The 144,179-nt window shown below is 37.0% G+C and overlaps 3 protein-coding genes and 1 long non-coding RNA gene across 6 annotated transcripts; 1 reads left to right on the forward strand and 3 right to left on the reverse strand.

Annotated features, from left to right (window-relative positions):
• Positions 1 to 6,762: 6,762 nt before the first annotated feature.
• Positions 6,763 to 26,511, reverse strand: RPE65 (retinal pigment epithelium-specific protein 65kDa). The gene is made up of 14 exons (XM_011936889.1): positions 26,252 to 26,511; positions 24,971 to 25,053; positions 23,162 to 23,312; positions 21,276 to 21,383; positions 21,031 to 21,172; positions 18,746 to 18,893; positions 17,418 to 17,499; positions 17,050 to 17,182; positions 16,800 to 16,939; positions 16,047 to 16,176; positions 9,410 to 9,524; positions 9,221 to 9,315; positions 9,003 to 9,114; positions 6,763 to 7,864 (listed from the first exon to the last, which is right to left on the reverse strand). Exons 1-14 carry the CDS (start codon positions 26,260 to 26,262, stop codon positions 7,713 to 7,715), a joined length of 1,602 nt encoding a protein of 533 aa, XP_011792279.1. The 5' UTR covers positions 26,263 to 26,511; the 3' UTR covers positions 6,763 to 7,712.
• A 24,349-nt stretch (positions 26,512 to 50,860) lies between these two features.
• DEPDC1 (DEP domain containing 1) lies at positions 50,861 to 74,397 on the reverse strand. Of its 2 annotated transcripts, XM_011936892.1 has the most exons (12): positions 74,115 to 74,397; positions 71,158 to 71,423; positions 66,206 to 66,362; positions 65,641 to 65,759; positions 65,090 to 65,220; positions 63,656 to 63,703; positions 60,647 to 60,787; positions 58,743 to 59,594; positions 58,137 to 58,309; positions 55,825 to 56,001; positions 54,472 to 54,657; positions 50,861 to 53,753 (listed from the first exon to the last, which is right to left on the reverse strand). In XM_011936892.1, exons 1-12 carry the CDS (start codon positions 74,160 to 74,162, stop codon positions 53,613 to 53,615), a joined length of 2,439 nt encoding a protein of 812 aa, XP_011792282.1. In that variant the 5' UTR covers positions 74,163 to 74,397; the 3' UTR covers positions 50,861 to 53,612. The 2 variants fall into 2 exon arrangements, with proteins under 2 accessions (XP_011792282.1, XP_011792283.1); XM_011936893.1 differs by lacking the exon at positions 58,743 to 59,594.
• LOC105508090 lies at positions 73,840 to 115,042 on the forward strand. Its single transcript, XR_001001203.1, has 3 exons — positions 73,840 to 73,934; positions 105,769 to 105,918; positions 114,047 to 115,042. It is a non-coding gene; the product is annotated as an uncharacterized LOC105508090 (long non-coding RNA).
• Positions 86,811 to 89,004, reverse strand: HNRNPF (heterogeneous nuclear ribonucleoprotein F). Of its 2 annotated transcripts, XM_011936891.1 has the most exons (2): positions 88,683 to 88,728; positions 86,811 to 88,552 (listed from the first exon to the last, which is right to left on the reverse strand). In XM_011936891.1, the coding sequence occupies exon 2, from the start codon at positions 88,470 to 88,472 to the stop codon at positions 87,429 to 87,431; it is 1,044 nt and encodes a 347-aa protein (XP_011792281.1). In that variant the 5' UTR covers positions 88,473 to 88,552; positions 88,683 to 88,728; the 3' UTR covers positions 86,811 to 87,428. The 2 variants fall into 2 exon arrangements, with proteins under 2 accessions (XP_011792281.1, XP_011792280.1); XM_011936890.1 differs by having other exon boundaries at positions 86,811 to 89,004.
• Positions 115,043 to 144,179: the final 29,137 nt, after the last annotated feature.

Here is a 144,179-nt window from a genome sequence, read left to right on the forward strand (position 1 = left end):
TCATTATTCTCCCTTCTTTTACAGAAAAACTTGTTTAAGGCATTTTTTGTGCTTTATTTTGTGTTTCCTATTTCCTCCTCTCATTTTTTCTTGAATCCATGCCAATCAAGTATTTTTTTACCACCATTCCACAGAAACTTTTCTTAAAGTTAAACCAATGGCTTCCACATTACTAGGTAAGAGGTCAATTCCAATCCGTTTCTAAATTGATCTGTTATATTATTTAGCATGCTTGATCATTCACTTGTTGTTGAAACACTGTTTCCATAACACCCACCCTGTCTGTTTTCTTTTTCTCCTATATATTTTTTGCTCTTTCTTTGCTAATTCATTCTTATCTGCCTGAGTGGTAAATGTTAGAGTGACTTAGAGTTCAGTCTTTGAACCCCCTTCTTCCTCTGTCTCTACCTCTTCCTTAGGTGATCTCATTTAGTTTTATGGCTTTAACTACTAAAGCCATACTATGTGGTGATGACTCCCAAATTTATATCTGCAGCTCTGACCCCTCCTCACCTCCAGAAACCTGTATCCAGCAACTTACTTGATATGTCATGTGTATAGTTACAGACATCTCAAACTTAACATGTTCAAAACAATCCCTAATATTCATCTCTAAACAATTATTAAACTATCCTCATGCCAACTTTCCCATAAATAGTAATTCCATTTTCGAGATGCTCAGTAGAAAGATTTTGGAGTTATCTGTGACTCCTTACATTCTCCTCTCACCCTAGTCTGTCAGCAAATTGTGTTGGCTCTCTCCTCAAAATATATTCAGAATTCTATTTCTTATCACTTTCATTCCATTTTTTTTAGTCCAAATCTTCATGCTCTTTCACCTGGATTACTGCAATTGTTTCCTAACAGCTTCCCCTACTTCTACAATATAGTCTGAGAACGGTACCCAAGAGATGCTATTAAAATGTAAACAGGATCATCTTACATCTCTGCTCACAACTCTTTTATGTTTTGCAGTTTTCAAGTCAGCATGTCATCACATATCCTCCCAGTTCCTAAGAGCTCTCTACCTCTCTGCCCTCAGTCTCCATACTCCTTCTTTCACTGTGGATTCTTCCCTCATGCATGACTAAATGTCACCTTCTCAGAAAGATCTTCCCTGGCCATCCTATCTAAAATTTCACCCTTCTCCCAACATTTCATAAAATTTCACCCTTCTCCCAACATCCCCCTTCCCTACTTTATTTTCTCTCCTTAACACTAACCGTTATCTAACATACTTATTTTTATTTACTTATATTGTTTATTACCTGCTTCACCCACTAGAAGGTACACTTCATGAGGATAGGAATATTTGTCTGTTTCTTTCACCATGATGCTTGCAATAGAGCCTGGCACATAGTAGATAATCAGTCAATACTGAGGATATTATTTAATTCTAAATGCATGTAGAACTCATAACCCTTAGACCTTACTGTCTTATACATAATGTTCAAAGCTAGAAAGAACCATAAAGACTGTATCATTCTAATATGGCTTGACTCTGTGTCCCCACCCAAATCTCATCTTGAATTGTAATCCCCACGTGTTGAGGGAGGGTTCTGGTGGGAGGTGATTGGATCATAGGGGCAGTTTCCCCCATGCTGTTCTCATGATAGTTATTGAGTTCTCACTAGATCTGATGGTTTTAAAAGTGGCACTTTCTCCTTTGCTCACTCTCTCCTGCTGCCATGAGAAGACATGCCTTGCTTTCCCTTCACCTTCTGCCATGATTGTTAAGTTTCCTAAGGTCTCCTCACCCACACCGAACTGTGAGTCAATTAAACCTCTTTTCTTCAAAAATTCCCCTTCTCAGGTAGTATCTTTTTAACAGTATGAAAATGGACTAATACATCATTCAGTTACTCTGATGTTGAGGATACTGAAGAACAGAGGTGACAAGACTTGTCCATACCCCTATGGATGGCAACAGAATCTTGCCAAGTTCCTTTATTACATGTCTTGTAGTAACCTCTATGTTCAATGTTTACCTTAAGACTTACATAACTTCATCTAAAACTCTAGCTATTAACACCATAATTTTAATTTATGAATATTTTTCTTAAATACAAAGTCTGCTGGTTGCAAATGAACTCCCTTGAAGTCAGGAAAATATTAAGTTTGCTCATTTGACAAATCTCACTTACATGACACTAAGTATATTTACAGTTTGTGAGATTATGATTCTATTCAATTTTTAAGACTATAAATTTTGGTATCTTAGTTATTCTTTATTACTGGGCTGTTTTTGATATTGTGGTTTACATATTTTGAATATACCTGTTATCTAAGGCTAACATAAAAAATTCCCATTGAATTTTCTTAGCACTTCTGTTGAAAATCAACTGACTAAAAATGTGAAACTTAATTTATGGAGTCTTACTTTTATTCACTTAATGTATATGTTTATCCTTATGCCAGTACCACACTTTGTTGATTACTGTTGCCTTGTAGTAGACTTTGAAATGAGAACATGTGAATTCTTCAACTTTGCTCTTCCTTTTCAAAATTGTTCTGGCTACTCTTGGTCTCTTGTATTTTCATATGGATTTTAGAGTTGGCTTGTCAATTTCTGCTTAAAAGAAGCTAGTGTTTTGATCAAGATTGGGCTGAATCTGTAGGTAAATTCGAGTTGTATTGGCATCTGAATAATTTTAAATCTTCCAATTCATAAGTGTGGAATGCTTTTTCCTTTATTTAGGAACCCTTTATTTTTTTCCAACTGTGTTTTGTAGTTTTTGTATGCAGGTTTTGAACTTCTGTTAAGGTTATTTCTACTTGTTTCATTCTTTCAAATTGAATTATAAACAGAATTGCTTTCTCAATTTTATTTTTAGGTTGTTCATTTGTGGTGCAGATAAATATAATTGATTTTTGTATACTGATCTTGTATCAGCAACTTGGCTGAAGTTGTTTATTGGTCTATCTATCTATCTGTATATACACATTTAAAAGTGAATTCCTTAGAAGCTTCTATATACAAATTATATAATCTGTGAATAGATATAGTCTTACTCTTTCTTCCCAATTGTATACATATTATATCTTTTCTTTTTGGCTTAATAGTTATGACTAGAACCTCTTGTACAATGCTAAAGAGTTGTGATGAGAGCAGACATCGTTGTATTATTCTTGATTTGGGTGAAAACTTCAGCCTTTCATTGTAAAGCACAATGTTAACTGTGGATTTTTAAATAGATACTCTTTATCAGAATTAGGAAATTCCCTTTTATTTCTAATGTTTATCTTTTATCATGAATGATTATTGAATGTTTTTCAAATGTTATATTTTCACCTACTGAGATGATTGTATGGACTTTGTCCTTTATTCTATTAATGTTGATTATTATATTATATTTTTCTATTAATATTGATTTTTGGATATTAGACCAACCTTAAATTCCTAGGAGAAATCCCATTTTGTCATGGTGTAGAAGCCTTTTTATATATTTATATATTTTTGAATTTGAGAATCCTTTTCTTTCGTTTATGACCTCATAAGTGATGTTTTTCTGTAGTTTTCTTTCTTTTCTCTTCTTACTATGTCATTGTCTGTTTTTGTTATCAGGGTAAAATGCCTCATAGAATCAGTTGGAAAGTATTTTATTCATGTCTACTTCTTGGAGAAGTTTGTGAAGGATTGGCATTAACTCTTTAAATGTTTGGTACCATTTACCAGTGAAGCCACTGGTAAGCTTTTATTTTGAGAAGTTTTAACATGACGAATTCAATCTCTTTAATTGGTCTATTCAGATTTTCTATTTATTTTTGAGTCAATTTTTGCTGGTCATGTCTTCCTAGGAATTTGTCTATTGCATGTCAATCATCTAATTTATTGGCACACTGTTGTTCATAGTATTCCCATATATATCTCTATCTTTAAGGTTATTAGTGATATCCCTTCTTTTATTTCTGATTTTAGTAATTTAAGTTTTTTATGCTTTTCCTTGGTCACTCTAGGTAAAACTTTTGTTAATTTTGTTGATATTTTCTTTTCTTTTTTATTTTTAAGATGGAGTCTCAGTCTGTTGCCCAGGCTGGAGTGCAGTGGCACGATCTCAGATCACTGCAACCTCCGCCTCCCGGGTTCAAGTGATTCTTCTGCCTCAGCCTCCCAAGTAGCTGGGATTATTACAGGCACCCACCACCATGCCCAGCTAACTTTTGTATTTTTAGTAGAGACAGGGTTTCACCATGTTGGCCAGGTTGGTCTCGAACTCCTGACCTCAACTGATCCACCTGCCTTGGCCTCCCAAAGTGCTGGGATTATAGGTATGAGCCACTGCACCCATGCTGATATTAAAAAAAAAAAAAAAAAAGAAAACCAATTTTTGGGTTTGTTAATCTTCTCTCATATTTTCTGTTTTCTGTTTCATTTGTTTGCACTCTAATCTTTATTATTTCTTTTTGCTTATTTGTAGTTTGTTCTTTTTTAGTTCTTAAGGTGGATGTTTAAATTATTGATTTGAGGTGCTTATTGTACTTAATAAGGGTATATATATTTTTAATATATGTGTCTTGCAGCTATAACTTTTACTGTAAGCCCTGTATTAGCTGCATTCCATAAGTTTTGTTACGTTGTGTTTGTTTTCATTTATATAAAGGATTTTGTAATTTCTCTTATGATTTCTTCTTTGACCCCTTGGATATTCAAGAATGTGCAGTTTAATTTCTACATATTTGTGAATTTGCCAAAATTTCTTGCATTGCTGACTTCTAATTTATCCCAATTGTGGACAGATAACATTTTAAGCATGATCTAAATAATTTTAAATTTATTTAGATTTGTTTTATGGTCTAACATATGGTCTAGCCTGGAGAATGTTTCCATGTGTGCTTGAGAAAAACGACTATTCTGCTATTGTTAGGTGGATTCCTCTATAGATGTCTGTTAGACCTGTTTGGTTCACAGTGTTGTTAAAGTTCTGTTTCCTTTTTGATATTCAGCGTAGCTCCTCTGTCCAATATTGAAAATGAGGCATTAAGTAGGCTCCAACTATGATTGTTGAATTATCTCTTTCTCCCTTGCATTCTCTCAGTTTTTGCTTCATGTATTTTAGGGATTTATTAGGTGAATACATGTTAACACTTATTATCTGTTCCTAATATGAAATTCACAGAATTCTACAAAATTGTAGGTTTTATTGCTCATTAGGAAAGTAACTTGGCCTCCCTTTTCTCATCTTTAAAATGGTGAAAATAGTACCATGATGGGTATAATATGAGGAATAAAAATGCTTAGTAATTTAAGTTTTTTATCTTAAAAAACTCGATAAATGAGTTTTTTTTTTTTCTCTTGTCTTTCAGAGATTGTTTTCCCATTGAGATTGCATTGTACCAGATTTGGTATTCCTTAGGAGATGTGTTTACAATCTTTAATCATTGATAGTCTTCCTATTAGGTTGAACAGAAGAAATACTGCATTTAGCTCCTCAGCCAGACTGTGGGATAGTGGAGTAATACTGCCATAGAATCCTTGGAAGACAGACTCCCTTTGATGTCTGTTGGTCTTTTCTGCTTTAGAATATAGGACAGGGACTGTCTAGATTATCTGCCATGAGGCAGTTATCAGTTACTGATTACCTCTTGATGATATTATGTCAAAGATTTTATTATCTTTTTGCCTTGGCTGTGGCAAATATAAGGCACCAAAAATGGAAGAAAAAATAAACTTCAAACAGCTTGTTATTTTAAAATAACTGCTTATTAACAGGTTAATTTATATTAATTCAATTGAGTTATTTTTCTTAAAACAGGATTTATTTTTTATAGATGGGACATGATTCTCTAGATCCCTCAGAGGAGTAGGTGTTTCCTAGAAAGTCCGAATTGACAAGTTAATCTCTCCTGCATGACTTAAATATCTCTTATTCTAATTTAAGTTTTTAAAGCTTATAGTCTATCTTGCACTTGAAAAGTAGCTTCTACGTCTCCTTGCTCTAATCTTAGAGATAATTGTAATTGAGAATGCCAATGATGGTGAAATGGTATTAGCAGAATGTTATCGTAGATTTGCCTCTTTCCCTTCTTCACACATTGGTTACCTCTAAAGGGGATTGTACAGCAGGAGGAGATATGGTCACCTTGAATTGTGAGACTTGCTTCATAAAAAATGAATGGGAAGAAGCCAGGGAATCACTGATTGGCAAGGGTAGTAAGTGGAATTGTAGGAATTTTTTTTTTTTTTAATTTGAAGACTTTAAGTCTAAAACTTAGTAATTTTTCAGTAATTAATTTTCTACATTTTTTAAAAAATAGAAAAATAGTTTTCTTTGTGGAATTCTGTTCATATATCATGTCTAAAGACAGAAACCAATGGATTGATATTTATCTACAGTGACATATTCCATGCAGTTCCCTGGCATTTTCTTTCTTTTTGAGATTTTTAGTTCTATCTAGTAATTACTGATGGAAAAATAATGATTACATAAAAAATCTACAGGAATAGAAAAGAAGAAAAAGACCAGTACCCAAATCTTAAGAGCAGTTGAACTTAGATGAGCTCTGGATGATTTTACTTTACAGTTTCTACTTTTTTGTATTTTTAGGTATTCTTTGAAAAGTATGCTTTACTGAGTATTTGTAATTTAAAAAGTGAGTTTGCATCTTATCTAAATAAAGACCAAATGGATATATCAGGTACCCTGGTTAGCTTGTTCCTTCAACCTGTTTTTACCTGGTCAAACACCATGCCAATCATCTTAGGCATCATGGTATGTAACGCTTTCGAGCATAAAACAGATACTAGAATTCAGATATAGAACATTATTTTTGTCAATATTTATTTTTAAATAATCTCTAGAACAAAAGAAATTTTAAAACAAAAGGCTTAAAATGTATTAATACCTGCATGTTAATAATTTAATTTTTCCCGAGTGATTGCACAATGCTTAAATATAATTAAACAAAAAAGATGCAATAAAGTGTAATCCCCCAACATTATCCCATAATCTGATTTTAAGTAAATATTACACTTGTAAGTATTTTATGCTCTTTGTTTAATATAGTCACTACTATATGTACTTGCTTTTATGTTACATAGCTTTTAATATGTAACTTAATCTCTGAGATATTATTTAGTTGAGAGGACTCAGTTGATTAAACATAGATTTTCTTATTATAAAATCAGAAATAATAGTACTTGCTTGTAATAAGTGGAAAGGTTAACATTCATAAGCTTCATAATCTTTGAGCAGTTACATATATGCAAAATAATTACTGCAATTAATGTTAGATGATAGTCCTTGGTTTGAGGAAAAGTTTAGTTTGACATTTAGTAATTAAGCCTTATTGCATGATACTTCCTTGACTCAGCAAAGCCACATACAATATAAATTAAGTGTAGAGGACTTTGGTTTTTAAATGTTAAAAGTATAATTGGAACAGATAGGTACCTAAAATATGCTCTTATAATAGGAATTAAAGGCCATTTAGTAAGTCCACGTTCATTTCCTATTTGATTACTAAATATTTAAGAGTTTTTCAGTTATGGCCTGTCTCACAGAGGAAGTATGATTATCTAAATATGTGCTTTTTTTTTTGATAAAGGAATTGCTTGCTCAACTCAGTGCTTTCTGTAAAACATTGCAAAATTGTGTGCATCTGCTAGTTAAAACCATGACATATAGCAGGCTAAAATGGAACAGAATTTGATTGCAGACCTGAAGCTGATTTTCTTGGTTTTGCTACCAAAACCATATCTTGCTAGAGTACGTTCAAGATTTTTTGAACAGTCCATGAAAGGTGACAGGGATGTTAATCTCCACTTCAGCCCGGGCAACTTCACTTAAGTCCTTGGCATTCAGAATCAGGAGATAAGCAGGCTTTTGTCCTGCTCCTGGGCTCACCACCACGCTCAGAACTACACCTGTTTCTCAGAAGTAAATAAGGCAATATTGAGTTTTTAAAAGCCCAAGCTATAGATTAAATGTCATTGAAATAATATAGGAGGTATTACATTGACAAATACAGAAAGCCATATGACCTGAGTTCTTTTTCTGACTCTTGTACCACCTGGCATGAGACCACCTTTAAAGAGGTCTTTTAAACTCGTTATGTACCCTACCTACACTGTAAGCTCTAAGAAGGGAGTGTCATGTCTGTCTTGCTCACTGCTATATCTCTATATTCTATGACAATGACTACAGCATAGTAGGTACTCATTAAATACTTACTGAATAAATGGATCTGTTCTTATCTGTAACATAAAAATATAGCACCTGCTGTATATACTGTAAAAACTGATGATCAAATGAAAAGTGTGTATTAAAAGACTTTGAAAGTAGTAAGATATATCATATGTATGGTTTCTAAGATTGATCTGGAAGCTGACTTCCTTCAAACAAAATGAGAACAAATCTTTTACAGTTTTGACTGGATATATAAAATCATTTAGTGTGAAATGGCTCTACAATCCTTTATCTCGTTTCTCTGTAGTTTTCCATATTTTAATCCCACAGACTGTCATCTATCTCCCTGTCCCAGCTGAGAAGTAGTTAACTAACACTGATGATTTGTAGTTTGAGTTACTGTATTTGAGTTGCTGGTGTGGTTCTGGGTCTTTTTCAAGCCCTAGCTTACTGAAAGAACGGATGAAAGTGATTCACAGAGCTTTCTTCTCATTATCTTGTATCTGCTATAATACTTAGCTTCTCTTCTTAGAATTACTATTTTTTAGAAATATGTCTTCATCAGGAAAGGCAAAAAGCTAGAATTCATGTTGCCATTTTTTCTTCCTTCTCTCCCTCATCTAGAGCAGACAATGATGCTCCATCCTGACACCAAATGGTGCTTTGACATTTTTTTTCTACTGGTAATCAACAAGACCTGATCAAAAGGTGAAAATTCTTTTCAAATAAGTTTAATTATTCGTTACTGTTCTATTTATAGTATTAAGGATCGTTTTTTAGTATTATGGAATAATCAACCTTACTCCTTTCCTAATGAACTAACATAACAGAACTGCAGTAAGAAGAATATTCAGACACAACAATTGCTTTCATTACCATCATCTTCTTCCAAGGCATCTGGGTGAGAAACAAAGATGGGTTCTGATGGGTATGAATCAGGCTCTTGCCAAACCCAAGTTTCTTTAGTTTTGACATTCAGCTTACAGAGCTGTTTGTGAGAAAGAAAAAATCAATCAAGCAATCAGTCAATATGCTCTACTTGACTAGCATATATTCAAAGCACTGTTCAAATATTAGTAAGAAGGATTAATTACCCTATCTGGAACAAAGTGATTCAAGCCAAGTCCATACGCGTATGTGTAAGGTTTCCCACAATACTTCTGGTAATTGATTTGAGGAAACTCAAACGCTATGAAATAGAGCACATACATAGGAAAACTCTTAATCTCTTTGAAGGAAACATTTGTTCACTCCCGTGTGAGGTTTTCTCTGGATCATCTCACCTTGGCGAGGCCCTGAAAAGAGAACCTCAGGCTCCAGCCAGATCGTCTCGTCACTGCACAGAATTGCAGTGGCAGTTGTATTGGGGAGTGTGATTAAATTCTTGCCTGTGTCAGCCTAGGAGAGAAGATAACAGAAACCTCAGTGAGCAGGAAAGAATTCAAACAGCCAGAAACGCAGACTTCCTAAGTCTTGGCTCGTGAGTTCTTTTTTAGGTCAATGTGTAGGGAGGAACTGCAGGAAGCTATAGATGAAGGACCCTGGGATGTGACTGGGAAAGCTATCTGTGCCTGTGTCAGTCACTGGCTATGTATCACTGGGAAAGTCACATAACCTCTTAGGCCATTAATTTCTCTTTTGTAAAATGAGACTATCCTTGAAGAAAATTTAGGGCTCCAGATAAAGGCCTCTGAAAAACAAAAACACAAAAACCAAACAAAAATCTCAAAACCAATAATAATAATAGTTAATGTTTATCTGCAGAACAACAAAGACTTCAACTGCCTGAGGGATGAAAGAATGTATATCTCTTTCACGCTTAGAATATGTTTTGATTTTGCTTAAAAAAAAAATCCTTACAGTTATGTTGACAAAAAGAAAAAAAAAACCACTAGACCATATGTTTACTAAGATCTCTTGTCACACACACATGATTTTTCTGATTGTTTTATAAAAACAACGGACACTATGAGATTTTTCTAAGCACATATCTACTTATTAATAATCTCATCAAATACTTGACTAGATATTTTGTTCTAGACTCTATTCTTGGCATTCAGGATATTTTGGAGAGTGAAGTCCCTGTCCTCTTGAAGCCTACATTCTAGTTTAAGGAGATATACAATAAATGTAATTAATAAATTTTATAACATACCACAAATGTGGGGAGAAAAAATAGAATAGAGGAAAGAAGATCAGAAATGTGAAGGGTAAGTGGGTTAAAATTTGAATAGATGGTTAGGGTAGGTCTCTGAACAGGTGACAGTGGAGACAAGACTCTTAGAAGATGAGAAAATTAGCAATGCACATATCTGGGGAAGAACATTCAAGCTGAGAGAACAAATTGTGCGAAGGCCTGAGGGAGGAGGATGCTGAGTTTGTTTGAGGAGCATCAGAGAGTCCAGTGTGGATCTTATCGACTGGGCAAGGGGAGAGAATAAGAAAGGAAGGTGTAGAGGTCATGAGCCAGGCTATACAAAGCCTTGTAGGTCATTATGAGGACTTGATCTTTCTCTGTGAGTGAGTGATGGGAAGCCACTGGAGGGTTTCCAGCACAGGAGTGAGATGCTATGATTTATTTTTAGGGTAGACTTATTAGTAGGGAGGATCCAAGAGTGGAATCAGGGAAACCAGTTTGTCTTGTAGTAATCTAGTTGAAAGAAAACAATGGTTCACACTAGGCCAGTAGCATTGCAGTTAGTGAGAAGTGGAAGAAGGGGAGGACAGAGTCAAGAAGATTTCCTATTAAATAAGATATGGGATGAGGAAGAGGCATGAAAGTAAGAGAGGCATCAAGCATGACACCAAGGTGTTTGACCTGAACAAAGCAAGATTGATGTCACAACAAAGATAGGAACTACAGGTAGAGTAAACTTTTCATAGGGGAAGATGAGAAGTTCAGGTCTTGTCTTATTAGACTGAGATGTCTATTCGACATCCAAATGCAGATGTGGAGCTGGCACTAGCAGGTACGAACCTTGAGTTTAAGAAAAAGCTAAAAATGTAAATGCATAAGGCATGAATATTTAACAACGAGTGAGTGTAGAAATGGAAGATAGGAGAACCAAGGCCTTCCAACAAGATGAAGAATGAGAAGGTAGCTGGTTGGGGCAAAAATGTCAAGAGAAGGATTTTGTAAGAGCCTGATAAAACTGATCCATTGAAAAGGTTAGGAGAGTGGTGATCTAGGAAAGACGGGGAGAACTGGGAGAGTGATTTCCCTGAGAGGGTGAAGGAGGATGAAAGAGATCAACTCTGGATAGGAAGATGGATAACTCAGTGTATGAGTACAGCTGCTGGTGGGTGGGTAGACGTGGTGGCAAGTCTATGGTTCCTTTCTGACTTCTTTCATTTGTTTCAGACAAAAAGGAAACATAGTCATCAGCTGCATCTGAGTGTGGAGGCGGGAAGTGGGAGATGATAAAAGTTTAAAGAGAGAAGGGTGTGGAATATTTAACTAGCAAAGTGAGAGAGTAAGTGAAGCAGGGAAATGTAGCAGAAAGATTTGTGGTCATGCATCTAAAATTGGAGCAATTAACATGATTGTGCCTTGTCTGCACTTAGTTCAGCCTCAGAGGTATAAGTATGGAGGGGGTGGAGAGCTGAATTTAACTAGAGTTGTGGTTTTGACAAGTGACTTTGATAAAGTAAGAAAGAGGCAAGGGAAACGAAGGTCTACATGAGAAAGTGATTGTAATTGTTGACCGTAAAGCTTAAATTGAGTGAGGAGAGAAGATAAATCCTCAATGGAGTGAGAGAGAGAGTGAGAAAGTACTGTGTTCAATGGACTGGAAGTTCCTGGTGGAAATTGCAGTAGGGCAAGTGATGTTGAAAGATAAAAGGTCAGAGTGTGTCATGCTTGAAACTGAGATTATGGAAGGAGTATAGTCTTAAGTACTGGCAAAGTCGAGGGTATGAGGGATACACACACACACACACACACATACATCACTTGGCTATATAATTAGATAAAATGAGATGAAAACTTGGGGAATTTTAAGGGTGAATAGAGGGAACAATGATCTGAAAGCAGCAAAGAGGAGGGACACCTACCCCAACTCCAGGCTAAGTGGTAAAAGGGCTGTACCCTGTGCAGAGAAGAAACTGCTTCTCCTGGAAATTACTGTTGGGGAGACTGGTGTCTTTAGGGGAGAGAGCCAAATTTTGGTTTAAAAAAGAAGGTGAAGGGAACATTCTAAGAAGAGAAGACAGGAGATTTTTCTGGTGGTGGACTAAGAATTAAAAGTAAATAGTGGAAGATTTTCAGAATAGGGAAAGGATAGGAGGTGGGAGCCAACAGAGGAGAAGATTCTGCAAGATTTTGTGAAATAAGGGACTCGAGGTACTTAGTGATGATGCTGGGAAGTAGCGAGGGGTGTGCACATGTATGCGTACTTATGTACATGCATACAATAAGTACAAATGTCTATGTCTCTGTTTAATATATTATTTATATGGTTTCAAGTTGAATTTTTTTACTTTGTTCTAGTTTGCTTATTTTTCTTGTTAAATTAGATTTCCTGTTTGTTTGTTTGTTTCCTGAGATAGGGTCTTGTTCTCTTTTATTTGTTTGTTTATTGAGACAGGGTCTTGTTCTGTTCCCCAGGCTGGACTGCAATGGCATGCAGCTCACTGTAACTTTGAATTCCTGGACTCAAGCAATCCTCCTGCCTCAGCCTTCCAAGTAGCTGGGACATAAGTCCTTTCTATTTTTCTCTTCATTGCCAAACTTTTAAAAGTGTACATTCAGTAAATGCTTCCAGATACTCAACTGCTTACCTTAAGAGCCCTGAAACCTGACTTCTGTCTCTCTCACTCTATTCCCTTAGAGATCACCAAACCTAATGCTTCATTCTTAGTCTTCAGCCTTTTCAACTTGTCTGTAGCAGTGAGCACCGTATAACCCTCACCTGCCCTCACCTTTGTGACATTACTCTCTCTTAGTGGGAGCTAGGACTTTCTGGTGGCTCTTGTTTCTCTTTCTGGCTTCTCTTATTTCTACCATTTTCTACACGTGGGTATTTTCTGGAGCTACCGTGCTTGGCTATCTTCTCTCTCAGTATTCTCTGGCTTTCAAATTCCTTATTTTTTAAATAAGCAAATTTTAAATGCTTCTTTTCAAAAACCTATTCTAAAGTATGATTTCCCCCCCGCTAGCAGTCTCATCTCTCTATTCTTATATATTTTATTATCATTTCAATACCAATAATTATAGGCTTTTCTTTTGTTTAAAAACCTTCACTGTCTCTCCGTTACCAGTTCAATAAAGTGCAAATTTCTTAGCCAGGCCTTAAAGCCTTCTAAGATTACAAGGTACTTTTATAACTTTTTATCCCATTTAGTCTACCACTTTTGCCTATGTTCCAACCAATTATAATAGCCAATTCTCTCTGCGTATCTCCCTCTCCACTTCTCTGTCTGTCCTCAAACCGTTCTTTCTGTCTTCAATCGTTTTGCCTCTATCCCGTCTCCACCTGCTGTATTACTGCCCATTGGAAATAACTATGTTCCATGAATCTCCCCTGCACTATCATCTGACTAACTATTAATACATCAATTTATCCCTCCTGAGAGTACTACTCCTGTGCTGACATGCATGGCTATTCCCGATTCGCCTTCTTTCTCTCTGATACACTAGATAATGGGCTCCACGAGAACCAGAAGTGTATTCTTTTATGTATCCACTGAAACAGAGTGTGATGCCTGTTGTAGTGGCTACTCAATACCTATTAGAAGAAAGAGGAGACAGATTAAATGATGTTAGACTTTGTTATCATTATTGCAGTTCCCTATTTTGTAATTGGGTAATATTTCTTCAGGCAATGATAACCATACAGTTAGAAAAATCCTTCCTTTTTCTTTAATTTGAAATGTGAATATTTAAGTTAAGTGATCCTCTTTTATTTCCTTAATTTAAAGATGATTGTGATTTTTACATTACTAACAAAATAAGAGTTTACTGAAAAACTGACTCATCCATTTGGCGAGTATTTTGGGGACACTCAACTACATGTCAGTGATATGCTTCCTAAGGGGAAAGCAAAAATCCTTAAGGTACCCAGACTGATCTCTCTCCATGATCTTTCTTTGGCGCGCCAGATCCATGTATAGCAGCTGCCTATGGAATGCTTTGCTAAGATGGCTAGTGGGTACTTTCAAATTAACATCTGTAAAGCAAAATGTACTCTTTTTTCTACAAGCTAGCTCCTCTTACTTCTATTTTTTTATTTGAGATGGAGTTTCGCTTTTGTTGCCCAGGCTGGAGTGCAATGGCATAATATCGGCTCACCACAACCTCTGCCTCCTGGGTTCAAGTGATTCTCTTGCCTCAGCCTCCTGAGTAGCTGGGATTACACACATGCGCCACCATGACCAGCTAATTTTGTACTTTTAGTAAAGACGAGGTTTCTCCATGTTGATAAGACTGGTCTTGTACTCCCAACCTCAGGTGATCCACCCACCTCGGCCTCCCGAAGTGCTGGGATTACAGGCGTGAGCCACCGCGCCTGGCCCGGCTCCTCTTACTTCTGTGTTTTCAGTTCAATGAATTATATCATCATTCACTCAACTGCTCAGGGTGGAAATCTTGAAGGCATCCTGAACTCCTTCCTCTCTCTTACCCCTCACATGTAATTAGACACCAATTGCTGTTGATTTTGCTGCCTAAATATTTCTCAGCTTTGCATCTTCATCTCTCAGTCACCATTTTCTTAACTCAGATACTTATTCCCTTTTATTTGCCTCATTGCATTAATCCTGTAACAGGGCTTCTAGCCTCTACTCTAGACTCCTCACTTTCCAGTCTGTCGTCCATGATGCTGCCAGAGTAAACTTTCTGAATCAGAGATCTAATCATGTCCTAAAATACACTTAAAATACACACTTAAAATATTTAAATGGCTCCCTTTATTTATACAACACTCAAAGGCTTATGTAGCCCATTGTAATATTGCTCCAACCTATCTTTCCAGTCTCTCTGCCCGATACCCATCTCCCCTACACCCCTAAATAAACCAACCTCAGCAACTACTTTATATTTATAGATGAAATCTTGCATTTTTAACTCCTTCTTGCCTTTATAGAAGCCCTTTTGCCTGTCTGTAACACTCAACCTCATCCTCTCTCTTTCTCATTCTTCACAGAGCTTACAAACTTGCTTAAGAGCAGTGGTGTTTGGTTCTAAATTGAGCTTATTTTCTACTACACCATACCTAAGCCTTTGGTACGAAGTTTTACATTCCATGTAGCTGTTTCAATAACCTCTTTTGTGCAACCAGGGAGGAAATAGATATAAAAGAAAGCATATATTCACATATCTATATGTTAGAATTATATTTTATTGATTTTGACTGGTATTTCCATCACACTACAAATTCTAGATGTTACTCTGGTTATTCTAAAAAGATAGTCTCTAAATACAGGGAAGAAAAAAGTAGAAATAAAGAGATGACTGTCTATTGTTAGTAATGATTTTTAACCTCTAGCATTATTTTTCAGAAGATTTATAGAAAACCAAAATAATGAACTGATTTCCCTACAAGGGTACTTTTTGATGCTTCATCACAAAATTATTTAAAGTATTTATATTATTGATGAAGTATCATAGGAATCAGTGGATCTGCACTATTCACCGAGGAAGTATATTTTAAAGACAATTTTGTAGATACAAGAACAGCAGATTTAGAATCAAAAAACCTGGTTCTTATCCTGGCTCTGCTGTAGTTGCTTTTGCTAAGTCACGTTACTCTTCGGAGCTTTAGTTTCATTTGTAAAATGAAGGAAGTTTAATTAGTTTATTTTTAAAGCTCCTTCTAGCTCTCAAATTTCAAGACTTTATGTATAAACATGAGGCAGGAGGACAATTCCTGAGAGAGATGAAACATTCTGGTTAAATCTGAAATCTGTGGAGAAGCAGGTTACCTTGTCAATATTCAAAGGAAGTACATATCTCCTAACTTCAGGTTGGGGAGCCTTTCTGGCATTTTTTTTCACCTCTTCCCAGTTCTCACGTAAATTGGCTAAATATAAGTAATTATAAACAAACTCAAATCTGCAAAAATAAAAAGTCAGACATGAGCACAGGCAATTACAAATAATTTTAGAGAGATGATTCATGCCTTTTTAAGCACAAGTGCCTGCCTGTTCTTTATTCTACAACCCAGAAACTGCTATTGAGCCAGGTGTATTAGATCATTTCCTCCTGCCCACACTGGATGAAAATAAAGAAACCGGCTTAATGGATTTGTTTAAGTAACAGCAGCTTTGAGATTCTTTCTGTTCTGCTTTCCTGTCACCATTCTGTTTGTGTCTTTAGGGACTGTTGTCTTTTTAGTGACTTGGCTAGTCTGAAAAACGCAGGACTTTTTCTCCCTTCTCAGAGAGGATGGGGCTCAAGTTTCCCCAGTGATTTTGTCAAATTTAAGTTCACATCTCAGGTCACAGAATCTTTTGTTTTCAGGTGGGATTCGTGGACCCAATTAGTTTTCAATCATTAACCATAGTTTTGATGTTCAGATTACCTAAACTCCCTGCTACTTTCTCAATTACATTTTTGACTCTCGCATACCTCTTGCTATTTTAGATGTGATTCAGATTGAGAGCAGTGTCTCTGTAAAAGCCCTTAATTTCCAGGAACAATGGGAGATGTCGCATTTATCCAGTGTCCTTTCTTACCCTTTCCAGCAGCAGAGATCCACAATCAGAAACCCATTGTCTTCATAGGTGTTGATGTGATGGAAGAGGTTGAAAGGAGAAGTCCTGTATTTATTATTGAGGTATTTTTTCCTTTTTTTGTCAGCAATATGAAGCCAAACCTTGAAAAATGAGGAAAATATTTTGATGCATTTAAAAAGGAAAAAAAGTGTACATTATTAAACACACCTTCTTCAGAATCACGAACTCAACAAATATATCTAAGACTTACCCCCATGGTTTCATTGGACTCAAAACAATCCATGTAGTTGGCTCCCCAAAGACTCCATGAAGAAAGGAACTTGAACAGGTTAATTTTGACTGGTGTCTCCACAAAAACGATATAGTTGGGAGTCAGACCAAAACTGTTCAGAAACACAAACGGGCTTGTGAATGAAAGGGCTGATTCTCAAGTCACAAACAAATTTGTATACATGTGGTATGCTCAGTTACAAGAATCAACAGTGCCTACATGAAATTAATTATGTTTAAATTTAGTTTTCTGAAAAAAAATTGTGATCAGGATTGATATCAAAGGTAGGCAAAGCAAATCTTTAAACTTGAGTTTTCCTGAAGATTCATAGCAGGCCTTCAAGTTACCTATGAACGTAAGATGGCTTGAATCGGTCACTGCAGGGGAATTGTACAACGATCTCTGACTTGCTTATTGGATCTTCCTTGTCTGAAATAAAGTGGTTTTAAAAGGCTTTGGAACAGCCTCTTATTTTTTTTTTAATACAAAGCATTTAGAACAGCTTATACAGGCAAAGAAACACATTTTGATTGTTTTAGAGAGGTTATTTTCATTTTCTCCATCATTTGCACTTCTTAGTGAAATTTCATGTGAAGCTGCAAAATCACCTAGGAAAATCCAAATAGCAGCAGATTTGGAAACGTGTGTTCAAATAGGGTGTGGCAAGCGGAGTATAGTGGTGTCACATCTTGCAATAGCTGGAGGTGAGTTTTAAGTCAGGGGAGTAGGGAAAAAACCTCAGAATGGGCAAAATGCCTTTTGCAACATCTTAAGATGCCCAAAGGATATAGTTTAGATGGGTTTGTGTCAATAGCCCTATGCGGTAATTCTTAACACACATTAAAATTTACTCACTAGTAAGTGAATGTCCTCAAACTTTAGTGCGCATCAGAATCACATAAAGAGCTTCTTAAAATACTATTGCAGGCTCCACTCCCCAAATTTCTCATTCAGTCTGCCCTGGACAGGGCTCAAAATTTCTATTTCTAACGGTTTCCTAGGTGATGGTCTTGGTCCGAGAACTACACTTTGAGAACTGTACTAAATAATACTAAACAAAAATCTGTATACATTCAAATAATTCCATCATCAAGGTGGTGAACAATGAACCTGGCAATAAATGGAAAATGAATGGAGAATTCTAGGGTACACTCCTTTTTGCTGTAGTTTTTTTTTCTATAGTATTTATATGAGTTAATAGATTTGTTTGTAGTTTTGGGAAGTAAGCACAACGTACTTAGTACACTGTCATACGTGTATGTATGCTATTATTCACACATACATGCTTATTTAATTTAGTTTTGCCTAGCACATGGATAAGTGCTCAATAAATGTTTGCTAAGTTTGAATCCAAATTGTATATGATCAAATCCATATATATATTGTGTGTGTGTGTATATATATACATATATATATATATGCACACTACATTTTTAAATTCTAGAAGAGAACTTGGACACTTACTTTCTATATTTTCAAGTTGTCATCCTTTGATATGATGCCCTTGGGCATTAGGACCCTTATAGGGTAGGAGTGAGGGCAACACTTCTGAAATCTGAGAGTAATTTAAGTATGCACAAAATGCTATTCTGATATTCTGATCTTTCTCACAATACAGTAAGTTTCTCACAATACAGATACTTGTTTTCAGAAGAGGACAGATTGGTAAACTCACCTGCTTGCAGTGGTGGGATCTTTACAATGTTGTAGGCAATTGAAAAATTTTTTCCAAAGCAATTACCAATGTTGTAAACGGTTCCATCATTTTCAATGTGGGGGTGAGCAGTGGCTCCATTGACGGAGACATAGTTGCAAAGATCAACCTACGGAAGTAAAGTGAATGTCCTCCCATTGAGAGAAGGAAGATACATTATACCTTTGTCCCTGGGTCTGAGGTCATCACTACCCCTTGAACTCTCACCCTAAGTGCACTTTCTCTTTCTTCTCATCACTCTGGATTCTGCCCTCTTTCACCTTGAGTTCCCACCTTCATGAGAACACACTGCCCCTCATGTGTCTGCATCTGGAGTTACCTGTGACATCTCTTTATCTGATGTATACTATACAAGGCTCTGGTCAGTTACTTTTATTATATGCAGATTGACCTCAAGCCATAAGTTTGAGTCCTCAGACTTTTTTATACTCTTATTATTGTATTAGATTTAATTGTATAAAATTGCTCATATCCAAAAATTGTTGCTTTCAAAAAATGGCAATTTTTTATGATACTGTGTAAATATCAATGATGTGTCTTGCACGTGGTACTATATGAGTTTGGAACTGAAAGGGACTTCAAGCTTCATCTAGTATAGAAAGTCTTAATTTAAATAGACTTTAGGAGAACCATGGATCTCTTTTAATTAAATATAAACATTTCAGGCAAAAACATTCAGCATTTAATTCAATTTTATGTCTCATAAGTTTAGAACTGCAAATGTAACACAAATCTCTGTTTGAAGAAGGATAAACTGAGGTCCCAGAGAGATCAAGTGTCTTGTTTAAGGATAAAGAGCTAGATAAATCAGCACTAGATTTCTACCTGGGACCTACTTGGTAAAGATTTATTGAATGAATAATTAATGGAATATATATTTATAAATTCTTTCCAATTAATTAGGGGGATTTTTTTTAAAGCATAGAACATTTTAGCACACTTGTTTAAATAATAAGCAAGATACTCATTTATTCAATCAATTATTTATCAAATGCTCTGGGCTTTCACTATGTGCCAGGTACTGTACTGTACCAGGGCCCAGGAAAGAGAAGATCTTTGCTTTCAAGAACTTCATTCTAGACCCGTGCTGTTCTATTAATATAGTGACCACTAATTTTTAGATAGAACTTCAAATTCAGCTCCTCAGTCACATTAGCTACATTTCAAGTGCTTAATAACACCAGGATAGCACAGTTATAGAGCATTTCCATTATTGCAGAAAGTTCTATTGGCAGCACTGCATTAGACCAATAAGCTGGCATAAAGCACTGCGAGTGTGCAATTGCGTCATAGAGAAGCGCCATCTAGTCCAGACTGAGGGATTAGGCAGTTTTCCTGAGAAACATGACTCCAACTAATGTTTGAAAGGTGAGTAGAGTTAGCCAAGTGGAGCAGGCTGACAGTGTGTTCCAGGGAGTGGGAATCCTAATGTAAATGCCTACTGTAAATGCATAGACTTGTGAAATAATGTGTGCTGTTTGGCAATTACTAGTCATTTAACCTGGCTACCATGAAGAGCATGCATAGAGGAGGGGGAATAAGAGTGGGACAGCCACAAAGACCTTCACTTGGACTTTATTTGGGAAGTTATGGATTCCCTAGGTGGAGTATCACTTCCTAATATTGCTGAAATTTTGTTCTATGCTATTTCATTCAAGATATAGCTTTACTTCTCATAAGAAGTGTCTATAAGAGGGGGCAAATTAGTGCAACATACTTGCCTAGAACCATAAATAGCATTATTTTCAGTATCAGTAGCTATAATTTCTCGAGCACCCAGTATTTACCAGGTTCATGCTAGCTTATAAAAGCTATGAAAGACAGGGACCATGTTATCCTACTCATTGATCTATCCCTTTCATCTAGCATAAATTCTGAATATGGAAAGCACTCAATAAATATTTATGTCATGAATGAATGAATGAATATATTAGGCATTTTATATGGGTTTTCTCCAATCCATGTAAGTGTTTAAAAATTTATAGATGAAGAAACGATGTTTGTCCTATGTCAAATAGCTAGTCATTGTTGACAACGCTAGGATTTGAAACTTAATCTGGCTCTCATGTTCTTTTCACCAAATTGCACCAATTGCAGGAAAGCATCATAGACAGAGGCAATCAGTGCAGTCCATTTGGAGCTTAGAATGGTCATTCTGTGTGTTCTCATCAAGTCAGAATCAAACATTCACAGCATGAATGTTCCAAATTCTAAATTCCCGAACATCACCTAGCACTGTGTCCTACCTGCTTAATTGTCTCCAAGGTCTCTGGATTAATCTTTGTAATAAAGTTGGTCTCTGTGCAAGCGTAGTAATCTTCCCCCACTGGGTAGACATTAACAAGGGCATTGTCGGTAACCTCCACTCCTCGAAAGTAAGAAAAAAACCTGTAGAAGCAAATGAATTTTTCAGTCCAGTAATTTTCAAACCATGAGAGAAAAAGGGCTAATGTAAAATGGCTTGAGTAACATTCAGTTTGGGTTCAGTAACCTGGAAAATATATTCTTGCAGGGATCTGGGAAAGCACAGGTGCCAAATTCTGTTATGACGATCCTTTTCTCAGTCATTGCCCGTACGTAAGCATCAGTGCGGATGAACCTGAAGGACATTGAAACATAAGGAAGGGTATAGACAGGAGCAATCCGTACAGCCCATGCAGAGCTTAGAATGGCCATTCTATGTGTCCTCATCAAGTCACAATCATAAATGCACAACATGAAGAATAAAGGGTTTTATTAGCTCACTTTCTTGGGGTGACCAAACAGGGCAGACACAATGTCCCACGCGTTTACATTTCTGTCTTCTAAACCTCACATATGAGGAAATTGAGGTTCAGAGGAGTTAAGTGGTTGGCATATGTAGCCAAGCTGGTTTAGAATCCTAGAGGGTCAGTGCTGGACAGCATGAACTTTCTGTATCACACCATGCAGCCCTGAGGGAAGTTCACATAGGACCCCCACCCCCGTCACCTACAACCTGTCAACCTAAACTTACTGGGGAAATTCCAGACATGGTGTGCTGAATTATACTCTTCTCAATCTCTCTGTCTCTTTTACGTTTTTCTTCAATGTTAACATTCATTTTGTTTTAAAAATTAAGTGTTCTTGAATTCTATCTCTTGCCCAGACAGGTCTTAGAGTAGATAGCATACCTTGTCCAGGATTTCTCATGTGGACAGCCAGTTAAAATCTGATTTTGTACTTTTATTTATTTATTTGAGACAGAGTCTTACTCTGTCACCCAGGCTGGAGTGCTGTGGTGCAATCTCTGCTCACTGCAACCTCTGCCTCCTGGATTCAAGCTATTCTCTTGCCTCAGCCTCCCAGGTAACTGGGACTACAGGCATACATCATCACGCCTGGCTGATTTTTCTGTATTTGTAGTAGAGACAGGGTTTCACCATGCTAACCAGGCTGGTCTTGAACTCCTGACCTCAAGTGATCCAGCCGCCTTGGCCTTCCAAAGTGCTGGGATTACAGATGTGAGCCAACACGCCCAGTCACACTTTTATGAAGAAGAAAGAGTGCCCTGGTCTGTCGAAAGTATATGAAGCTTTATCTGAACTCCACACTAAGCTCTCCTGGCTACATTTCTGCTTGACATCATCTGTTTCTCTTCTATTATCACGCAACTTGTCCTGCTTCAAGTCCCCTTTCACTGTTTCTTTTCAGGTCTTGTCAAAATGCCTGAAATCTGTGATCAACAAAGCCACTAATAGGCTTGAACATGAAAGCAGAAGACAAAGTATTTGTTAATACTTCGTTAACAGGGGTTTCCCAGAATGACGATTTAGGGCTTCAATAATCTCTTGTTTTCAGAAAACTTCTCTTTCTGGTATCATTGTGACATGCTTTGTCCTTCACTACTTCGTGGCAGCCTCCCACCCCCTTACCGGTGGCCTTTCCAATTTTATAAAAAGAAAAAGGAATCAAGACGGCCAGTGGTTTAATAATAATAACAAGCATCACAATAGCTATTATTATGAAGTGCTTTGTGTGTGCTAGACACTGTGCTCTCATTTAATGCTTGTAATGAACGTATGAGGTAGATTCTATTATTTCTCCCATTTTACTAATTATAAAACCAAGAATTGTAGGTCAACATCTTGCCAAAGGTTACCCCAGGCAAGTCATGTCTGTTGAATACAGAGTTTAAAGCCATGCATGTTGGACCCCAAAGCCCTAGGCTTTAGCTTCTCCTTTATTCCATGATAGTGTTCCCTCGTGTCCATGCAGACACACTGGCCCAGGTACATTCTGAGAAGAAAGTGCGTATATAGGTTGCCTCCTGGGTCCAGAGGTTAAAACTCACATGGGAGGAGGAGCTGAACTAGGCCCTACTTAGGGGAGGAGGAGGGGCATGGAGTGCTGCTTTACCTTCTGTGGTATGTGACGTGTCCTTCTTTAAAGTCAAACTTGTGCAGGAGGGCTTGTCCATCAAACAGGTGGTAAAATGGCTCAGATCCAACTTCAAAGAGTCCTGGCCCACATCGAAGGAGACTGCCGGTGAGCCACAGGGGGATCCTGCCTGTGATGAGGGGAGACAGAACGTTGTTTCTTATCCCTGCCTTGGGCTGGGCTTGTCCTTGGTAAGGCAGAGTATATCAGCAGCCTGATTGGGCAGCTTCTTCCTCGTAGAGCTGGCAGTGATTTTCATTCCCAGCCCTCGCGCTGGACAGCACTGAGAAAACGTCTGCTGACTTGACTCTCCTTCACTAGAAAATGTCTACTGACTTGACTCTCCTTCACTAGGAGACCACACCGTGGGAAATGTGGCGACACCCCAGAGTGTGGGTAAAGGGTTGGAAAGAGTGAGGGAGAAGCATCTTGAGAGGACAGGGACTCTCCACCTAGATTTCCCCAAATACCAATCCATTTGCCTTTTGCCATCTCATTTTTAAGAAAATTTTCAAATTTCTTGATATATTTTAGTAGAGTGAGGAGTAGAAGGATGCATTAAGAACGGGAATAAATATATTTTAAAAAGATGTGGGGGGAGGGGGGAGGGATTGCATTGGGGAGTTATACATGATATAAATGATGAATTGATGGGTGCTGACGAGTTGATGGGTGCAGCACACCAACATGGCACAAGTATACATATGTAACAAACCTGCACGTTATGCACATGTACCCTAGAACTTAAAGTATAATAACAACAACAACAAAAAAAAGATGTGTCTATAGAAAAAAAACTTTTAAAATGAATAAACAGGAATCCTGGCTCTTTAAAATCTAGAGCTATATCCCTCTGTGAGTGTGAGCTATTGCCTGGATGAAAGTCAATCTGCTGTAGCAGGAAGTCCACAGGGTTGGATGTCAGGGACCTGACTTCTGGTTTAGGATCAGCTCACATGTCATCTCTGGACCTCAGTGTCCTCATCTGCAAAATGTGGGGTACCCAAGAGAGTCCTTAAGGCCTCTCAGCTTTCACAGTTAGGTTTGTCCCTAAAAACCCAGCTAGATTTATCCTTTGAGAAGGGCAGTGCTTGACAGTGTTTCCTTGTTTCTTGCCAGTGAATTTTTTCAAGCAACTGGATTATTTCCTATAGCTAATAATGGTACTGATAGTAATAATTACTGTCTATTGATCACTTTGTGTTGGATATTGCGTGAATCATTCTATTTATATTACTCCACTTAATTTTCACAAAATCCTCATGAGGTAAATTTTGGGCTTTTGTAGATAAGGGAATTGAGGCTCAGAATGTTGAAGTAACTTAGAGGATTCACAGACAGTGAAATGATAGAGCTAGATTAGCATCTACATCTGCCTCCCAGCAGAACCAACATTCCTCTAATAAAATGGGCATGAAACCCACCACCCTTTCACATTCCCAGGTGCTTATCACTGGACCTTCATTTATTCAGACACCTATGGAACAGACATTTATAGGACATTTACTATGTGCCAGGCACTGAACTAGGCACTGACAGTTTGAAGATGACAAAGGTGTAATCCTCATCCTTACGGAATTCCAATTAGGTAGCGTTTTTCTACATTAGAGAAATAAAGTAAAGGCAAACGAAAGAAAATTGGTTCTTGCTATAAAAAGTCCAAACCACCTGATCTCTCTCCCTGTGACCCACTGGGGGAGTCTGCATTGAGACATGCCAAGGAATAGGAAGCCAGAGAAGAGAGACTTTGACATAAAAGAGGATGGTTTCAAGACAGGCGAGACCAACCTGTTACATGAGCTGTGAGCGGTGAGGACAGTTCCTCCACAGTTTCAAACAGTTTCTTGTAACCACCAGCAGGATGCTCGACCCTGAAATAGTGGAAGAATAAGGGAGAAGCCCATGTTGACGCTCAAAGTCCACAGAGATAGAGGCAGAGCTGCGGGAGACAAGGCACTCTAGGGCTGGCTCAAAGCCTGTTCTCTCCTGCCAGTCTAGTTTCAGCGGTTGGTCGAGGGGACGGAGAGGCGGGAGCCGGGGAAGGGCGGATGGGGGAGGGAGGAGCACATGAGGCTGGGGGTGGCGAAGACTACTCAGGTATGGAAGGGGGTCCCAGATCACTGCTCTGATGTCAAGAGAAATGACCTCTCTTTTAATGTCAATGGTCACAGTGAACTTAATCCTGTCCTCTGCAGTTTTTTCTTACTTCGGAAGACAAATCAATCAATCCTACTGCCATCACTTCACTTCCTAAGATTTGTTACTAAACAGAGTCCTTTCCACAGTATTCTCCCGCCCTATCAACATGCTCAGCTCACTGCATCATTGATTTTCTAGCCTCAAGAGAGACTCATTTATCTCCTTCCTAGGGGTTGGGAGATGACAGCTTTTCGGGTCAGGTACCTCATCCTTCATTATTCACTCATATTATACCATAATTTTTTCCCCGTCATCTCATTTCTCTACCAATCCCCAAGACCTACAGTACTTTTTTCGTCATAGTCAGACCAGGAGATTCAGGTTCTTTATTTTTGCTTGTTTTCTACCTCCTCTGTTCAGTTTCATTTTATAACTTAAAAGAGTGGAATCTCTGACCAGACTCAATTATAATAATTACCTTTTACTCAACAATTACTATGTCCTACCTACCACAAAAAGAACTTTGCATGGTATTAGCTCTTTTAAATCTCACAGTAACATAATGGAGTAAAAGCTATTATGACATCTTTCTATATATGGGAAAAGCTAGACTTAAAAAGTTAGGTAATTTGTCCAAAGTCACATGCTAGGAAATGACTGGACAAGAAGTGGAGCCCGAGTCTGTCTGAAATCCCCATACTCAAGACTGCTTCCAAACCCTGGGCTAAGTCACACAAATCCCCCATAATTTGAACCTGAATTCTAGAGAGTTGCTTTAATACCTAAGCAGGAAAAAATGCCCCCACCAAACTTTAAGGGTCTTTCCTAAACAGGTCATTAATCAATGCCTTCTCTTCAGGAGCTCTTGAAATAGCACATTTATCATGAATCCACTAAGGTGTTTTTAAAAAGGCTCCCAGAAATACTTACTGGATAGACATTTTCTTCCAGTTCAGGATCCAGAGTTCTGGCACCAACTGCAGAGTGAAGAAGTAAGTTCCCAGCCAGGGGCCTTTTTATGCCTTCTAAATCCCCTAAAAGGAGCTATGGCTTTGGGAGCCCTTTCCCACCCCTTCAGCTGAGGGAGGGGGAACAGAAGTTGCTTTCAGCTCTCAGATCCTCCTGATGCTTGAGCTTTATTTGGGCTTGCTGTTCCCATAACAGTTATTTGGCTGTTTTCCAGAGACCTCAATCCTTCCCAAGGAGAATGAGAGCAGATTAGAAAGAAAGGACCCGGGTGGGAGTGGCCAGCGTCAGGCCTGAGCTGATCCCAGTCACCCCACTGGACCTTGGCACCATTCTCTGGGGCCCACCTCCCTGTAATGCCTCTGTGCCTTCATTCTCACCCTCATTCATTCACTCACTTATGTTTAAAAATATCTATAAACATACTATCTATGAACCAGACAGAGATGGGTATTGTCCCTGTCCCTGTCTTCACAGACCTTATAACTCTGTAAGAGTTACAGGAAACAAACTATTCAACAACTTTTGATTAGTGCTGAGATTGGAGAAGTATAGAATGTTATGGAAGCACATTGTTCACCTCTAACCCTCTCTGGCCACCTTATTGATAGCATTCAGTACCAATATTCTTCCAACCAGGTTGAGGACTTTTGATTTGCTGAGAATGAAATTCTGCATATCTTTGCTTGTCACTAATGCCTGTCTGTTCTCTGCCTGACCTTACTGTCCATTGGTATATATTTGGCACTCAGAGAGTATACAGCACTAATTCATTCATATCTCCACACTCTTTCATTAAGTCTCAGTTGTTTGCCAGCACAGACATGGTACTGCCCAAAGAAGTCCTTGGAAAACAGGCAAGATATATACTATGCCAGCTGACAACCTTAACTTTTTTTTGAGAAACTCATTAACAATTTTAAATTCAGTTAGTAGTTATGGCTACTTACCCTAGGGGTCTTCTTCAACAAAACTATAACAATTAATCCAAGTGCTTCCCAAGATATACAACAATACTTCATTTCCTTACAGTGAGGGCATAGGCATGTGATGGGCTCCACCCATTAGGGACAGTGGTAGAAGTCCTAGTGGTAGCACCTGGGGATCAGCTTCCATAATATCTCTGCCCACCCAGGGCAATCGTAGTGTCTCCATTCCACAGTGGAGCCTGGAAAATTGTTACTGGCTGGGTAGCCTCCAAGCTCCATCCTTTAGCCATCCCAGAGATTCTGTTACTTCCTAAATATTTAAAATGTTTGCATTCTACTTTATTAGAGTTAGTTCCATTATTTGCAGCTAAGAACCCTATGCCTATAAAATGATGGTAGTATTTTATACTACCATCATTTTTTGGGGGGTATAATCACTTTTGTTGAATCTTGGAGAGCTAGAAGGGGAGATTAATATCTATCTTTGCACGTTAAAAGACCTATTTCCAAAATACTTCAAATAAGAAATTCTCCCCAAAGTACAAGGATAATCCAAATCTTCTTAAACCAGCAATAGAAAAATAAATTTTTGTTTATAATTAAAGCAAATACTTCTGTGTCATAAACACAATATTAAACTTCAATAAATACACCGCTAATTTGGAGTGAGCGTTTATTTGCACAATACCATATATACACTTTTTTGCTATGAGAATGCTTTATTAGGCAAAACCACATACTATGCAAGTGCTTTAAAATGCAACAGGAGGAGATGTGAAGACACAAAGAACAGGGGCATAGTGACACATGGATATTAGAACACACCATGTAAACAATCCACACTGCTTCCACCCTTTACCCAGAAAAGGAAGGATCTAGGCCACCTCCTCCTTGTCACTGTAGAATGCTGTGGTACCACCCAGGAAGAACATTGATACTAGCATTAGGAAGCTCCAGGAGAAAAAGGAAGTATCTAAGCTGAGACAGGATAAATATATAAAAGTTAACCAGTCAAAGAGCAGGTAGAAGAGTGTTCAGGCACAGCTTGTAGAATTTACAAAAGTCTAGAGGCTAACGTAAGGTGGGAAAATAGCTAGAGATGAAACTGGACTAGAGATAATCATAGGCCAGATTGTGTAGAACATCATAAACCATGTACAGAAATCCAGACCCTTGTCATGAGAAGGGGGGAATCAATGAAATATTTTATTCAGAGGAGTGACATGATCTGATTTGCATTTTAGTAAGACCACTTAGACTGCATTGTGGATAATATACTGGAATGGGAGATTTGGGCAAGACACTTTAAAGGGAGGCACAGATCAAACAAGTGGAGATAGCTGTTATAAGCAGGTGCACTGAGGTATGAATAGGAAGAGTCAAACTCAAGAGATACTTCAGAGGAGGCCTAATCTAACTCTGGGACTGGTAAATGTGTTGGGGAAATAAAAGGCATAAAAAAGGATTACCAGTAGGTTTCCAGTTTCTGGTACAATTCATTGAGATAATGCACACCGTGTGTGTGTGTGTGTGTGTGTGTGTGTGTGTGATGTTTCAGGGATACAGAGAAAATGAATTATGATTGTGATTTGAACTTATCTATTAAAGGAGAAAATCCTCAGGGCCTATAATCATTTGAGAGCCTAGTAGGGAGGCTGAATGAGTTAGCATCTGAAGGATAAGCTCAATGTTGACACAGAAAAAAGATGGAGGTGGTATTCCTAGGGAAAGATGCAGAGTGAGAGAAGGCAGAGGAATGAGCATGTTAGAAAGACTCTCCTGCAGCATTTTTGTTGGATTTTATTTTCTCAGCAGAGTCTCTTCTCTTTGAGAAGAGCTACAGGCCATGTTGTCAAACCTGTACATTGTCAGTTCATTGGAGAGAAATTCCACTAATATTCAGATCCAGCAGCTTGATAAAATTTTCACCTCTCCCCTCCCATTACAAGAGGCTGAAAGAGAAGGCTCTGTCGGAAAGAAAGCGTATATTAGTTGAGTGATAGAGCATTAACAAACTGCATTTAACATCACTTCCTGGGAGATGAGAATCCTGTCTTACTGGTGTCCATGACTGCACCAAGTGCCTTTCTTAGATATCCCTGTGCTGCCTTTGGTATTCTGGGGCTAAAAACACATTGTTTAACGACAGCAACCAGTTTTAATGCTTTTTGCATTGTTTTGCATCTGTGGTATCCTGTATGCTTCAACGTATAGATCCTAGAAGTCAGCTTCTTGAAGGATATTTCTTTCAAAAGTGCAAATCATGGCAATTCATTCTAGGAAGGCTCACAAACTCATAGGCCTTATGAATCATCAAATTAGTATGCTTGGAGAAATTTAGGATGAAAACTAATTTCTGTGTATGAAATTTCATTGAACCCTGAGTTCCTCAGGTATAAGGCAGGGAAAATATGCAAAAGCATTCTTTAGCCAGAAGTATTCTATACAAATATTAAGTAATGCTTATTAATGCCAATTCTCAGGAAGTTTGGGAGTGTCTAATCTTCTGGCTTATACTTCCTACCTCAGAAGTAACCCATTTTTTTTTCCTATTCTGCCATTGGTGTGAAGTTAAAGATCAGATGTCCACATCCTTTCAAAGCATGATTTTGACCTCTTTGCTCCTATAGCCTCAAATGTAGACCTCTTTTCTAGGTCTAACTTTATCTTTCTGTGGTTTCAGTGTGATTCACTGGATCCCCAATGTATTGTTACTTTATCCTTTCATCCTCTCCTTTTATTCCTTCCCCACCTTAATTTTTTGCCTTTTGGTAAAATCAGATCTTTATGTCCAATTTCTGTGTCTGCCTAAGAAACTGTTTTTGATATACTTTGGTACATTTTGATATACTTTGTTACATTTACCAAAATAATATTCCATGAACTAAAATAGCAAAACATCTTTCTACAGAGATTTCTAGATAGAAATGGATTCCACATTTCTTTGAAGAAACTGGTTTTGAGGGTATTATAAAAGCTGCTTTTTCATCCTGATATTAGGCAGATCAGCTGGGGCCTGCAGGTCATAGTGAGAAGTTTGGATTGAGTTCTGAGAGCTATGGGAAGATATTTAGGGATTTAAACAGGGGAGTGACTGAGGGATCTGATTCATGTTTTGGAAAAAAATCACTCCCACTGATATTTGCAGAATGGATTATAAGTGTCTAGAGAGGAAGTAGGGAACTGGCAGTTCATTTCAGGTGAGATGATGATGGTGCTTCGATTAGAGTAGAGCAATGCATATGGAAAAAAGATGGAAAGATTTGAGATATGTTTTGTAGGTAGAAATTACAGGACACATGGGATAGGTTGATATATCTGGGATATAAGAAAATGAGTTAAAGGTCATCATGCATCTATTGCTAATATTGTAGCATAAAAGCCAGACAGCAAACCTCAGTGTCATCGAAGAGTAAGTTTCTGGGGTGGTTGGCGAGGTATATCTGCAATATGTCTTGATTTGCTTTCATAATTGGAGTTTGCCTTGCTGTCTAGATACTGGCTGAGATAAGTGAGGTTATTTGGCTCTGCTATACCTCTCCTCTCCAGCAGGCCAGCCTGGGCTTATTCTCCTAGCAATGACAGATGAAAGAGCAAGTGAAAACAGGAGAAGCCGTTTAAGGCCTAGGCTCAGAACTAATCTACTGTCACTTCCACCACTTTCTACCAGCCCAAACAAGTCATGCGGCCAGCTTAGACTTCAAGGTGGGTGAAAATAGCTCTACCTTGGTAGTCTTTGGTGAGAAGAACGACAGTGTCACACCGCAGAGGTCGTGAAAATAGGGAAGGATGTAGAATTGAAAGCGTTTTTTCAGCTTAGCACATGGGAGACCCAAATTCGATTTCTAGGTTTTAGAATGAGCAGTTGAATGACTATCACACTATTCTCCAGGACTAGGGGAGAAACGGCAGAGTGGAAATGGGTATATTATGAATTCTCAGTTAAACACAAGATGCGAGAAGCCTGTAAGACATTCATCTTTTCCAGACACTTACTTGTCCCTCTTGCTCCTTCCCTGATAGCAGCCCTCATCCTCCCTTCCCTGAAGGAATTTTCTCAGTAGAGGTAGGATTTGACCCAAAGTAGTCTGAGCCTATATTTTGTAAGTATTTCTTCCATCCACATATAGAAATTCTAGCAAATATAATTTTCTTGGTTTCATTACCTGCTCAATGATACTTTAGTACTCCTTATAGACAGATGATCCTGGAGGCTTCCCAGCTGTCTTGCTGGGAAGTTAGCTGGGAAGGGCTGAAATCTCTCTTCAACCATTTCCCAACCATACTGCCAGACGCATTCTTTTAAAGGAAAATCTGACCATCTTCCTTCCTTGAGGTTTTTAAGAGCTCTATAGAACTTACTCGATAAAGCTCAGCCATAAGATCCTGCCCATCTTGTCCCCTGCTGGCTTCTTAGTGCCATCATCTGCCATTTTCCCCTTTCCTTTGTGCTCCAGCAGGACCAAGCTGGCCACTGTCTCTCATGGAGTGCATATTGTTTCAGGCCTCCCTTCACTCTGTCTGGCTCTTTGCTTGGGCCTCCCCTCCTTCTCTTGTCCATCTGTCAAATTCCCAGTGTCTGTCATAACCCTGATAGAGTACAACCTTGCTGGGATGCCTCAGACAGGTTGGTATCCTTTGTTCTTTTTCTGAAACTCATATATGCCTATTTTTGTATAGATCACATTATATTATTTCACTTGTTAGCATGTCTGTCTTGCTGTTCTTGCTTATTGTAGAGAAATCGAATTGTCACCCCTAGCACATTGAGAGTTGGCTAAACTGTTCAATATCTGTAATGGTGGAAACTGGAGACAGCCACCTGTTCCCCCAGGGGAAAATGGACAGACTGACAAAGCTTTGCACTCACTTCTGCTTTACATCTATAAATCACATGCAAGGCAACTTTCCTTGCTCCTCTTGTCTCCCCACCACTGCCAGAACTTAGTCTCTCCTGGCATGATTCAAAAATGTCACTGGGAAGAGGGACCTAGGGATAGCCCCGGCCACATATCTTTCTGTCTCCCCTCCTCTAGTGGACATCAGAGTGCCCTCTTGCTGGTGGGTTTCATCCCTCATTTAGAGAATCCTTCTTGCCTTCCACATGCCTGTGTGTGTAATAAACATCAAAATTACTTGTGGTCTCTGGCTTGGGTGTGATGTGTATTGACATTTGATATCTTGAAAATGTGGAGCATTACACTCAGGGCATCAGTACTTAAAGAGCTTAAAACTTGTCGATGGTTGACTAAGTTAGTAGAGGCCACTAGAAGAGCTGCCTGAGTGAACTGAGCAGGCAAGAGTAGAGATTTTGTTTATAAACGAGTGCTTAAGGATTTTTTTTTTTTTTTTTAGAGAATTTGAAATATTTTACTTAAAATCTTGATTGTACTCTGATTTTAGTTAATCAGCTCTTGATTCACACCCACCAAAAAAAAGCACAAAAGAGGATTCTGGGTCAGCCCTGTTGGATTAATGGTGGCTCAGCTATTGAAGACCTGTGGTACCTCAGCTATTGAAGTTCTCAGGTCATGACAGTTGGTACAAATGCAAAGAAGAATGGGCAGCTGAAATCTTCTAGGAAAAGCAACCCTTCTCCCTGACTCTTTGGACCAGAGAACTGGTTTATTTGATCAAAGAACCTCAAGTGTAGATTAAAACCACTTAACCTCTTACTGTAGGTATCAGACAAAGAGCTATTCTAATAGCATTAGGAATTCTGGTTATGCTGAGCCAGTTTATGGAATTTTTTGGAATTATTAGATTGCTTGGGGGGCCTTCTTAGACAATAAAGAATAGGCTTCCTAAATAGGAGATAGTTATTAATAAATTGACTGAATGTCCACATTTATATTTATTTTTCTTTTTACCAGCATGTATTTATTATCTGTTTTTATGTTTGACTCCCTACCTAGAGAGTTTCTTGAGAGTAGTGTCCCTGTTAATTTGTCACTGTATTGTAGAACCCATTAGTTAAAAAGTAAATCCTAGTCACCTTGTTCTTTCTAGATTCTCAGTGTCATCTCCTTGACTCAGAAAGTGTGTTGCCTGGCTTTATCTACGCTCACTTCTTGCATATCACAGCCTGAAAACTTTTTATAACACTAAGATGTTGCAACTGGATGGCTTTCACCTTGTTTAGTGATTATTGTTCTTTATTCGCTGATGTCTTGTATCTTAAACACTGTTGTTTTATTTTTGAATTATTTTAGGCAGAGGCCAACTATGGTCCCTAGTGCTCAATCTTAGTTGGAAGCTGAAGTTCATAAATTGATAAGTACTTGTTTTGAAATAATTTCAGAGAACTGTCTGACCTTCATATAGAACAGTGTGTTGGGGTGGGAAGCATTTATGTTGTGAATCTTTAGATATGAGAAAATGAGATGATAAAGTTTCATGACTAAAACCACTAGGTATGATATGGTGGTAGTGGAAGTTCAATAATATAGGAGGCAAGAAACCTAAGAAAGACTACGGTTAGACTCATAAACTGTAAAAGGTTCCTGTCGTATTCTGTGTATATGGCAGTGAATTAGAAGACAAAGTCCTTTTTTAAAATCAAACTTCATCCTAGTGAGGCAACGGACAATATAACCAAAAGATACACAACATATGACTTATGTTACATTATAGCCTTATGCTGCCCCTGTCATAGCACTTGTTACATTATTTTGTAACTGGTAATGTATTCATCTCTTTCTCCAACCAGTTTGTATACTTCTCTAGAGTCAGGACCAGGGTATCCTATCTAGTCTTTTATCCCCATTGTCTAGCACAGTACAGAGCGTATAGTAGGTATCAGTGAATGAATAGGTAAATGGACAGTATGATTTTTTTGTATCAAAATTGATGGTCAAGGAAGTTATTTTGGATAAATGGTCTTTTGGTTACTTTTAGCTAATTGCCCTGACATCTCTCAATTGAATAGCCAATGCATTCATTCTCAACCCCCACTGAGGGTGGTGTGTTGTAATATGTTAAGTCTCCGTATATGTTTTCTAAAGTTCTAATAATAATCTTCTAGTGATGACTTTGTTTTTCCAGTTCTTTTGCCTTCACATTTAAGCAAGTGAACAGTTATTCACTTGTTTGAATCCACTAAATTCAAAGAAGACAGAAGCTAATTATGTGTCCACTTGTGTATTATTCAGTACTTACTTCACAATATGGTCAAGACAGCTATGTGGCAAAAAATGCTAAGGCAAAAAAGGACAGCAACTAATTGTGTACCATGTCCTTGGCAGCAGGATCCTTGTATCTGTCCCCACGATCTCGAATAATGTTTAGAAACGAATGAATAAATAGATGAATGAACAGTACCTCAGGTATCCTTCTCAAAGCTAATTCACTGTCAGTAAAATGAGTCTGAAAGGGTAGCTGGAAAAAGGAAAGGTAAGCCATTCTCCATAGAAATATCTACATCTGATGAGGATACTTTTATTATGGTTTATAAAGACAATTCCCATTTCCCAACTGGTGTCCTCTAAAACTGCCTGTTCAGCAAAGTGGGTATTTTATAACCAAATGGATGGACTTGGGCTACTATATAGAGAATGGGCAAGCAGGCTATTTTTAAAAAATACCTGTGGAATAAAATGTTTTAGCTCAGGCCAAGCTATTCAAGTCATGTTCAATACCTTAAATTTCAATCAAGTTTATAAAAGAGAGCTCGATTTGAAAACCTCTGCCAGAATTAGTTGTATTTTGAAGGTCCTTGTATGCAAACGATAAAAGAGGACAAGAACACACAGGAGAAGAGAAGGAGAAAAGTCACATATAAGAGAATATGTGGTAAGGTTATGCATAAGCTATTAGGCTTTAATCTTATTTTATAATTAAACATTCGGTCAAACATTTGATAAGACATCAAATGTAATTATGAAAAGGAAAAATAGCAGACAATAATCCATTAAAGATGACTAAATCAGACTTGTTAAATTAGTTATTTCCAGAATCTGCTTATCTTGCATATGAAGATTTCAAAAAGCTCGATGGTGGGCAGATTAGTAGATTCTAATAGTTTACCATGCAAGCTGTGATGATTAGTTTGCAGCTGCTGATATGTGCATTAAAGCTGTGAAATATTTCATGAAACTGCTACAATGTCATTCTCTGGCATCAATCTGTAAATGCAGAAATTCACACTCAATCAGAACTACTAGCAATTTTTTTTTCCACTGTAAATCCTTCATAATCTTTCTTTAGCTAAGTTAATCACATCTGCACAGGCTGTGTGCAGTTAAGGTAATTACCCAAAGAATCTTGGCCTTAAAAAACACTTTGATCGCTAATGTTCATACTTCTAAATGAACACTTTATTTTTTGTCTGAATAATCTAATATTAAGTTCACATTTCATTTCTCTTTGTGAGGACAAATTTTTGAATACCAAAATTATCATTTTTTGCATTCATTAATTAGAGATGTTTTGTTTAACTAGGAATTTTTTTAACAACTGGATTTAGAAAGGTTCTAATTGCACTTAAATTACATTTCAACTATTACATTAAAAAAACTACCTTAGATTATTATGGCTGCAAAATTCATAATTAGCAGATGGTAACAGATTTGAAAGAATCAGTAAAGTTAAAATTTGAAATGGGGTAGAAGCAGCAGCAGGGTGGCTCCTTTCTTCCTTCCCTCCCTCCCTCCCTTCCTTCCTTCTTTTCTTTCCTCCCTTCCTCCCTCCCTCCCTCCCTTCCTTCTTTTCCTTCCTCCCTTCCTCCCTTCTTCCCTTCCTCCCTTCCTGTCTTCCTCTCTTCCTGTCTTCCTCTCTTCCTTTCTTTCTTCTGACAGAATTTCCCCCTTGCCCATGCTGGAGCACAGTGGTGATCATAACTCATGGCAGCTTCAAACTACTGGAATCAAGCAATCCCTCTGACTCACCCTCCCCAATAACTAGGATTAAAGGCACATGCCATCATGTCTAGCTAATTTGTTTATTTTTATTTTTGTAGAGATGGGGATCTCTCTCTGTTGTCCAGGTAGATCTGGAATTTCTGGCTTCAAATGATCCTCCCACTTCAGCATCCCAAAGTCCTGGGATTACAGTCATGAACCAACATGCCCAGCCTATTTTCTGAAGGGCATTAAGGGAATTTCTGCACTTTGAAATAAGTGAGCACTATTTCAACAATCGTTGGAGCATGGGACCATTTCAGGTCTGGAACAAGAAGTAAAGGAATGACAAGGAATTCCTTCTTCTTTCCTCTTCCATATCCAAACTTGGATTAAAGAAAAATAACTAGCTGGGCTTGTAGAAACACATTATTTATTGGTCTTTATCATATTAATCAATCAGTATAGTAAAACTGCAATCAATTCAATAAACGTTTCAGTCATATCCATGACTTGTTATATTTTGTTTGACTAAACTGACTCTAAGAATCCAAGATTCTTGTCTTTAAAGGAGTTTAGAGATAATCTCATCCAAACCTCCCATTTTACATATTGGGAAATTAAATTTCAAAAAGAATAGTAATCTAATCTATTAGTAAAAACCCGAGGGGTATCATTACTTTTACTTTCAATTCAGTTAAAATTGAAATGGCATTGTTATAGCATATAGCAACTAGATTTTAGGCGTGTTACAGCATATTTGTTTTCCTATTTATCAGTCTTATTCTTTTCTGCCACCAGAGAATGTTTATTTCCAACAGCCGACGTGTAGCCCATATGGATACTAGATAGCAATTTTCCACATCACATTTAATTATTAGGAATGGGAACCCTAGGTCTTGCCTCCTGTTTGGGCTATACCCAACATGTTGAAACAGAATGCCCAGGCTGAGTTTCCAGGCAAAGTTTGCTTCTCACCACAGAAACCAATTTTCATGAACCCAGCTTTTAGGACTCAGTTAAGTCCATCAGAATTAGACTGTATTTAAAGTCAATCTAGGTGATAGTTATGGCAGGATTTACCAAATCTACATGATTATAAGACTCACCAGGGGCACTTGTTAGAGATACAGTTTCTCTCCTGAAGATTGTCACTCATTAGGTGTGTTTTAATATATTATGCAAGGTTGAAAAACACTAGAATAGGATATGTGAGCTAACTGAATCAAGGCCGACAGAGTAGAGTGTATAGATGGCTGTTTCAAAGAAGGAAAGGTTTAAAAGGCAAACTCTAAACAGAAGCAGATCAGACATAAAGGTAGAGGGTCTTAGACTTATTGGATAGCAAGGACTTCAAAGTTGACGTTGTTGAGTGACGTTAGTGGCTCTGAGGACAGGCTCACTGCTCTCGACTTTCCTATTTGGCGCTTCCTCTAGAATTGTCTAATCAGTTGAGTTTAATATGTCAAACCCAAAGTCCCTGTGGATCTTAATATGCCCAGTGCCCGATACCATTGTCACTTGATACATATTACTGAAATTAAAATAAAACAGATTCCATAAAGATGGTGAGGAAATCTTGTGCAGAGGAATTCTTCCCATTACAAATGATTGAAAAGGTTTTCTTGTTGTTGTTGTTGTTATTTTGTTCTTGTTTTCTGGCTGAGATGGTAAATGTACAAATATCTCTTTAACAATGGTAGGAAAACTTCACTTCCTCAAGTACTTTAGCCTCTGAATCTTGTGGAAAAGATATGCCTTTTGGTGGGACAGAAGCTCTGTAAAGGTGTTCATGTTCTCAGACGATCCAGAGATTGCTATGAAATTATCATTACCATCACATAGTTTGTCCTCTGAGGCCTTTTGTTTCCTGGTGCAAAGGTCTTAGTAAATTGTTTTACCTTCCTGTGCCTCAGTTTCTTCACTGTACTATAACAAGAATAATTGTACCTACCTCAAATAATTCTTGTAAAAAATAAATTATGAATATAAAGTGCTAAAAATAGTGTCTGGCAACAAATTCTCAGTACATAGTTAGCTATTATTAGTATTGTTGTTGGTTAAGCATGAGAGTATCTAAGATACTAAGGGGAAGAAAGAAAAAAATCATTGGACAATGGGGAAGATTGACAACAATGGTGGCCCAAATTTATGTTTTCCCTGTTTCCATGCTGTCTGCAATGTGTCTGGGCAACTCCTTTTATCAAGAGATAAGTCTATTTTTCCAACTCTTAAATCTGAGCTGGCCATGTGACTTCCTTAGGCCAGTAAAATGCAGTGGAAGGGAGGGTGCACCAGTTCCGGGCCTAATCTTCTGCAGGCCTTGAACAATTCCACTCTGTCTTTTGAGACTTGGCCTCTATCTTGAGAAAAAGCCCAGAGTAACTTGCTAGAGAATAACAGACCACATGAGGCAGAAATGAGACATTTCAGCTGAGGCCATTCTACAGCAGCCAAGACCAGAAAACTTGCCCTTCAGACTCCAGATGAAATTGATCACCTATAGAATTGTGAACTAAATAAGTGCTCATTATTTTTAAGTCTCTAAATTTTGGGGTGACTGTTTAATGCAAAAATACTTACCCGATACAAGCTACAATTAAAAATAAGGGACAGGCATAAAGTAATAAATATTTGCTTATTTGCTGTGAGTCACCTATTATTAGCAGTTAACTAATCCTATAGAACATATTATCATATAATAAAATTTGAAGTAGACCTTAAAGGTCTCTTCGTGGAAAATACTCAGTTTACAGGTAAAGAAACTGAGACCTAAAGAGGTTAAGTGATTTGTAAAAGATCATATAGATCATTGTAAACCTTGATTTACAGGGTGGTAGCAGAGTAATAAAAAAGGCAAACCATAGCAAATGAATATCAATTTTGGAAACACAGTAAAGAAAAATGCTCAGAAACTCCTCTCATAAGACAGAGGAGAATGACACATGGAGAGCTTAAGAGAGCAGCTCTGCCTGAGTGGGGATCTTCCCATCTTTAACAGTATTCATGTGCTTCTCAACTCTCTTCACCAAAATATGCTCCATGTTTCAGACCATAGCCAGAGGCTACTGGCTGGAGGGACCACATTTCTTTGAAGTTTCTTAAAAATTCATATAGCCTACCACATAAAATACTATGTTTATATGAGTACATACTTTTTCTTCTCTAAAATGTTATGATAAATTGATTCTGCAGAAAGATGGGTCCTATCTGTCCTGTGTGTTCACTTACTCCCTGGCATATGACCTTGAATGCTAATGGAAAAGCACATTAGATCAAGATGGTGGGGCAAAACAGTCACATGCTATGCACTGAGGACTCAGTAGTTAGGTCTCAGGTTTTCTCTGTGGTTCCTCATTGTGAGTCCTCCCTCGCTCACTCAATTCACAAATGTTTATTGAGTGTCTTCTATGTGCCAGACACTGTTTAGGCACTAGAGATACAGCAGCGAAAAAAACAAAAACTCCTGCTTTCAAAGAATGTTATTAGTTTCCAATTGCTGCTGTAACAAATTACCACACATTTAAGTGGCTCAAAACAACACAAATTTATTATGTTATAGTTCTGGGGTTCAGAAGTCTAAAATAGTTTCAGACTTCCCTTTCTTTAGCCCATCGAGACCTTTGCTTGGACCTCCCTTCCTTCCCTTGTCCATATTGCAAATTCCCAGCATCTGTCACAACAAACTCCTTCTGAAGCCCCTGGGGGATAAGATGTTCCCTTGCTGATTCCAGTTTCTAGAGGCTGCTTATAGTCCTTGGCTTGTGGCATCCTCCTCCCTCTGTTAAATCAGCAGCACAGCATCTTCTGTCCTCTCTGATTTCTGCTTCCATCTCCACACCTTCTCTCTTTGACTGATCCTCCTGCCCTCTTCTCATAAGGACCCTTGTGATTATATTGAGTACATCCAGATAATCCAGGATAATTTCCTCATCTCAGAATTCTCACTTTAATCACTTCTGCAAAGTTTTATTTTATCACATAAGGTAACAGAATCACAGGTTTTGGACATTAGGATGTGGACTGATTTGGGGGCCCATTATTCTACCTACCAAAGGAGGTTATATTTTAGTAAAGCTCATTTTTCTTTTCTTTTTTTTTTCTTTTTTTGGTTGAGATGGAGTCTCTCTGTCACCCAGGCTGGAGTGCAGAGGCATGTTCTCGGCTCACTGCAACCTCCCCCTCCCAGATTCAAGTGTTTCTTCTGCCTCAGCCTCCCCAGTAGCTGAGACTACAGGCACATGCCACCCCACTGGGCTAATTTTTGTATTTTTAGTAGAGATGAGGTTTTATCATGGTGGCCAGGTTGGTCTTGAACTCCTGACCTCAGGTGATCTGCCTGCCTTGGCCTTCCGAAGTGCTGGGAATACAGGTGTGAGCCACCGCACCTGGCCATAAAGCTCATCTGTACAGAATAAAGTTGAAGTTCTTGAATATGACTCAAATGAATTTCTGTGATGTTCTTTCTTCCAAGTCCTATCTCTAGTAATTCTCTACTACAAATACATAGTTCAGCAGTCCTGACCTTCTTCTATTATCCTCCCCAACTCAGAACACCTCTGCTATTTCTCACCCTTGTGATTTCCAGCTGTCTGCCAGGCCATACACCCCCATTCCTCTTCCCTACATCTCTACACCCTTTGTCTGGCAAAATATTCAGCTAGGGCATCACCTTGTCTAAGAAATGGGGCCTCTCCCATTTACTCTCAAAAGACTCTGTGCCTGCCTCTACCACCAACTTCATCACACTATATAGATCTGTTTAGGTGTTGCCTGTCTTGCTCCATTAGTTAAAAAGCTATTTGAGGGCAGGGAAGGTGTCATTCATTTTTCTAGCCCCATCACTTAGCATAGTACCTGGCACACAGTTAAGGGTTTAAGAAATGTTAACTGAACATGTGAGTATCACTGAAACTGTTTATCAGTTAATTAGGAGAGGAAGAAGCAGGGGAAGAGAAGGGGAAATAGTTTTTATTTTGAGTTGTTAAGAAAGTTTAGTAAAGAGTGGATCTCTGCTGGGTGTGGAGAAGGAACAGCAGACAAGGGAAAGATGAGATGAGATATACATGATTTTCAGGCAGTGAGGATAATGAGCCTGAGGCGCTGAAGCCTCAGGGCTGCATTTCTCAGCAGGGTTGCTTTTGATGTGTGCCTGCTTTGATCCCTGCTGTGTAACTATGGCCCAGGATGTTCTGGAATGAAGAAAAGCTACTTATTGTGTCCTGTTCTCAGGACCCATGGTGTGTGAGAGAAGAAACACTAGGGGAAAGGAATGGTTTTCTGGTGGCAAAATAAAATCATTTCCCAAAGGTAAATAGTCTTTCCAACATGGTGGAGCACTGAAGCAGAAGAGAACATGCAGAGAGAGGACATGATAATGTAAGGTAGAGAGACACAGAATGCAACATAAAAGCTGAGATAAGATCAAACAGACAAATGCAGAAGGGCTGCAACCCACGGGAGAGGGGAGCAAACTCTGTTCATGGGAGCAACAGGACACTGGGCCATAGGTGGAGAGAATTTTTCTGCCTCTTGGACAAAATATGAGAACACAGGAAGTGACACTTCAAATGCCCCTACACCAAGGAACACGGCAACACAGGTGGGTAGATCATGGCTGGCAGAGAAACACAGAAGTAAGGAGACACACAGAAACACACTGCTACCCCTCCTTGTGTGAGAGGCCAAGGGGAACTTCCTTGTATTGTGTAGTTTAATTTTAGAAGCATAAATTCTGTCACTAATTATGTTCAAGTTAAAACAACCTTATTAAACGTAACTGGGATATGAATTCAGTTATTCTCAAAAACTCCTTTTAGAAATAGTTTCCATTTTAGAAATGTCAAATGTGTACACTAGTCAGGTCCTGTTGACCATCGCAGACTAACCTAGTGTAAGTGTACTGCTATGTTAATCTGCCCAGGTTGTCAGAAAGAGAGAGGAGAATGTCATGAACTCTCAAAGGAAGGGAACATGTGGAACATGCTTTGGAGAATTATTGTTTGAAAGAAAATCAAACACTCCGATGCCACACATATTAAGCAATTTAAAGAACAAACAACTGGGGCGGTCCTTCAGCAACTACTTGATGGGACTTGATTTGAAAAAGAAGCACTTTTTAGAATATGCTATATTTTATGGTTAATTACCTTAATGCTATCTCCCCGTATTCAAAGGGGTATATAAGTGGAAGTCAAAATCACTATAGTTCTCTTACAAAGGTATAAATTACATGTTTTAACCCATGGCAAGTACCAAGGCAAGACCCTTGTCTATTTTAATCAACATTAGTATAGTACCTGCCCATCATGAACACTCAAGAACAGTTGATAGGCTGGGTGTGATGGCTCATGTTTGTAATCCCATTGCTTTGAGACACTGAAGTGGTAGGATCACTTGAGGCCAGGAGTGGACAATATAGCAAGACCCCGTCTCTGTGAAAAGTAAAACAATAATTAATTGGGTGTGGTGGTGTGCACCTGTGGTCCCAGTGACTACGGAGGCTGAGGCAGGAGGGTCACTTAAGCCTAGGTATTGGAGGCTCTAATGAGCTATAATTGTACCACTGCATTGCAGCCTAGGCAACAGTGTGAGACCCTGTATCTCCTAAAAAAGAAAAAAAAATTGATAGAATGAACATAAGGGATGGGAAGCTGAGGCACTGAGTCTGTAAAATTTGTGCTTATGAATGGGAATAATAACTAGGATAAAAGTCATGATTTCCTAAAGATGTGTGAGCCACTGAGGCTTGATTTCCTATAGTTTAATCCTAGGAGAAAGTTAATAGTATTCATACCTGTATTTTTATTGCATGTCCATTGTATGCTAAATATTGAGCTGGATAACTTAGCTATATTGTTTCTAATCCTCAGAATAAGGCACCATAGTGTTATCCTGATTTTACAAATGGAGAAATAGGTTATGAAAAGTTAAACAACTTTTCCAAAGTTACATAGGTAGTAACACTTACTACATAGGTAGTAAGTGGCAGCATGGTGACTCAAACCTAGATCTGACTGCTACGTAATTACCTCTTATTCATACTACAGTATCACAAACAGTGTCTCTATTTTTTTTTTTTTTTTTTTTTGAGACGGAGTCTCGCTCTGTCGCCCAGGCTGGAGTGCAGTGGCTGGATCTCAGCCCACTGCAAGTTCCACCTCCCGGGTTCACGCCATTCTCCTGCCTCAGCCTCCCGAGTAGCTGGGACTACAGGCGCCCGCCACCTTGCCCGGCTAGTTTTTTTGTATTTTTTTAGTAGAGACGGGGTTTCACCATGTTAGCCAGGATGGTCTCGATCTCCTGACCTCGTGATCCACCCGTCTCGGCCTCCCAAAGTGCTGGGATTACAGGCTTGAGCCACCGCGCCCGGCCCAGTGTCTCTATTTTTAAAAGCTTTATTCCTTGTCACAAAATTAGTACATATTCATGATTATAAATTTGGGAAATATAGAAATATTTAGGGAAAACAAATCAACCATGATACCGCCACTGTTTTGTAAACATATGGTAATACAATTGATTCTCATTATTTGTAGAAGTTATGTTCTATAAAGTCACTGCAAATACTGAATTAGTGAATACTGAACTTTTGTTCCTAGCAGATATGCAAGATTAGGCTACTGTAAGCCCAACATTTTTATCAACCAGTCAATACATTACCTTATTTTATGTTTATTTCTATTATAAAGACACATTAGTTTATATATATTGCTGATCCATTGACATGAAACTCACAGCCAACAGCACTATAGCTCAGACCTGAATGAAGTTTATCTAACATACATGTTTTATCTGTAAGTAAGGCACATTGGCCTTGTCCTCAGGGATGCTAGACAGTATCTTAGAACCAGACTACGTGGCCATTTCAGACAGTGAAACAACAAAAAGCAGAAAAATGTGGCACTAAACACACCTCAAAAAGGACACTTGTTTACAGTATAAGAGCCGAAACAAGATGGTAGAATATCACCTTGTTTGACTTTGATGAGAAATGTGTATGTTGGGTGACTCAAATATTGCATGACTCTGGATAAGTCTTTGAATAGCCATGAAAGTGCTGCAAGTACTGATTTGGGGGTTACAAATACATGTTAGCAAGTAGGTGCATTTGTAAATATAGAATTATGAATAATGAAGATTGACTATTTCCTTCTGAGGAGTCAAAAATCTGATTGATTTTATCAAAATCAAGAAACCATAGAAGAGGACTTTTCAGAAACATTTTCAAAGCTTTCTTATGTACAGACTTTGGTGCCACAGGCTTGACACAAACCCATCCTGCCATTTATTTCATTTAACATCTTTTGAGTAACTTCTAAGTATATGTTAATGTAGGAGCCAAGGGAAAATGTCTTTACCTTGTGAAGGTTCACTGAAAAATCACATGACAAAAGCCAGCTTGGAGAAAAGGCACATAAATCTATTAGCATGCACACGGGGAGAGTCTCGGAGTGATAAAATTCAGAAGCTCATATACTATCTGGAGGATACAGGAAAAAATAGGGGCTCAGAGCATGGCCCAAAGTAGATGATGGTGGTTAAATCAGGTTGTATTGGCAAGACATGTTATGGGAGAGAGACGAGAAGAGGAGGCCTGGCTGGCAAAGGTAGTCTTGTTATATAAATGAAATCTCACAGGTAGTAACCCTCAAAGAGAATAGATGGTAAATATTTCTTTCAGACTTTTAAAGCGTTCTTACTCTCAGTTAATCTTTCCTAGATCTGGACAAGGGAAGGCCTGCCTGCATCAATGCAGATTCTCTACAGATGTAAATCTCCTCCACAAAAGACAGCTTAGTAGAGCTACTTCTGTTTACGGGATTTCTAAACAGCTATCTCAAAATATGTCAAGGAAATATATTTTGGAGTGAAATAGTTTGATTTACTTCACTAAGTACTGTGATAGGTATTGGAGTTAACAAGAATGAACAAGAAGGTTCCTATTCTCCAGAAACTCATGGTTTGATGGAAGAAGCCAGGCATATAAACAAAATATTTTAGCAAAATGTGGTAAGTTCAGTAATGGACACAGATTACAGGGTCTTTTGGGAGCACACCCAGGAGGAGATCCACTTAGTAGGGTGGGTGGTGCCTCAGCTGAGTACTAAGAAATTAGTCTGATTTAGTCAGGTGAAGGGTGGCAGAGGTTGGAGACTATTCCTGTGGATACTATGCAATAACACAGTAGATGATAATTTGATAATACATTTGATTCAGAAGTCTTTGGAAACTAGAGGTAAGATGATTAATTACCAATTATTCTAGCCTATATCTTCCAGATAGCACAGATTTTATTGTATCTCTTCTCACCTAACCTGGAATTGTTGCATCATCATAGTATGAGGAATACATGTAACATGCCTTAAGTGTTTTGTTAGATAGGTAAAGAATCTTGTCTTCTTGTAGCATATACCAAGGTAACCGTACTTATGTTAGTTTCCACATAGATGGTAGGCTCACTTCAAGGCAGAGTGCTTTGTTAAAAAGTCTGCAAATAGAAACCATTATCTACTACATGACAAAGAGCTAGCAGTTGAATATGTCTAGCTCAACCTCTGCTTCCTGAGAGAATTATAGGTAGTTTATTCTAATCAATTTTGAGGAAAATTATATACAGTTTCCTTTAATAGTATATTTTATGATTTCAAAGGAAGTTTATACAAAATCTGATGTCTCTATTAAACTTTTTTTTTTCTATCTTGAAGCAAAGATTAGATGGGGAGAGATAATTATCTTTTGTTTTGTTTTGTTTTTGTTTTTGTTTTTGTTTTTTAAGGCAGTGTCTCACTCTGTTGCCCAGGCTGGAGTGCAGTGGTGCAATCATGGCTCACTGCAACCTCAACATCCCTGGGCTCAGTGATCCTCCCATTTCAGCCTCCCAAGTAGGTGGGACTTCAGGCCTACACCACTGGGCTAATGTTTGTGTGTTTTGTAGAGATGGGGTTTCACCATGTTGCACAGGCTGGTCTTGAACTCCTGGGTTCAAGCAATCTGCTTGTCTTGGCCTCCCAAAGTGCTGGTACTACAGGCATTAGCCAACATGCCTGGCCTTATCGTCCATTTTTAATGTAAGAGTAGTCTCATATATTTTTCTTTTCTCGGTGTTTATTTTTGTGTGTTTTTATTTTCAAAAAGTAATACTGTACATGACTGAAGTTAAAATAATACTAAGGATATACATATTAAGAAATAAGACCCTTTTATAGCTCCAAAATTCAACAACCACTATTTATCAATTTCTTATAACTATCTAACAGTTATATTCTATGCAGATATTAACATGTACATCTATAGGTAAATTTTAAAGGATGTCAGAATGAAAACAGGTGGATCAGTTTTCTAGGAAGACAGTTCCTTCATACTCTGTTTTTTCTAAAAGGGTATGATATGTTCACAACTTTAAAATTTTCTGGGCACAAAAGCAATAAATGGTCTAGAGATATTTCTGTTTTAATTTCAAGGAAAAGGGCACTATTATCAATTGAAGGCATACTGTATGCACATTCTGTACTAGGCACTTTATACATGTCATTTAATTTCAACTCTCAAACATGTAGTGAAGAAAATATTATCCCCATATTCTAAATAAAAAGCCAGCATCTGAGAACGTTTAAGTAACATTTTAAAGGTTTCACACAGCTGGTAGGTAATAGAGCCCCAAGAACGCAGTTCTGTGTGATCTCAAAAATCCATGCTCATTCCATATATATTCCAGATGCTGTACATTATGTTTGATATTTTGATTATAAATATAGACAGTCGATATTAGCTTAGTGGTTAAAAAATTTCTATCAGAGATCTATACATGTAAATTCACCCTTTTAAAATTTGTGAATAACATCACTGTGTATTTGATATTATAAAGCTATATTTAGTGGAGCCAAATCCCTTTTAAGAAGAGATTTTCATAAACTAAAAAGAGCTGCATCAGAGGAGGCCTGCAGATGGCACTGCTGCCTGAGAGTCACTTAAAAAAATGCATAAAGAATTACTTTAGAAATTATCTAATGCTGATTCCAAAAGTTAAATTTCAACCAATATTTGAGTAATTTATAATTTATGTAATTCCTTCCATTTTATGGTTGATGTTGAAATTTAATTTTCAATTTAATGAACAAGTAGAGTAATGCTTAGTAGCATTTCTATCCAGTAAAAGGTAGAATATAAGCCTTTGTGGATGGGACACATGAAGATCCATTAAGTTGGAGAAAAGAAAGAGATTCAGATTCTTTGCTTGGGCATAAGGTGCTGCCTGACAAATCAGATTACTGAGGAATCAGAAGACAGATGGAGACTGCTAAGATCTACAAATGAATGCAGGAATTTCCAAGTTATAAATTAGAAAGCTAATGAAAACACATGAATACAAAAGTCTGAGACATCAATTGTAATAAACAAAAATGGTAGGTCTTTGTGTATTTTTAGTGTTATCGTGAATTTTTTTTTTTTGAGATGGAGTTTCACTCTTGTTGCCCAGGCTGGAGTGTAATGGCGCAATGTTGGCTCACAGCAACCTCCGCCTCCTGGGTTCAAGTGATTCTCCTGCCTCAGCCTCCCGAGTAGCTGGGATTACAGGCATGGGTCACCACACCCCGCTAATTTTGAATTTTTGGTAGAGACAGGGTTTCTCCGTGTTGGTCAGGCTGGTCTTAAACTCCCTATCGCAGGTGATCTGCCCACCTTGGCCTCCCAAAGTGCTGGGATTACAGGTGAGAGCCACCGCGCCCAGCCTCATCAATTTTTAAGAAAAATTATTGCAAATCCTTAACCCTAGCTAATCATATAAGCTTTAGAAGACAAAAAGATACTTTTTCTTGAGTAGTTAAGATATATAAAGTTCTGGAAATAGAATACTCCAAGATTTTCATAGGGTCATATCTGGATGATAAGATTATAGGTGATTTAAACTTTCATTTTCAAATCATCTATAATATATATTTTTAAAATAAAAAATAATCAATATTAAATTTTAAGATAACCAAAACCATTGTTCTCATTCCTTCTGTCTCTGTCTTTTACATATTAACACAAACCGTTTTTTTTTTTTCTTTAGTTTTAAGGCTACGGATCCCTTGTAGTGAATGTGGGGTATTCTGCACAGATCCTTTCAGAGTTGAGTCATTTATTCCTCCAGCTGTCAGGAATATTGGCTACATTCCTCTTTAGGAACTGTGCTTGGCTAAAGGGAACTACGTTACAAAGCTTACATCTCTTCCCCAGGATCAGTCCATATCCATTGACTGGTTTATATGGAGATAAAAGACCCAGCTCATTTATTAATTTGGGACAATTCTGAAAAGTCATCACAGCTCCCGGACCCTGCTCTGGGATCAGCTGAGGCCTTTATTGCAATTGCATTGTGGTTAAATTTTTTCTTTTGCCCCATCCCACTTCCATCACTTTCTTACAAATGTCATTCCCAGGTAAACCTCATAAACACAAACATTTGTCTCAGTATTGTGGGGAACATGACCTAAGACAAAACTAGGAGTAGTCCTAAGAAGCTGACATCAACTCACAGCCAAGTTAGCAAATCTACAATAACATATCACTCAGTTGTTTTCTGGATTGCATAGTTTTTGACAAGAAATCTTCCTTCATTCTTACTTTTTGTTCCTCTGTGTATGTTTTGTCTCTGGCTACTTTTAAGATTTTTTTTTTTTATCACTGGTTTTCAGCAACTTGATTATATGTTGCTTGGTGTGGTTTTATGGTTTTTTTTTTTGAGACGGAGTCCTGCTCTGTCGCCCAGGCTGGAGTGCAGTGGCCGGATCTCAGCTCACTGCAAACTCCGCCTCCCAGGTTCACACCATTCTCCTGCCTCAGCCTCCTGAGTAGCTGGGACTACAGGCGCCCACCACCTCGCCCGGCTAGTTTTTTTTCATTTTTTTTAAGACGGGGTTTCACCGTGTTAGCCAGGATGGTCTCAATCTCCTGACCTCGTGATCCGCCCGTCTCGGCCTCCCAAAGTGCTGGGATTACAGGCTTGAGCCACCGCGCCCGGCCTTTTTTTTTTGTTTGGTTTTTTTTTTTTTTTTGAGGTTACTTTAGCTTCTGTGAGTTTGTTTTTCATCACATCTAGAAAAAATTTAGTCATTATTTTTGGCCAATAATTTTGTGTTCTCCCTCTTTCTTCTCTCCTTCTCAGCCTCCAATTGCACACATTAGTGTTTCGTATTTTTACACAGCTCACTGAGGCTCCTTTCATTTTTTTTCAGTTTTGTTTTCTCTGTATATATTATCTTAGTTTCTATTGCTATTTTTGAATTCACCAACGTCTCTTCTGCTGTATCTACTTTTCTCTTAATCTCATTCCATGTATTTTTTTCAATTTGGATATTGCATTTTTCATTTCTTGAATTTTTTATTCGGATCTTTTTTATGTCTTCCATTTCTATTACTTTATTTCTGATTTCCTTTTTATCCTATATTTATAATAACTCCTTGGAAGTTTGCCTGTTAATTCCACTACTTCTACCATTTCTGGGTATGTTATGATTGATTCATTTTTCTCCTGACTCTCATATTTTTTATTTCTTTGCATGTCTGGTAATTTTTGATTGGATGATCAACATTGTGATTTTTACATTGCTGAATGCTGGATTTTTCTGTTTCTTGAGTGGGAAACCTTGTTTTGGCACACAGTGCTACTTGAAGACCAATTTGAACATTTTAAGGCTTGCTTTTAAATATTAGAGTAAATCCATAGCAAATTACTTTTATTCTAAAACTAATTTGGCCCTGCGACTAAAGCACAACCATGTTGAGGATGTCACCCAAGGTCCCCTGTATTACAAGCTTTCTCCATTTTGGCTGATGGGAATGTGAACTATTCTAAGCCCTGTGAGCCCCAGGAACTGTTTACTGCTTTCCAATCATTCTTTCCTTGGCTTTGTTACATTACCACTTCACTCATTTCCTTTACCCCATGCTAATTAATACTCAACAAAAACCTCTAGGGAAGACTACTCTACAGATCTCTGGAGGTTTTTCTCTGCAGCTCCCTGAGTCATTCTGAACTCAGTCATCTTTGGTTTCTCAATTGCAGTGAGATCACTGGGCTTTAGTTTGGTTCCTCTGCTGGCAACTGCCTTCAGGCAATAATTTGGGGAAATCACAAGGCTCACACGTGTTTTCCCTCTCTTGGGGATCACAGCCCTGCATTACCTGTAGTCCAATGTTTGAAAAGCGTTGTTTCATATATTTTATCTCATTTCCTAGTTGCTTATGGTAGAAAGGACAATTTGGAAGTCCACTAATATACATGAAGCTAGGCTGTGGTAGAAAAATTGTGAGTTTTTATAATGAGCAAAAGTCAACAATACTTTCACTTGTCTTATAAATTCTGTTTCCTCAGTACACATTCTGAGACGTTTTCAGATGACATAAAAACAACTAACATATATATTTCTCCCAGTTCTGAGAAAACAAAAAAATCTTTTATAGAACTTAATTCAGAGTAAATACGTAATTCTGAGTTGCTGTACTTACTGTATTTAGAACTGTTAAGTTTATTTTGGTGAAACGATTTTTCTTTCAATTTAATATTAAAACTAGCTATCCTTCATTTCTTTCCCAGAAATACTTCAACAATACCACACACACACACACACACACACACATGCATGCACACACACACATTTTCTCTCTCTCCACTTTCAAAATAAAAGGGTGGTATATCTCTTGGTGGTACAGATTACCAGGATATAAAATTCCATAACCATTTTTAATTTCACCAAAAATGAGGTAAAAAATATTACCACTGATAGGGTAGAAAATATATTGTGAAATACAAGAAAAGAAACTTGATAGCAAAAGAGTTTTAATCAGTAGAGATCTTAAAGTCAATATAAAGCAAGAGGAAAGGATATAAAAATTGATCATGGGCTTGCTAAATTCAAGATTTAAATATATTGCCTTTCTTTCACTACAATCACAACTCAGTTAGGTAGATACTTTAATTCACATTTTATAGATGAGAAGATTCAGAGTTTAAGTTTCCCAAGGACAGAAAGATAAGTCAGTGGGAAATTCCATGTACATTCCATTACTAAATGCCACATAACTGGATAACGTGAGAAGAGTGGGTCATTATATGATACCAATTAGGGATGGTAGAGGCAGTAATTTCTGGGATAAGAACTATAATTTATAGAATAACCAGACATCATTTGATCTGGTGAAACCTGTGCATTCCCACAATTAGACTTCACACTTTCTCTCTTTAAATGCACAACACCTTTCCCATCCCCTCTTTACTTGTAGCAGTTGATTTTCTTATATCCTGAGAAAGCAACTACCACCAAATCTACCAGTCAACTCATCTATATTTGAACTTAAAGATCCTTCTGTTAGAATGGAATCTATCCATGCTCCAGCTTAGGCAAAGCTCTTCCTCATCAAATTTTCCCTCTCGACTAGATTAAAAAATTTCAACCAGTAGGCATAATCAGAAGCTTTGTCTCATAATGAAAAGATAGTTATTAACTTATTAACTAAGACTCATCAATTGTTCGTAATTTTGTTTTGGTTCATGTCTGTCCAAAGCAACAGAAAGGACCACATTTTTGCTAAGATCTCTTCTAGTGCTATAATCCTAGGTGATTCTAGTAAAAGCTAATATTTATAGAGTGCTTATTCCATGCGAGACACTGTGCTAACACTTTATATGCGTTATCCTACTTAATCCTCACAATCCTAAAGAGAGGTACTATTATAATCTTCATTTTATAGATAACAAAACTGGGGCTTAGATAAGTTAAATAACTTGCCTGAGTTTACCAGCTAGTTAATAGCACAGTAGGATTCAAACCTGACTGGCAGAGTTTATGTTATTAAAGCATTGTACCATGTATTTTGTAATCTCTATTGCATGTACATTAATGTAAATGAAAGTTTCCTGCCTTTATGATTTATATATTTGTTAATAATACAAAAGCAAAATTATATTGTTATAAAACCCCAAATAATTTTAATCTCAATTTGCAACGTAATCCACATTTTACATATCTGTAAACAATAAAAGTTTTAGTATACAAATGCCTTAGAAAGAATTCAATTTGGTCCAATAATTTTATAGTCAGGATAAAGTCATACTTATAATTTATAATTTTCTGTCCAGGTTTTTAATAAAAATCACTAATGGTAAATGGAACACTATCATTTTATAGAGAAATAGTATGAAATTACATTGAGAAATAAGAATAGTCATTAAACATTAAGATTTTATTACAACCCAGGCATGATATATTTCTTTATACTTAAGGAATACATATAAAACAATCTTAGAGTAAAAAATAGAAGACAACTTGCTTTTTTGTACCAAGTCAATCAAACAGAAACCTGAATAATCTTGTTTTAAGATGAGAGTCATTTATACTTGGCAGGCATTTTCTTCCAATGAAAAAACAAAATCAATGTGCCATTATCTTGACCCTTATAAAAATGTTTATGAAAAGCATTTAGGCCATTGATTCTCACAGTTGGCTGAATATTGGAATCACCTAGATTAAAAAAATACTAATCCCTATACAACATCCCTGAAATTCAGATTTAATTAGTGTAAGTTAGGCCCTGGGCATATAGACTGTTTTAAAACTCCTCGGGTGAGTCTAATGTGCTGTACCAGTTTGAAAACCACTAGCTTAAAGACCTGTTCCATCATCATAGAAGTCAGTCTTTAGCTGAATGATTCTATACACCCTGATTTCCGTGGGTAGTGTTGTTATTTTAAGCATCTGATAGGTGTATCTCCCTTGATTAAAAAATAAATACCTTATGGAAGAGATGATACGTTTTATTTATCATTGTCTCCGCATATCTGGAACAATGAAAGGCACATAGCAGTTGCTAAATAAATATCTTTTGAATGAATATATGATTGCCTTATACATCTTTTATATCCCCATCTTCTAACAGATTATGAAAATGAGAATTCAAAAAATATATATATTGAACAAATGAATGACTGAAGCAGTTGGGGATAATATTTAAGGCAAAGAAATCTGATAAAATATACACATATTATAAAAACACATACATATATATAAATAGATCAAAAGTAGAAAAAGAATATATGAGAGTGCAACATTTGGCAGCTGAGAATTATTTCATTGAGTTTTCAAATATTCTTCACATTCTTATACTTAGAAACAAAGAAGTAACCCCAAACAACTAATTCATTAGCTAATATTTCAGAACTTGCATGTATGCAGATAAATTTTCTTTTAAAAACAGAATTATAGTTTAATCCCTAACACAGCTCAGTTTTCAAAATTCAAGTAAATAAAATTTTAGCACACATCATGATAGCCTTATTGGATAGCTGTGTTAAAAACAGAAAGTATTTGGTATCACCTATTGTTATGTGCTCTCAATTGAGACCTAGTTAGTTTACTAGGAGTCTCACATTGATAAACAACTATTTTGGCACTTCCTTACATAATGCGTTTATTTAGAAATACCTTATTAATGACAGACTTCCTTTTGAGTAGCTACATTCTCAGATACGGCTTCATTTATCAAAGTTCCACAAGTATTACATAATTTTTAATTCAGTTAGTATCTTAGACTACGGAACTTTGGTTTTCTTAAAATCAGCATTGGTTGCTTGATTGTAGGTTTGTCACCAAAAAGTGCTGCTTCACTCTCTGTGGTTGGAAATCTTTTCTGATATATCAAGGGATATTCCTTCTGAAACTTAAAAATGAGGTGAGAAATTAGAAGGTATTTAACATTATTTCCCCAGCTGAAGCAGTGCTCAACATTTTATAAGAATTCAGTGTCTTTCTCAAAGAAGTATTATAGAGATTAGTATCCTTTCATTTTATACTTGCCTTTCCCTCTCTCTTCTCATGTGAATACTGTAAGATCTGTTAGATCTCATTAACATTAACATTCTAGGATTCTTTCTCTTCTGATGTTAATTCTCCCCCTAAATTCCAGATCTTCTTTCCCACTGGTGAAACCTATAAAGTGCATAGGCATCTAGTATTCATACTTCTTTGAGTGTCTCAGACTTAGAATTGGACGTGCCAAAATCATGTGGCTACTGGGCTTTCAGAGCTAAAAATTCTAAAACATAGCGGTAAGTCACTCAAAGATACATATCCATACCTTATAATTGTTTTCCCAGGCTAATACAAGCTATAATTATACAAAATACTAGTGAAAAAGGAGAGTATATATTATTATTGTTGGTATTATTTCAAAATTCAGGATAAAGAGCAAAATCAGGTAGGTACTCACATGTTTTAGGTTAATGCACATATACAAAACATCATAACATATAGTCCATATACCTCAAACTTAAAATCTAAAATATTAAAATAAGAAAGTAGATTCTAAATGTTATTAACAACCAGGAACAGCAGATTAGAAAATATTTACATAATTGAGAACTTGCTCATTCTCTTACCTGTTTTAGTTTTTTTCTTTTCTCTTTTAGAGGTAAACTCCTGTTTTTAATAATATTTTCTAAAAGTTCTGCAATTGCAGCTTGAGAGGTAGAAACTTTTTGCTCATCAAACTCCTGAGCACTAATCTGCTTACAGTATGAGTAAGTTGGCAAAGGAGCAAATAGTCCATCTCCAGGATTTTCAATCTATAGTGAAGAAAATGATATAACTCTGTTAATTCATGTTCTTATATGATAAAGTATTCTTTTGACGGGATCTAGCACCTATTAAGTTACCACCAATCAAACATTCAGCACATTAAAAAAACTATGCATTATTCAGTAGAGGTATGTAAGTCAGTAGGTTCTAAACCCAGCTCCATAATCTACTTCGTCTGTAGCATTCAACAATGTATTTAACATTTCTTGGTCTGTTTCTTCATCATTAAAATGGAAGTTACATAAGAAAATGTATATAAAGGGCTCAGCACACAATAAGCATTAAATAAAGACAGGTGTTATAATTATTACCATTAACTATGGATTTTATTCTTTTAACTATAAAATAACAATCTAAGTATTATTCTAATTCATCTTAAGACTTTAATGTTCCGACAGTGCAGATAGTAGATGATCAGCATATTTACTGAAATGAAATATTTTTAGTTTTCATGTATTTTTTTTTTGAGGCCTAGGGACATAGGCAGAGCTTCTAGCATCTTCTGATAAGAGAAAGAACTTCTAGGAGACAGTTATAATTATAAGCCAGGGCAATATTAGAATGGTATGTATGGGAAAAACATAAACATGTGTTGGGCAGCCAAAGACAGAATACAATAGATGTCTGTCATTTTGGCTGCTCAGTATTCCTTCTTTCCTTCTTTTAATAGTTCCTTTCCATTTTAACCCCTCTACCTTCACCTTTTGTGAAGAATAAATTCTCCTTTAATCTGTGTAGAACCAATCAGAGTAAGGCCTTGTCTCCATCCTACTCACTCTTAACAACCTAAACGATGCATATTTAACCTCAACTAGGCTAAGAGTCTATATTCAGAGCTTTTAAAATTGGAGATGGAGGAATGACTCTTTTTCCTTCGAACTGCAAATGTAAGGCTCTAACTCATGAACTTCAACTAGCCACATTCCTCATCATGTGAAGGAGCCACTGTCAAACACAGGATCAACACAGAAATAAGAGATGGAGGGATGGAAAGAATCATACAGCTATTTGAGTCCCAGATTCTGTCTACATTCCTGACTTTTAGAGGTTGTTTACAGGAGCTGAAAAAGTCTCCCTTTTTGATTAAGCTACTGAGATGAGTTTGCCACTTGCAACTGACTACTGCAGAGAATTTTAAGACTCACAATACTTACATGTCCCTTTTTTAAGTAGTCAAGATGTTTTTCCACTGCAGTCTGTAAGTAAGAGGGTACTTGAAGAATTTCCTGATGATGATCCATTAAGAAAGAAACTAATCTTCCAGCAAGAAGCTCATCAAGATCCACTTCTTCAGCACAGCATAACACACATCGAGAAAAGGTATGTATCATCTAGAGAAATATTAAAAGATGTGCATTTCAAAAGCTAAGGTTGCATACAAACTAGAGTATCAGTAATTTCCAGGTAGCATTATGTGAAGTATTGGGATAAAGTGATAAGCAGCCCTCAGTTTAAAAATGAGGACAATGATTTATACAGTTAGAAATGTAAGAATTTGATTATACTTAAATCCGTTTTGAAGTTTTTCCATGGCTGAGCATGGTGGCTCATGCCTGTAATCTAAGCACTTTGGGAGGCTGAAGTGAGAGGCTCACTTGAGATAAGGAGTTTGAAGCCAGCCTAGGCAACATAGTGAAACCCTGTATCTAAAATAAATAAAAAACTAGCCAGGCATGATGGTACATGCCTGTTTCTTGAGCCCAGGAATTCCAGGCTGCAGTGAGCTGTGATCACACCACTGTACTCCAGCCTGGGTAACAGAGCATGATCCTGTGTAACCAGAAAAAAAAAAAAAAAAAGGTATATCCATAATGTAATTCCCAAGAATTATAAAAGGCTTTGGTTTTTCTACAATTTTGTCACAATTTTATCAGTAAACACCATAGGTTCTATTAATACCACATATATATGTTGCTTAAGCTTAAAGATGGTCAGAGAACAATAACTAATTACATTAAATGAACCCCACAAAAAAACAGAAAACAGGAGAATGTATAACATATAGAACACTTATATTTATAAGTGGTTGCAAAGTTGATGCCACTTAGCTTTTGAAATGCTGGAAAATAGTTTTGAAATTCTGTCAGTCTTTAGACAGCAATTTAAAACATACATTTTTCAATTCCATCTTATGGGATCTTCAAATCCTGGGATAAAATTAATTACTATCACTTATTACTCTCATTACTCTCACTTATATCTATGCAACCCTCTAACTGTAACACACATACACACCTCATTCTAAAATACTTAGAAATCAGAATTCTGTTTTAAGTATTTCATACATAGTAGAAGATTAGCATATTTACAGAATTGATAGATTTTTAGTTTTATTCCTACACATCAGTCAGGGTTTTCTGTCTCCTTCCATGGCTCAGACCTCAGCCTTTTGCTCTTTCTCCACATTCTCAGCCTTGTAGAGCTCATCTACTCTCATAGCTTCAAGTACTATCCCTATGTAAAAGACCAAAACAATTTGCCTTCTCCCCTGATCTTTCTTCACCTGGCTCATAATTCCAACATTCTGCTGGATAAATTTCACTTAGAGGTCCTATGACTTCAAATTCTAAAAGTGCAAAATCAAAATTATCGCCTTCCCAGTCATGTCTCTGAAAACATCTTCCTCTATAAACTTCCTATGCTTTTTAATAGTGCTATAATTTCTCAAGAATAATTCCTCATCTTTATATTAGGTCTGTCATTGTTAAAGAACTATCTTTAATAACAAGTGGAAGAAAGCATAACTCTAGATTCCTTGCTATAAAAGCCTCTTGTCAATTGAAGTTGCATTTTGAGGAAGTGGTGACTTAAAAAAAAAAGAGAGAGAGATTAAAGATACTATTTCAAGAGTTCATTTGCAATCAATTATCTGCATATGAATGCCCTTGTCCTCATTTCACATGGAGCCTAAGGCTGTTTGGCAATAGTGCTTCCCAACTTCTTGTCCACAATGACCTACATTTCCTAACAGGCATGTACCATCATGCCTGGCTACTTTTTTATTTATTTTAGATACAGGGTTTCACTATGTTGCCTAGGCTGGCTTCACTATATTCTCTGAAACACTGACTTACTGTATTAAGTTCCATTAGTTCTCTACTTCCACAGTTACAGTCTCCTTAAGCTTTCAACAGTACCTACATTTCCTCTTCCTTATCCACCAAACAAAACTGGCACAAGGCAACATAACGTGTTCTGACTGGTCAATCACTATGAAGTGATTCAGGATGAATGAGCAGGCAAAGTCCTCAGTCAAGATTAACACCAGCATGTGAAAGTATAACGAGCATGCACAAAAGATTAATACACTAAAATTCTGCTGTTAGGAAAGGGTAAAGAGCCTTTCCAACCTAAGAATCTAGCACTTTAAGACTGAGACATCACTTGAGTAGTACTTTTACATAGTTTGGTTTTCTTATTTTGGTTTATGAATCAGATTTATTCTTTCTGTAAGAAATCAACTTACCAGTGATCTCATACCCATTGTATCATGAAGTTTGGGCATATCAACATTTTGACTCATTCGGGAAATCATACGCATTAAAAGTTGCAGCTTTCTACGATTTGGTGGGGGAAGTAACAAACAACATAACTGTAGAGCATCGATGGCAACCCTCTCTAAATGAGGTTGCAGCAAACCTAGAATACAAAAATACCCCCCCAAAAAATCATCGATGACACTAGTTTCTTTCATATTACCAGTATATACACCTATAGAAAGAAGGTAAAAAAATATCTTAGTATTTCATTTCTTTTAACTATTTCTAGATATTACATTCCTCGAAAGCATGGTAAGATTCTCATTTTCTTTACAACTTATTTCTAAGTATAAAAATTCTTCACTTATTACAAATAAAGTGACTCGGAATAAATGAAATTGCAAACAAGAAAATAAGTGCTTTAGGTAAATAGAATAAATCTTGGTTACGTCATAGACAAAAATCTTTTATAATAATTCCTCTTGGAGGAAAAAAAATTAAGCAACTTCAAGGAATAAAAGCCAGGTAAGCAAAACACAGAGTTAGTAAACACTAAAAGTTAATATTGCATGCATTGAGAGCAACAGCCTTACTTTGTGTGCCAGTCAACATAGAAGAAGCTGGAAGTAAAGAATTTTCTGAAAGTTCTATTGTACTTTTGCAGAGTCTTTTATTGATTGTGGCACTAGACTCTCCGAGTTCACCTTCCATAGCTGTTTGCACACTTGTGCTGCCTTGTCCAACATTTGGTTTCATGATAATTTCAGCCACTGGTGTATTGATATAACTATTCCTTCTTGTACTACTTCTTAAAAGCAAACTCTGAGACCTACAAAGCTCTTTTGACTTGCATTTCCCATTACACAACTCCTCTTGGTCTTGAACAGTCAAAGTAGAGGTTCTCTTAAAACCAGCACTGAATGGCTTTTGAGTATTTTCCTCTGAATGAAGATTCAACAGGAATTCCTGTTTAGGTTTAGACTCTAAAAATAGTTTATTATTTTGTCCTTTTATGTTCAGAAAAGATTGATGAAAGACACTGGATGCCTCTTTACTTGAATTCCCTGACACATCTACAATTCCTTCCAAAGAACAGCACCTTGGTTTGTTGTTAGAGGCTAGATCATGCATACTGCTTAACCCTATTAAATTATGACAACTTCCTCCCATTATGTCATTAGCACTCACTCTTCTGTTTCTTAAATTAACTAGCTGCGTTTTCTTAGCACATCTTTCTTGAAATCCTGGATTGCTTATCTGTAGTCTCTCAGTAGAATCTGATTCTTCTTTGTTTTTTTCTCTATGAAGCAGACTGAGAAGAAGGCACTCAGTTGATTTGAAGGAATTCAAATTGTTTAAGTGAAGGAATTTTGAAGACTGTGGATCATCTTGGATTTTATGTATCCCACTGGATCTATCTGAAACTGTGACGTAGCCACAAACAACTACCAGGAAATGAAACAAAAATTAAGATGCAACTGTATGACAGTGGACAAAAATAAAACAAAAACAATAGTAAAGTTAAAAAATAAAGCATTACTACAGTGTATGTTGTTAGTATAGTATACATAGTAGTTGCTTAATTCAGAAGCCACTTAAATAGGACACATGCAACATTCGGTTACAAACGTGCAAGACAGATGAGTGGTTTTCCCACTTGTAATATAACTTTAAAAAATTATTTCAACAGCCTAATTAAATGGATTGAGCCAGAATACGTTTAAAAATATCTGTTCTCAGTCTGCAAGTACTAGAAGCCTCATAAATATAAGACAATTGTAGTGTTATAAAATACATATATTTGACCTTTGTCCTTAGTACCTGGTATGGAGCTCCTAAAATCCTTGGAATTTCCTGAATGATAAAGGTCTTTGGTTATTCATAACAAGCCTATTTCAACATATCTGAGTTCATGCTAAGGTAACTGAGGGCTGGCCATGATTGGAATTTTCATCACCAACTACAACCTTGTGGGAGGAGAAATGGGCTAGAGATTGAGTTCAACTGACAACAGTGACCAACCATTTGGTCAGTCATGCCTTGGTAATTAAACTTCAATTAAAACTCTAAAATATGCAGGCTGAGGGAGTTTCTAGGTTGGTCAAACACATGGATGTGCTGGGATCACGACATGACTAGAAAGGGTAGAGAAACTCTGTGCTACCCTCACCCTCATACCTTGTCCTGTGTAACTCGTCCATTTGGCTATTCTTGAGATCTAGCTTTTATAATAAACTAATAGTTATAGGTAAAGTGCTTTTCTGAGTTCTGTGAATCACTGTAGTGAATTATTGAATCTGGTAGGGGGTTGAGGGAAGTCCCGAATTGGTAGTTGGCTGGGTGGAAGTATGAGTAACCTGGGGACCTTATTTCACTGAATTTTAAAATAATTTGTAGGCTGCCACCTTCATATTTACCTATGGTTTTAGATCTTCTAAATTATAAGAAATGTGAAACTTTAACAAAATGAACAAAAATCAGTAAAATCCATACATACCCAAAATGTTCACAAATAATTCGTAATATTCAAAAGTAAGTAGAGGTTCAGGGAGATCTAGAAAATAATCTGCGATTGTTCTGAATACATCTCGTTCAAATCCAACATAAGTTGGATTATTCATATCATTGCTTCTTGGCCCTAAGAAGTAGAAGGCAAAAGAAGAAGGTAAAGTATATTTTAATTTAAATACAATTTTTAAATACAAAAAGTATAAAATCTGTGTTTCATGAAGGAGTTATGTTTAACAACAAATTCTGCCACAGTTCAAAAATTTAAAGGGCATATCTCATTATTCCTCATTATCTTTCCACTAGAAGCAGTCAATTGCTAGTATTTTGTTTTATTTCAACATTTGTGTACCTGAAAAATCATACATAAAGCAAAATTTTAATATCATTTTAAAAGCATTAGGGAAGCTTAGTTTACTAAGATTTTACTGTAATTCATTTTGTAAAGGAAAGAATATTTGGATAATACAAATAATTCCTTCAAATTGTCTTTTTGTAAATTTACATTTTTATGAATACATTTTGTCTGACATGAAACATAGCCTTAATGAATTTAAATAATATCTTTACATTGTTGTTTCTTAAGCTTGACACAACTATTGAAATAATCATACTTACTCATTTGTGTTTTCCTCAAAAATAAGATCTGATCTCATTTTATAGATAAGAAAACTCGGGCTAAGAGTACCTTGCCCAAGATGAAAAAGACTTTGGTAGTAAAGTTTGAATTAGAAGTTAGAGCAGTGTAAAATAAGAGCAAGGCCCAGGACTTTTAGCTCCAACAACACTTAAAGTGTGGTTCATGGATTATATCACAGAATCATCCAATGTGCCTATTAAAAATACAAACTCCTCTACGGAGACCAGAATCCATGAAGGTGGGGCCAGAAATTTACTGACCTAGAAATGTTTGCTTCTGGTTCACTAACTGAGTGGTTTCCAAACACTAACCTGAGAACCTTCACCATAATCATCTTCTGGGGGCATTTTTTTTTTTTAAAGATTCCTGACCTACTAAATCAACCACTTCAGAATCTCTAGAGAGTCTCTTTAGTGACTGTGGTGTGCATCCAGGTTTTAGAGCCATTATACTATCTTCCAAGTTAAAATGTTTCTCTTCCCAAGTCCAAATACTATTTCTTACTTCCCTGTTTCCAAACTTTTGTATGGACATACAAATGTGAGAACACACTAAAAAGAATTAAAGAAAACAATTCCCACTCTTAACAATAGAGCAAAATAGATATTTTTTTAAGGACATAAGAAATAGTATGTGGAATAAAAGATTTGATAATCATTAGAAAGTTCTCTAAGACAGAAAAATACATGTTTACAGGAATTAAAAATATTAAAAATATAGAATTTGTAGAGAATCTAGGTTTGAGCTCTAGCTCCTTTGCACTAAAAGAAGATACTCTAAGCTTTGGTTTTCTCTGTTGGAAAAATTGGGATGATATACTGATTACTAATTCCTACATCTCACAGAATTACTCTAGGGGATCCAATAACAAGTAAAGTAAGTCTTAACTGTGCCTCTGGCTAAATACATTGTTGCTAATTTGGAATCCAGTAAGTTATATAATTGGTATCGTTTAGGTATTACATAGACTGGAAAGAGAAGGAAGACAGGCTCCCTAAAGACTGGATGTCAGAGAAATCCCTGTCAGTATGCCTATCTGAATTCCTAACTGTGAGCAAAGGAAAGAAAGAGAAGAATACTTAACTATACTTGGAAAGTAGAAAGACAAATTCAAGTCTTAAGTTCATAATAAAGATTTTTATCTTAATTTGACAAATAAACTGTTTCTGTAAATGTATTTACTTTATTGCTATTTATTCAATGTCATTTTATCATATTGACACCCAGTGGACAACAAAGGAATATAAAGTTACCTTGAACATTAATAAATCCCTATTAGCATTTTAGAAAATGCTAATTTTACATGAACTAGAAAATTATATTTGTAACTAAAACATAATTTAGTTTTTGATGATTTAGCTTATATCTTTGTACATTTAAAAAATTAACTTTGAAAGCAATTAGGATTTTGTACTCATACTAGGGTTTTATGTTACAAAAATCAATTATCACTGATCATGACGAAAAAGCTCGATCAATTAAATGCTAAAAAAATTTCTGGATTAGTGACTGATAAGGTTTGGATCTGTCCTCACCCAAATCTCATGCCAAATTGGTAATCCCCAGTATTGCAGGTGGGGCCTGGTGGGAGGTGACTGAATCATGGGGGTGTATTTCCCCTTTGGTGCTGTTCTTGTGATACCGAGTGAGTTATCACAAGATCTGGTTGCTTAAAAGTGTGTACCACCTCCGCACACAACCTTCCTCCTGTTCTGGTTGCTTAAAAGTGTGTACCACCTCCGCACACAACCTTCCTCCTGTTCCAGCCACGTAAGACGTGCCTGCTTCTCCTCCGCCTTCTGCCATGACTGTAAGTTGTAAGTTTCCTAAGGCCTCCTCAGCCATGTTTCCTATAAAGCCTGTGGAACCATGAGCCAATTAAACCTCTATTCTTTATAAATGACCCTGTCTCAAGCATTTCTTTATAGTAGCACGAGAACAAACTAATACAATAACAGATAATCTTTTTTTCATAACATAAAGTCACATTAATATATCTAGTATTCTATGCTTCTACACTATAGAAATCCCATTGAGTTCAAGCCATTTGAACTCTGTGCCTTATTCATGCAATTAGTGTGGATTTCACTTAAAAAATCCTTTGAGATCCTCTAGGCTATGACTTTATAATTTATGTGAACTAAACCATAAATAATATGCTTGAATTAAAAAATCACCTTCTTTCTAAACAGAAAAAGTTAAGGGCTCCATAATGTAATAAATTCCACTAGACTTTGATTTATATGTCAAGATAAATGATATACTTTAATTGTATCAGGACTTTAATAAATTATTTTAAAAATTTCCTTGGTTCGTGTTAAATACTATCACACACACACACACACATATTTAACTTACAATTTGCTAGGCACTTCATGGCAGATAATACCCAGTGAGGGAGGTCATCTACACAAAAAGAAAAATATTACTAAGTAAACCGTACAATTTTTATGACAGTATATTTCAAAATATCACACTTATGTGCAATTAAATGTATCTATACACATACACATACATGTTACATTTGTATATGTGTGTATTACCAGGATTAAAAAGTATTATATGTGTAATAAGACACAGGATCAAGTCAATATTTTAAAATAGAAAAAGTCTGAAAAAAATTATAGAGATTCTGAGTTTGGTCCATATTACATATAACAACTAAATACTGCCAAATTGAGGATTAATTATTTTGAGGGAGTGTTTAGATATAAATTCCACATTCATTTTTATCTACTACCACTACCTTTTCTTCATCCCTGTTTCTATTCTGCCTATTGCTATGCTATTTGAATATTAATGATTTGGGTGAGACCTATGATTGAAATGAACTGTATCTCATTATTATGCTCCTTTTATAGTGAAGTTTGCTTAAAATCTTTCAAATGCTACTGAATAAAATATGTTCCATAGAAATCTAGCACTTTTTTTTACACAGGGTTACAAAGAATAGAAATCTTAAATGAGGGCATATACTGTTAACCATGTTATTTTAGGTAATGGAAGAAGGGACTGGTCTACAGCCACATGCATAAGTCACATAGCAAACTCATCAGTTTTAACATTTACCTTTTGCTCCTATAATTAAAAACTCAAAGTTATTGCCCATAAAAAGAAAACCAAAGTAATATATGTCAGTTAATTCCACAGCCAGAAACTTAGCACAAAAACATTAGCTACAATTTTGAGAGATTTATTGATACCTTTCTCATAATCTAAGTTTTCTAATACATCTATCTAGCTTGAATCATTTCCCTGATTTTTGTATCTAAATCTGAAATCAATCAACTATATAAATATATAAAACATAAAAGCCAGTCCCTTTAGAATCTTCATCTTTAAAGTCTGAGCTTATTTTGTTGTGTTATTACAGTTTTGTATATATGTTTGACTCCTGTTAATTTGTACATAACTACTCATGTAAACCTCATGAGCGTATGGACCATTTCTATCTTATCATTAAACTTTAGCACAATGTCTGACATGTTGGAGGCCCTCAACAAAAATGTGCTTAATCAAAACTTTTCTTATACTTGTATAACTTTTGGATGCTTAACTTTGTCATTTTTTTAATACCATGCGTAAATCTATCTTAGCAGATAAAATATTTCTTATAATAGCATGAATAATACTCACTTAAAAATTACTCCACTGTTATTACTAAAGCACTTATGATAGCCCCTCTGATGCTCCATGAAAGTATTCTACTTTCAACATTTGGGTCTCTCTTTACACCACTTGCAACCTTGTTGGCAAGTTTTTAAAAGTTCCAATTATTTTATTAATACCAACCTGATTTGTTTTGTAGTATAACTACTCCATGTTTACTTGTATTAGCCATGTTGTACATTATATATTGGGGAATTACTTGTTTTGGATTTATGACTTCTTCTAGGGATGGCACACCTAAAATGGTTTGCAGGCTAAATAGAAGAAAGAATATTAACTTTTTTTCTTCGTAAATAGGATAGATTATACATATGAATGAATATGACTAGCAGACAAAGCCATCAGAATATTTTATTTTTCTTAACCAGATTTCTAAGACTTATATTTAGTATCCCCTTTCAAATGTATTTATCTCAATAATCTTAAAAGGATTCCAATAGATATCCCCAACTATGGCCACAATGTTGATTCAAAGAAAAGCTGAATCATACCAAAGCACTCAATTTCTACTCTCTTAAGCTATAACAAGAGTATTTATTTAAAAACACATATACAGGTTGCATTCTAACCTTTGATAATTAATCTGTTCTGATTCATTTGCATATTTTGATGAAAATGTCAAACTAATAATCTGAACACTTCAGGAACTTCATTAAAGCTTAATTTTATCTTACTAGATCAGAATAACATATCTCCAAACTTCTTCAACATTTTCCTGGCTTAGTTCTCTATTATCAGCTGCATTTTCTTGATCTTCTTTGATTATTTCATGCTTTATTTTCTCGGCATTTTCCTGAAAAAAGGATTATTTTGGTTTAACCTGGTATGCTCAAATTTTTAAATACTGAAAGCAACAATAATTCTATTACTATCAGTCCATTGTGGAGCTATAAAGTATCTCCTGAAGAAATAATGTAACACGGTAATGGGGTTTTTAATTTTGCAGTTGTCCCTAGCACCCTCAAATCAATTTAAACCAAAACACACTTACATTATATAACTGTTGTTTTCAATTATGTCTCACTACCATTTTTATTATTCTTTCTATGGGTCACAGACAATTTTATACATACATTTTCAGAATGTAATGTAGGTTAGAAGGTTTCAGTTCTGGATTTAAATCCAGAGACTCCGTCTCAAAAAAAAAAAAAAAAAAAAGAATCATTTACTTTTAATGATTCTATTATTGAGTACACCATAATTATATTTAAACTAGTAATTAGTAAAAGGATGTGTTACCTGAGATAAATGTAATCCATGCTTTTTAGGAGTTCTACGAGATAAGTTTCGTAATTTAAAAATACTATCTTTATCTTTGGAAAAGTTCTCTATGTTGTTTTTTCGCAACTCTGGATGCCTTCGTGGTGGAGTTTTAAGTGGCGAAGCTGCAGGAAATCTGGTTTAAAAATAATAAGCAATTAAATAAGGTGAGATTAGAAACAAACTTTTAGAGTCTACTTATTTTAAAATTCACATAAAGAGCCTGATTTATTAATACTACCAAGTAATAAAGATTCTAGACAAACAAATTTTCTCATTAAATCTTTAAAAAAATAGGTTTCTTCTTTCTTTAGTATATTGTGTATATTTTAACTTTATTTCTGGATAATTCAGGGTTATTACTAGGGTCAATTCTGGTAGAGGGGTATTGCTTACAGAAAAAATGGCTCTAGAATGCTACATTTTCTAAATTTCTTTGATGAGTTATCTAGTTTGTATATTCCCCCTTTTGTTTGTGCTTGTCCTACATTCTGGAACTTAGTTTCTGCTGCTTCTTTTGATTGTAATATTTTGGCCTCCTTTTATTTTAATATAAAATATTTCAAAGATATAATAAAACAATACCCATGTATGTAACTGGCAACCAATGTAATTGTTGACATTTTGCGACTTCTCCTTTATTATTCTTTTAACTTTTATTTTAAGTTTAGGGGTACATGTGCAGGTTTCTTACATAGGTAAACTTGTGTTGTGGAGGTTTGTTGTACAGATTATTTCATCACCCAAGTATTAAGTCGAGTACCCATTAGTCATTTTTCCTGATCCTATCCCTTCTCATACCTTCCATCGTCCAGTAGGCTCCAATGTCTATTGTTCCCCTCTATGTGTCCATGTGTTCTCATCAGTTAGCTCCCACTTGTAAGTGAGAGCGTGTGGTATTTAGTTTTCTGTTCCTTAGTTAGTTTGCCTCCACCTCCATCTATGTTCCTGCAAAGTACATCATCTCATTCTTTTTTATGGCTGCATAGTATTCCATGGTGTATATGTATACATTTTTTTATCTAGTATGCCACTGATGGACATTCAGGTTGATTCTTTGTCTTTGCTATTGTGAATAGTTCTGCACTGAACATACGTGTACATGTGTCTTCATGACAGAATGATTTATATGCCTTTGAGTATATACCTAGTAATGGGATTGCTAGGTTAAATGGTAGTTCTGGTTTTAGGATTTTAATGAACCACTATACTGTTGTCCACAATTCATATGGAACCAAAAAAAGAGCCCAGATAGCCAAGGCTATCCTAAGGAAAAAGAGCAAAGCTGGAAGCATCATGCTCCCAGACTTTAAATCATACTATAGGGCTGCAGTAAGCAAAACAAAATGGTACTGGTGTAAAAACCAACACATAGACTAATGAAACACAATAGAGAGCCCGGAAATAAGACCATGCACCTACAACCATCCGATCTTCAGCAAAGCTGACAAAAACAAGCAATGGGGGAAACGATTTCCTATTTAACAAATGGTGCTGGGATAACTGGTTAGTCACATGCAGAAGATTGAAATGGGACCCCTTCCTTACACCACATACAAAAATGAACTCAAGATGGATTAAAGACTTAAGTGTAAAACCCAAAACTATAGAAAACCTGGAAGAAAACCTAGGCAATCTCATTCTGGACACTGGAATGGGTAAAGATTTCATGATGAAGATGCCGAAAGCAACTGTAACAAAGGGAAAAACTGACAGGTGGGATATAATTAAATGAAAGAGCTACACAGAAAAAGAAACTATCAATGGAGTCAACAAACAACCTATGGAATGGGAGAAAATTTTTGCAAACTATGAATCTGACAAAGCTCTAGTATCCAGCATTTACAAGGAACTTAAACAAATTTACAAACAACTCCATTGAAAAGGGGGCAAACGACAAGCACTGACACTTTTCAAAAGAAGACATATATGCGGCCAACAAGCATATGAAAAAAGTTCAATATTACTGATTATTGGAGAAATGTAAATCAAAACCATAATGAGATGCCATCTCATACCAGTCAGAATGGCTACTATTAAAAAATAAAAAAATAACAGGTGCTGGCAAGGTTGCAGACAAAATGGAATGTTTATACACTGTTGGTGGGAGTGTAAATAACTCCTTTTTCTAAAAAAATGAAATTCTTTGCTCACTCATATCCCCCTCTTCCTAAGGGAGAGTAAAATATAAACTTATAGTTTCATAAAATAAGCCTATAGTTGTATTTCTTTTTCATGTTTTTATACTTTTAATAAATGTATATAAACAATATGTGGTTTGGTGTTTTTTCACTTTTTTGTATCTTTTACATCTTTTTTTTTCCTTCTCTGTCACCCAGTATGGAGTGCAGTAGTGTGATTATAGCTGACTACAGTCTCAATCTCTCGGGCTCAGCCTCCCAAGCAGATGAGTCAACAGGCACCAGGCACGTGCCACCATGCCTAATTTTTTTTTTTTTGTAGAGACAAGGTCTCCCTATGTTGTCCAGACTGGTCTCGAATCCCTGGATTCAAGTGACACTCCTGCCTCGGCCTCCAAAAGTGCTGGGATTACAGGTGTGAGCCACCCTGCCTGGCCTCATACATCAAATTTATTCAAAAAGTTTGTAGTGATCTCAAAAGTTTGAAGACCTCAGAAGTGTGACCTTGGTCTTCAAAATTCTCTTAGACTTTTACCAAATGAGTTTTAGAATCTGCTTATCAAGTTCCACAAAGAAACTATATTGAAGTTTTGAATGAAAATGCACTGAATTTCTATTTCATTTTGGGAGGAATTGACTTGTATATACATGATACTAAGTATTTTCATTCATGAACAGGGTATCTTTCTCCATTTATTCTATTTAATACAATTTAATACTTTTCTCCAATAAGGTTTTACACATTTTTGGTAAACTTTATTTTTACATACTTTATAGTTTTGTTACCATCTTTGTAAAAAGACTAGGAGAGGCCAGGCGTGCTGGCTCATGCCTGTAATCCTGGCACTTTGGAAGGCCAAGGTGGGTGGATTGCTTGAGGTCAGGAGTTTGAGACCAGTCTGGGAAACACAGTGAAACCCCATGTTCACAAAAAATGCAAAAATTAGCTGGGCGTGGTGGTGTGCGCCTGTTGTCCCGGCTACTTGGGAGGCTGAAGTGGGAGGATTGCTTGAGCCTGGGAGGCAGAAAAGGCTAGGGGCAGAGAGACTAGTTGAGGATTTATGCAGAAATCCAAGTAAAACATAAACAAAACAAATAAAGAGAAATCCAGGTAAGAATTATAGCCTAACAAAAAGAAGATTCATCTTGGAGAGAGATGTGCACAGATCAGAAAACTACTTAGGCAGCACAATAGACTAAATCATATTTAAAGGAGAAGAAAGGGAAAGAATCAAGGCAACTAGAGGGAAGGCAATGCCATTTATTCAGATAGGAAACCTAAGAAGACAAAATTTAGGTTAGGGGGTGATAGTCATTTTTCTATATGGTATATTTGAAGTGCCTTTCCAGGAGGCAGTTGAAAAAAATGGGCCGAAGGCTCAGGAGAGATATTTCAAGAGAGGCCTGAAAGTCTTAAGAAAAGTAGGTGAAGACATGGCATGAGATTGCCTAGGGAGAAGATGAAGTAAGGACAAGGGCGGGAACTTGAAGATGGGTGAGTTAAAGGATGAGCAGCAGTAAAGGAGCCCACAAAGATAACTGAGCAGTAGTTAAGATAGGAAAGATTTGTAGAGTGCTATACAAAACGGATTATTCACGATTGTTATTGTAGTTTACTTGTACGACATAAACCATTTTTGGTACATAGGGAACAATAAATTCTTAGACATTTCATGTGAAAAGTACCTACTGTTGTAGAAAAAAAAAAAGCATGGACATTAGATTCCACAGGCCTACTTTAATGGCTATATACCAAAGAACCGTAGGTCATAAGAGAAAAAGCAATTATGCTGACCTGTAGGAGTCAGAAAAGCTCCACAGAAGAGGTTATAAAAGAGCTGAGATTAAAATAAATGTATAAATTTACCAGCCTGACAAATGTGTACAGTGTCTCACAGTGGAAAAACATTTCAGGCAGACAGAACAAGATTTGTTGAAGCATGGTCTCAGTTTCCCCATCTGTTAAAAGGGGTTAATACCTACCCTGCTTGGCTACTATAGCAATTAAGTAAGAACACATATGTAAATCATCAAACGGAGTTTCTGTTATATCTTAACTGCTTAATAAATATTCTCTTTAACCTGTGGTATACTTCTTCTGTTATCATTGTTATTTTTTGAGAGAGTCTTGCTCTGTTGCCCAGGCTGCAGTGCAGTGGTGCAATCTCAACTCACTGCAACCTCTACCTCCCAGGCTCAAGCACTTCTCGTGCCTCAGTCGCAGGTATGCACCACCAACCACACCCAACTCATTTTTTGTATTTTTAGTAGAGACGGGGTTTCACCACACTAGTCAGGCTGGTCTCAACTCCTAGCCTCAAGTTGATCTGCACACCTCAGCCTCCCAAAGTGCTGGGATTACAGGCATAAGCCACCTCACCTGGCCCTGCTATTTGTTATGTAAGATTTGCTATTATTCTATTACACGTATTCTTAAATTAAATGTTTGAAGGGAAGGATCTGTGAACTTATAAATCTAGAAACTATGCAACTAAGGTCAGTAATACGTCCTTAAAATGTTATAAAGTGTTCAGAATATGCAGAAGTGATATCTCACTATTTCCCTTCCAATTTCCTACTTTATTATATATGCTAACACTTAAAAACTTTAAATTTTGTAGCAATTAAGTTTCACATTACAATTGTTCTAAATGATTTTAATTGAACTGAGAGCATTAATAGTTTTCCAAAGAAATATTACTTCTTTGAAGAAGCTGCTGTTATAGTAAAAGTGTAAGTAGAGATAAAACTACAGTAATTCAGTTTTACAGTTACATATCTGTTCATTACCTGAAGAGCTGGTTGTTATCATCAACATTTTCTGATCCCCACCTCCCTTTGATATCTTCAATTACATGATTCTTAAGAAATTTCCTCAACAGTTGGAGAGTCTGTTGCCTTGTAACTTCAGGACCAAAATTGCTATTATTTCTTAATAGGTCATAAAGCCAATCCACTGCTTCTCCTGCTGTGAAACAATTACCATATTTTTTAAAGTGCTGTCTGTGTTTTCTTAGAGGCATTCCTGCTCGAAAAGATGTGGTAACTTCATTCCACTGTAAAAAGAAGGAAAATATTTTTAAAAATTTGAAGAAAAATTAAATCTCATATTGATTTGAAGTACATTAGGTAAAGATAATTCTTTAATTCACATCTGATTACATCATAAAAATTCTTGAAGAATCATTCATCTTATTTGTGCCATATAAAATTTTATATCTGGTCGGGCATGGTGGCTCACCAGAAGTCGGGAGTTCGAGACCAGCCTGACCAACATGGTGAAAACCCATCTCTACTAAAAATACAAAATTAGCCGGGCATGGTGGCGCATGCCTAAAGTTCCAGCTACTCGGGAGGCTGAGGCAGGAGAATCGCTTGAACCTGGGAGGCGAAGGTTGCAGTGAACTGAGATCGCAGCATTGCACTCCAGCCTGGGCAACAAGAGCAAAACTCAGTCTCACAAAAAAAAAAAAAAAAAGAAAAAGAAAGTACATCTTACACTGCTTTCTTTTTATTAATTCTAGTGCTGTAGTAATATTTTTATGTAACAGTTTTTTTATTAGAAGCACTTCATTGGCTTATCAGCTTCTTTAAGAAACCTAGAAATAAGGAAGAACTACAATCAATATAGAAAACATTCATCCTTGTTTTTTACCTCAATTAATATTAATGTTGGTAGCACTGTGCTTCACATTCATTATTTCACTTTAATTATCACAATTCTATGAAAAGGTACTATTAATTTCTCATTTTTCACATAAGGAAAATAAAGCAGAGAGATTAATAAAATGACCAAGGTCACAGAGGTAGGTGATGAATGTAGGCATTCAAATCCAGGTGTGATTGACTTTAGAACCTGTACTCTCAACTACTGTGCTGGCCAAACAAAGCTTATGGCAGGCAAAGTATCTTTAACATGAAAAATGGCTTATGTATTTACTATAGCATCTCTTTTGTGAAGATTCCTGTAATGAACATAGAACAGATGGGATAAATTAAGTAAGTTGAAAGTCCATTGCATGTTTAATGACCCTGTGACATGTCCATTTTGCAAAGATATTGATAGTTTTTAAACTGTCCTCAAATCAGCCAGACCTCTACATTTATGACCGCTCTAACGGTGAAGCATGGAGGTGATGCTGGTATAGAATAAACACATCACTTTTTAATAGAAAAATCCTACGTTAGCGGTCAAATCTAATTTGCAACCCATTATGCCACTACTAGCTATGTTACTGCTTTTCTAACCTATGTGGCCCCGATACCATAAGACAGAATTTAAGGGCTGAAAACTTGATGATTATATTGTTTTCTTTCCACACTTTCCCACTTTATATATTTATTTATCCAAGAAACTGATATTGAGCTGCTCACTCTGTACTGGCCTGAGGATACAGTAATAAAAATGACAGAAAGGGTCTCTGTACTAAGGGAGATTACAGAATGGCTTTCCTGAGATGTAGTACAGGGGAGTGGTTTTAAGAACAGGCTCTGGAGTTAAGACTAGTAGGGTTGGTTTCCCAGTTCTAGCTCTGCCACTATTGTTTATGACATTTTGGGCCTATCTTCAATCTCTATGCCTCAATCTCCTTAACCACAAAACAGGGACAACAGGACCTAACGAATGGGCTTATTGGAATGATAAAATGATGTAATATATGTGAAGTACTAGTAAGCATTCAGTGCATGTTTTCTTTTTCAGCGTGTTTATACTACTTTCATCTAATGGGTTTTTAAATTATGTGGCAGGACTACCCGATTGAGGTTCCTTCCTGTCCTAAATTCTACCCTTCATATTGATAAATATGGCCAATAACTTCCTAAGTAGCAGAATCCATGTGAGATTGCCATAGCATTAAGATCTGAATTCTACCTCTGCCATTTTCTGTTGATGTGACTTTAGAAGGCATGTAACGTCTGTGAGCCTCAGTGTGCACACTGGTAAAGTGGGGCTAATAATACATGCTCGCCTGAAGGGCATTCCTAAGAGGAAAGTGCTTGTTATTCTACAGATCACAACACACTTTCAAAAACAGCATCCTCCTGGGAAACCCCTTAAGGCGAGCATGTATTAGTAACCTTTACCAGTGTGGAAACAGGCTCGCAGAAGGCAGGGGACTCACCTGACGTCACATAACCAGTACCACAGTATCCTATAGAACCGAAGACCCAACTGCACGAAACGCGTTAGGAGTGCTATACATGCAAATTCAGGAGCCAGCAGCAGCGGTTACTGATGGGTACTCAGAAATACCGTTTGGAAACAGGCAGCTGTTATCCTAGTGCTATTCGGCCGGTACATCCTGCTTTAAACTCCATGGGTTCAATAAACAAAATTGTCACATTCGGGCTTGCCCACAACCTAACCCTACAAAGCTTTGGAGCTCATTCCCAATTGCTCCCTAATTGTGAGGCGGGTAGAAAATCAGGCGAGGTGAGCGGCTAAATCGGAATATTCTAAGACGCCCCCAGGGCACAGGAGTTGCTCCTCAAAGCGAGTCTGGTGCGGCCTACGCGCGGCGCTTCCTTTCGGACCTGAGACCCAGATCCTCAAAACAGAGCGAGCGGTGAGTTTGGCAAGGGTCGCATACCCGTTACTTCTCCTCGCCAGCGTTTTCACTGAACCTAGGGCTCCTGGGACTCATCCCTCCGACCGAGGTAAAACTGCGAACGGTCGAGGTGAAACTGCCAACAGTGGTGACTGCCGTCAGCCCGCTGACCGGTCCCGTCTATCCGAGCTGTCTTACCAGCTTGGTGGCCCGATAAGGCCCGGGAGGCACACCCCGACTCTCCATAGGTCTGTCAGCGCTTGGTGGCGTCCATGGCGGCGAAGGCGACACTCAGGCCCAGCGGCCCGGGTAGTGGCGAGTCTCGGCACAACCGTTGGCCCCGCCGCCGATTTGAATAGCATAGAGGGCTGCGCGGATTGGCCGCGCCCCGGGTCACGTGATGCCGCAGCCAGCCTCGGCACTGAGTCGGCCCCACGGCTGGGGCCGAGGAGACTCGTCAGCGTCCCGGAGCTCCGGTAGCTGGCGCGGGCTGGGGTGGGCTGGGCTGGCCTGGGACCGCCTGGGTGAGACAGGCTCGGGTTTCCCTGGCGCTGCTTCTCTTTCCTGGGGTCTACGGCGAGGCGGAGTCCTGTTTTCGTACTCAGAAGGGATGAGCTGTTTAGTTCCAAACGAAATCATTTGGAGTCCAGCCTTTGGTTTAAGGAAATTTGAAAAGACGAGAAAATACGATTTTTCTGCCTGGCCCTACAGGATCTTCAGCAGTTAGCTTAGAAAGCAAAGCAGCCCGATGCATATATGTCGCAGTTTTTCTCTCTCTCTCTGCTCTCTATCCTCTCTCTCAGCAGGGGCCATGATTCTCTGAAGTGCTAAAATGCAGGTTCACAACCCCTTAATTGTGCAGTAAAATGGATCATTCAGAACCCCCTGATTAGGTGATAAAATGGATCATAGGTAGACTTTCTTAAGTACATACAATGTGGGGCTTGGGAAAGGTTGTGTACAACTTGCCAAATTGCTTCCCTTAAAATCTACCACTGTATAAGAATCCTGGTTATGTTTGGATCATGATTATACACTGAAAATTTCACTAGGATCTTAGAAAATAAATCTTCAGTAGAAGTCAGTTTTCAAATGACAAAAACTACATTCCGAAAGTTAAAGAGACTTAGTCTTAGGTCTCCTTGGCAAAGCACAGACTTCGTGATTTTAATAAATACCCTGTCACCAGTCTGAAACTATCTGATGCTAAGAATCCCTTAGTACAGTGGGAGATTGCTTGAGTGATTTGAAACTGTGGAAGAATTCACTTGGAAATTAAACAGCAGTTTAAGAGGATAGGATGCAGTAAAAAGAGATAAAGGAAAATGTTCAGGGAGTGGTAGTGTAGGTCTGTGGAGTTTTCCTTAATTTGGGTTATTTAGGCAGAAACACATCTGTTTTCTACCAGAACCAGTGGGTAGGAATTTTCAAAACACACTTGGTAACCAGGAACAATCTACTCAATTTTCCACTTATGTTAAGGAAAAATAAAATGATTGATGTTACAAAATAATGTTAACCGTTTCTTACCTGGCTTTATGATACGTTGTCCCAGGAGTTCCCTTTTTGTTTTCTTTTTCCTTTCAGAAGGAAATAGAGATGAGACTGTGGAAGCCAAAATTTATTTTTGCCCAGTTCCCCAAGTTGAAAATCATCTCACATACAGCCTTTGATATAAGTAACCACAGCTTAATAGTACCTTAATAATCCACTGTGGCTGTGGATTCACTCTGCACCATCTACCTTCACATTTATAGTGTCTTTAGATGATAAAATATTCAAAAGTTAGGTTTTTGTTAAATGTGGGTGGTCTGAGTTTCTTTAAGGTAACGTTGCATACCTCTGCTCTTAACAATTATTCATTGATTGCATAGTTTAAATCCTGGACATAATTTTATTTCCTCTCATTACCAGTTCTGTGAGAGTCACTTTATCGTCCTTTTCCTAATTCTACATCAGAATTTCTCAGAGTGGGTTACAAGCCACATGTTTTAGGATTTCCTGCAATACCTGTTAAAATACTGATTCCTGGGATTCCCCAAATCCTAATCAGGTGTGTGTGTGTGTGTGTGTGTGTGTGTGTGTGTCATGGGAGGGAAAGTACAGGGTAAATGTGTAGGGTTGGAGGAGTCTGGATCTCTGAAGGCTATGCAGCTGAGATGCTATAATGCCCATGAACTGCCTAGCTGTGGACTTATATATGAAAGAAATATGACCCTCTGTTAATTTACTCTTCTAGCTGAACCTAACCTAACCTAACCTAACCTACTCATTGTGATACAGTGAGTATCATGTAAGAAAATGAGCTCTCTTTTTTTGTCTGCCACCATGTGAGATATGCCTTTCACCTTCTGCCATGATTGTGAGGCATCTCCAGCCACACAGAACTTAATTCAGGTAGCTGGAGAGAGAATGGTGGATGGGAGGCAGGACTAGATGGCAGCTCCCACTTGGATGGAAAGAGCAGAGTGTGGAGGCTTGCATTGTGAACTTTTGCTCCAGAATGACTGCAGGAATAAATCAGGAGGGCTGAGAGAATTGATAGACCATCTGAAGGAAGCAGATTGCTCCTGCAGGACCCGGGAGACACCCCAAATACTCTGCTGGCTGGTGTCCATGACTGAGAGACCCAAAGACAGTTCACATCATATGATTCTGTGCAGACAACCCCCAGTACCAGCCCAGAGCATGGTAGACTTGCTGACTGAATGAGGAAAAGTTGAAAGCATTCCTCTGAGAACTGGAACAAGACAAGGATGCCCACTCTCACCACTTCTCTTCAACATAGTACTGGAAGTCCTAGCCAGAGCAATCAGACAAGAGAAAGAAATAAAGGGCATCCGAATCAGCAAAGAGGAAGTCAAACTGCCACTTTTTGCTGATGATATGATTTTTTACCTAGAAAATCCTGAAGACTCTTCCAGAAAGCTCCTAGAACTGATAAAATAATTCACAAAGTCTCTGGACACAAAATTAATGTTCACAGATCAGTAGCTCTTCTATACACCAGCAGTGACCAAGCAGAGCATCAAATGAATAACTCAACCCCTTTTACAGTAGCTGCAAAAAATAAAAACAAACAACAACAACAACAAAAAAAAACTTAGATATATCTCACCAAGGAGAAGAAAGACCTCTACAAGGAAAACTACAAAACACGGCTAAAAGAAATCATGGATGACACAAACAAATGGAAACACATTCCATGCTCATGGACGGGTAGAATCAATATTGTAAAAATGACCATACTGCCAAAAGCAATCTACAAATTCAAGGTAATTCCCACAAAAATACCACCATTGTTCTTCACAGAACTAGAAAAAAGAATCCTAAAATTCGTATGGAACCAAAGAACATTCCACACAGCCAAGCCAGACTAAGCAAGAAGAATAAATCTGAAAGCATCACATTACCTGATTTCAAACTATACTGTAAAGCCATAGTCACCAAAACAACATGGTACTGGTATAAAAATGTCACAGAGACCAATGGAGCAGAATAGAGAATGCAGAAGTAAGCCCAGATACAGCCAGCTGATCTTTGACAAAGCAAACAAACACATAAAGTAGGGAAAGAACACCCTATTCAACAGATAGTACTGGGACAATTGGCAAGTCATATGTAGGAGAATAAAACTGGATCCTCATCTCTCACCTTATACAAAAATCAACTCAAGATGGATCAAGGACTTAAATCTAAGACCTGAAACTATAAACATTTTAAAAGATAACATTGGAAAACCTTTCTATACGTTAGCTTAGGCAAGGATTTCATGACAAAGAACCCAAAAGCAAATGCAATAAAAACAAAGATAAATAGCTGGCACTTAATTAAACTAAACAACTTTTGCACAGCAAAAGGAACAGTCAGCAGAGTAAATAGACAACCCACAGAGTAGGAGAAAATCTTCACAATTTATACATCTGACAAAGGACTAATATCCAGGATCTACAATGACTCAAACAAATTGGCAAGAAAAAAATAATCTCATCGAAAAATGGGCTAAGGACATGAATAGACAATTCTCAAAACAAGATATACAAATGGCCAACAAACGTGAAAAAATGCTTGACGTCACTAATGCTCAGGGAAATGCAAATCAGAACCAAAATGTGATGTTACTTTACTCCTGCAAGAATGATCATAATAAAAAAATCAAAAAATAATACATGTTGGTGTGGATGCGATGAATAGGGAACACTTCTACACTGCTGGTGGGAAAGTAAACTAGTACAATCACTATGGAAAACAGTGTGGAGATTCCCTAAATAACTAAAATTAAAACTACCATTTGATTTTGTAATCCCGCTACTGGATATATACTCAGAGGAAAACAAGTAATTGTATGAAAATATACTTGCACTTGCATGTTTATAGCAGCACAACTTGAAATTGCAAAAATGTGGAATCAACCTAAATGCCCATCAGTCAACAAGTAGGTAAAGAAATTGTGGTATACATATATGATAGAATACTACTCAGCCATAAAAAGGAATGAATCAATGGCATTTGCAGCCACCTGGATGAAATTGGAGACTTATTCTAAGTGAAGTAACTCAGGAATGGAAAACCAAACATTGTATGTTCTCATTCATAAGTGGGAGCTAAGCTATGAGCATGCAAAGGCATAAAAATGACACGGTGGACTTTGGAGACTCAGGGGAGAGGGTGGGAAGGGGGTGAGGGATAAAAGACTACAAATAGGATGCAGTGCACACTGTTCGGGTGATGAGTACACCAAAGTCTCACAAATCACCACTAAAGAATTTACTCATGTACAAACACCACCTGTTCTCCAATAACCTATGGAAATAAAAAAATTTTTAAAAAAGAAAATGAATTGCATGTACCCTGTATTATATATAGTGAGACAAAATTTTTCCACCTAGACAGAAGTTATCTATTCTAGTAGGCTTTCCTCATTCTGCCCATGGAGTTCATATGTTACCACTAGAAAATAAGTTCCATGGCCAAGACTTTATTCAGTTTGATTACTGCTCTATCTCCAGCCCCTAAATAGCACATAGTAGGAATGTAATAAATATTTTGTGAATGGATGAATTTTTTCTTATCATAAAAAGGGAAGTTTATATATAGACAATATAATCTAATTTTCTTTTCTTTCTTGGTAACCTTTAAAAAATATGCCTGAAAGTCTGTAAAATTTATTTATCCTTGAAGTTAGCCATTGCACCGTACTATGTCTAGTTATGAGTCTTATTTCATGAATTTTGTCTAATATTTGGTCTGGTCTGAAAATTTTTAGTTTTTTCTTTTAAATTGCTCCTGCCACTTGTCCCCGCTGCTTCTGAAATGATTATTAATTATTTGATCTTCCAAATCTATCTTATTTTTCTGATATCCTTCCTTCTATAATTTTCCTTTTGTTATGTTTTTCTTCAAATTCTGAGATAATTCTTTCAGCTGAGCTTCTGTTTAATTTTCTTTTATGCCCAGTTTTTCATTCATCTCCAGGAAGACTTTTCTGTTCTGTCGTTATTATTTATTTCTGTATTGCCTCCTCTTGATTTAGGCTTGAGAATACGAATTATGTATAAGACTTTAATTATTTTTCCCTTTTATCTTAAACTAACTCATAGTAAAATGCTCAGAATGACCCTCTTCTTTGAACTGCTGATTATTTTATTGTCTGCATTGCTTTTAATTTAAATTTATGTATTCTTATAGAAGACTTTTTTAAAAAATTGAACATCAGTAACTGAGATAAGCCTCTGTGAAGATCAGTTATGTCTATGTAAGTATTTCCCAGATAATGACTTTTTATTTTTCAACCATCATTCCCCAAATTCTGCATCCTCAAGTATTCAGACAGCTAGTATAGTTTAGGATTAGAAGTACAATTGACATGTATTGTCTTGTCTGGCAATCAGCTCTCATTCTTTTGGGAAAAGTATACCTCCTCATTTGGAAAAATAGCCTCATTTGGGAAGATACTTCTCTAGCTTTTTTTTTTTTTTTTTTGAGGCAGAGTCTTGCTCTGTCATTCAGGCTATAGTGCAGTGGTACAATCTTGGCTCACTACAACCTCCACCTCCCAGGTTCAAGTGATCTCCTGTCTCAGCCTCCTGAGTAGCTGGGACTACAGGTGTGTGGCACCACGCCTGGCTAATTTTTGTATTTTTAGTAGGGACGGGTTTCACCATGTTGGCCAGGCTGGTCTCAAACTCCTGACCTCAAGTAATCCTTCCACCTATGGCCTCCCAAAGTGCTGGGATTAAAGGTGTGAGCCACCGTGCCTGGCCCTCTCTAGCTCTAAAATGTATTCTGAGAGAATTTTCTTTCTTGTCTCAGGGATCTAGGAGTGAACACTTGCTCCAACTGAGTCACAGTGTTTTGCTCAACCCATTCCAATGAGGTTGTCACATGACCCAAGCTGAGTCAATAAGATTTTTAAAAACTGGATTAAGAGGGAAAAGCCTTCTCTTTCTGGTGACTAAGATGAGAGGCTATGAGCCAGGAGCCAATGTGGTTATAGTTACACCCGAATGGAGACTCTCTAGTCAGGTGAAATGCACTGATGGCCAAAGAGAAGCAGAAAGGAGAGCTAGAGAGTGCTAATTTTAGTCTTTCTGTGGTTCGCTTAGAATCCTGAAATTTTATTAAATGAGACAATAACAGTTTTTTTTTAAACAAGTCAGTTTAGATTTCTCTCATTTACCCTCCAAAGGTCTCAAGTAAAAGACATGTTTTCAAGAATGCTGATGACAATGACTTTTCTCAAGGGCATGGATGCCATTGAGCTCTTAGGTAAGATTCTATATCATTCCAGTATGTTACAACACTCTATATAGATGTCAGAGCAACTATATAATTGTATTTGGGAGATTTTTCAGGATTGCTGATATAGTTTGGATATTTGCCCTTGCCCAAATCTCATGTTTAATTGTAATTCCTAATGCTGGAGGTGGGTCCTAGTGGGATATGTTTGGATCATGGGAGCAGATTCCTCATGAATGGCTTAGGCCATCCCCTTGATCATAAGTGAGCTCTCTCTCTGAGTTCACAGGAGATCTCGTCATTTAAAAGTGCATGGAACTGCCCACTCTCTCTCACTTGCTCCTGCTCTGGCCATATGACATGCTTGCTCCCCCGTTAGCCTTCCACCATGCTTGTAAACTTCCTGAGACTTCATCAGAAGCCAAGCAGATACCCCGTGCTATGTTTCCTGTACCGCCTGCAAAATCGTGAGCCAATTTAAATTCTTTTCTTTATAAATTACCCAGTCTCAGGTATTTCTTTATAGTAATGCAAGAATGGCCTAATACAATTGCTCACAATAAAGTGCTCTCTTCCTGAGAAATGCAGATGTTTTACAGCTAAGCGTTCTTGAGACCTTTGAATGTTTTTGAGGAGTTTTACCTTCAGAGACCACTGATATCCCACCTAGTACCAAGTAGATGAAAGTCCCTAAGTTCTCCAAAGATTCTGTTAAAGCCTATGGTATAAAATGGACCATCCACATCTACTGAGAAAAACTGGTAGGACAGTGACAGGTACTTGTAGTCATGTTGCCATATCCCATATAATTCTGTGCTGTATTTGTATGTAATAGGTTGATTTACAGGAAAAAAAACCATTTGGGTGTAAACCAAAAGGTAACTGAGACAGGTTTCAATCACTTTCAAAGTTTATTTTGTCAAAGTTGAGGACATGCCCAGGAGACAGGTCTGTACTTTCTCCATAGGTGATTTTGATGGTTTCAGGGGAAAAGCAGGCTGGAGGGGAAAGAGGGAGAGTGTGGTCACATTACTGAATTCATATGTTGCAAGAGAAAAGGAACAGGTATGGGAATAGTCAATTATGTATTCACCTCAGGCTCAGTATATTGTCACTTTACATAAGATAAGGTGAACATAGTAACTTCCTGTGAATATATTTTTTTTCTTTTTTTTGAGACAAAGTCTTGCTCTTGTTACCCAGGCTGTAGTACAATGGCGCAATCTCAGTTCACTGCAACCTACACTTCCTGGATTCAAGCGATTCTCCTGCCTCAGCCTCCTGAGTGCTGGGATTACAGGTGCCTGCCATCACGCCCGGCTAATTTTTGTGTTTTTAGTGGAGACGGGGTTTCACCATATTGGCCAGGCTGGTCTCGAACTCTTGACTTCAGGTGATCCGACCGCCTCCGCTTCCCAAAGTGTTGGGATTACAGGCGTGAGCCACCGCACCCGGCCTCCTGTGAAGATTTTTAACCTTTTATCTGTAGATATTTGCTTAGAAACAAAAGGAAAGGCAGCTTCTTGCATGATTCAGCTTTCAGGTACTTTTTTTTCCTTTTGGCATAGTGAATTGGGCTCCCACTTTTTTAAAATTTTCTTTCGAATTTCTCTCCCCTTTTCTTTTTAAAATCTTCAGAGAAAATGTTTTAGAAGAAAATGAGTCTGTGGTCTTGAGTTTTGTCTCATCTCTCATGGGTAGGATGGTTTATTTCTAGAAAGATCTCATGTTATTAGAAAAGCTCATTATTAATTGTGCAGTTTCACGTACTACAAAGAAAAAAAATAGGGGGAGGAAGAGAGAAATAAAACTACAAACGAACAAAAAAAGGGAGAGCAATCCTGGAAAACCCATAAACGCCGTATTATTCTAAAGTCCATACATCAGTAGGAAGGTATGAAATGGTATATTATATATTTATATAATATATATACACACAATCTATATACACATACATATATGTAAGTGTGTGTGTTTGTACATATACATACGTTGCTATTATTTTCTTCTGAAGTTTAAGTTGTCTAGTTCCAGTTTTCTCAGTTTAACTTTTAGTGATTTCAAATCAGGAAAAATGATGAAAAAAGGAAAAGAAAGAAGGAAAAAATGTAAGATGTTATTCTGGGAACTTGTAGCCAGGAAAAACTTTAGAATTCTGTCCAATTTATAGAAAATAATAAAAATTAAAAAAACATTAGGCAAGGCCAGAACCTAATAACAGGTGTACTATAGTTTATTTTGAAACATGATTTTTCTTTTTCTAATTACCCAACTTTATTAGAGATAAAATCATAGTAGGACCAATTTATTGTGAAATAAGTTTTAGTTTTATACTTGACCTGATTATTTGAATAAAGTACAGCAAGAATAAATTATTTGCCACATAGGCTCTTTTTAAATTGGCTTTGATGGAAGTTTGTTCCATAAGGAATCTCAGATTTTTCAAAGCATTGAGCCCAGCCACAGATTTATCTGTGCTTTCAAATACTTACATGAGTTGGGTAAATTGCTCTCCTCTCAAGGTGACAAGATAACTTGGGATTCCTGAGGCTGTCGGAAAGTGACATTCTTTGCTTACCACAGGTCAGGAACCCTGTACAGGGACTGTGTAGACAAGGTATGAGGCCAGTTTTCTCAAAGGGCTTTTATTGACTTTATAAGTCACCTTTGATTATTTAAAGCAGTCTCTTTATATTTGAAAATATGCCATTCCAGTCAAAGCCTTGGTAAGATAACCAGTGTCTTCAATTGGGTCCTGTGCTAAAGAAAACAGATTCTTATTGCACTTATGCAAATAACTATATTGCCATAAGTTAAGAATATTCACAAATAGTTTCCAAATTCTGGAGAAATCAGGTAGAGAGAAAGAAATATGCTCCAACTTTTTCTTACAGGAGTATACTTGACTCACTTGCTAAAAGCTGTAAATAGCTCAAAAGAAAACAAAAGTTTTCTTGACTCTGAAAAACAAAATGAAAAGGATCAGCAACACTTTAAGCAAAAAAAAAAAATCATTAAAAGATTATTTCAGCCTTTTATTAGTTTAGTCCATGCCAGGAATTCTTAGGAATATATTAGCTTTCTATGAGAGTCCTGGAAATTGTTTTGTCTGTTTTGTTTTTCCACTTCAATGGCCCAATTTTCAAAGTTATCAGAGAGTACAAGAGTCCTATAGCTGAATATAAACTGCCTTTTGAAGAGGATTAAAACAAGACAACAATTGTCTGTGGATGACAAAAGTCTTAGAACAGCCACAGTTAAAGATACAATTGGCAAGAAAATCTGATCACCTCTGTGGTATACAGCAACTTAACATAACAATTGTAATTATTGCTGATAATATATACTGAGACATAGCAGAATGTAGAAATTTTATGATTTTATAATACATATTAATAACATTTATATGATTATAGCTTAAAGAAAGAAAGTTAAACATAATTTTATATTTGACAGCGCTTCCTATATGATTTTAGTGTATCAAATAAGCTGAATATATCTCTTTTGGTCTTTGGGGGACCTAATATCTCAAAGCATTAGTTAGGTCCAAAAAACATAATTTAAAATTTGATTATGGAAAGTTTGTCAAATATCAAAGTTTAAAACACTTGATATTACAAAATAGAATTTCAGGTCACTATAAGTCATTTATTTACCAAAAATCATAACTCAAAAATTTTAAAAAGGCAAAAAGCTTTTACTCATTGACAGAGGAGACTTAATTTCCCAAACAATAAGCCCTAACAAAGACAGCACGAGGCCAATTAAATCTGTCTCTCAAATCTTATAAACATCTATAAAATTTAAATAATCTTGACCATAAGATATAGCTTCCATTAAACATTTTCATAACCATTTATAAGTTTTTATAAAGGCAGGTTAATGCTCCAAGAAAACCTTGTTAATCTGACACAGAGACCCTGATGCTGGTCTTGCATCAGTTTGCCTTCAACATTAACATTTAATTTATAAAGAAACTGAATTAATTTTATCTCTCAAAATTGGCCCTTACAATTTCACTTGCCCACCTCTTCCACAATAGTCTCTAGGCCTAGAGGAGTGAAATACTTTTAATTCTTGGCCCTGTGTCTCATGAACACAGTTTGTTTTGATTATCATCTTCCCCCAAGTCTGAAGATGATGCTTTAACTACTGCCCTTGTTTAAGATTTAGCAGGACTTGATGTCCTTTTTAGACCCAAGAATCAAAGCCCTGTAACTTAACAGCATAAGGACTTTAAAAGAATTACAGAAATACTGCATGTTCTCCCTTGTAAGTGGCAGCTAAATGATGAGAACTCAGTGATACAAAGAAAGGAATAACAGACACTGGGGCCTACTTGAGGGTGAAGGGTGGGAGGAGGGAGAGGATTATAAAAAATAACTATTGGGTACAAGGTTTAGTACCCGGGTGATGAAATAAATGGTACAATGAACCTCTGTGACACAAATTTATACCAAACTTGCACATGTACCCCTGAACCTAAAACAAAAGTTAAAAGAAAAAGAAATTACCACAGCCACCCCAAACTTCAGCAATCACAAATTTGATTAGTCAGCAGTCATCAACATCCAGGCAAGACACTCCACTGGCAAAAAGACTATGACTCACTGAAGGCTCAGATAATTGCTAGCATTTTTTAGTAATAAAGTATTTTTAAATTAAGGTAAAAAAAATGTAATACAGAAAGTTACATGAATGTAATAAACTTAATTTTAAAAAGTTTTTAAAAACCTCAGTTTTCCTAAGCAAATCAAAACTTAATAATAATTAAATAGTAATAATTTTAATAAAATGTAAAATCTGTTTGTTAGTCCAGGTATCAAAAGGTGAAAAAACAAAAACAAAGAACCCCCCCTGTGACAAAAAAAAAATCTTCTGCAGTGTGATTCCTTTCCCCTATGGGAAGTCCGCTTAGATAACCTACAAATCGAAAACTAATGAAAATGGTATTTGAATTACTTAGACATAGAAAGAATGTATTCTGGGTCATAAGTGAAAATTTTTAGTTTAATAGAACAATTTAAAGCCAATGCACAGGATGTTATATTGGAAGAAAACATTTGCTTTAGACCTTTAAGATAAAACATTTTTAGCATCAGGCTACAACAATAGTTAGAACCTGAGGAAAATGTTATAGGAGCTGATTAAAAAGTTGAAAGAGAGAGTTATTATCTCAGCCCTTCTCAAAAAGGAAAGAAAGCTCAAAACAGCAAGATGCAATAAAAGTTGAACTTCTGGGTTAAAAATAAATCAAAATTTCTTGTAATTATTTTTTGTTTCATTATTTGACATAGGGTCTCACTCTGTTGCCCAGGCTGTAGTGCAGTGGTGCGATCATGGCTCACTGCAGCCTTGATCTCCTGGGCTCTAGAGATCCTCACACCTCAGCCTTCAGAGTAGCTGGGACTGCAGGTGCATGCCACCATACTGGATAATTTTTTCTTTTTCTTTTTTGTAGAGATTGGGTTTCACTATGTTGCCCAGTCTGGTCTTGAACCCCTGGACTCAAGTGATCTCCCATCTTGGCCTCCCACAGTGCTGGGATTACAGGTGTGAGCCACCATATCCAGCCCTCTTGTAATTTTATTAAGAGATAATACCTTAAGAAAATTTTGTAATTCTAACCAATTATTTAGTGTATTAGTGTATTTTAAATATCAAAGCCCAATCTCTAGAAAGACCATTATAAATAATTTTCTTTTAATTATAGCCAACTTGATCACATAAAGTTTTTTTTTCATGAAGGCTCTTTTTATAAATTTTATTGACTTACACAATCCATTTATGACATGCTTGAGTTTTTCATTTTATCCTAAACATCCTAGTCATTTTATTTTAGGGCAAAAGTTTACCATACAGGATTTTTTTTTTCATATGAAATTATTCCCCCTTCAGTTTTTCTTACCCAAAGTAGCTCTTTATAAGTTTCTTTATATGTCTCTTATTTACTGGTACCTTTTGCCCTGTTTTTTTTTTTTCACGTATTTAACATTTTTATTAGACTTTTATTTAGCCTCATCATAAGAATATAAGGGAGATCATAGATTTGATGTATGAAATTTTTAAATTCACACTAAAATACATTACGATTAAAATGAATTATCTTCAACCACCCATTTTGCTATCTTTTGCTGAGTAGATAATCTGTGCCAGTCATTGTGAAAAAGTCTTTATTTTAAGAAAATAATTTAGTTAACAGAAAATTTAACAAGTTTCACTTAGCAAAATACACCCAAAAGGAAATCACAGTACAAAGAAAGTTTTAAGTCAAGGCCTCACCAATTCATACAGTATTAGTATTGTGTCTCAATTCTCAAAACTAACTTTTAAAAAGCTTAAACTTAACCTAAAGGATCTTAAATGAAAATATAAACTAGAATGAACAAACATGAGAAATATTTCTTTGAATCAGGGAGCTAGCACCTTTGAGTTTTCCAAAAAAGCACGTCTCCCCAGTGTGTTCACTGTGATGTGGTGTAAAAGATCCACATTTAACATACTTAAACTACTTAAACTCGGATAACATCACTCTGAAGTATACTACCAAAATGTTAATTGAGAAAAGCTGAAAATAGTTTTAGTTGACTCATTATCACATGCTAGAAGAAAATTTTGCATGAGAAAACACTGAAGAGGTAATTTTTTAATCCAGATTTCACAAACTCATGGTGCAAAATGGGTCCCCCAGCTTCCTCTATTATAACTGCTCTTAACTGCTTGTTGGCTGCCTGTGAAAATTTGATTGAAATAACTCAAATGTTCCTAACAAAACTAGTCATAGCCACCCATGCTGTTCTGCCCACTATAGCCAGCCCCATAACAGCCACTCACTGACTGGCTCTCCAGGCCACTATAAGTGGCCTGGGCAGCAGACACCCCCATGCCTTGCATCACCTGGCTGCTATATGCCCCATTGCTGGCCCCTGTTGTTGAATTCAAGAAGAGTTCTATGTATCTGTGCTGCATATTGGCCCTGTCTTTGGACATAGCTGCCACAGCTTCTTCATGAGTAGCAAACTCAACATCTGCTTCGCCCATCACTCTTCCATCTGGGCCGATTTCAATATGGATTCTCACAGGGTTGAGAGGAGAGAAGAAGTTGTAAATGTCGTTCTCGGTCGCTTTGTATGGCAGACCCCTCATGTGGACACAGTGGCCCGTGGTGCTCTGCACTGTGAACTCACTGTCGCCGTATCTGTGGTCATACATTCCAGAGAGACAGTAGCTAAGATCTCTCCCGAACAGGTCGGTGGTGAAGCCGTAGCCATCACTGAGGCCACTGTACTCCTCGTAGCCCCCGTAGCCTGTGCTGTAGGCACCGGGCCTCATCCTCTCCAGGCCTGCCTGCTTCACGATGCCAATATACCTCCTAGCAGTCCCGGGCCGGTCATAGGGCCCTGGCCGCTGCACAGACATGAACTTCAGAGGGGGATGTGAGTATGACCTAACTTCCTCCTGGCTGCTCTTAAACACCTCGATGTACCTGTGCCCTATCCTCTCCTTGTGCTTCCCTAGAGCCTTCTCAGCTAACTCCTGCAAGGCAAACTGCACAAACACTTCCCCTGTAATCTTGCCTTCGGGGTCCACAGGCAATGTGATCCCGTTTGGCACGATTTCCAACCCTGAGAAGAACTGAACAATTTCTTCCTTTGTGCATCCAAATGGGAGTCCTCGAAGCCGCACGAAGCCATAGTTGGCGCTGTCCGCACTGTTGGGACCGCTGTGCTTCAACACCCAATCCATCTCGGTTCTATGGGACTTGAACACCTCAATGTACCGGTGTCCCATGCTTTCCCTGTCTTTTTTCAGGGCCATTTTTACATCATCTTCTGATCCAAGTTCAACAAAAGCCTCACCACTCTGCCTGCCCTCTCTAGTGTAGATGAAATGGACACCTGCGGCCCCATCATGAATCGTGCAGTCAGAGAGGAAGTTCTGCACGTCCTCAACAGAGCAGGACCAGGGCAGGCCACGGAGCTTGACCACAAAGCCTTCACCTCCCTCAGGGCCCAGCATCATGGACACTTGACAGGGTGGGTGTCAGGTGATCTTGGGTGTGGCTTTTTGGTGGCACCGAGGCCAGAGGGACTGGTTTCTGTTGCTACCAGGCAAGCGCGGCTGGCAGCCAAGAGCCCCGAAATTCCACCGAAGCTCAACCACGCAGAGGGCTCCAGGGAAAGTCCAGGTGCATCTTTTTGTTCTCAACCTGCAACAGAAATCCAAGTGGTGGGGAGCCCCTTCCGCGAGGTGGGAGGCCCGGACGCGCGATAAGCGTGTTTTGGCGGGAAGCAGCGCCTAGGACCCGAGACAAGGTGACGGGGACGTTCCCGCGGCCTCCTCCTGGCGCTCCGGCCTGCCCTGTTTTATAAATAACATTTACATAACTTCGAATAAGACAAAAATCATTTTCCTTTAAGAACACTTTTTTTGAGAAAAATATTTTCTTACAATTTTTTAGATAGGAAATAGCCCAGACATTTAATTAATATCTATTACTTAATTTAATATAACTTTAGATTCTAAATTATTTGACATGTTTACTTATAAGCATTTATTCCATTATATTACCTAACAGTTAATTTTTAAAATCGTTTTACCTACATTACTTATGAAAACTGTGACAGTCATTATTTAAAGATGGGAATAATTAAGCTTAAGATAATAATTGATAATGTACAGAGAGATAATGCAAACTCTATGAGAAACTGAGAATAGAGTAGAAGTGGAGAGACTGGCCTTTAAAGGAGCAGGAAATACTTTCTTTTTTGTATTAAGGAGACAGTGATAGGCCTTTTCTATTGTAATAGAAAGAGTGTGGGAATGGAAAATGGGTCAGAAAAACTGTCTTGTGTCTCAACTCCTACCTCTATTATATAATTTATTGAAGAAATTACTCTTTGGCACAAAGTTTCAATTATTCATTCATTTGACAAGTATATATTGAACTCCCCAAAGTAGAAGTTACTTTGGCAAAATAATATAATATTTTTCTCTAGGAAATTAAAACCTACTTCAGAAATGGTCATGCAAACAAGCACTGAACTGCAGTTATTTAACTGTGATAATGGAGGTGTGTTCAAAGTGCTATGGGAACACAGTAAAAAGAAGGACCCATACCTTTTCAGGAGAGACTAGAAAGACTTCATGGAAATGTTTAATGACAACTAGAAGGAGAAGCAGAAATTTATATTTGGGCTGGTTAAGGATAGCTGTGGTAATAAAAATTGCAATGCAATGATGATAAATGATGAATCTAAGAAACCTCACTCACATATGGGACAACACAGAAAATTACTTTTCACTTTTCTCCCTTGGTTTATATGAATGCTTTCACATAATTGCACATTATTTTCTTAGAAGTAGAATTAATATTTTATTCTCATTCATAATCAGAAGGCAGCTGGATCTCCATAGTTCATACTTCCTGTAAATAAAACATTACAAGTTTTAAGGAGCTAATGGCTGGTTATGTTTTCAGAAAGCATGACTAGCGTTGGGTGCAGTGGCTCACACCACAAAGTATTAAGACAAAATAATTCCAGCACTTTGGAGGCCAAGGCAGGCAGATTCCTTGAGCCCAGGAGTTTGAGACTAGTCTGGGCAACATGGAGAAACCCCATTGCTCCAAAAAATACAAAAAATTAGCCAGGTGTGGTGGCACATGCCTGTAGTTCCAGTTACCTGGGAGGCTGAGGTGGGAGTATCACCTGAACCCAGGAGGTGGAGGCTGCAGTGAGCCATGGTTGCACCAGTGTACTTCAGCCGGGTGAGAGTGAGACCCTGTATAAACAAAAAAGAAATAGAAAATATGACTAGGTTAATTTATTAATAGTGACTTCAAGCTTTTTCTTATTAGAAAATTTACACACTTTTTGTCCTTTAAAAAAAACCTCAAAGGTTGGCTTTGCATATTAGATCTTTAGTGGACTGTCTTTGGAGTTCTCTGTAGTAGCACATCAATGTACTCACTTAAGCTTGACTACTTTTGACTCATACCCCATTTAGAAGTCTTCAGAGATAGGGAATTCAAACTGTTTTTAAAAGATGAATACCAATATCTTAGACTTTCCAAATGTAAATACTGCATTTTAGAGTTTATTCTCTGTGAAAAGACTGTTTAAGCATCCTGACTATATATCCATATATCTACTTCTATATATCATATATGTATATATTTGAAATTCAGGTTAAAATAATACTTAAGTGTGTATGAGGTATACTAGTTAATCAGAATTTTCTGTTTAATGAAAATACTATTGGTTTCAACATAATTGCTGAAAATCCTCCTAAAATAAAGCACTTCCTTTGATGTCCTGTTAATGCTTAATATGTGTATTAAAAGTTATGTGAAAATGTTTTTAATTAAGCACTTCTTAATTTTGTTTTGCCTGGGTTTTACTATACTTGAATATTATTATTTTTAGCTTCCCTTGAATTTCTTCTCTCTAAATAATTCTTATTTGTGTGTGGGTGTGTATTTAGTACATGATAATAAAAGTAACGCCATTTTGTAAATTATATTCCACGGTTAATAAAGAGTTTTAGTTTTTCCATTATAATCATTCACATGCAGTAGTTTCCTCTTACATCTTCCTTCATTCTGTCTGCTTTTTGCTTTTCTTTCTTTATCTTTTGTCTTTTCTGCAGAGAGATGAAACTACGGGATGTAGCTGTAGGAAATTCTAGGCTTCATATCATATGTAATTTTATAGTCTTCTACTTTTCTTTGAACCCTAATGCCAACTTTTTATTCTCTTTTTACTTTGCTTAGTCAGAGCTTATCTGCAGGAAGATAAGCTATGAATTTCAGTTAATGAATTTCAGTTAATATACATGAAAAATGTTATTTTAATACACAACCATCAAATGTCTGGATTTGCCCTTGTTTAATGTAATTTTTTATGTTTTTCAATAAAAGTGATTTATTAAAAATCAGTCGGTCTTTAGCTATACAATTATACTGGTCTAAGACACAGATATGTATATATGCATTATGTTTATGTTCATTTACAAAGCAGAAAATTATTTGGCTGACTGCTTTGTAACTATGGTGTGTACATGGGAAACCTGATAAACTCAGGGTATGAAAATGACTGGTAGAAGGAGATTTGTAGAAGAGGAGGTAGTTTGTGAATTTTGTGTTGAGGAAAGACTGCCGTGAAATCTGAAAATGACCTTGTGTCTAGAAGAAAATTCATAGAACAAGGAACATTCTCTCCTGCTGTACTGGACATTTATTGATTGATCACTCAGCATCCATTTCCCTTACAATACCCAGATTTTTCTTAGGTCTTTCATCCCTCTTACATACTTCCTATGAGTTTAGGGAGATAGTCACATTGCTGCCATATCTAGGGTAGGCCTACATTACTTAAGATAATAAGAACATTTAGTTCCCCTGGATACTCAGTGTTGGTTGGACTTAAGCCAAAAAGTATGTTGAAACTGTCATATTTAATGCAAGCTCCCACAGAAAAGTTTTGGAGTCAGGAAGGCACACAGCTGAGGATGGCTGGCAACTACAAGACATCTGGCAGATATTCTAAGTACAGGGGAAAAAATAATCTAATCCTTACAAAGTTGGATATTAAAGGTGGGAAAGTGTTCTAGAATCACAATAATACCTGGTTAGAAAGTCATCCTGCATTTTTCAACTGCAAGAATCATTAGTAACATGTGTTTATGAAACTTCATCTATGAGGTGTAAGGACTTTCACATAAAACTAGCCTTCCCTTTAACTTTAATTCTTTCCCATTGTGCAGGCTGTTGAATTAAAAACTATTAGTTCCTTTATGTGGATATTATATTAGAAATTCTGTAAAATTTGAAGAATTATTTCCAGGGTAAAATGAATTCCAAGTTCAAGTCACAAATGATTCATAAATGAATATTTAAAGTACAATCCATAAGTTTAGAATTTACTGTGTCTATGAAAGGCTTTGTGGTGTGCTAGAATGAGCACTGCTTTAGGAAGGAGTCAAAGAATATTGATTCTAATCCTGGCTCTGCCATTAATTAGCTATGAGACCTTGGCAAGTCCCTTCCCTGGTTCTTAATTTTGTCGTTTGTAAAATGAAGGAGTTAAAGTAGATGTCTAAGATTCTTCCAGTTCCAGGAATTTGTAATAAATTAACCAAATTTCAGAACACATGCTTATTCAACAGTGACTTTAAAATACTATGTTTTAAAAATATGTTTTGAAAATTATCCTAAAATCTATGATATTAGGATAATTAAACATTATCCTAAATGTTTAATTTAGGATCATTAAACATTATTCATAAGAGTAATTTTACCTTTGGGCATTCAATTTAATACATTAGTTAAGATCATTCTAATAATGGTACCAAGGTACAACTAACTAGGAGAAGTATTAGAGGTCATATTAAATGCATTTTTTAAACTAATCTAAATTTATTTTAAATATATTCATTTATTTTCAAATTGTTTTTATGATGCATTGATTTAAGAGAACTTTTGCTTTGTACACACACATATACACACACACATATACATGCACATGCCATGCACACAAATATATATAATGTTTCTTACATTCATTCAACCTACTTTATACCAGGTACTATGCTAGGATCCAGGGACATGAAACTTGCAGTTATTGGATGCAAGGAGCTTACAGTCTGTTGAATGAAATAATCATGTAAACTGACAGTTGCATGGTCGGTTAACCTATGAAATATCTGCACACACTAATAATCAGAGAAATTCTAATTAAATAGTATATTCCAGTTTTTGCACATTACAAGATTTATAATATGTAAGGCAGAATGTGGCAAAAGGGACACTGTTTTGGAATGATTATAAATCCTACTCCTTCTTTGTCCCATTATCCTGTTTAATTTTTCTTCTTAGATACTATCAGCATCAACATATTATATTTATATTTTATATAATCTGTTTTCACCCACTGGAACGAAAAGCTCCATCAGAGAAAGGATTTAAGTAAAAAGAAAAAAAACTGGATAAACACACACTCATCTGGGGGAGGCAAAGATACATGAAGCAAATGTTTACTCCATGTAAAATTTGTATTCGTTGTTTCTGTAAGATGTATTTTATTCTCTTGTTTGAAATTTTTATATTGGGCACAGATTTCTTTATTAATTGAATATGAAGGCAAATGAACAGACAGTATATTTTTTTAAGCACCATGGCCCCTGCAATAAACTATGTGGAATGCTTAAGAACGTCATGAAACCTAACTTTGGAGGGAGTTATCTCAGGAAGAAACACCTGAACTAATCTTGATGAGCGAATTTAATTAGCCAGGTGGAGAAAGGAAGGAAGGAGGTCAATCTTACAAGAAGAGGCAACTTATACAAGAGTCATAGAGGCATGTAAGTGTAGAATACACAGAGAATTGCAGGTAATTTGCATAAGTAGAATATATAGTACAAGGAAAAGGAGAGTGATATGAAGCTGTAATGGTAAGTATGGATCAGATTCTGAGAATTTATTTGCTATATTAAGAATTTCACTTTACACCACTTCAAATCTATTCCTGATAATTCTTGCTTCTGACTTTAAAGATCACTTTCCTGTAGTCAGTCACATTGTAATTGTAGCTCCCACATCTAATTTTGTTTTCTTATAGTTTATCCTGCATAAAACAGCCAGTTACCTTTTCACCATATAGTTCCCTCTTCAGTTGTATTTACCATAATGTATTATATCTACATACATTCAAAATGCATGAGAGAATGTTACAATTTTTGCTTTTAAAGATCAAACACACTTTAAACAACTACAGAAGACAAGAAGACTTTGTTATATTTACTGAGATGCTTAACATTTCTGTTGTTCTTCCTTCATTCTCCATGCTACAGGCATCTTTTGGGTATTATTTTCCTTCTGTCTGAAGAAGTTCCTTTAATGATTCTTGTAGAACAGATCTGCTGGCAACACATTTTTTAGTTTATTATCCATCTGAGAATATTTTATCTTAATTCCTAAAAGACATTTTCTCTGAATATGGAATTCTGGGTTGAAAATTATTTTCTTTCAACACTTTATAAATGTTGTTTCACTTCCTTCTGGCCTCAATGAAACAGCTGCAGTCATTAGAATAAATGTTTCCCTATAAGTAATACATCATTTTTATTTGGCTTTTTTCATGATACTTTCTTTGTCTCTAGTTTTCAGCAGTTGGAATAGGATGGCTCTGGGCGTTTTTTCATTGTTGTTGTTATTTTTCTGTTTGTGTTTGCTGAATTTTTTGAATCTGTAGCTTAATGCCTGTTCTTCACATTTGGGTTATTTTCAGCCCTTATTTCTTCAAAGTTTTAAACGTTAATATATTCTTTTTTGTCTCTGTGACTAAAATAACACAAATATTAGTTCTTTCATTATCACACCACAGGTTCCTGAGGTTCTGTTTAACTTTCTTAATCATTTCCCCCTGCTTTTCAGATCATATACCATAGTTCCCCCTTATCCTCAGGGGTTACGTTCCAAGACCCCTCGTGGTTGTTTGAAAGGCAGATAGTATCAAACCCTGTGTAGAGTATGTGCACATTTCCTTTTCCTTCTTTACAATTTCACAAATAGAACCTTCATTCTTACTGTAGATCTTAGTAATCTCGACATATGATTTATTTGATTTCTTTATTAAATCGAAAACTTTCACCTTATTAAATCAAGTTTAGCCTAAAGCTACATCCTTACATATTCTAAGTTCAGCCTAAAGGGTGCTCTGTATATTGTGAACTTTTTTTTTTTTTTTTTTTTTTTTGAGGCGGAGTCTTGCTCTGTCACCCGGGCTGGAGTGCGGTGGCCGGATCTCAGCTCACTGCAAGCTCCGCCTCCCGGGTTTACGCCATTCTCCTGCCTCAGCCTCCCGGGTAGCTGGGACTACAGGCGCCCGCCACCTCGCCCGGCTAGTTTTTTTCGTATTTTTAGTAGAGACAGGCTTTCACCGTGTTAGCCAGGATGGTCTCGATCTCCTGACCTCGTGATCCGCCCGTTTCGGCCTCCCAAAGTGCTGGGATTACAGGCTTGAGCCACCGCGCCCGGCCCCATTGTGAACTATTAACAAGTGGAGATGTAAACAGACCATAGCCTATTCTTGTGCCAATCACTGAGTTTTGGCCAATCAAATGCAGCCAGCTATTCAAACCATGTTCACATAAGGTAAAAACCGAGCAGTAACTAATCCAGGTGTTTCTGCACCTTCCTTCTGATTTCTGTGGGTTACTTTCCTTTTTCTGTTCATAAATCTTCTTCCACCACATGGCTATGCTGAAGTCTCTGAGCATACCCTGGCTTGGGATGCTTTCCAATTTGTAAAGCATTAATTGCTCAATTAAACTCTTTCAAATTTAATTCCACTGAAGTCTTTCTTTTAACAACATTTTCACTTAAAAGTAGCACCTGATGGCTTCTCTTTTGCATATCCGAATTGCCGGCATCACTACTTGTACCTTGGGGACAATAGTAAGTAAAATAAGGGTTACTTGAATACAAGCTCTGCTGTACCACAACAGTTGATGTGACAACAAATATGGCCACTAAGAGACTAATGGGCACATGTAATACACAGTGTGGATATGCTTTGATAAAGGGATGATTTCATGTCCTGATTGGGACAAAGTGGGACGGTGTGAGATTTCATCATGCTGCTCAGAACCACACATGTTTTAAAAGTTGTGTATTGTTTCTTCTGGATTTTCTATTTAATATTTCAGACTGCAGTTGACCATGGGTAAGCAAAACCTTGCATAAGGGTGGATGACGATAATTTCTATTGCTCTATCTTCGAACTCATTAGTTTTTTTTTTTTTTTTTTGTCCTCTCTATTCTGCTAGTGAGCCAAAGTTTTAAAATTTGTTTTTGTATCTTTTAGTTCTAAAATATCTATCTGGTTCTTTTTTATGTTTTCTATAATCATTCCTCCCTATCTGCAGAGGATTGGTTAAGACCCCCCTGTGGATACCAAAATCTGTGCATACTCAAGTTCCACAGTCAGCCCTGTGGAACACTCAGATACAAAAGGTTGCCTTTGTATACCCAGGTTTCACATTCCATGAATATTGTACTTGCAGTCCATGTTTGATTGTGGACATGGAACCTGCCAATACAGAGGGCTGACTGTATTTATTGAAAAATATCCACTATGTAGACTCATGCAGTTCAATCTTTTGTTGTTGAAATATCAACTGTATTTTATTTCAAGATTTCAAGATTTTGTATCTGCACTCTTTCCTGTACTTTCCTGTTTCCTGGGGCTCCCCTCATCAGTCCTCTTACTGTGTCTTTATTACTCCACTCTGCCACATTCTTCTTGTGACTCTCTCCACATCTGGTACAAAGCAACAAGATAATAAAAGAATGTGTTACTCCATGTTCTCACTGTTATAAAGGACTGCCTGAGACTGGGTAATTTATAAAGAAAAGAGGTTTAATTGACTCACAGTTCTGCATGGCTGGGGAGGCCTCAGGAAACTTACAATTCTGGTGGAAGGGGAGGCAGGCGTTTCCTACAGGGTGGAAGGTGAGAGAGAAGACCAAAGGAGGAACTTCCAAACACATATAAAATCATCAGATCTCTTGTGAACTCACTGACTATCATGAGAACAGCATGGGGGAACCCTCCCACGATCCAATCACCTATCTCCCTTGACGTGTGGCATTACAGGTCCCTCCCTAGACATGTGGGGATTACAATTCAATATGAAACTTGGGTGGGGACACAGGGCCAAACCATTTCAAAGAGGGTGGGGAAAAATTACCTTATTTGCTTTAATTACAGCTTCTGTGACTGGAAATGAAAGTTTTCCTCCCTTAGAGTTTTCAGCTCTTGTACCTCCCATTGCTGCCTCAGCCATGGTCTTTGAGCCACTATTGGATTGCTTGGGGGCAGGGACATGAGAGAATGGAGAACAAGAAAGAAAAAGGGAGTTCCTGCATTCTCTGAGTGTTGGGAGATTGCTTTTCCACTCCTTGAGCTTCTTAAGCCAGAACTGGAGGAATTCTCCTGGCACTTTATCTGTTTACAATCAAATTCTATTTCCAGATTTCCTGCTGAATTGAGTCCAGGCCAGGAGATGCTAGAGTAAAATAAAAGTTAAAACTCACTGCCCTTTCAATGGTACTTTGAATTCCGATTTTCTTCCCAGTCTCCTTGCCACTTACTTTTCAGAGTTCTCAAACAGCTGCTGGATGCATTCTGTTCAGGTTTTACACCTGTATTAGGTACAATAGTGAATTACTAAGAAATAGTTACTTGATTATTGAGTGAGAGGATATCATAACTTATCAAATTAAGTATTTTTAAATGCATTTTATTGCCAATATTTTTTATGAGGGAAAATTGAATTTCTCTCTTGTAAAATTCCTTTTCTAGATATTAAACTAATTGTTTTTTGTTATCCTGAAAGAAATGATCTTCATCACATTGTTGTTTAGTTCTCATAGTATTTGCTGCAGGCTCAGTATGTAATTGATTTTTAAAATATTTTTACATTTTTGTACATTCTTATTTGTAGATCTTTGTGTTCAAATAATTCAAAATTTAAAAAAGCTTCAGTGTTTCTGCAGAAATAATCAAACTGTTACACTATGTAGTAAAAACAATCACCATAGTACAAAAATACCCTATCAAATCATCCCAACCATTTTAGTAGTGTTTGTTCTTTAAAAATTTAAATGTAATATATAACATTTTGTGTGTTGTTATACTTGTTTCCTTTTTCCTTAAAATTAATATGTTCATTTTTGTAACTTGAAAATAAATTTTAAAATAAAATTATCCACAATGAAATTCTTGGATAATCAGATACAAGGACTAAAAATCTTTTTAAATTTTATATTAAAAGAAGTTATTAATAACTGAAAAACTACCATTCAAGGCATATGTTAACTATTAAAAAATAGAGGGGAAAAATAAAGTGTTCATATGTACCAAATAATGATTAAAATGCTAACTTATTTATAGGTTGTCTCTTCATAAAACATGGTTATGGTACAGTCACAAGCAATTGCAATGGGGTTGTACTGCAGTTGGCACTTTAAAGCTCATGAACTTTCAGTGTAATTTTATCTTCACTGCAGAATTTAGTCTTATTGGGTTTCAGTTATTAGAAGTAATTCTAAATATACGAAACATGGTATCATGAACGCTATAAAATGAACTGCTAGACTCTGAGAATCAGGCTTGGATAGAAATGAGTCTAGCATATTTGCCTTCCTTTGTCACCATAATGAAAATGTAATTAGGTTGGATGTCTACTTCCTAGAAGCCTAAGCTTCTAACAGGCATACATTTCCTAGGGGCCATAACATCAACCCACTTTAAGATTCTTTAGGAGTGCCTATCAAGAAATGACAAATTTCTTAAAAGAAATCTAGTTTAAAAACTAGATATTTTTGACTCTTTTGTAAGTCATCACTCCTATCTAAGCACTCTTTCATTACTTCAATAAATATTTGCTGACTGCCTACTATGTTCTTGTAACTTTGTTAGATCTGGATCTATATTAGTCAGCAAAATACAGTTTCGCTCCAAGTTACAGTCTAGCAGGAAATACAAGCCAATAAAATAAGGTTTAATTGTTGCTCTGATAAGAGAAGTATACAATTTGTGGAGGTATATTGGAGGGACATTTAGCTCAAAGAAGGCTTAGAATAATACTCAACACCAAGTAGGAATCAACCAAGTGAAGAGGTGTTAGAAATGCTTTTTGCCTTGTGAGAAACTGTATAAGAGGCTCTCCTGAGACTTGTAGCCTGTAAATAGTGATGCTTTATGGTCCCACTTCAAGGTTATTTTGTCTCTTCTAAAGAGTGAGTGCCCAGCAAAATTTACACTTTTTCTCTACTTTAAATAATGCTGAGGTTCTAATTAATACACAATTCTGATCAGATACGAATAAATAAAAACAGTGATCAATCATAAAGAAACGTTAATGTTCTCATACATCACTGTCAACTACTAATAAATAATTTTATATGTATATCGTCTCCTAGGCCAAGCATATTACAATGCTTCTTGATGGCATCTGTTAACAGCTTACTTTTGCTGTTATCTTGTCTGACAGCAGATCCATTTACATATTTGCTTGTCTTACCATTTTATTTCTAGGTTCCTTCCACATTTCTTATTCTTCAGCGATCATTCTGCCCTTGTGAAATATAAACACCATTTCTGTTAGATTAATTACCCATTTTATCCTCACTTTTCCAGACAAATCACCATGGCTTTGAAGTGTATAATGTATTATTTTAATTCCTCTGCTAGCTTGCTCTCAGATAACTTTTGTTTTCTTTTCCTTGTCTTGTCATTGGAAGTTACATTTCTGAGTGCCTGCCTTCAAGTTAATTTCTGAATATTCTTCTATAACATAGTAAGAGAAAAACAATCTTATTTGGCTGGCCAATGGTGATGAATGGAGTGTAGACCAGCCTATAGGGTCCAAAGTCTTCAAGAGAGAAAGAGCAAGAATGAAAGGTGGTGGTATAACTAAATATTTTTGTAATCATGGACAAGAGTATTTGGGATCATGATAATTTATTTCAGATTATTTGCAGGTGAACTTCAGACTTCTGTGAGTGACAACACATGGGGTCCTAGATGCTCTGATGGAGAACCTGGGTATTACAAAATGTATGAGTCGGTGGGCTTATATTAAATGGAGTACTTAAAGAAGAACTACTCACGTTGCCCAGATTGTGCTTGAATGGACACAGTCTCAAGGATACAATGTGCTCGAGTGTTAATATATGCCCATTGGACTGTATTTTCCATGAAAGGCCATATTGTGTCTATCAATAAATGCTGTAGAATAAGTGAAGAAACATGACATGAACTGCAATACTGTGCTTTTTCACAAAAGGCAAAATTATCTGCCACTTTAGAGAGAGTGAGATTGTACTATCATACAAAAGAAAATAAAGATCGTACCCCTATACGTTATTTGTGGTATTTGTGATTGAGTGGGTAGTTTGGGGCAATTTTGAAGAGATAAATACATTGGATAGCATTTGACTCCTATATACATGGAATATTTTACAGAACATTATAATCTAAGGAGATTTGTCAACTTTAAAATCGAGAGGTCATAAGGAATCATAAAGAGCTAAATTTACATTGCCTTTATTACCATGAAACCATCTATTACTAATAGAAAACAGTAATTAAGAATACTCTATAATTAGTGATCTAAAACTGAAAATGATGGACTAGCTTTTTCACTGAAAGCAATTTCTATTCTGTTACTCAGTTACTCAGTTGCTTAATTTTAAGATTTTATTATGTCTTTAAATCATGATCAATATAGGAAATATGATGATTTTCTACTTCCTAACCACTGCTTATCCAAGCATCCACAATCTTTTATAATACTATTTTGTACTACCATATTTATTTTAAAATGAAAAGTATTGGATTTTTTATTATAGTGACAGAATCTTATTGTGGTAGTTGAATAAAGCAACATTGACTTAGTCATAGAATTAGAATATGAACATACATTGATATTGAGACATACATATTTTTGAAAAATTTAATGACAGCAATACTAAAGAATAAGAAAAACTTTTACAATTATAAGTTCAATGTTCTAGAAAATTCATGTTGAAAATTGCTTAAAATTTTTATTATGAGGTTTTTAGGAACATTTTCTATGTTGATAATATAAAATACAGCAAAGAGAACTCAGAGATTCAGAATTTCCTAGGATCACATCCCTGACTTAATGCAATTCAATTCAAAAGACATATGCAGACATATAGCTCTAAAAAAATGCTGTGATCTGATGGTGGTCTGTAAAGAATGTATACTTTAACAAAAAAGTGGGATAACTTCAATGCAATGCTGTGTTTGGTGCTTTGATAATGGCATGCACAGCATGCACATAAGAGGAAACTTTAACATTAGCTGGATGGAAAGTGATGTTTGGTCTAGGACTAGCTTCCTGCTTATAAAAGAGCACAGTTTAGGGTTCTTGACTATATACTCTCTAAAATTCAGAATAATGGTGAGGAATAACTGGTGTACCCTGGGAAATAAGAATGCTTACCCTGGCAGTTTGGGTGGTTTGGAAGGCATTGGCAGATGCCTTCATGCCACAGAAGTAACTCCAGAATAGGGCACCATGATTATAATTGAGGGACTGCAATGCTAACCAACCCCATGGTGACATGGTGATTGAGCATCTCTATAATGTTCTTGTTTAGGTAGGACCCTCAGATAGGTTCTCTTGTGGAGACAGTGAACCCCTCCTCTTCACCTTCCTTCCCATTACTCCAGTCTCCCAAAGACAAGGAAAAGTGAATCTGGTACAATGGAGCAGTGAGAGTAGAGAACCTAAGAAAAAATAGAGATGATATATTAATCAACTAAGAATTATGTTATGACACATGTATAACCAGTTTACCTGTGCCAAATGCGGAGGAACTCCCTAGAATCCAGGGAGATGAGTTTTGGAGAAATGGTGAGGAGAGGAGCTCCTTTTACAGCAGCAGCAGAACAAGGCATGCTGGTATTGGGCTTTCTAATCCAGCAAGGCTTACCTCACTGGCCTGGGGGTAGCAAACAAAGTGTCTATCTTGATGTTTACCTAGAATTATAGGCACAAGTACTGGAATTGTGTGTTGAAAGGATGTACCATGGCCTGGTTCCAATCAGATATCATGTAAAGTTGAAGAGAGTAACTTGGGCTTCTTAGGACCAAAATGAAGATTAAAAAAAAAAAATTCTTTTTAAGGGGCCTTGTCTCAGGCATGGGTTTTCCTAAAACTGGGAGGTTTGGTTCTCTATAAACTCCAACTTCCTGGAAATAATACTTCGTATATCCTAGAATAATAGTATAAGGCATCCTTAAAAATGTGATTCTGAGGCATTGGCCGACTGTTGCTGGTGGTGGAAGTAGGTGTTGTGGAATATTCTAGATGTATAATATTTAATCAAGTTATTGGAGATGTTAAAAAATTACACAAGGGCACATGTTTAGTTTGGTTTGGTGTTAATGGGCAAGTGGAAGTTCACTTTGATATTTATCTTACAATATTTTTGACTTTCGTACTGTCAACTTGAAAGAAAATTATTATAATTAGAAATAAGCACTTGATAATATAAAACATACAAAAAGTGCAGAAGAACTCTACGGAAAGGAGATTGCTGATGAAGCTAGAATTAAAGAAAATTTCTTACAGAAGGTTAGTTCTTTCTGGAGGGATGTAATAGATACAGATTGACATCTATGTTTTAATTTGTATTGACCAACTCATTTAACCTTGTCAAAGGCTTTTCACCTTGAGCATCTCACTTTATCCCAACAAAATTTCTATAGCAGTTTCCATAATAATTGGATTAATAAAGAAACTAAGCCATTAAGAACTTAAATATCATCTAAGGATACATTTGATTAGCTGGATATCTGGGACTTGAGGCCAAATCCCCTGTGTTCTGGTCCATAGGATGTCTTCTCTTTCCTATTTTGTCCCTGATAATATAAGTAACAAGGAATAGACTAGAAAAATATGGATAATTCTAATAATTTTATTATTAATTTAAAAGCACAAACTAGTTAAGCTATTAGAGTAATTATACAAAACCCAATTATGACCAAATCCCAAGAAATTAGGGAAAAATGAATTCTTATCAAAGATCAGGTCAACTTGGTCAGATAAAGTATACTAAGCAAGTATTTTCCCTTTTTTTTTTTTTTTTTGAGACGGAGTCTCGCTCTGTCGCCCAGGCTGGAGTGCAGTGGCCTGCAAGCTTGGCCTCCCAGGTTTATGTCATTCTCCTGCCTCAGCCTCCCGAGTAGCTGGGACTACAGGCGCCAGCCGCCTTGCCTGGCTAGTTTTTTTGTATTTTTTAGTAGAGACGGGTTTCACCGTGTTAGCCAGGATTGTCTCGATCTCCTGACCTTGTGATCCGCCCGTCTTGGCCTCCCAAAGTGCTGGGATTACAGGCTTGAGCCACTGCGCCCGGCCTTTTTTTTTTTTTTTTTTTTAAAGACAGAGTCTCACTCTGTCGCCCAGGCTGGAGTGGTACAGTGGTATGATCTTGGCTCACTGCAATCTTGGCTTCCTGGGTTCAAGTGATTCTCCTGCCTCAGCTTCCTGAGTAACTGGGACCACAGGTGGAAGCCACCATACCTGGCTAATTTTTGTGTTTTTAGTAAAGATGGGCATTTCACCATGTTGGCCAGTCTGTTCTTGAACCCCTGACCTCAAGTGATCCACCTGTCTCAGCCTCCCAAAGTGCTGGGATTACAGAAGTGAGCCACAACACTTGGCCTGCAAGTGGCTTTTCTTAAGGCAATACAATATTAGCTTTTTAAAGTTCTCCTCATGAGACTCCATATAGACAATTTGTTTTGTTGACTAGCAACCAGATCTAAGTGACGTGTCGAGGTGTTTTCCCCATCCTTTTGCCATGATGTGTCTGGAAATAGAACTAGATGTAATGCTCTGGTCCCGGGCTGTCATTTCTGAGGCCAGGAAGTGTTAGAGAGGGGTTAGATTGTTAGCAATTAACTCTAGATGTTTCTCAAAAGCAAGGAGGGAGCTTTGCCCACCACTAATTCTTCCACATGTGGTTATTGCCTATCATAAGGCACTACTCCTAGGCTAATTAAAAATGGCTTGTGTGCCAAGCAAAATTACTGTCACATTTCACACTTTATTCTCCTTCTGGTTTGTTTTCTTTAGGATTTAAAAATTAGAAATCCCTTCTTGAATTATAGTCTTTTCTTCTTTCTCCCCATATCCTCCCACACTTTTGCTTCTTTTGAGTTTGTACTTCATCTTTGGCTCCAGATATTTCAATTAGTAGATAACAAGTGTCGTAGTTTTATAAAATAGAGATAAAACATACAGTTTCAGCCATTGAGGAGCTCACCGTCTAGCATGACGGGCAAGAAAGGAATCAGAAAATGACAATATTGTGTGGCAAAAGTTATGTTAGAAATTATTGCTGGTACCATCTCTCTTTTTAGTAGTGTGATCCTGGTTAACCATATAAAAGACAAGCAGAGATTTGAGACTAAGTAGAAAAAGCCCCAGTGTATTACTTTTCTATTGCTACATAACAAATTACCCCAGAATTCAGTGATCTAAAAAACCATTTATTAGTTGGCATTTTCTATGGGCCAGGAATTTGGACCTGGATTAGCTGGGTCCTCTGACTAACAATGCTTTCATCAGCCTTGAGGCTGTAGTCATCACAAGGTTTGTCTGGGTTGCATCTGCTCCCAGGCACACTCAGGTAACTGTTGGCAAGATTCAGTTCCTTGCAAGTTCTTGGACTGAAGCCCTTAGTTCTTTGCCGCTATTGTTTGGAGACCACCTTCAGCTTTTATCAGGTGTGCCTCTCCATAGGACAGCCCACAACGGGGCAGTTGGCTTCACCCAGGTAAGGAAGTAAAAGTATGCAAGAGAGAGTGCAAGCAAGCAAGGAGTCATAGTTTTATAACCTAATCTCAGAAGTGTCATCCATCACTTTTGCCATATTATATTTGTCAGAAGCAAGTCACTAGGTTCAGCCTATACACACACACACAAAAAAGACGTCACCCAAGGGAATAAATAACAGGAGGTGAGGATCACTGGGGGCTGTTTTGGAAGCTGCCTATCACACCCAAAATAAAACATCTTTCAAAATATCCTTAAACTTTTTCTAAAAGAAGATAAGAGTATATTTTTCAGGCCTAAAAGTAGCTTATAGTTAATTATTGAATTGACAAATTATCTCATTTCTGGTTAGGTGCAGAATGTACCAGATTGGATGCAGTCAAAAGGGTTAAACAAAACTGAAGCATGAAGAGGTGAAAAGCACCTGCCCTTTATTAAGTCTGTATACAAGAAACTGTTGGCTGCCTCTATACACTTTGTTTCAGTTAACCTTCAAAAAATGTTGCATGAAATAGGGAGGCAGCCTATCTTAGTGGCAGGGCTGTTTCACAGAGCTGTGCAGGTTGTACCCTGAAGAACAACAAAGCCATCTCTGACAGTGTGAGCAACACGTCTTGGATCGTCCTCTTAGTGGTTTATGAGTCCTTGGATCTGGAATCAGTACTTTGTTACTAGTGCTGTGACCTTCAAAAGTTGCTTAACATCTCTAAGCCTTAGTTTCCTTATTTCTAGGTAAGGAGGTCATAATATTAACCAACTCTCAGGACTGCTATGAGGATAAAATGAGATCATCATTATCACTTACTCAATGCTTACTACAATCTTGGCACTCCTCTAAGTGTTAACAAATATATCAACTCTAACAATAACTCCACAAGGAAGGTATTTTTATGATCTCATTTTTACCAGTGAGGAAAATAAGACATGGAAAGTTAAATAATCTGTATATGGACACAGAGATAGGAAGTGGTCTGACTCCAAAGTCTGAGTTTTAATCTCACTATACTATTTCTCAACATTGTGGAGTCAATGCTGTAGTAAAGTATCTGACAATTAGTACACATTAAATATTATCTTTTATTTCTATACCCATGTTACTAATAGGAAAACAAAGAATTATTAGTGGTTACTAACTTACCTAAAGAGTAATCCTGACCTTAAATGAGCAACCCAATATTTTAAGCTACATATGGCTAGATTCAAAGCACATGGCATTCTTAGTTTTGCTTTGTTTTATTCAGAATAATAATGCCAATCATGATGTGATCTATGTCTAAAGGTAAACAACTCCACATGACTTGCCCCTCAGGGCATTGCTACATCATAGCGCAATGCAAACACTGAAGTTTATAAGAACGATTCAAGACCATCAGGAAAAAGATAAATTGTATATAATATACTTTCTGTAAGAAGGACTGAAAGTGTATGATATATTTTAGATTTCCACCAAATTCATTAAAATAAAGTCAGTTCACTCATATAGTGGGTAAGTTTCAGCTACCTGAAAAATTGATTGATGTTGAGCACCTTATTCCTGAGCAATGTCAGTGAAATGAAGTGTGGCTATATAAAATAAGAGGGATAGTGAATGCAATAGCTTTGGATATTTAGTTAAAAAATGAACCACAACAGTCTTAATTCAGTTTCTGCATCAAACTGTAAACAGAGAATGTTCTTCAGTCCATGAAAATAATCATGTTTAAAGAATGTGTTCTACAAAATGTGTTCAATTTTTAAAAAGGCATATATACCCATCCACTAGCTATACCTTTTCCATATAGTTATATACATCTGATGAAATGATCAATTATGCACTTTTCTTTATGCAGCTGTTATCAAATAATAGAAAATAGAACGTTAAATGAAGTGTTATTTTGTAAAGAAAACAAGCATTTTACCTGTGAAAACATATGAACCACCAGCAAAGCAATGTGATATTATGAGTTCATTATTTTCAGCCTAAATTGGGCTCTCAACAATTGTTGAGATAAAAAAGAAGCCTTTTATATCTCTGTAATCATCATGCTAGCCTCATCTTACAAAATATCTAAATTAACCCCTCTTGATTTTCCACCCATCTTCCTGGCTTCCCTGCTTTAAGTGTTTTTTGGAGTTTGTCTTTCTTTTTATTTCATTTATGTCCTGACAATATTTAGTTTCATACAGTTGAAAATGTTCAAGTGCTGCTATGTTGGCATGCACAGTTGGGTGCAGATGCTGCTGCCCTGCCACTGTGCCAATAGAAAGCTTTGGCTGGCACCTCCCATTGGAGTGTTTTTGTCAGCAGACCAGGAATACCTCAGCCCCTCCAGTGCAGCAGGTGCTTAACCTTGAGGGGCCAAAGAACAAAGCAGTGGGCCTAATACTAATCCCCTAGGGCTAGAGTATGAAGCCCAGAAGTGTTGAGTTGAGCCCTGAGCCCCTGAAAATCTATCAGAAACAAGCCAGTCAACTGAAGTTTGCTTATACCACAGTCAAATCCTCAAGAGCCTCAAATAATATAAAAGCAAAAAACCCCACCCAAAGGACAGCAGCTTCAAAGATTAAAGGAACATGAGGCTACACAGATGAGAAAGAACCAGCACAAGAACTCTGGCAACTCAAAAAGCCAGTGTATCTTCTTACTTCCAGGTGATTGCACTAGTTCCTCGGCTACGGCTCTTAACCAGGCTACGATGGCTGCAATGACAGACATAGAATTCAGGATCTGGATAGAAATGATGATCATCAAGATTAAGGAGAGAGTCAAAACCCAATCTAAGGAATCTAAGGAAACTGATAAGATGATGCAAGAGCTGAAATACAAAATAGCCATTTTAAGAAAGAACCAAACTGATCTGATAGAGCTGAAAAACTCACTACACGAATTTCATAATACAATCACAAATATTAATGGCAGTATAGACCAAAGTGAGGAAAGTATCTGAGAGCTCAAACACTTGTTCTTCAAATCAACTCAGTCAGACAAAAACAAAGAAAAAAGAGTAAAAAGAATCAACCAAACCACTGAGAAAGATGGAATTATGTAAAGAGACCAAATGTGTGACTTATTGGTGAGACCAAATGTGTGACTTATTGGTGTTCCTCAAAGAGAGGAACAGAAAGAAAATTTCCCCAACTTTTCTAGAGAGTTTGACAAATTCTGGAAATGTAGAGAATCCCTGTGAGATACTATCCAAGACAACCATCCCCAGGATGCATAGTCATCAGATTCTCCAAGGTCAATGTGAAAGAAAAAAATAATAAAGGCAGCTAAAGAGACGGGGCAGGTCACCTGCAAGGAAACCCCATCAGGCTAACAATGGACCTTTCAGCAGAAATTCTACAAGCCAGAGGAGACTGAGAGCCTACATTCAGCATTCTTAAAAGTAGAAATTCTAATCAAGAATTTTGTATTCAGCCAAATTAAGCCTTATAAGCAGAAGAGAAATAACTTTCTTTTTAGACAAGCAAATGCTAAGACAATTTGTTACCACCAGACCAGCCTTACAAGAGGTCCTTAAGGGAGTGCTAAACATGGAAATGAAAGACTGTTGCTGGCCATCACAAAAGCACACTCAAATATATAGACTATTGACACTATAAAGCAACTATACAATCAATTCTGCACAACAACCAGCTAACAACCTGTTGACAGGACCAAATCAACACATATCAATATTAGCCTTGAATGTAAATGAGCTAAATAAAAGGCACAGAGTAGCAAGCTAGATAAAGAAGCAAGACCCAATTGTATGCTGTCTTCAAGAGACCCATCTCACATGCAATGACACCCATAGGCTCAAAGTAAAGAGAGGGAGCTAATTTCAGACAAACAGATTTTAAACCAACAGCAATCAAGAAAGACAAAGAATGTTATTACATAATGATAAAGGGTTTAATTCAACAAGAAGACTTCGTTATTCTAACTATATATGCACCAGACACTGGAGCACCTAGATTCATTAAAAAAAGTTCTTAGATGCCTATGAGGAGACTTAGTTAATCACACAGTAAGTGTGGGAGACTTCAACACCTCACTGACAGAACTAGATAGATCATCATGACAGAAAACTAACAACGACATTCAGGACCTGAATTCAACACTTCACCACATGGATCTAACAGATATCTACAGAACACTCCACGAAACAACCATAGAATATACATCCTTCTCATTTGCACATGGCACATACTCTAAAACTGGCCACACAGTCACCCATAAAATAATTCTCAACAAATTTTAAAAACCCAGAATCATAACAACCACACTCTTGGACCACAGTGCAATAAAAAGAGAAGTCAATACCAAGAATATCTCTCAAAATCATACAGTTACATTGAAATTAACCTACCCTTGGATGACTTTTGGGTAAACAGTTAAATGAAGGCAGAAATCAAGCCATTATTTGAAGCTAATGAAAACAAAGATACAACATATAACAATCTCTGGGATAGGCTAGGTGTAGTGGCTCATGCCTGTAATCCCAGCAGTTTGGGAGACCAAGAAGGGCAGATCACTTGAGGCCAGGAGTTTGAAACTAGCCGTGGCAACATGGTGAAACTCAATCTCTACTAAAAATACAAAAATTAACTCTGTGTGGTGGCACATGCCTGTAATCTCAGCTACTCGAGAGGCTGGGGCATGAGAATTTCTTGAACCCGGGAGGCAAAGGTTGCAATGAGCTGAGATCACACCACTGCATTTCAGTCTGGGTGACAGAACGAGATTCTGTCTAAAAAAAAAAAAAGAAAAAAAAATCTCTGGGGCACAGCTAAAACAGTGTTAATAGAAAAGTCAAGTGCAATCTCAAACTAACAACCTAACACCACACCTAGAGAAACTAGAAAAACAAGACAAATCAACCTCAAAGCTAGCTAGAAGAAAAGAAATAACCAACATCAGAGCTCAATTGAAAAAAAGATGATCTAAATAAACACTATCAGAAATGAAAAAGGAGAGATTACTGTCAAACCCCACAGAAATTAAAAAAAAAAACAAACCCTCAGTTACTGTTACAGATACCTCTTTGCACACAAACTAGAAAGCTTAGAAGAAATTAATAAGTCCCTGGAAACATACAACCTCCAAAGATTGAACCAGGAGGAAACTGACAGTCTGAACAGACCAATAACAAGTTCTGAAATTGAATCAGTAATGAAAAGCATACTGACACAAAAAGCCCTGAACCAGACAGATTCACAGCTGAATTCTACCAGATGTGTAAAGAAGAACTGGTGCCAATCCTACTAAAAATATTCCAAAAATTTGAGGAGAAAGGACTCTTTCCTAACTCATTCTATGAGGTCAGCATCATTCTGATACCAAAACCTGGCAAAGACAAAACAACATCAACAAAAGAAAACTTGGGGCCAATATATTTGATGAACATAAGTACAAAAATCCTCAACAAAATACTAGCAAATAAAATCCAGCAGCATATCAAAAAAGTAATCCCCCGTGATCATGTAGGCTTTATTCCTGGGATGCAAAGTTTGTTTAATATACACAAATCAATAAATGGGATTTACCACATAAACAGAAACAGAAACCAAAATCACATGATTATCTCAATAGATGAAGAAAAGGCTTTCTATAAAATTTTACATCCCTTCATGTTAAAAACTCTCAACAAACTAGGCATTGAAGGAATATACCTCAAAATAATAAAAACTATCCATGACAAACCCCCAGCCAACATCCAATTGAATGGGCAAAAGCTGGAAGCATTTATCTTAGAACCAGAAAAGACAAGGATGCCCATTCTCACCACTCCTATTCAACATAGTACTGGAATCCCTAGACAGAACAATCAGGCAAGACAACAAAAATTATCCAAATAAGAAAAAAGGATGTTAAATTGTCTCTGTATACTTAGTAAACCTAAAGACCCTCCAAAAGACTCCTATTCTTGACAAACAAATTTAGTAAAGTTTCAGGATGCAAAAATCAGTAGCATTCCTTTACAGCAACAATATGCAAGCTGAGAGCCAAATCAAGAATGCAATCCCATTCACAAGAGCTACAAAAAATAAAGTACCTAGGAATACAACTAACTAGTGAGGTGAAAGATTTCTACAATAAGAATTATAAAATATTGCTAAAAGAAATCGGAGACCACACAAAAAATGGAAAAAACGTTTCATGCTCATAAATAGGTAGAATAAATATTGTTAAAATGGTCACACTGCCATAAGCAATTTACAGATTTCATGCTATTTCTAGCAAACTACTAATGGCATTTACACAGAATTAGAAATAACTCTTCTAAAATTCATATGGAGCCAAAAAAGATCCAGAATAGCCAATGTAATCCTAAGCAAAAAGAATAAAGCCAGAGGTACCACACTACCTGACTTCAAACTACACTGCAAGGCTACAATAACCAAGACAGCATGGTACTTGTACAAAAACAAACACGGACCAATGAAACCGGTTAGAGAACCCAGAAATAAAGCCACATACCTACAATCGTCTGATTTTCGATGAAGTCAACAAAAACAAGTAATGGAGAAAGGACTCTCCATTCAATAAATGGTGCCGTGCTAACTGGCTAGCCACATGCAGATTATAGAAACTGGACCCCTTCCTTTATTATATGCAAAAATCAACTCAAGATAGATTAAAGACTTAAATGTAAATTCAAAAACCATAAAAAACGCTGGAAGAAAACCTAGGAAATATCATTCTGGACATAAACTTTGGCAAAAAGTTCATGATGAAGATGACAAAAGCAATCGCAATGAAAACAAAAATTGACAAATAGCACCTAATTAAAAGAAAGAACTTCTGCATAGCAAAAGAAACTATCAAGAGTGATCAGATAATCTATAGACTGGTACAAAATATTTGCAAACTATGCATTCAACAAAGTTCTAATGTCCAGAATCTATAAGGAACTTAAAACAAGCAAAAAATAAGCAACCGCATTACAAAATGGGCAAAGGATGTGAACAGATACTTCCCAAAAGAATACATACACATGGCCAGCAAGCATATGAAAAAATGCTCAACATCACTAGTCACTGGAGAAATGCAAATAAAAACCACAATGAGATACCATCTCAGACAAGTCAGATTAAAAAGTAAAAAAATAACAGATACTGGCAAGACTGTGGAGAAAAGGGAATACTTATACACTGCTGGTGGGAGTGTAAGCTAGTTCAGTCACTGTGGAATGCAGTTTGGAAATTTCTCAAAGAATTTAACAATTGACCCAGCAATCCCTTATAGGTTATATACCTAAGGGAATGTAAATCATTCTCCCATGAAGACACAAGGATGCGTATGTTCATTACAGCACTATTTACAGTAGCAAAGACATGGATTGAACCTAAATGTCCAACAATAATGGACTGGATAAAGAAAATGTGGTACATAAAATCATAGAATACTACACATCCATAAAAAAGGATGAGATCATGTCCTTTGCAGAAACATGGGTGGAGCCAGAGACCATTATCCTAAGCAAATTAATGCAGGAACAGAAAACAAAATACTACATGTTCTCACTTATAAGTAGGAGCTAAACGTTGAATACACAATCTAACAAAGCAACTAAGAAGGGAACAATAGGCACTGGGGTCTACATGAGGGTGGAGAGTGGGAGGCAAGTAAAAATTGAAAAACTACTTGTCAAGTATTACGCTTAGTAGCTGGGTGATGAAATAATCTGTATATCACATCCCTGCGACACACAATTTACCTATATAACAAACCCACACATGTACCTCCTGAACCTAAAATAGAAGTTGGAAGAAAAAATAAAACAAAATGAATAAATTTTGCATGCCCTTCACTTCCCTTCCCTAATACAAACCCAGTTAAGGAAAAAAAAGAAAAAAGAGAAAATGTTAAGAAGGTAGTTAAAGAAATTGGATTGAGCATGTGGCCACTGTAGTCAGAACTATTTTAGATACCTGTTCTGTTATTCACCAGCTAGGAAATTTTCACTTTCCTTCTAAGTAAAATAGGCCCAAAGTGGTTGGTTTTTCAGACGCACCTCATAAGATTGTATGAAAGATTAAATTATATAATTCATATAAAACTCTCAGTAAAGTACTAGTCAAGTAGTAAGAGATTAATAGATGTTAACTGTTATTGTTAATAATATTATATTTTGATAATATCATTATTTATCAATGTTATTATTTTGAAGAGCTTGGAGCTTCCAAGTCTGTACCTTCAGTTCAGATCCCTTTTTTGGGGTCCAGGCCTGCCTCTATCTTTCAAAATAATGCATCTGCTCATCTCTATTTCTGTGACTGTTAGCTTTACTCGTGACGTGGCCTAAACTCTGGAAAAAGCAATGCCATTTACTCTGCCTGTTGGAATCATGAATGGGCTCTTTAATATTCCAGGTTCTTTCAGTTATTAGAGCAGCTCTGCTTCAATATTTAATCTTTACCCTTATATATTTTATGGCTTTGGCCTCAAACTCCATTTAAAGCTCTCTTTTCTCTTCAAAGGATAGTTAGAATTTTCATGTCGTCAGTGGCTTGGAGTAGAGTTTCCCCCAGCCCCCTTTACCTTCTAGGTGCTAGATCCTCTCTTAGGTTCAGGTGGAGAGGAAGGAGAGGGAACAGGCAAACTTCTCCTTTCTGAACTGGGAGTAGGAGTGGTTACTTGTTAATTGATGAGAAGTCTCTAGCTCACAATGGTCATTTCTGTCATGGAGCACAGGAGGGCCCTGGTCAAGTTTCCTGCTTGATTATCTGATATAGGAGATCTAGCTCTGGCTTGGTATTGTCCTCCTCCTCCTCCTTCCCTCAGCTCCTTCCTTATTCCACAGCATCTTGCTGCTGGGGTCCCTCTTGGGAGAAGTTCCTGCAAGATAGCTCAATCTCAGCTACCTCTGAGGTGTCTGCTTGCCTCAGCTTTAAGTGTATAAGGGCAGTCCCACTGCTTCCCTCTCCTTTAGCCTTGTCTTCCTTCTCTTTTCTCACACACGGTGACCAAGGGGTAGATTAGTGAGTCTGCTGGTTCCACAAGTATACAACTAGAGAACAAAACACTCTTCTTTTCTTGCAGAAATCCTACTAGTGCATAAGTGATCTTCATGAAGCTAGCTTCCTATTCCCTGTGGAGTTTGGAAGGAGAAGCATTTCTGTATGCTTCTGTTGAGAAGGGAAGAGCAGTGTTCCTGCTTGGACACTGGGCTTCTGAAAAGGCCATGTGCTCTCCTGTCTCACAGTTTTCTTTCTTTTACTTTTTTTGGTTTGTCTTTTTTCTCTTTTTTTATTCCTTTTTTCTTACCTCACAGTCGTGTATGTGTTTAGACTGTCACAAGAATGAGCATTGGATGTGGTAGAAAAAATTCTTGGATTAGTGCCTCTCATTAGTCCCTAAAAATATGTATGTATCTCTCCTCAACTCCTGGTGACTCTCTAAGCTTATGATGCATTTTTTGGTATGTTTTGTATTTAGTTTTGAGCTTCCACAATGATTTTTAAAACAGGAAAAAATCCCATATGAACATTCTGTTGTACTCCATTAAATTGTCAATACCAGAGATACGGGAAGATTGTTTTCTCATTCTAACTTTGTATACCCAATATCTAACAAAGCAGCTGCAAAATGCTTGATACTCAGTATTTGTTGAATGAATGAAGGAATGAAAACCCAAATGTAATATGTAGAAAAGTTGACATAAATTCCTTGGTACACAATAGACAGACAAAACATAATCTAGGAAATGTGCACCCTGAGAAATTGCTATCATCATCTTCATACCTTATAACATCTAAAGTTCTTAAACTGGTCCCCTTAATACCATTGTGCTTATTGTCTGTATTTTTATACTTTTATGCTTTGGTTTCATTTTCTACCTATTAGTTAAACAATTATGAGAACTGTGGGGATAAATTTAAAACATTACTGTGTTTCTATAGAGAGTTCTGCTGTAATGTAGTGATTATGAAATTATCTCAAATCTACTCTGAATTATTAAAAGGTACAGTTCAATAAATATTTTTATTTTTGTTCATTCTTCCCCAAATCACATTAAAATGATCCTTTTGCACTTAAGTGATTTTGTCAGCTTTGTATTCATTTTAAATACCAGATTATTTTTCTAAGATTTAAAGTTTCTGAAAACTTTATTTTTAAGCAATGTATTCTGAGAAACTTAAATCTAAATTCAATTGTTCAGACAAATATGAATACAATTTAATAAAAAGTACTGAATGCTGTATTTTATAATTCCTTAGAAAATTTGGGAACATTACTAGGTTCCCAAGTAGATTGATAATACCTGAGATATCAGCCATGAGCAACATTTAGTTACATTAACAGGAATACTTGATCTGAGCAAATCCCTACATATTTTTATTAAAAATGCAAATATAAATAATAAAATGATTCTGTTCCAACGTACTTCATTCCAATGCCTAGAACAGGAAAAAAGACATGAACCTCTTTAAGAAGTCTTGTCCAAAAAATTGCTAGTAGTTTACAGAGATTGCTAAAGAAACAATTGTCAAACTCAGCCAATTGCTTATCGGGAGTGGGCTTAGAAAGGCAAGTTACCAGGGAAACGTTTTCCTCACTGGAAAAGGATAAATGTGTACTTGGAGTCCACAGATGACAAGACTGTAATCTTGCTATGCTGAAATTTTATCTAGGTTAGCCACAGTGGAGAAAACACTGTAGAGACTAGAAGCTAAGAGAGCAGAAGGGCAAAAGCAATGTTTATAACTTTAAGTTGAGTATTAATGCTATTAATAATGCTAATGATAGTGCTTAAACTATTAACAAAAATAATTATGAACACTTACAAAGCACTCCGTCTTAGTCACTTGGGCTGCTGTAACAAAAATACCATAGACTGGGTAGCTTAAACAACAAACATTTATTTCTTACATTTCTGGAAGCTGGGATCAAAGTGTGCACAGATTTAGTGTCTGGTGAGGGTTTGCTTCCTGGTGCATAGATGGCCATCTTCTTGCTGTGTTCTATTTTTATTTTTATTTTTTGAGACGGAATCTTGTTCTGTCGCTCTGTTGCCCATGTTGGAGTGCAGTGGTGTGATCTCGGCTCACTGCGACCTCTGCCTGCAGGGTTCATGTGATTCTCCTGCCTCAGCCTCCTGAGTAGCTGGGACTACAGGTGCCTGCCACCATGCCCAGCTAATTTTTGTATTTTTAGTAGAGATGGAGTTTCATTATATTGGCCAGGCTGGTCTTGAACTCCTGACCTCAAGTGATCTGCCTGCCTCAGCCTCCCAAAGTGCTGGCATTACAGGCATGAGCCACTGTGCCTGGCCCTTGTTATGTTCTCGAGTGGTGGAAAGGGGTTGAGAGAGCTCACTGGGGACCCTTTTAGAAGAGAACTAATCCCTTCATGAGGGCTCCACCCTCATGATCTAATCACCGCCTAAAGGCCTTTCTTTGTAATAGCATAAAATGGAAATTAGGCTTTGTCATATAAATTTTGGGGGGACACATCCATTTGATAACATGCTGTATAGTTTAAAAATTGTACTCTTTTGAATTATGTCTTTTGGGAGATATTATTTCCAACAGTCTTATAATAGAGATGAGAAAACTAAAGTCAAGTGCATTATCCATGGTCATACAGGGGTTAATCAAGAGCCCAGAAGTTGTATTCAACCTCTTTGATTCTAGTGCATACTCCTTTTACATATTACTCATTTTTCTAAAATCATGTTAACTCCTGTTCTTGCTAGTAAGAAGATGCAGTGGTAGATTTATCATGAATTAAAGGAAGTATAGTTTCAGGCCCCCTCACCAGCATAAGCCCATTCCAATGTCTTTGGAGTGACCCTAATAATGTTCACATATTTATGTAAACTTATACATCTATACACAAATATATGTATACATGTATTTAGATATTCATGTAAATTTATACTATACATATAAAAACTTACATAATTTTAATCTAAATATATGTGCATATAAATTTACATAAATATATACATATATGTGTTTGTATGTGTGAGTGTGTGTGTATGTGTGTGTATATATATTTTCTTTTTTTAGAGAGAGACAGAGTTTTGCTCTGTCACCTAGGTTGAAGTGCAGTGGTGTGATCACAGCTTGCTGAAACCTTGAACTCCTGGGTTCAAGCAATCCTCTCTCCTGCCCCAGCCTCCTGAGTAGTTAGGACTACAGAAGTGTGCCACCTACATCTGGCTAAATTTTTTATTTTTAGTTGTGTAGAGACAGAGCCTTAGTATGTTGCCTAGACTGGTCTCAAATGCTGGCCTCAACTGATCCTCCCGCCTTGGCTTCCCAAACTCTGGGACTGTAGGCATGACCTGGGACCTGGCAAATTTTATATTATTTTTTAAAAGGAAGATTTTTTTCAAACTGCAGTCTTTGCACTTCATCTTCACCTCTGTCTTACTTCCCCATGTGATGAGTTAGCATTTAACTAGCTATAGACAGTTTTTGGATCTGACTTAGAGGAAACTGATTTAGCAATACAGTTTATTTAGAGAGATTTATTTATGTGGTTTTCAGTTATCTCCTTGTATAGTTAAATAATTGTTAGCCATCCTGATGCAAGGATGTTTACTCAAATATTACTGTATCCCATTGTGTTGACTCAACTTGTGTTGAAACATAAAATATAGTACAGGCAGTCACTTTATAAATCTGAATTAATCTTATAGCCACAGTTCCTCAAGTACGTTGGTAGAGGCGGAGAACAAAGTTAGAAATGTTCAGAACCAGAAGCTAATTTATAAAAAATTCTTCCAAATATTAGATAAGTAAAATGTAAGTATAGAAATGGTTTTTCATCAACACCTAGTTAAACAGTTCTCTCGATGAAGTTTTTCTAAATATCACAACAATCTGAAAATTTTACATGTTGTTACCAATGACAAATTTTTAATTTGACAGTTAATAAAAAAGTTAATTAATACAAATATGTGACTTTTCTGATTTTATGCTTTTGATATTGCAACTTAATAAAATGTATTATTTGTTGGGATTTGTTTTCTCACTTCAAATAAATATTTTATGCCTAATTTTGCATTTATAATATATATACGTATTTAAAGGGTCTCTTTCTCTCTCAAATTGTTTAAGATTAAGTTCTCATAAAAGCTGGGTCTTCTGCTGAAAGTATGTGTGCTCAGTAAATATTTGTTGAATGAATAAGTATTGTCTGGAATCAGTTTTGATGCCAAGGTGACTTAGCATCCTGAAGTTTTAGAGCCAAAAGACTTCTGATGTTAGGGAATTGTGGTGGATTTTCTCAAGACTGGGAGACAGACTTTGTACTTTATGAAGCTTATGCATTGTAAAAGTATCTTCATTCCATATTCAGATATTTCCCATCTTTCTTCAGCAACCTAGCCTCTTGCCCTCACAGGATATGAAACAGAAACTTTGTTTTTAAAAACCTAGACTCATCAAGGTGATGTAAATTGATTGTTTTAGACTGGGAAAGATTCCAATGAATGTGGTCCATGCTAAGAAAGAAAATGGAGTAGAGTTTTTGAGTTTGGGTGTCACAGATAATGGATGGCTTGTTGGGAATAAAAATAGGGACCAACATCTTATTTCCTCATTTCTCATAGTTCTTGGAAGTGATAGTTCTTCCATAAGGCTGAGTGGATTGTGGTACCACTGCAAGTCATGGCTTGGGACACTTAGTTCCTGAAGTCCCGTGTTACCACAGAGGAAGTAGAAACACTAGTCACAAAGAGGTACTTCTATGATTGAAAAATTAACCTCATAGAACTAGAAGACAATTAACATCACAGAACTAGAACTATCTAGAACTGAAAACAAGAGGTCCTTTTTTTCCCCCTAATTTATTGAACTATGTAATCACCTTGTCCCCCTAACTCCAATCCAAGACACATACATGACCTTAGGGTAGTAATTATCAGTGTGTGGTTACCTCTCCACATATCAGAATCACCTGTAAACTTTCAGAAATACAAATGGTCAGGCCCCACCTCAGGCCTGTGAATCAGAAACTCTAGGGAGTTGTGTTGTGGAGCAAACATGTTTTACTACATGTGGATCCAGAGTATTTTACACAAGCAGGGAGCAGGAAAATCACTGGCCTTCATGAGGGATGAGAAATAAACAGAAAAGCCAGTAACTGGCAAGGCAATGATGCAGACCTTTGTAGATACAGGATGCCATGGGCTGTCTTGGCTTTGTTCTACAAACCTTCTGATTTTTTCCCTGTTTAGCATTTCTTTTTTCTTTCTGCTTCTCTATGCATGTGCTGAGAGTGGCCCTCCTTCAGCTCCATAAGAGTTTAAGCTAAGAGACAGATTAATGTATCTGAAACCCAATTCTAGAAGGAAAATTTGACTGACTCAATTTAAATGAGCTAAAGCTAGGCTGAAAGGATCATATGGGACACATAGGGCCAGAGGGTCCTCACACTTGTATGTGGGAAGTCATTTCCCAGAAAATGGGCTGTGGACTGAATAGTCAGCCTGTGTATATTCACATAGTGAACATCAGAACTCTTAAGACCACCAATATTATGAATTATATTTCTATTTTTTTTAATTTATTGCTCACAGTTTGATAATTTTGACTAATACAGTCCTGGGCTCATTTCCATATGCCTGAATTTACGAAAATAAATTGAGTTTGTCAAGAAAGTTAAATTTCTGCTGGAGTCAGAGGTAGTTGGAAGTTTGACTTTCATGCTGGAGTTTTACTGCCTAAGATGTAAATTGTATTTCCTCCAAAGCTCTGAAATAACAGCTCAATAAATAACTACTAATATCACAGTTCAGACATTTTAATTAAGCATGTTAACTTTCTTTACCGTAATATTCAAATAATGTGTAACGCAATGAGTTTTTTGGTTGCAGAGCTGGAAACCCTCCAGTAAGTTACACAGCATTTCAAACGAACTTAATTTTAACTCAGATTCTAGGTAACTAAGAATTATTCTTACTAATATCTGAAAATAATCACAGATTTGTTATACTTTTAATCTTCCTTTGATTTCTTTATTGTTAATAAACACAGTTATTTACAAGTCTAGGTTTTTATTATTTGCTTATAGATAATTACACTGAATTCTCAATGCTGTATAACAGGAGGAGGCCTCCAATCACAAAGACTTCAGGATATAGTCCAGAAGTTGACAAGATTTTTCTTTCTTTAAAGGGCCTGATAGTAAATATTTTAGGTTTTTTTTTTTTGAGGATATACAGTCTCACATATTCTTACCCCTTCTTTTCATCCTATTCCTCCTCCCCATGTTTTTCCTTGTTTTATTTTTTTTTCTTCTTTCCTTCTTCTCCATTGTAACCTATTCTTAGCTCATGGGCCAGACACAGTCTTCAGGTCGAATTTAGCCCCTGGGTTATCATTTTCTGATTCATGATTACAGTCCAAAAACGAACTTGAAAGTGACTGAAATGTTCTCTCTTCAAAGCTGTCTTGTGGATTTTCAATCATTCTCTTTTGATAGACTCAAAAGATGAGATTATAGTATAGACAGAAGATGAAGCATGCAGAGCCAGGGATGAAAGGGAGAACAAAGCAATACGTGATTTCAGAATTAATAATGAAGAAGACATTGATAAACATCTATGTCATTCCAGGTACTAAATATGTATGCTTTTCATTTAACCTTTCACAAGGCTTTACAATGCCTACTTTATAGATTAGAAAACAGACATGAAGAAGTAGCATTACTAAGTAAAAAATACTGTGTTGTAAGAGTTGAGGCTCAATTTCAAGTTCATGTGGCATGTAAAGCCCATTTTCTTTGTGATATACCACATGGTGTCCTGCCATAGAATAGAACGAGGAATAATGAGCACCTCACCACAGATTTGTAAACATTTTAAAATCTGCATTTGAAAGCATTTTATGAAATTGCTAAGGTATTAAAATAATTTCACAGGCATTTATTAATGTCAGTAAGTGCAAATAAGTTGGAACTGCTTAAATATAACATTATCTTTAATGATAACATATTGTCTTTTGGAAATAGAGTATATGATTTGAAAGGTTCCCAAGGTCTTGTCTCAATAAATTGAAGTAATGCATCTTTGGAAATGTGCAACACACCTTATCCTCTGTCTCCATATCAGTATGTTTATACTCACAATCTATTCATCAAATACGCAAGGTAAATGTAAGGTTACTGTTCTCCTCTATTTTCCTGAGACACCAGCACATAAATAAAGGAATGGAAATGAACTTGCTTAGTCAGGGATGGAGCTAAGACTGCTTTTACATACTCTTAAGCTAATAGATATTTTGCTAGATTGCCTCTCATGTGTGTTGCTTTATGTTTTAGAGAGAGCATCTTCCTTCTTTCTAATGAATATACAGCTGGACCTACTTTCCTCAAATTAGCTTACCATCAAGGCTATTATTCTATAAATGTGCATCAGATGTTGCCGAAATCTGGCTTGATTACAGATGCTCCCTATGGTTTTATTCAATTGCTTAACTCTAAACTCAACATTATGCCATTAAACCATTTAATTTAGCCATCTCCAAAAGTTTTATTAAATTGTTTAACATTATGGGCATTAACTAACTCATCACTCAAACTATGTAATAGAGATCATAATGTAATAATGTTACCATCTGTATACTACTTCTTTTCCCATGTCTCCAGTATAGTAATAAAATATTGATATCAGTTTTTAACATATATTTGTGAGATACAGTATTTATCATATTATATCTGGACTTTATAGATAAAGAAACTCATAATGGTGTATTGATTTGCATTAATAAAATAAGTCAACATGCTTGATGGTTTTATAGTCTTTCATGAACAAAGATGTACTATCTTAGTTTTTATTTAAACTTTTATAAACTTGGTGTGTTTAAGGCATTATGTAAAATATAAAAATTTCACAAAAAGTTTACATCTTATGGGGAGGACAAAAATCACTTAAGTGCAAAAGGTATTATTTTAATGTTATATCTGTGCAGTTCAATAGTGTAGCCACCAGTTAGGTATTGCTATTTAGATTTACATTAATTAAAATTAAATACAATTAAAAATTCAGTTCCTCAGGCACACTAGTGATATTTCAAGTGCTCAGTAGGCACATGTGATTAGTGGCTACCATATTGGATGGTGCAGATATAGCACATTTCCAGGATTGCAGAAAGTTCTACTTGAAGGCTGGATGCAGTGGTTCATACCTATAATCCAAGCAATTTGGGAGGACAAGGCTGGGGGATCACTTGAGCTAAGGAGTTTGAGACCAGCCTGGATAGTTTAGCAAAACCCTATCTATCTCCATAGAAAATAGAGAAGTTAGCTGGATGTGGTAGCATGCTCCTGTAGTCCCAGCTACTTGGAAGGCAGGGGTGGGAGGGTGACTTGAATGCAGAAAGTGGAAGTTTCAGGGAGCCGAGATTGTGCCACTACACTCTAACCTGAGTGACAGAGCCAGATCCTTTCTCAAAAAAAAAAAAAACTTTGTGTATGTCTTACTGATTGTTTTTACTTTGTCAATGTAAAAAAATTCATTTTAGGAAGTGTGTTAGGCTGTTCTTTTGTTGCTATAAAGAAATACCAGAGATTGAATAATAATAAAGAGGTTTACTTGGCTCATGGTTCTGCAGACTGTACAAGCATGGCACTGGCATCTGCTCAGCTTCTGGGGAGGCTTCAGGGAGCTTTTACTCAAAGTGAAAGGTAAAGCGAGAGCAGGCATGTCACATGGTAGAAGCAGAGGCAAGAGAGAGTGGGGCTGGGGAGGTGCCACACTTTACAACAACCAGATATTGCAAGAACTCACTCATTATGGTGAGGACAGCATCAAGCCATGAGAGATCTGTCCCCATGACTCAAATACCTCCCACCAGGCTCCACCTGCAATACTGGGAATTGCAATTTAACATGAAATTTTGGCAGGGACAAACATCTAAACTATATCAGACAGCTTATAAAAAACAAATATGATATGGTAAAAACAACTTACCAAAAAAAGAAATGGAGACATAATAAGGAAGAAAGAAGAAAACTCTACAGAGAACTATTTGTGATGGAATAGCAATTGATTACAAAACTTATTTCTGACCTATTTAGCAGCTAGACAAAGAGGGAAGAACAATGATCAATATCAGTATTTTAGGGAAAAAGAAAAATATGTTCATAGATTCATAAGGTCGAGGCAAGCCACCTGTCTTTTTTTTTTTTTTGAGACGGAGTCTCGCTCTGTCGCCCAGGCTGGAGTGCAGTGGCTGGATCTCAGCTCATTGCAAGCTCCACCTCCTGGGTTTATGCCATTCTCCTGCCTCAGCCTCCCAAGTAGCTGGGACTATAAGCGCCTGCCACCTCGCCCGGCTAGTTTTTTGTATTTTTTTTTTTTTTAGTAGAGACGGGGTTTCACCGTGTTAGCCAGGATGGTCTCCATCTCCTGACCTCATGATCCGCCCGTCTTGGCCTCCCAAAGTGCTGGGATTACAGGCTTGAGCCACCGCGCCCGGCCTGCCACCTGTCTTATAATGTTACTTAAATGGAACTAAAATAAAGCCCATAAAGCATGTATTTCTTAATGTTCGTAGCTCTTATAAAAATATAAAACTAGAAAAATAAATTTATAGATACCAGGGCAAGATGTCCACTTAGAAGCAGCTGTGGTGCATGGCACTCATGGAGAGGAATGAAAGGGGCGAGTGAATACAGAATCTTCAACTGAAATATCCAGGTACTCACACTGGAATTGATCAGGGAAACAACTTCACCCACTGAAAATGAAGAAAAGCAGGTGGGGTGATGGACGACCCAGGAGGAACACAGAGCCGGGGGAACCCCCGACTCCCAGCCAAGGGAACTGGTGAGTGAATGTGTGGCCCTGGGAAACCATGCTTCTCCCACAAGCCTTTGCAACCTTCAGATCAGGAGAACCCTTCGTGAGCCCACACCACCAGGGTCTTGGGTCTGACACACAGAGCTGAATGGTCTTGGCGGAACAGCTGCTCGGGCACATACAGAGACCCAGGAGCTTTACACACGCCAGCTCCGGGGTCTTTGACAAAGGCACTGTAACTCAGGCAAGGCAGGTCCATACATATCCCTAGGAAGAGGACTGAATCCACCGGTCTGAGCAGCATTGGTCTTCAGGCCCCACCTCCGTGGCACCTCACAAGATAAGACCCACTGGCTTGAAATTCCAACCAGCCACTAGCAACAAAATGGAGCCTGCCTGAGTCTGGATGGAGCCCCCAGAAGAAGAGGCCAGTCACCATCTTTACTGTTTGGTCAACATAGCCATTCTAGCTTGCAGGCTTTGGAGACTCCAGATGGTCTGGATGAGGAAGGGTACCCCTGAGCGCAGTGGAGCTGCTTTGTCAGAACATTACCAGATTGCTTCTTTGAGTTGGACCCTGATCTATTCCTCTTCAGTAGGTGGGACCTCCCATCTGGGGCTTTCAGCCACCCCTAACTGCCTGTATTCTACAAACAGAGGTCTGATCTCTCCCTGGGATGGACTGCCTAGGGTGTGGGGCAGGCCGACAACTTTGTTGTTTGAACAAATCAGCCATTCCAACCTGTGCGCTTTGGAGAGTGCAAGAACAGAGGTGGCTCCCCAGCAGATATAACTGTTTTGTCAAGGGGTAGCCAGGCTGCTAAACTGGACTCCATCCTTTCCTCCTCACAGGGTGGATCCTCCCAGCTGGAGCCTCTTGCCACTCCTGCAGGTGTTCTATGGCCAACAGAGTTTTAATTTTTCCCTGGGATGCAATTCTAATTTCTCCCATGGGGTGGGCCACCATCTTTATTGTTTGGACATCTCAACTGGTCCCTTCTGTGGACCTTGGAGAGCCCAAACCAATGGGGGGCTGAAGGGGTTGCCAACACAGTACAGCTGCTCTACCAAAACACAGCTAGACTGTTTCTTTAAGTGGGTCTCTTATCTTGTTCCTCCTGACTGGGTGAGACTTCCTAACCAGGGTCCCTAACCACCTCCTACAAGTGTGTTTGAGTGCAACAGGTCAGTATACCCCTGGGACGGAGCTTCCAGAGGAAGGAGCAGGCTGCTGTTTTGCAGCCTTCCGTGGTGATACCTCCAGGTACCAGCCTAGGGTCTGGAGTAGACCCCCAGCACACCACAGCAGCCCTGCAGAACAGTGGTCAGACTGTTATAAGAAAAACAAACAAACAACAACAACAACAACAAAATTTCATTCAAAGGGATCAGCAACCTCAAAGATTGAAGGTAGGTAAGCCCACAAAGATGAGAAAAAATTAGTGCAAAAATGCTGAAAACTCAAAAAGTCAAAGTGCCCCCTTTCCTCCAAATGACTGCAACACCTCTTCAGTAAGGGTTCAGAACTGGGTTGAGGCTGAGATGAATGAAATGACAGAAGTAGGCTTCAGAATGTGGATAAAACCAAACTTCGCTGGGCTACAGGATCATGTTGTAACTCAATGCAAAGAAGATAAAAATCATGATAAAACAGTGCAGGAGCTGACACTTAAAATAGCCCATAAAGAGTGGAACATAACTGACCTGATAGAGCTGAAAAACACATTACAAGAACTTCACAGTACAATCCCAAGTATTAATGGCAGAATATACCAAGTAGAGGAAAGAATCTCAGAGCTTGAAGACTGTCTTTATGAAAAAAGACAGACAGACAAGAGTAGAGAGAAGAGAATGAAAAGGAATAAACAAAACCTTCGAGAAATATGGGATTATGTGAAGAGACAAAATCTACCACTGATTGGGGTACTTGAAAGAGATGGGGAAAATGAAACCAATTTGGAAAACATATTTCACTATACCATCCAGGGGAACTTTCCAAACCTAGATAGAAGGCCAACATTCAACTTCAGGGAAAGTAGAAAACCCCTGTAGGATACTCCATGAGAAGATCATCCCCAAGACACATAAACATCAGATTCTCCGAGGTTGGAATGAAAGAAAAAATGTTAAGTGCAGCCAGAGAGAAAGGCCAGGTCATCTACAAAGGGAAGTACATCAGACTAACAGTGCACCTCTCAGAAGAAACCCTATAAGCTCAAAAAGACTGGGGGTCAATATTCAACATTTTTAAACAAAAGAAATTCCAACCCAGAGTTTCATATCCAGCCAAACTAAGCTTCATAAGTGAAGGGAAAATAAGATTCTTTTCAGAGAAGCAAATGGTGAGAAAATTCGTTACCAGCAGATCTGCCTTACAAGAGCTCCTGAAGGAAGCATTAAGTATGGAAAGGAAAAACTGTTACCAGCCACTACAAAAACACATTGAAGTGTACAGACCAATGACACTTTGAAGCAACCACATAAACAAGTCTGCAAACCAACTAGCATCAAGATGACAGGAACAAATCCGCACATAATAATCCTAACCTTAAATGTAAACAGGCTACATGTCCCAGTTAAAAAACACAGAATGGCAAGCTGGATAAAGAATCAAGACCCACTGGTATGCTGTCTTCAAGACACTCATATCACATGCAAAGACACACATGGCTCAAAATAAAGGATGGGGAAATATGTACCAAGGAAATGGAAAATAGAAAAAAAGCAGGGTTTGCAATCATAGTTTCTGACAAAACAGACTTTAAACCAACGAAGAAAAAAGCAAAACAAAAACAAAAACAAAAAAAGCAAAGAAAAACATATAATGGTAAAGAGTTCAAATCAACAGGAAGAGCTAATTATACTAAATATATATGCACCCAATACAGGAGCTCCAAGATTCATAAAGCAAGTTCTCCAAAACCTTCAAAGAGACTTAGACTCTCACACAATAATAGTGGGAGACTTTAACAACCTACTGACAATATTAGACAGATCACTGAAACAAAACAAAGATATCAGTACCTGAACTCAACCCTGACTCAAGTGGACTTCATAGATATCTACAGAACTCTCCACCTCAAAACAACAGAATATACATTCTTATCACCACACAAAACTTACTTGAAAATTGATCACATAATCAGAAGTAAAACAGTCCTCAGTAAATGAAAAAATAATCTGAACTCAAAGTTTCTTGAACCACAGCACAATCAAATTCGAACTCAAGATTAAGAAGTTCACTCAAAACCATACAACTACCTTGAAATTGGACAACTAGCTCCTGAATGACTTTTGGGTAAATGATGAAATTAAGGCAGAAATTAAGAAGTTCTTTGAAATGAATGAGAACAACGAAACAACATACCAGAATCTCTTTGACATAGCTAAAGTCGTATTAAGAGGGAAATGTATAGCACTAAATGCCCACATCAAAATACTTAAGATCTTAAGGTAGCAACCTAACATCACAGCTAAAAGAACTAGAGACCCAAGAGCAAAGAGCAAACAAACCCCAGGGCTAGCAGAAGACAAGAAAAATAACCAAGATCAGAGCTGAACTAAAGGAGATAGGGACATGAAAAACTCTTCAAAAATCAATGAATCCAGAAGCTGGTTTTTTTTTTTTTTTTTGAAAAAGTTAATAAAATAGATATGCCACTAGCTAGATTAATAAAAAGAAAAGAAAAAAGAGTCAAATAAATACAATCAGAAATGATAAGGGGAATATCACCACTGATCTTAAACAAATACTAACAACCATCTGATAATAGTATAATATAAACACTTCTATGCATATACACTAGAAAATCTAGAAGTGGATAAATCCCTGGACACATGCACCTTCCCTCCCAAGACTGAACCAAGAAGAAATTGAATCCCTGAGTAGACTAGTAATGACTTCTGAAATTGAGGCACTAATAAATAGCTTACCAACTGAAAAAAAAAAAAAAAAAAGCAGCCCAGGACCAGGTAGATTCACAACTGAATTCTACTAGAGGTAAAAGAAAACCTGGTGTTGATCCTACTGAAACTATTCCAAATAATTGAAAAGGAGGGACTTCTCCCTAAATTATTTTATGAGGGCAGTGTCATCCTTATGCCAAAACTTGGCAGAGATACAACAAAAACAGAAAACTTCAGGCCAGTATCCTTGATGAACATCAACGCAAAAATCTTCAACAAAATTCTGGCAAACCGAATCCTGCAGCACATCAAAAAGCTTATCCACCACAATCATGTAGGCATCATCCTCAGGATGTAAGCCTGGTTCAACATATGCAAATCAATAAATGTGATTCATTGCATAAACAGAACTAAGACAAAAACCACATAATTATCTCAATACCTGCAAAAAAGACCTTTGATAAAATCCAACATCCCTTCATGTTGAAAACTCTAAAAGAACTAGGTATTGAAGGAACATACCTCAAAATATTGAGTCATATATGACACACTCATAGCCAATATCATACCGAATGGTCAAAAGCTGGATATATTCTCCTTGAAAATCAGGAAAAGACAAAGTTGCCTTCTCTCACTGCCTCTATTCAACATAGTATTGGAAGTTCTGGCAAGGGCCAGAGAAATAAAGGGTATTTAAGTAGGAAGAGAGGAAGTCAAATTATCTTTGTTTGTAGATGACATGTTCCTATATTTAGAAAGCCTCAATGTCTCAGCCCAAAAGATTCTTAAGCTGATGAGCAACTTCAGCAAAGTCTCAAGATACAAAATCAATATGCAATAATCACTAACATTCTTATACACCAACATCAGGCAAGCTGAGAGCCAAATCACAAATGAACTGTCATTCATAGTTGCCACAAAAAGTATAAAATAGCTAAGAATACAGCTGACAAAGGAAGTGGAGAACCTCTTCAAGGTTAACTACAAGCCACTGCTCAAGGAAATCAGAGAGGATACAAACAAATGGAGAAACATTCCATGCTCATGGATAGAAAGAATCAATATCATGAAAATGGCCATAATGCCCAAAGCAATCTATAGATTCAATGCCATTTCCATCAAACTACCATTGACATTCTTCACAGAATTAGAAAAAAAAAAAAACACTTAAAATTCATATGCATCCAAAAAAGAGCCCAAATAGCCAAGGTAATCCTAAGCAAAAAGAACAAATCTGAAGGCATCACACTACCTGACTTCAAACTACACTATAGTGATACAGTAACCAAAACAGCATGGTATTGGTACAAGAACAGACACATAGACCAATGGAACAGAATAGAGAACTCAGAAATAAGGCCACACACCTATGACCATCTGATCTTTAACAAACCTGAAAAAAACAAGCAATGGGCAAAAGATTCCTTATTTAATAAATGGTGCTTGGAGAACTGGCTAGCCATATGCAGAAAATTGAAACTGGACTTCTTTCTTACACCATTTACACAAATCAACTGAAGATGTATTAAAGGCTTAAATGTAAAACCAAAAACTATGAAAACCATAGAAGAAAACTTAAGCAATATCATTCAGGACATAGGCATGCGCAAATATTTCATGATGAAGATGCCAAAAGCAATTGCAACAAAAGTAAAAATTAACAAATGGGATCTAATTAAACTAAAGAACTTCTGCCCAGCAAAAGAAACTGTCAACAGAGTAAACAGATAACCTACAGAGTAGGAGAACATTGGTCCAATCTAGATATCTGATAAAGGTCTCATGTCCAGCTTCTATAAGAAAATTAAACAAATTTATAAGAAAAAACCTAACCACATTAAAAAGTGGGCAAAAGACATAAACAGACACTTCCTAAAACAAGATATGTATGTCGCCAACAAACATATGAAAAAAAGCTGTACATCACCAGTCATTAGAGAGATGCAAATCAAAACCACAATGAGATACACCATCTCACACTAGGCAGAATGGCTATTACTAAAAGGTCAAAAAACAACAGATGTTGGCAAGGTAGTGGAGAAAAATGAATGCTTTTACCCTGTTGGTGGGGGTGTAAATTAGTACAACCACCGTGGAAGACAGTGTGGCGATTCTTCAAAGAACTTGATATGGTTTGACTGTGTTCCCAGTCAAATTTCATCTTGAATTGTAATAATTTCCACATGGCAAGAACAGGGCCAGGTTCAGATAATTGAATCATGCAGGTGGTTTCCCACATACTGTTCTTATTGTAGTTAGTAAGTTTTACAAGAGCTGATGTTTTTATAAATGGTAATTCCCCTGCACAAGCTCTCTTGCTTGCCACCATGTAAGATGTGGCTTTACTTCTCCTTTGCCTTACACCATGATTGTGAGGTCTCCTCAGCCATGTAGAACTATGAGTCCATTAAACCTCTTTCCTTTATACATTACCCAGTCTGGGGTATGTCTTTATTAGCAGTGTGAGAACAGGCTAACACAGTAAATTGGTACCAGGTAGCAGGTTGCTGCTATAAAGATACCTGAAAATGTGGAAGTGACTTTGGAACTGAGTAACAGACAGAACTCGGAACAGTTTGGAGGGCTGAGAAGAAGATAAGAAGATGTAGGAATGTTTGGAACTTCCTAGAGACCTGTTGAATGGCTTTGACTAAAATGCTGATAGTGATATGGACAATAAGATCCAGGCTGAGGTAGTCTCAGATGGAGATGAAGAACTTGTTGGAAACTGTACCAAATGTGACTTGCTATGTTTTAGCAAAGAGATTGGTGGCGTTTTGCCCATGCCCTAGAGATTTGTGGAACTTTGAACTTGAGAGAAATGATTTAGGGTACCTGGCAGAAGAAATTTCTAAACAACAAAGTGTTTAAGAGGTTACTTGTGTACTCTTAAAAGCATTCAGTTTTACATATTCACAAAGATATGGTTTGGAATAGGAACTTATGTTTAAAAGAGAAGCAGAGCATAAAAGTTCAGAAAATTTGCAGCCTGATGGTGTGATATTGTGGGAAGTCACAGACCCCAAATGGAGGGACTGGCTGAAGCCATGGCAGAAGAATATAAATTGTGAAGATTTCATGGACATTTATCACCTCCCCAATCAATACTCTTATAATTTCCTATGTCTGCCTTTACTTTAATCTCTTAATCCTGTTATCTTCGTAAGCTGAGAATGCATGATATCTTAGGACCCTGTGATGATTGCATTAACTGCACAAATTGTTTGTAAAGCATGTGTATTTGAACAGTATGAAATCTGGGCACCTTGTAAAAAGAACAGGATAACAGCAATGTTCAGGAAACAAGGCAGATAACCACTGTTTCTGACTGCCTGGGAGCCAGGCAGAACAGAGTCATATTCCTCTTATTACCAAAAAAGGGTGAGAGAAATATCTCTGAATTCTTTCCCCAGTAAGGAATATTAGTAATTCACAGCTCTGGGAAAAGAATGCATTCCTGAGGGGTGTGGGAGTTCTAAAATGGCCGCTCTGGGAGTGTGTTCCTTATGCAGTTATAGATAGGGATGAAACATGCCCTGGTCTCCTGCAGTGCCCCCAGGCTTGCTAGGATTAGGAAATTCTAGCCTGGTGAATTCTAGTCAGACTGGTTGTCTGCTCTTGAACCCTGTTTCCTGTTAAGATGTTTATCGATGACAACGCGTGCACAGTGGGAAATGAAACTTCATTGCAATTCTAGTTTCACCCTGGCCTTGTGACCTTGCCCTGCCGATTTACCTTGTGATATTTTATTGCCTTTGAAGTATGTGATCTCTGTGACCCACACCCTGTTCGTACACTACCTACTCTTTGAAAATTGCTAATAGAAACCTGCAGATTTTGTGGCTCAGGGGGCATTACAAAACCTGCTGACATGTGATGTCTCCCCTGACACCCAGCTTTAAAATTTCTCTTTTGTATTCTTTCCCCTTATTTCTCAGACTGGCCAAAACTTAGGGAAAATAGAAAATGACTCACATTGAAATACTGCGGGCTGGTTCCCCTGATAGCAATAGAAAGGGAAAACCCATTTTCGGAGGAGAAATTTAAACAGGCTGCAGAAATTTGCATAGTAACCAGGAGCCAAATGTTAATCACCATGACAATGGGGAGAATGTCTCCAGGGCATGTTAGAGGTCTTCACTGCAGCCCTCCCATCACAACCTAGGGGAACTAGGAGGAAAAAAATGGTTTTGTGGGCTGTGACCAGCACCTTGTTGCTTTGTGCAGTCTCAGAACTTGGTGCCCTGTGTCAGACCAATGCTTCAGAGGGTGCAAGACTCAAGCCTTGGCAGCTTACATGTGTTGTTGGGCCTATAGGTGCACAGAAGTCAATAATTGAGGTTTGGGAACCTCTGCCTGGATTTCAGAGGATGTATGGAAATGCCTGGATGTCCAGGCAGAGGTTTGGCACAGGGGAGGAGCCCCCCTGGAGAAATTCTGCTAGGGAAGTGCAAAAGGAAAATGTGGGGTATGAGCCCCTATAGAGAGTCTCCACTGGGGCACTGCTTAGTGGAGCTGTGAGAAGAGGGCCACTGACCTCCAGACCCAAGAATGGTAGATCCACCAACAGCTTGCACCATGTGCCTGGAAAAGCTGCAGACACTCAACACCAGCCCATGAAAGCAGCCAGGAAGGGGTCTGCACCCTGCAAAGCCACAGGGGTGGAGCTGCCTAAGACCATGGGAACCCACCTCTTGCATCAATGTGACCTGGATGTGAGACATGGAGTTCAAAGGAGATAATTCTGTAGTTTAAGATTTGATTGCCCTAAAGCCAAAATAGACAAATGGGACCTAGCTAAACTAAAGAGCTTCTGCATAGCAAAAGAAACTACCATCAGGTGAACAGGCAACCTAGAGAATGGGAGAACATTTTTGCAATCTACCCGTGTGACAAAGGGCTAATACCCAGAATCTACAAAGAACTGAAACAAATTTACAAGAAAAAAATCAAACAACCCCAACAAACGTGGGCAAAGTATATGAACAGACACTTTTCAAAGAAGACATTTATGCAGCCAACATACACACGAAAAAATGCTCATCATCACTGGTCATCAGAGAAATGCAAATCAAAACCACAATGAGATATCATCTCACACCAGTTAGAATGGCAACCATTAAAAAGTCAGGAAACAACAGGTGCTGGAGAGGACATGGAGAAATAGGAACGCTTTTACACTGTTGGTGGGACTGTAAACTAGTGCAACCATTGTGGAAGACAGTGTGGCAATTCCTCAAGGATCTAGAACTAGAAATACCATTTGACCCAGCCATCCCATTACTGGGTATATACACAAAGGATTATAAATCATGCTGCTATAAAGACAAATGCACACATATGTTTACTGTGGCCCTATACACAATAGCAAAGACTTGGAACCAACCCAAATGTCCATCAATGATTGATTGGATTAAGAAAATGTGGCACATATACACTATGGAATACTATGCAGCCATAAAAAAAATGAGTTCATGTCCTTTGTAGTGACATGGATGAAGCTGGAAACTATTATTCTGAGCAAACTGTCACAAGGACAGCAAACCAAACACCACATGTTCTCACTCATGGGTGAGAACTGAACAATGAGAACACTTAGACACAGGGCAGGGAACATCACACACTGGGGCCTGTCATGGGGGGAGGGGTTGGGGGAGGAATAGCATTAGGAGAAATACCTAATGTAAATGATGAGTTAATGGGTGCAGCAAAGCACCACATCACATGTATACATATGTAACAAACCTTCACATTGTGTACATGTACCCTAGAACTTAAAGTATAATAATAATAATAATAAAACGATTTGATTGCCCTGCTGAATTTCAGACTTGCTTGGGGTCTGTAGCCCCTTTGTTTTGACCAATTTCTCCCATTTGGAAGGCTGTATTTACTCAATGTCTGTACTCCCATTGTATCTGGGAAGTAACTAATTTGCTTTTGATTTTACAGGTTCCTAGGTGGAAGGGACTTGCCTTGTCTCAGATGAGACTGGACTGAGGATTTCTGAGTTAATGCTGAAATGAGTTAAGACTTTTGGGGGAATGTTGGGAAGGCATGATTGGTTTTGAAATGTGAGGACATAAGATTTGGGAGGGGCCAGGGACAGAATGATATGGTTTGGCTATGTCTGCAGCCAAATTTCACCTTGAATTGTAATAATTCCTATTTGTCAAAGGTGGGGCAAGGTTGAAACAACTGAATCATGGGAGCAGTTTCCCTCATACTGTTCGTGTCTTAGTGAATAAGTCACACAAGATCTGATGGTTTTATAAATGGGAGTTCCCTTGCATGAGCTCTCTTGCCTGCCATCATATAAGACATGGCTTTGCTTCTGCTTCACTTTCTGCCATGATTATGAGGCCTCCCAGCCATGTGGAACTGTGAGTCCATTAAACCCTTTTCCTTTATAAGTTACCCAGTTTTTGGAATGTCTTTATTTGCAGTGTGAGGACAGACTAATACACACCTAGAGACAGAAATACCATTTGACCCAGCAATCCCATTACTGGGTATATACCCAAAGGAATATAAATCATTCTCTTATCAAGACACCTGCATGCATATGTTCACTGCAGCCCTATTCACAATAGCAAAGATATGGAATCAACCTAAATGCCCATCAGTGATAGACTGTATAAAGAATATGTGGTACATATACACTGTGGAATACTACTAAGCAGTCATAAAAAGGAATGAGATCATGTCATTTGCAGGGACACAGATGGAGCTGGAGGCAAATTAACTGAGGAACAGAAAACCAAATACTGCATGTTCTCAGATATAAGTGGGAGCTAAATGATGAGAACACACGGATACATAATGGGAAACAATACACTGGGGCCTGTTGCAGGGCCAGTGGGTGAGAGGTGGGAGAGGATCAGGAAGAAGAGCCAATGGGATGATCTGTGCAGCAAACCACCATGGCACATGTTTACCTAGGTAACAAACCTGCACATACTGCACATGTACCTCTAAACTTGAAATAAAAGTAGGAAATTTTAAAAAGAAAAAGAAATGTATAAATTAAGTACAATTCAAACAAAAATAGGAGTACATTTGGATGTTTACTGACATTAAATGGCTGTTTACAACACAAATGTATTACTGACTACTATGGCACAGATTCTTCTGGGTTTGGCATGCTCGTATACCTATCTCTTTCTATAGTTTTTCTCCTCTTCTTTCCCCTCCCAAAATAGGGCATAAGATGAAAAGGCAGTAAGTGAAAAGACTTACCAAAAGTGTGTAGACGACACCATTATCTAAGGCTACTGTTGTGCATTTCAGTTTGAGAATATTAAAAGAAATGGGAGGAGCCAGAAGCACGACATATAGATTTGGAACTAATTTCATACCTTCCTTATTACAAAAAAAATTAATCAGGAAAAGGCCTATACACTCTTATAAATAACAATGTTCTGAAAAAACATAATTTTTGTTAACAGTATGAATCTTTTACTAATTGCTCTCTTATGAAGACTCAATTCTTCCATTTTTCTTTCTAGTACATCTACTATGAAACCTTCTTTTCTACTTTTCTTAAATTCAATGATGACATGAAATATACGCACATGAATCCCACTTCTGTAAACTCTGAAATAAAAAATTTTTGTTACTAAAGACTACATACTCGTTCACCAGAAACCCATTTTTCCCTCCCTGGCCTTGAATCCTAAGATAAACTTATCAATTCAAATGTTTGGGGTGAGAATAATTAACATATAGGAAATACATGTAAATATAGAAAATGAAATCAGGAATATCTTTAGAAGAAATGCAAAGGTGTTTTTCTACATATCATTTATTATAATGGCAGTCAGTGAAAGTCAATGAAATAATGAGAAAGTAAAGATCTGTGGGGAAATTGTTAGTGGTTAGTGACTGGGTGGGTAGAAGGAAACTAGAGAATGTAGTGGTTCAGGAATCCAACTTTTAATTATTTGCCATAATATATGGATAAAATTGTCAAAGTCTTAAAATATTGAGAAGTTAACACATTCCTTAGAGCATGGCTTTCATATAACAGTTCTGAAAAGCTGGGCTTTTGAAGAGTAAAAGCATTTAAAAAAAAAAAAAGGAAAGAAAATCAATACAGCACAATTCTCTAAAATTGGTGCCATAACCCAAGGGAAAATATCGATTCCTTGTTTTAAGCAAGAGGAGTAGGGTAATTGGGCTTCCTAAAGATGCTTTCTTGGATTAAGACTAGCCCAGAGGAAAATCACATATGGTGAAACTAGAAGAGGGATCCTATGCATCTGTCATATTTTAAAAAAACAGTCGGCCGGGCATGGTGGCTCATGCCTGTAATCCCAGTACTTTGGGAGGCCGAGGCGGGCGGATCACAAGGTCAGGAAATAGAGACCATGGTGAAACCCCGTCTCTATTAAAAATACAAAAAATTAACCGGGCACGGTGGCAGGCACCTGTAAGTCCCAGCTACTCAGGAGGCTGAGGCAGGAGAATGGCGTGAACCCGGAAGGCGGAGCTTGCAGTGCAGCCGAAATCATGCCACTGCACTCCAGCGTGGGCGACAGTGAGACTGCATCTCAAACAAAACAAAACAAAACAAAAGCAGTCAATAGACGAGTCAGAGTGAGAGAGAAACAGTACTGTCAACACCTCAGATGGAATCGACTGGTTTTAAGTTGGTGGATGTTTCATGGTCGTATGTCTTATTGTCATGCTTCTTAATTTATAATATATTACATTTATGTATTAGGTATCTATTGCTCCACAGCAAATTACTTTAAAACTCAGTGACTTAACAATAAATATTGATTATCCTCACAGTTTCTGTGGGTCAGAAATTCATGAATAGGTTGCAGTCAAGACGTTAGTCAGGACTGCAGTCACCTGAAGGTTTAAATGTGGCTGAAGGATCTGCTTTCAAAGTTACCCACTCAAATGGCTAGAAAGTTGGTTCTGGCTCTCAGCGAGAGGCTTTAGAATGGGAGATTATTCTGGCGATTTCTAAATGTAACCATAAGTGTTCCTATAAAAGGAGAGCAGAGAGATATTTGACCACAGAGACAGAAAAGGAGAAGGTGATGTAACGATAAAGCAGAGACAGATTTAAAGACGGTACCCTGTTGACCTTGAAGATGGAAGAAGAAGCCATGAGCCAAGGAATGTCAGGAATGCAGGTCTCGAACCTGGGAAATTCAAATAAATGGGTTATTTGCTAGAGTTTCTGGAAGGGAGCACAGTCTCACCCACCCCTTGGTTGCAGCTCAGTGAAACCCACTTCAGACTTCTCACCTCTAGAATTGTAAGATAATAAGTCTTTGCTGTTTTCAGCCATTAAATTTGTGGTAATTTATTACAGCAGCTGTAGGAAATAACAGGATTAGAGGGAAATTTATAGGTATGGAAAAGAGACAATATTTCAATTATTCATAATTACTTTGAAGAACAGAACTGAATAGATTAAAAAATACAGTTTAAGAAACGTTTTCAGAATTAAAAGATCTGAATCAATAAATTAAAAAGTCATACCATATTCCAAGACATATTGTCATCATAAAAATCCATGTGATAATTTAAATCATTCTGGCAATCTTTGTATTTTAATTGGTAGTTAAGGCCCTTTATATTTAATATAATTTTCATTATGTTTGGGTTTAAGTCTACTATCAGCTATTTATTTCCTATTTGTGGGATTTGCTCTCTTTTTTCTTCACTTACTGTCTTTGTTTAGATTGATTCTATTTTAATCTTTCATTTTGTTTTTCTTATTGATCTAATAGCTATTTTTTTGCAGCTGTTCTAGATTTTAAAATGTACATTCTTAATTTGTCACAGTTCACCTTCAAGCAATATTATACCACATCATAAACAGTGTAAAATTTTTGCAAGTGTATACTTTTATCCCCCTATCCTTTGTGCTGTTTTTAAAAATTTGCTTTATTTTCAATTCAGGGAGTACATGTGCAGATTTGTTACATGGGCATATTGTATACCGGTAGGGATTGGGCTTCTAGTGTACTAATTACACAAACAGTAAACATTAAACCCAGTAGATAGTTTTTCAACCATTGACCCACTCTCATCCTCCTCCTTTTTGGAATCCCTATTTTCATATTTCCATATTTATATTCATGTGTACCCACTGTTTTGCTCCCACTGTAAGTGAGAACATGTGGTATCTGGTTTTCTGTTTCTGAGTTAGTTCACTGGGATAATTGTCTGTACCTTCATCAGTGCTGCTGCAGAAGGCATGCTTTCATTCTTTTTTTAATGGTTGCTCAGCATTCCACTGTGTATACTTACCACATTTTCTTTTTGGCCAGTCAACCACTGATGGACACTTAGTTTGATTCCATGACCTTGTTATTGTGAATAATGTTGTGATACGTGTAAGAGTGCAGGTGTCTTCTTGATAAAATGATTTTTTTTTTCCCTTTGGATAGATACCCAGTAGTGGGATTGCTAGGTTGAATGGTAGTTCTACTTTTAGTTCTTTGAGAGATCTCCATTACTGTTTTCCACAGAGGTTGAACTAATTTATACTCCCACTAAGAGTATAGAAGCGTCCATTTTTTTCCTCTGCATTCTCGCCAATATCTGTTTCTGATTTTTTAATAAGAGGCATTCTGACTTATGTGAGATGATATCTCATTGTGGTTTTAATTTACATTTCTCTGAGTATTGTTGAACATTATTGATGTTGAGCATTTTTTCATAAGTTTGCTGGCCGTTTGTGTGTTGTCTTTTAAGAAGCGTCTGTTTATGTCCTTTGCACACTTTTTAGTGGGATTATTTATTTCATGTTAATTTTTTAAGCTCTTTGCATATTCTGGATATTAGTCTTTTCTCAGATACACAGCTTGCAAATATTTACTCCCTTTCTGTAGGTTGTTCATTTAATCTGTTGTTTCTTTTGCTGTGCAGAAGCTCTTTCACTTAAGTAAGCTTCATTTGTCAATTGTTGTTTTCATGCAATTGCTTTTGAGGTCTTAGTCAAAAATTCTTTGCCTATGCTAATAACCAGGAGAGTTTTTTCTACGTTTTCTTCTAGGGTTTTGGAGGCCTTACATTTAAGTCTTTACTTCATCTTGAGTTATTTTTTGTATATGGTGAGAGGTAGGGGTCCAGTTTCATTCCTCCGCAAATGGCCAGCCAGTTTTCCCAGCACCATTTATTGAATAAATAGTGTCCTCTCCTCATTTTTAATTTTTGTTGACCTTGTCAAAGATTAGTTGGTTGTAGGTGTGTGGCTTTATTTTTGGGTTCTTTATTGTGTTCCATTGACCTATGCATGTATTTTTGTACTAGTACCATGCTGTTGTTGTTACTATAGCCTTGTAGTATAAGACTATAGTATCAGGCTGTAGTACATGTGGAGTCAGGCAATGTGATGTCTCTAAATTCGTTCTTTTTTCTTAGGATTGTGTTGCTTTTTCTGATTCTACTGTCATTTTTGTTTCACATGAACTTTAGGATTGCTTTTTCTAATATTGTGAAAAATGACATTGGTAATTTGATAGGGATTTCTTTGAATATGTAGATTGCCTTGATCAGTATGGTTAGTTTGATAATACTGATTCTTCAAATCCACGAGCATGGGATGTTTTTCCATTTGTTTGTGTCATCTATTATTTCTTTCATCTGTATTTTTAGTTCTCCTTATGGAAATCTTTCACCTTCTTGGTTAAATATATTCCTAGGTATTTTTATTCTTTGTGTGGCTATTTTAAATGGGATTGTATTCTTGATTTGGTTCTCAGAATGAGCATTAATAGTTTATATAAATGTTGCTTTTTTTTTTTTTTTTTGAGATGGAATCTTACTCTGTTGCCCAGGCTGGAGTGCAGTGGTGTGATCTCGGCTCACTGCAACCTTCACCTCCCAGGTTCAAGCAATTCTCATGCCTCAGCCTCCTGTGTAGCTGAGATTACAGGTGTATACCACCATGTTCAGCTAATTTTTGTATTTTCAGTAGAGACTAGATTTCACCATATTGGCCAGACTGACCTTGAAGTCCTAATCAAGTGATCCACCTGCCTGGGCCTCCCAAAGTGCTGGGATTACAGGCATTAGCCATCACACCACACCTGACCCTGAGTTTTGTACATTGATTTTGTATCCTGAAACTTTACTAAAGTTGTTTATCAAGTCTATGAGTCTTTTGGAGAGTCCTTAGGGTTTACTAAGCGCACGATCATGTCACTGGTGAATTCAGAAATAATTTGACTTCCTTTTTTCTTATTTGGATACCTTTTATTTTTTTCTCTTGCCTGATTGCTCTGGTTAGGACTTCCAGTACTATGTTGAATAGGAGTGGTTCGAGTGGACATCCTTGTTTTCTTCCAGCTCTTAGGGGGAATGCTTTCAATTTTTGCTCATTCAGTATTATGTTGGTAATTGGTTTGTCATCGATGGCGCTTATTATTTTGAGGTATGCTACTTAGATGCCTGGTTTGTTGAAGTTTTTTTTTTTTTTTATCATGAAGAGATGTTATATTTTGTTAAATGGCTTTTCTGCATCTATTCAGGTGATCCTATAGTTTTTGTTTAATTCCATTTATGTGATGAATCATATTTATTGATTTGAAGATGTTGGTCCATCCTTGCCTCCCTGGAACACAGTCCACTTGATTGTGATGTATTCTCTTCTTGATGTGCTGTTGGATTTGGTTCATTCCTATTTTGTTGAGGACTTTTGCGTTTATGTTCATCGGGGATATTAACCTATAGTTTTCTTTTCTTGTTGTGTCCTTTCCTGATTTTGGTATCAGGGTGATATTCGTTTCATAGAATGAGTTAGGGAGGAATCCCTTCTCTTCTATTTTTCTGAATAGTCTCAGTAAGATTGGTACCAGCTCTTCTCTATTTGTGTGGTAAAATTCAGCTGTGAATCTGTCTGTAATTTGAGATTATTTTTGTTGGAAGATTTTTTTATTACTGATTCAATTTTGTTTCTCATTATTGATCAGCTCAGCATTTTAATTTCTACTTGGTTCATTCTTGGGAGGTTGCATGTTTCCAGGAAGTTATCCATTTCCTTCAGGTGTTGCAATATATACACAGAGAGGTGTTCATATTAGCCTCTGATGGTCTTTTGTATTGCCGTGGTATTTATTGTAATGTCACCTGTATTATTTCTAAATGTATTTATTTTCATCTTTTTGTTCCTTTTCTTGGTTAATCTAGCTAGCAGTCTGTCCATTTTGTTTATCTTTTCAAAGAACCAACTGATTGTTTCATTAGTTCTTTGTATACATATTTTTTTTGGTCTCAATTTCATTTAGTTCTGCTCTGATCTTAGTTACTTCTTTTTTTGTGCTAGTTTTGGGTTTGGCTTGTTCTTGTTTTTTCTAGTTCCTTTAGGTGCAATATTAGGTTGTTCATTTGAGATCTTTCTAACTTTTTGATATAGGCATTTAGTGCTATAAAATTTCCTCTTAGCACTGCTAAACACTCAATAAAGACAATGGTGTAATACTTTAAACAAAATCCCGAAATAAGAAAATTGTGATTCCAGACTTATACACCAACTCATATATTATTCAAATATGAATAACACACATATTTTTGACTAACAAAACATGAGTGTATAAAAGTGATTATATATTTTTAAAAAGTCAGCCAGTCATGGTGGCTCACACCTGTAATTACAGCTTTTTGGGAGGCTGAGGTGGGAAGGTCACTTGAGGCTAGGAGTTTGAGACCAGCCTAGGCAATATAGAGAGGTCCCGTCTCTAATTAAAAAAATAAATAAATAAAATTATTTTAAAAAACCACACAAATTTCTTTAAGTGGATAGTTGGATACTTTATATTATAAATAGGTAAGCTAAGTAGCCTAGAGGTCTAGAAGATAGATCTTAAAAAATTAAACATAGAACAACAGAGAGACCAAATAAATAATCTAGAGATAAAATAATATATACATTTTTTTTTTTACAAATAAACTATAACTGATCTGACAACCAACTTCTCAATTGTAGCAAGAGAAGCCATAAGACAACTGAATAAAATCTTCAAAGATTTCAGAGAAAAAAATTGCCACCAGGTAATTTTCAGGCATACAAAAAAATTTACTGTCATTTAGCTCTCACTAACGAACCTTTAAAAGATATTTCATTCATAAGACAACTAGTGACAGAGACTTGAAATTATGACAAAAGAAAATAGTAAATGTAGGTAAATTTAATAATGTGAGTATATATGATAATATAATAGTATCTCATTTTTTGAGGTTATAAAAAGTTTAAATTACTAGAACATTTTCAAAAAGACTAAAACAATAGAATAAAAGACTGAACAATAGAATGGAAATCAAGAGATAATGATTGCGGTTAAAGAATTTTAAGCTTATATGTTGATTCCTTAAATTCTAGATTTTGGTGTTAAAATTTCTGAAGTGACCTTTAAAATAATTAAAATAGACTGATAACCTAACTTTAAAACTAGTACATGAGAAAAAGTAGAATAAGTTCAAAAACAAAAATTAAATAAATGAATTCAACAAATACAAAAGAACACGAGAAGGAAGATAAAACTAAAATCACAAAAATGTAAAGTAAATTACGAAACAAAAGTGTAAATGGACTCAATCATTTAGGTAAAAGATTTTCAGACTAGAGTAAAAAAAGTTGAGAAAAGTTGTAGAAGGCAAATGGAAACTAAATGAAATCTAATTGAATTATTTTCATATAATGGGATATTGAACAATCAGGACACATGAAATATGAAGCCAACACTTCTGTAACTTATTTTTTCAAACTTGTTCAGTAGTTCAAAGTACAAACATAAAAGTCAGAAGGCCTTTGCTGCTCAATGAAATTCTAGGCCTTCTGACTTTTTTGTTTGATTGTAGGAAATAATTCTAAGATTACATTGAGTTAGAATATGTATTCCATTCTAAGCATTAATTAACACTTCTGTATTTGTTTAAAAGTTTCATTGTAATTGGTAGTGTTTGGGGTAGGAGGTGTTTTAGACTGTGAAAAGAAAAAAAGGAGACATCTAAATTCTTGTTTGAGTAATTTTTAAATTAAATTAATTCTTTAGTAATATTCTACTAATTTCTTACTAATATTCAGACCTGTATGTTTCTCTTTTGGAGCCCTTTCATGGCTTCTCTGAAAACTTGTTTTTCCCATCTCACTACAATTTTCTTAGTGCAGAGTGGCTCTTCTTGAGATAATACCCTTTCACAATGTGCTGCTGATGATACTTTCTATATTTCCTTTCTGTTAGGGTCATCTTGTCCTAGCAATAAACACTCTTGGCTAGGAGTCTTTGAAAATGATCTCATACTGATATTCCAACTATCAATTTCATGTATGATCTCTGGAATTTAGTTATCCTGTGTAGAGGACAAGTTACTAAAGCTTCTGTAGCCTCCTTTAGCTTTAGCAGACATGAAATTCCTCTCAAATAGTTTCAAAACAGCAGTGTGTTGACAGATGCCAGCTTGTCTTGCTAGACTTCCGTAGTTTTGGCTGATAAGCACACAACGAATCCGAAGAGATTTAGAGTTTGTTATTTACAGCACAGCAACCAGAAGGACCTTCATGTTCACGTGAGTTTTCCTTTTCTTCCAAGTCCCCAGGGGGTTATCTGGAAGTGGATCCAGGTAGATTCCGCACCCACAGTGGGTCTGCAGCAAAACAGGAACACTGATCTTAGGTAAACCTGCAGTCTCCTAGGGGACTGCTAACAAACCCACAAACTCATTATCCTCTCTGGAGAGAGGCATTGCCTATATTACCCTAGACTATGAGCAAAACTCTCTGGGGAGAGGAGGGAGGCATCTCTATCTTTATTATCCTGTGATGTCTCCAGGAAAGATTTCTCTATCTTTATTATTCATAAATGTAAATAAATTTGTTCCAGAGTGAATTTCTGTTTCTTTTCTTTCAGGGCCACTTGAAAATATTTCTGAAAAATTAGTCATGAAGTAGATAGGTTGTTCATATCTATGAATGTAGAAACATGAAATATTCATGAAGAATTGTTTCCAACATAATTTTTCTTTTCTGTCTGTGGTGGCTAATGTGGGATGAGGGGGGTGGATTCCTAGCACTGTACTGAATAACTTCAAAATCATCCTTATTAAATCATACCTACTTGACACTCTTGATGTGTTTTGATACTCTTTGTATGCAAATGACTTTAGATATGTAAAACCAGTTCTCAGTGCATCATTTGAAAATCTAGATGCTGGTATGCCTTTTGCTTTGGAATTTCTTATCTATTTTCTCTTGATCCAAACCTTTCAAATAAACAGCCTGCTACTTAAATATCAGACAAAACAGAATTTATGACAGAGCATTATGAAAAAAAATCAGTTTTTTTTACCTTGATAACCTTGATAACAGTTTTTCTTCCCTATGAAAATATGATACTCGACTCATATGCACTTAATATCTAGTTTTAAATATGTATAAAACAATTGGCACATCTACATTTGTCATAATAGGCACATCTAACATTTCTCAACTGATACTATGAGATTGATAAGACCTTGATACCAAAACCAAATGAAAAAATAATGAGA

Source organism: Colobus angolensis, unplaced genomic scaffold (genome assembly GCF_000951035.1).
Source record: "Colobus angolensis palliatus isolate OR3802 unplaced genomic scaffold, Cang.pa_1.0 Scaffold158, whole genome shotgun sequence".
NCBI lineage: Eukaryota > Metazoa > Chordata > Mammalia > Primates > Cercopithecidae > Colobus > Colobus angolensis.

Coding starts and splice junctions, on each gene's coding strand:
- RPE65 (XM_011936889.1), bottom strand. Junction 16,940..17,049: donor AGTCCAATGAAACCATGGGG/GTAAGTCTTAGA, acceptor TCATTTTTCAAG/GTTTGGCTTCATATTGCTGA. Junction 7,865..9,002: donor TGCCTTGGAAGAAGATGATG/GTAATGAAAGCA, acceptor TCTGAGAAACAG/GTGTAGTTCTGAGCGTGGTG.
- DEPDC1 (XM_011936892.1), bottom strand. CDS start 74,162: ATGGAGAGTCGGGGTGTGCCTCCCGGGCCTTATCGGGCCACCAAGCTG. Junction 63,704..65,089: donor TATACTACAAAACAAATCAG/GTTGGTATTAAT, acceptor CTTTTTGTGTAG/ATGACCTCCCTCACTGGGTA. Junction 56,002..58,136: donor CAATGGGTATGAGATCACTG/GTAAGTTGATTT, acceptor ATATTTCTCTAG/ATGATACATACCTTTTCTCG.
- HNRNPF (XM_011936890.1), bottom strand. CDS start 88,676: ATGATGCTGGGCCCTGAGGGAGGTGAAGGCTTTGTGGTCAAGCTCCGT.